General features: G+C 35.9%; 3 protein-coding genes across 3 annotated transcripts; 1 reads left to right on the forward strand and 2 right to left on the reverse strand.

The window, feature by feature from the left end:
- Positions 1 to 12,443: 12,443 nt before the first annotated feature.
- Mettl5 (Methyltransferase like 5) lies at positions 12,444 to 13,210 on the reverse strand. Its single transcript, XM_081742381.1, has one exon. It carries the CDS (start codon positions 13,208 to 13,210, stop codon positions 12,578 to 12,580), a length of 633 nt encoding a protein of 210 aa, XP_081598507.1. The 3' UTR covers positions 12,444 to 12,577.
- Positions 13,172 to 46,937, reverse strand: LOC145673045 (SOSS complex subunit C). Its single transcript, XM_081742382.1, has 3 exons — positions 46,782 to 46,937; positions 29,022 to 29,152; positions 13,172 to 13,430 (listed from the first exon to the last, which is right to left on the reverse strand). The coding sequence occupies exons 1-3, from the start codon at positions 46,885 to 46,887 to the stop codon at positions 13,275 to 13,277; spliced, it is 393 nt and encodes a 130-aa protein (XP_081598508.1). The 5' UTR covers positions 46,888 to 46,937; the 3' UTR covers positions 13,172 to 13,274.
- Positions 46,938 to 51,242: 4,305 nt separating this feature from the next.
- Positions 51,243 to 120,988, forward strand: LOC145673043 (uncharacterized). The gene is made up of 15 exons (XM_081742380.1): positions 51,243 to 51,506; positions 59,380 to 59,565; positions 63,226 to 63,404; positions 67,697 to 67,774; positions 69,117 to 69,271; positions 80,087 to 80,226; positions 87,500 to 87,681; positions 89,443 to 89,631; positions 90,781 to 90,899; positions 92,793 to 92,982; positions 93,846 to 93,908; positions 98,810 to 99,017; positions 101,232 to 101,374; positions 104,374 to 105,162; positions 113,147 to 120,988. The coding sequence occupies exons 1-15, from the start codon at positions 51,398 to 51,400 to the stop codon at positions 113,624 to 113,626; spliced, it is 3,210 nt and encodes a 1,069-aa protein (XP_081598506.1). The 5' UTR covers positions 51,243 to 51,397; the 3' UTR covers positions 113,627 to 120,988.
- The last annotated feature ends 4,647 nt before the right edge of the window (positions 120,989 to 125,635 follow it).

Below are 125,635 nucleotides of genomic sequence, written 5' to 3' on the forward strand. Positions count from 1 at the left end.
ATCTCATCATCCTCAACCCTGTTACTATGTCCTCTTATAATACGCCCCTTTATGACCTGGGGTCCGGGGGGACCCCATCTTTTAATAAGTAGATTTCCCATTAAATACAACTTTGGAACTCACTTTACCTTATGCTTTTAGTATGTTTATTGATCTAGTACTCAATTTTTATTATGCATTTTATTATTGATTTTTTTTTTATTTTTATTGAAAATACAAAATACTCATACAACTGTAATAAATCAAAATAAACTGAGATACATAACGTTATTATCAATGTTTTTTTTTTTTTTTCAAAATGTTCTTAATGTGCCATAACTTAGTCTAAGCCACTGACTACCAGTATTCACCTACATATCGTTTTACCATATAGGTTTTAGCATGACTCCCGGCGGGAGCTCATGTGGTTCGGATTCCACGTTAATCAGTAGGTCCACGTCTCATATAGCCTCGCTGCTGAACGGGACGTAAAACTCAAAATCAATCAATCAATAGGTTTTAGCATGTTCTAAATGTCCGTATGTTAACCTAACCCATGGACTATCAGTATTTTCTAAATAATATTATTACAATAGGTTTCAACATGTACTAAATATGCCATATGTTAACCTAATCTACTTACTACTAATATTCACCAAGTTCAACATAATTTATTTTACATGTTTTATATGCTCCCTGCGCAATTATCACATATTGTGTGGTGGTGTTCCGGACAACAAGGAATGAGGTAACACTTGCATTTTGTATTCACCTTCCTATCCAAGGAACGTGGACACAGTTGGCAACGCATCTTTTTTGGCTTCTCTTGATTTTTCCAGTTTCAGCAAATGCAGCTTGTGATTTTGGAATTTCCACCCCCAGAGATTAAAGTGATAGACGAATTCCAGACCGTAAGGCTTGTGGATTCTGAAGTCTTCGTTGAATCTGGTTATTGACCAACTCCCTTCCAAGTTCTTTCAGAAATAAGCGACGTCTATGTCGCTTTCCAAGTTCCGAATCTGGAAATTTCAAAATCCAAATTATGTATGCTGCTACCGCTGCACAGTCCAGCATGTTGAACCATAATATCATAGGCCAGCGGCAAATCTTTCGTTTACATGAATACAACCTGCATAAGTGGTCAAGGTTGTCTACATCGGATTTTGTGGCATTGTAAAAATCTCGGATTTCTTGTCTTTTCATTTATCACTTTGTCGTGATACATGGAAGAGAGCAAAACAAACTGCCTTTCCTTTCTTAGCAACCTAACTAACCAGGGTCAATTCACGATCGAAACAAAAGATTGAAGACATCTCTTCACGTTTGGGATCTTTCAAAAGCTCTTTTGGTACCTTTCGATGGTGCCGAATTGTTCCAACTACAGTTGTTTTTACAGCTAGTAGATCTTCAGCTAGCTCAGTACTGGTGAAGAAGTTATCCATGGCAACGTTTCGTTCTTTGTTTTTCCAAGGATCAACCAATCGTTTTACAAGATCCAAAGTACTACGGCACTTCTTACAACTGTAGCTGTCGCCCGACATACACTACTGCAGACAAAGGAAATGAATTTTCTGCGTCACAGCACGAGAATATTTTTATTCCGTATTTTCCTGGCTTGGTAGGTATGTACTGTTTAAACCCACATCTTCCGCGAAATGCTACCAACTGTTCATCAACTGTCAGGTCATTCCCAGGCCTGTAAAACTTCGATAGGTTATCCAGAAGTATTTTCCAAACATCGCTGTAGGCAGTCAGTTTGTCTGTATCTAGTCTCTGTTTTCTTGTCGCTTCATTGTCGAAACGACAGAAACGAAGCAAATGACGCAACCATTCCACTGACATTGTACCACGAAATATTGGCCTTCCACTCTCCATTGCCCACATTCCTTCAACACTTTCATTAGCCGATTTGTAAACTCCACCAAGCAACAATATTCCAATAAAAGCATACATTTCTGTTTAGTCTGTTTCCGCCCATTTCTTTTCATTTGTAGGATGCGATTTATTCCAGTTTGTTATCACTTGTTTAGCCCTTCGATTTGTCTCCCGAACAATGAGATTGACCACTTTAGGTTTTATGAGCAGTTTCAGAACACTACAGTTATCATAAACATTCTTCGCACTACCTTCCAATCCTCTTTTTTGTCGCAAAATATTACGGGCTGCAGTTTGTGTTGAATTAGGTTCTTTAGTAGTCCACTTACTCCTTAACCGCGATTCAAAAATGATCTTGATTCAAAACGTTATGTCTAGCCCGTTTACGATTAGTAGATGGTTGGTCGAGAGACGAGTCACTAGACTCACTACCTCAGTCAGTCTTGATCATATTCATAGCTCAAGTCTTCTGTTTCATCCCTTACACTCTCTTCATATTCGGAGGATTCGTCGCAGCTACCAAATTCTACATCATCTTCACTGTCACTTTCATATAATATACGCGTAGCTTCTTCCATTGAAACAGCCTTTTATCGTGACTTTTGCAACCGAAAAACACAGCAGAATCAATTATTTTTCTACCTTTGCATTTACGTGTGGTTAAGACAACAATGAAGTCACTTCAGGAGCACTGTAGAAGAGGTATTTACTGGTTGGCGAACAGCCACAAACAACAATAAAACAAGTGATGCCAAATGTTGAAATTATCTGAACCTAGATTGCAGCGAGACCTGTTGATAAAATAGAGAAGCTAGCGACATTGTTGAAGTAACGTACACCCAGAATGTGCTGCTACATGTTGATAAAATAGAGAAACTTTCAAACATCCAGCATGTGCACAAATTAACATATACAAAGCGAATAGTACATTGACGACTCCCCAGGTCACAGAAACATGACATTAATATTTTAAGTGAAAAAGCAAAACACTCGTTGACATGTACATTGTGAAAAGCTTGCAGCGTATTAGAAACATTTTGATATGTTACTGGGCTTGAGCACCCAAAGGTACGATATGTACAAAATGGCAGCTAATTAAAAGTGCCTGGGTCCGCGTGGACCCCAAGTCATAGTGATAAGGTTAACCTCTTCGCATTCTTTACTCTCGTACTTTCCTGTCCTCCTCTCACTGCCTCGGCTATCTTCTTAAGCTTTTTCTCCAACAGTTCTAACATATTATTCCTACAGTTAAGCACTGGTCTCAACTTCACTACTTGTTTATGGATTTTTGGAAATCTTTTCATCCTAGGCAACTTTCATTCTTTTCTAACTTCCTGAACTCTCTCGTTTTGTAGTCCTCTATAATCTTTTCCTTTATCTCTTCTTCTTGTCCTTTTTCCGCCACATCTTCGTATGTCTCGTCTTTCAGATCTCCAAGTTTTTCTTCATACCATACTTTATCCATCACAACTATAGCACCCCCTTTGTCTGCTTGTTCCATTACCATGTCCTTTCTCGGTTTTATCCTTTTCATTCCTATTTTCTCTTTGTCATTCAGATTGCCTCTTTCTCTTCGAGATTTGTTATTTACTATATTTACTAGTTTCCTCCGAATTCTGTTCCTATCTTCACGAAGATGGGGCGGAAAAAGGACATGAAGAAGAGATAAAAAAGATTATAGAGGACTGCAAAAAGAAAGGTTTCAAGATGTTAGTGAGAGAAGGAGGCAAATTGCCTAGGATGAAAACATTTCTAAAAATCCACAAAAGTAGTGAAGTTGAGGCCAGTGCTTAACTGCAGGAATAATATGTTAGAACTATTGGAGTAAAAGCTTAAGAAGATAGCCGAGGCAGTGAGAGGAGGATAGGAAAGTAGGAGAATAGAGAATGCGAAGAGGTTGAGGAGGATGATAGATAGATTAGGAAGAAAAAGGAGAACACAGTGTTATTTAGCTTGGATGTTAAGAGTATGTTCCCGAGCCTTAAGAGAAAAGAAATATTGCAAATAATAGAAGAGGAAATGGGTGAAAAGAGAACATAAAACTGGAACAGTAAGAAGGTAAGAAAAGGATTAGAGGCATTGTGGGAGATGGATACTGTATAATCAGAGACAGGATTGTTAAAATGAAGGAAGGACTTGATATAGGTTCTTGTTTGAGTCCAGTACTATCAGATATAATAATGAATCGATGGGAGAAGGAGACGATAGAAAGAGGAGGAGAAAGACTGCTTCTTTTTTGCCGTTATGTAGATGACTGTTTAGGAATATGGAAGAGAACGAAGAGGGAGCTGGAGAAATTCATAAGAGACGTGGAAGATGAAAACAAAGGGATTAAACTAGAGAATGAAATAGAAGTAGACAAGGAGATCATCTATTTAGATATGAAAATAAAGAAGTCAGAAGGAGGAGAGTTTATTACATCCTGGTACCCAAAAGTGTGTGCAGCGGGAGTGTATTGCCACAAACGAAGTGATGTGGATGAGGGTACGAAGAATAATTTCATAAAAAGATGGAGGAAAGAATAGGAGACCTAAACACAAATGAAGAACAGAGGAAAAGAGATTTAAAGAAGTTCTGGCTATAACGCTTACTCCATAGGATGATAATCCAAATAGAGCAAACATTACATTAGATAGTCGTAAATAGGATGTTTTCTCAAGCGTTGACGATGAAACAAGTTATTATAAGTAATAGCTCCTTTCAACGCCAACTACACATAAGCAAAGATTCTAAATACAACCTTAAATATGCTTACACACCAAAGATTCAGCATCATAATTTTCAAAAAGATAATAAACCCCACAAACAATAAGTAAGAATTATTTCCAGTACCATGCACTTAACCTGATTACCACGAGGTCTGAGGGCATGACATGCAAATCGCAATCAATACGCACAAATGGACTTAAAATTTTAATAATTGATTAATCATACTTACATCCCTGTAGTTAGGTATTGGGTATTACATTGAATTTTTATATTTATGTTTTATATACGATAAACTTAAAGTTGATACAATTGTAGGTTACATTATTAAAAGATTATTGTGCACCAGGGTTTCTTGAGCTGTCCTCTTGTCTTTTCTTCGCGCCGAATAGTGCTGCCTACCACCAAATCTCTTTAGTTCTTGCTGTTCGCATGAGTTTTTCGTGTTGGGTGACGTAAGAGCAGACAGAGCTGTGATTGGCTGGAGAAGCGCTGGCCAAGGTCAAGCCAGTCGTCTGCATCTTCTGAGCGGAAAACACACGCATAGAAATGTCGTCTGCTTGCAAGTGACAGTTCTTTTAAAATAAAAGAGAATTAAACTGCTTGAGCCGCATAATGTACAAATAATGTACAAACGAGTTTATGATATGGCACAAGAAGAAATGGATGACAAGAACAAAAAATGGTTTGGAACAGAAAGCCTAGGCAAAGAAACAGAAGAGATAAAGAGAATGCTTCGGAAAGGAGGAAGCAGGATAATTGAACTGGTCAGGAAAAGCAAGAGCAGACAAAAACGAAAAGGGGGTAATATATAGAGTAGGATTCACGGAGTATAACAAAATTTACATAGGAGAAACAAAAAAGATGATGGAAGAAAGGATAAAGCAGCACAAGGATGATGTAAGATTGAAAAGGGATAACAATGCGATATATAAACATCAGAAAGAGAGAAACCACAGAATAGGGTGGGAAGGAGCAGAGGTCATAGAAGTAGAGAAGAGAACTTTGGAGAAAATGAAAAGAAGCCAGAGAGATTATGAAGGCAGGAGACAAGGTGATGAATTGGAATGCTGGATTCTCGATAAATAAAGAGTGGGAGAAGATTCTGCAAGAAGAAGAAAGAGAAAAACTAATAAGAAAAATAAGGATAATTAAAAGGACAGAATGTACCCAGCGAAAAAATAAACTTTTAATTGGACACGTAAGTGTGCAGCGAAAACCACACAAGTGTTACTTTTCTAATGAAGGGGTGAAGCCTAATTAAAAGTTGATCTCCGGAGTGTATGTAAGAGGTGACCAATTCCTAAGCAGCCAGGAGGAGTGGAAGGTTGATGAAGACACAGTTATTGTGTCGAAACTGTTACATGATTTTTTTACATACCACATAGCCTTTCTCAGTGTGTTGTTTTTTTTTTAAGGAAAATACAGTAATATTAGGTCGCAAATTTAATATATGATTTAGTTTTTAAACTCGAACTATTAGATCGACACAGAGGTAGAGGCAACATCAGAACTTCAAATAGACTACAATGAGCAACCATCTGTTTCATATGATTTCTTATTTCACTGCCAATTCGAGTTTCCCGGAAGCATGACCTTGCACAGTTAGCTTCATTGAATCCAAACTAAGGAACAATTTATGAAAAATCTATCAAAATGAGCAGGAAAAAAGCAAGAATATTTGAAAAGTTTCTTTTTCCTGGTAACAAGTGATTCATCCTATGCAAGGGCGTATGCAGCGATTTATTTCGGAGGGGAATTTGAAAGCTTCTGCGAGGGAACCAAATTCAATATGAAGGCAAATTCTATTTCGTAAAAAAATCCCCTCAAAAGTAGCCAAAATAAAAAAAAAATTCTGAGGGTTTAGACTAGAGGACTCACCTCTTGCATTCGTACCTGGCGAGTTACTTTTCTATTTAACAAGAGACTTGCTGCCGGCCCTACAGCAAAATTTCTGTAAAGGCCGCATATATTCCATGGGACCTACATGTGTACCATATATTGCTCTGTTGTAAAAGGGCGTCGGTCTTGGTGAGTTTTTCCCAATACAATAAACCGACGGGGAAATATTTTCTAAAAACTTTTTGTAATTTCGTTTTTATTTGTGGCTCATACAGAAAGTTTAATGAAAGTTTCATAGGATTTCTTGGCACTTAACTGTTTTAAAACTATTCTTATATTGCACTTCTTCATGCAATGCATTCTCCTGTATGAATATTGTGATGTTAATAATTTCCAACCTTGTGCTCATAGATAATCGGAACAACATTTTAACATACTTTCGTAAGTTCTTTAAACGTTCTTGTTCTCTCATAAAGTAATTACATACATTGTCTGCAGAATCTGTAGTTCTATTTAAGCATAGATTTGCAATGAAATGAAATCTTTGAGTTTACGTCCCACGGTTATGCCGCTTAGGCTAAAGGAGACGATAATGTTGATTAATGAGTAAAATGAAGAAAGTGGGAGGAAACGGGAGAACCCCGAGAAAACCACGCACACGGTGTTTGTCCACCATAAAGTTCACTTGGCGGGGCCTGGGATCGAACCCGGGACCCCAAGCATCAGAGGTGAACGCTCTACCACTGAGCCACCGCGGATTTCTGTTTTATCTTCTGCCTCCGTTTCGCATAGCTGTAATATTTAGAGCTTTACCGTATTTCTAACTGAAATATGCTTTTCATTTTACGTTCATAAAACTTCTGAATGTTTATACTTTAAAAAATTATAATAAACCTTCACGGAAACTGTTTCAAATGTGAACATATTGATTGATCGGGTCGAGTTCCCTTCCCTTTCCAGGGCGGACAGGACTGAGAAAATATCAATCAATAAATAAAAATTATGATTTCACAAAATGTTATAATAATTGTAAATATCTGTTTTGTAGTTTCTTGAATCCTTTGCTTTAAACCAAAGCCTTACTTTTTGCCCTGAGGGAACTGCTAGCAGACGATTCACCACGAATACCTAGTTGGTGACCAAAGAACTTATTTGCAAAGTATGCTAGTCAAACACCTATAAACCATAGAACATTTTTACGATAGTAAGGACATTGTGCCTACAGGGCAAACAATGGCTCATTTTACCTTGAGGTATTGAAGCGGTTACTGCAACTTATCAGATGTGTGAGGCCCGAGTATCGGAGTGATGTTCAGTAGCGTCTGGTCTATGGCCAAGTCGCAAGACTTTTTGTACCAAAAAGGGATCTGTGTTATCCTATCTCCCTATTCACCAGATATGGCCCCATGCGATTATTTTATGTTTCCTGTACTCAAGTCTGCACCCAAAGGTTCGTACTTTGATGACGTAACAGTCATCAAGAGTGTTACGACAATAGTTTTCAACAGCATTCCACAAAAGGACTTACAGTAGTACTATGTACTGATGGCAGGGCGCAACGATGTATGGATGCAGGAGGGTCGTACTTTGAATGATCCAAGATAGAAATTGTGTGTGTTCACTCTCTTTGTTTCTATATTTCCAATCTCCATTTCAAATTGCCGTACTGTGTACTGCCAAAGGATTATCTGATATTACAATGGTTGCATTACCCAAGAAAAAGCAAGCAAAGAAGTGATCACAGAACCATTAGCCTTATTTTTCACACTGGAAAGATTATTGCGACTGGTAAAAAGCTTTTGACCGGGTCAATTGGACCAAACTTCTGAACGTACTTAAACAAATCAGGGCCAGTTGGAGATGCAACTTGTATGTACGATAACGAGTGAAGTTGCGCTTGAATCAAGGAGAAACCAATAGTGTGGAGATTGGGAGTCAGACAAGGATGTATGTCGCCCCAATTATTAAACATTTACAGTGAATATTTAATGAAGGAAGAATTAATAGGAATTGGAGATTTCAAGATTGGAAGGAAGATCATTAACAAAGTTAGGCATGGAGATGACATGGATATTATTCACTTGAAATATTTGGGAAGTATTTTGACGAGAGAGACTTACTGGAGTGAAGAGACCAGGTCAAAAATTGCCATAGCCAAAGAGGTATTCAACAATAAAAGATCACTTTTAACTGACAGGCTTAATAAGATTAAGGAAGAAGGTGGTCAAGCTATATATAAAGTATTGGACTATATGGTTCAGAAACTTGGACATTACGGACGTTAGGGAAGAAATATTTAGAAAGCTTCGAAATGTGGAGTTGGAAGATAAAATGGAAAGAGTACAAACCAAAAGGAAGGCGAATTGGATTGGACACATCTTGCAAAGAAATTGTCGTCTTCGTACTGCCATAGAGGGAAAGATGGAAGGAAAGCAAGCAGTAGGAAGAAGACAAACACAACTGATCAATGATTTGAAAAATAGAAAATATTGGGAGTTACAAGAGGAACCTGAAGATCGAGAAACGTGGAAGAAACATTTCCAGTACGAACAACAGAAACAATACTTAATAACAAGCGTGCAAGTAATTAACAATATTTGTGTGTTGTCTCCGAAAATTACAATCACACCACTTTAAACCTGTGTAGGTATTATATTTCTGCAGAGAAAATGAAAATTTAAGTGCACTATTGGACGCAAATATTTTTTGAACTTCTAAAACTCAAACATTCGTAAATTATAAATGAGTATTATTCTTTTTCATTGAAGTTATTTATTATGCTTTCTTCTTTGCAGAGTATTTTTGGTATTTAGTTTTAAGTTCAAAGTCCTGCTAATATCAGATTCAATGGGCAAAATTGCCGAAATATTCAAACATTCTTACTGAATTGATGTTTTGATGAGTTTCAATTTTGGAAAAACTTCCTTCAGATATCACAGTCACTGGGATTGTCAAGAAACGCCTATGTTGCAATAATAAGATAAATGTATAATAGTATTTTGTGGTAAATTATAAAGAAAACGTCGTAACATCAGTATTACAAATGGAATATACTGTATGTAAGCAGAACCAATTTTCAATATCACTAGAAAGGGCCTAGCCTGGGTTAGGCTCCGTGTATACGTCACTGGTGGTAATTTTATTATTATTATTATTATTATGTTGGCGCGTCTCGAAATCATCATTGTATAGGATGATCATAAATTATTCGTCAGGTTTGAAAGGGCTGTATGAAAACTGTATAACACAACTTATGATACATGAAAATATACAGAAACTGTCGAAGTTTCATAATACTGTTACAAATGTTCGATGTGGCTTCCTTCCACACACGACATATATTATGGGGCAGTCTAGCTTTGGGACAAACATGTGGGACGTTTTCACCCAAAGTTTTGGTAGAGGAGATACACACACGTCTTTCACATGCCTCCAAAGAATAAATAAAAACTCATTTCTAAAAAGCGCTAAGTCTCTTCAGCACATTGCCCAGTCTGTGTGGCAGTTCTTTTTTCATGTAGTAGGTTTACATGACGACAGGAAGCCACAGCGAACATTTGTTAAAGTATGTCCGAGACCTGAACAGTTTCTGTATATTTCCATGTATCATTCGTTATTGTATGTGTTACGCATTTTTAATACAGCCTTTTCAAACCTGATGAATTATTTATATTCACCCTGTTTATCGGAAACAACCTTTCTAAAATTAATGGGATGGGTGAATTGGTAAGAGTGCCGAAGGGTAAGGGATTGATAAATGAAATCATAGTCTAACATAGGGAAAAATGAATTAGAAAATATATTTAAATTAGTGAAATTAAATAAATAATTATTAAAGATGTGAAATATGTAGGAAAAATACTTGTTCAAAAGAATGCATTGATAAGCCAACATCATTAGTGTGGTAGGGTATTATAGCCAGTTAAAACCAGATAGACGGTTCGCGGATAGGATTGTAATGTATCTTTCCATCTCTTTCTGAAGGATATGGAAGACGTGTTCAATAATGCATAGAGAATTTGCTCGCTACAGGAGTACCGGTGACTGCAGAGTTCGGCTGAACAGCGGATGCATTTAGTACATTCTAGACGAGCTGCGGGCTCTTCCCCAGGGACTGTTATATATATATATATATATATATATATATATATATATATATATATATATATATAAAATAATTCCAAATAAAATATCCAGTGACTAGAAACATTTTTATTATTTGAATGGCTTTGTAAACAAAGCCCGCACTTGAGAGGACAGAAAACCATTTGATAATCCATTATAAAGACTGCATCTATAACGAGCCAAGTGAATTTTGGGCTAGTGGGGTGAATGGACCTTATTGTTTCCAACATAAAGGAAATGCCACGACAATGAATGAAAAATATTACTGCAATATGCTCACGAATTTTTGTTGTCATTTAAATTATGTGAATATTGAACACTTGTGTTCCCAATAGAATTGAGCTACTTGCCATACTTCTCCCTTTGCTGCAGAAGAAAATTCCGTCCCGCGTCCTCTCGTACAACGGAACACTGAATTGGCCAGCGACGACATGTGACGTAAAACCTACGACTTATCCCTATAAGGGTATGTGAAATACAGATTTACGAAAAATTCCTGCATCTTGCATGAGCTCAAGGAGAAATTCGATGAGCCATCAGTGAAGTCGGGGAGCAAATCTGTTTAAAAATATAACCATAAAAAAAGGGGGGGGGGGCGAGGTTCTTGCTAGAATACCCTTCCTGTCATCAGCAATAATATAAGTGTATTATAAAGCGAAGTGTATTCTACCATATTGCTGCAGTGAAGATTTTCCAACGCTAAATAAAGCTTTTACTGAAGCAAACAAGTTGTTTTGGATTACTTAATCAGAACAATCTTGTTTTTCATAAAAATCGTTCAAGATTGACCTATGATCAGTTCGTTTGCTACGGAATCACTTCTGTTGCTGAAGTAGGGACAGACCTTCCATATTCAACCATAGGGGACCCCATTACCATGTCCCTACATCTGATGCAGTTCCTATCTAAACAGTACATTACTGTCTACTTAAAATTGTCGAAAATTCATGACAAAATGTTAAAGTAGTTTAAAAAGTCTTAAGCATAGCCGTAAAAAAATCGTCCCTCAATTGATTTTTCGTATAATTTAGAAACCAAAGATCTTACACCAAATTTTGTCCAGATAAGTTCGGTAGTGTCCATGTCCCTGATTTTTAAGGAAAAAATCTCACGAAAGGTGATAAAGAAGTGCGATATCATATTATGTTACAATGATTATAGCAAGAGTATTACTTTGATTTTTTAACAATAATAAATATATAAATGATCAATTGAATATTTCTGTCTCGAGTTACTTCACTATATATTGTATGTATATTCTTGCTATCATTACTAAGGTACTATTTAGTAAACTACAAGCAGTGGTGCCATTCAGCCGGTTCGCCAGAATCGGTTGTTAAAATATTTCGATTTCGCAGAACCTGTTATACCTAGACATAACAGTAAATTTTACTTTAACTATCTTTGTTTTTAGAAATTCTTATAGCTACAGGATTAAACATATCTCTCAGAACAAGATATAAGTGTTTGTTTCTTAATTCCAAATACTCAAGATATCAAGAATGAGAACTGGTTCACATGAGTGTAGTGGAGTTATTTACATTACAAACGCACAGATACCATTATCAACAATTGTCGATCCATTGCTGGATGAAGGTCTTTCCAATACTTTTTTGCCAACCATCTTTCTTGGACAGTTCGTTTCCAAGATATGCGCAGTGCTACATAATCTTGTATTAGGATGCTGTGTAGGTCTCTACTTGTCACTTGTGGTATCCAGTAAAAACTTTACTTTTGTTTACCTTGTATGGTTTGTTTCCTAAGAGGGTTATAACTATCCATCTACTATCTCTCTCTCTCATTTATATACAGAACCGCTTGTTAAAAAATTAGAATAACACCACTGACTATAAGGGAAATTTACGACAGGTTTCACTACTATAGGTGTATTTACAAGAAATAAGCATTATTCACAATTACTTAAAATAGTACACAAAGTTCTTTTATTATCCATTGAGGACACAAACGCAAAGATCAGTACAACACACAGTATCACATATTAATTCCTAAGTCTTGTAGTATTTTTCTCTCCTCAACGAAAAAAAAAAGTTCAGAAATGAAATCTTACAAAATCCACAGCAATATCAACTGATGACTTTCTATGGAATTTATACGAAGCCGGTAAATCAAATCGCAATTCAGCCACAACGTCAGCCTTCACTCCCCAATCAGAAGCCTTCTTCAGGATATGTTCTCTAGTTGAAGTTTTATGCAGCGAATATACGGATGTGTTTGCAAGATTGAGTGCTTCTCTTAAAAACACCATGTCAATACCTTTATTATGCTTCGTTCCAAACGGAGGATTCATAATCACACAATCAATTTTCTTCTGCCACTTCTCCCCAAACCCAGCTGTTACATTATGCAACAATGAATCGACATTGCACAGTTCGAAACCATCACAATTTTCTCTGAAAATCTGTAACGCATCAGAATCCATATCAACCCCAATACACAATCCTGCCCCTAGCATAGCTGCGCCCACTGACAGAACTCCACACCCACAGCCTAAATCAGCAACTAATTTCCCTTCAATATCGCCATATGATGCTTGAATAGTATGCAACATTCGCGACGCAATATGAGGTGGTGTTGGATATTGCTCCAGTAATATTTTAGGCTTTTCGAACACATCAACTTGTTGTAGGTATTGTTCCAGCTCTTTTAGTTTCATACACGTCATTTTGATCTTCGAAAATCGTCCAATTAACAGGAACTATTTCACAGTACAATTACCGAAATAACTATCACTTATTATCAAATCGTGGTAACACTGGCAATATAAGATTTCCAAACGATGAGTCTTGAGTGATAAAGTAACCGAATGACTGACACTGAGCATGCTGCAAAGCTGTTCGTTGAGATGAAGACATCATGTGTGCCTCTGGAGACATGTACATCGGCTGAAACAACAATGAAAAATTAATAACCACTGTAACATGTAATTCTAAGAATTTCGAGAACGCTATATACACGGTAGACCATTTATTTTGCTACACGCTGGCAACTTTTAGATTCATGGCCAAAATGATGCTGAAATCGTGTACAATTTAATGATACATAAAGGTAAACAGTGTTTTTAATCCAACATAAATTTGTATTATTTCAAATCCACTATATCAGGTTATTAAATATTTTAAATTTACATATAAAACAAAAACAAAATATCATACTTGTCATGGAGTAGTGCAAACTAACGGGTTGGCTGGTTTAAACCAAAAAACGAAAAATGTTTGTAAGAGTGTAACTATTCGTAAAATCTTGATGAACACACATTTGTGGGTTATCACCTTTCACTCCCGTATATTATTCAGACCTAAATTCCCTGTTCATTACTCAAAGATATTATACTACGAAAGCAATTTTTTAATAAGTTTAACAATGTTTCTTTTGTGCTTTTTTAAATAGTTTGTTATTATTGTCATGCAATTGCAATCAAAGGAAAAATCTAAATATTGTTTCGTTGTAATGATGTTTACTATTGATAAGAATTTCAAGTCAACTCCACTCAACTCAAAACACATCGAAATGAGTACTTTTTTGTGGGAGTCATACAAACCCCACGAAAGGCATTTATTGAAATCAGAAGTATCTTTGGTATCTGAAGTATGTATAAGTAGGTCAGAGCCAAAGTGGGCTCAAATAATTCGTATCTTTATTCACTTTTCTTACTGTTATGCACAGTAAGTCATTGTATTTCTTTAACTTAGACTAATAAAAGTCGTATTGAACCAACTTAGACTAAATTAGTTCTTCTGTACTTTGCATTACTTAGAAACTGTCCATATCTAATTCTGTATAATGGTTTCACTTGTGCAGTTGTTTATCTTTTTGTCCTTCTGAAATGACTCTTTGACAATTATATTGACAAGTATGTAAAGATCAGTACAACGGAGTTTTTCGTGAGTGAATCAGCAGACGTATTGCGTTTGTGGCCAGTTAGTCCCGGTTTCGAGTTCAAATGAAGGACAATTTCTCTTGAATGTAAGCAGAGAAGCGGTTTGGATTTCGCTTTAAGCTTATGAGACCCCTTCCAGCATAACCCGGTTGTTGCATAATAATCAAGACGAAACAAACATTTCTGTCCATATGTGATATAAATACATAGAGCAAATTATTTAAACCAAAAAAAGTTTTTTTTCTCTCAATAAAAACCATGGTTTTTGCCAGCCCTGCAAACTAAGGACGCTAACAGTATCACAAACATACACATTTTGGTGGTCTCTAGAACAGTAATAACCAAACGAGATAGATAGGTTGATGCAATCCAAAGTGCATAGTCTCTAATATTATGATGATATAATGGATTTAGAATGAACACGAACAAAATTGCAAGGGATTGAAAATTTGACTTTTTTTAAAAAAAATCTTCATTTCGAGAAACAGTTTTAGATAAATATCTCATCTAATTGCATCGATGGTTTTTAATAAATCTGAAGATCTCAATGCCATTTGCAGTAATTTGCTATCTTAAGGTTATTCAGAACGTCCAAACAGTTTGTGTCTAAAACGATAGATGGCGCCACCGTCACCAATGTTAACATATACAACTAATAAAATTAAAACAATCAAATATAAAATAAACAGTTCAAAAATTAAGCAAAAACGGATATAATCTGGTTAATGGACGTTACAAAATCTAGGGAATGGTACGTGTCGATTTCAGATATTGTTATTAGTTTCATTGTTAGAGGCCACCATTGTTAAGTAAACAATCAACTTTATCTGCCGTACTTTCTACCAGAAACTGACCAAACTTTGCACACCCATTTAAGATTGAAATATCTAGGGAATGGTACGTGTGGATTCCACATATTGTTGTTAGTTTCATTGTTAGAGGCCACCATTGTTAAATAAATAATCGACTTTATCTCCCACACTTTCTACCACAAACTGACCAAACTTGGCATACCCATCGGATTACAACTGAGATATCTACTGAATGGTACCAGTCGATTTCACATATTGTTGTTAGTTTCATTGTTCGAGGCCGCCATTGTTAAATAAACAATCGTTGGATTTCTCCATTGTTAGATAAACAATCAACTTTATCTGCCATACTTTCTATCACAAACTAACCAAGCTTGGCACACTCATTTACGATTGAGATATCAATGGAATGGTACGTGTCGATTTCACCTATTGTTGTTACTTTCATTGTTACAGGCCGCCATTGTTAAATGAACAATCAAATTTATCTGCCATACTTCCTACCAGAAACTGGCCAAACCTTGCACACACATTTAAGATTAAAATATCTAGGGAAAGATATGTGTCGTTTTCTCATATTGTTGTTAGTTTCATTGTTGATCACCATTGTTAAATAAACATTCGTTGGATTTCTCTATTGTTAAATAAACGATTAACTTTATCTGTCATAATTTCTACCACAAACTAAGCAAACTTTTCACACTTATGAACGATTGAGATATCTATGGAATGGTATGTGTCGATTTCACATATTGTTGTTCTTTCATTGTTGAAGGCCACCATTGTTAAATAAACAATCTTTGGATTTCTAAATTGTTACATAAACAATCAACTTTATCTTACACTCTTTCTACCAAAAAGTAATCAAATTTGGCGCACTCATTTACCATTGAGATATCTATGAAACGGTACGTGTCGATTTCTCTTATTTTTGTTAGTTTCATTGTTAGAGGCCACCATTGTTAAATAAAAAATCAACTTTATGTGCCACACTTTTTAACAGAAACTGACCAAACTTTGCACACCCATTTAAGATTGAAATATCTAGGGAATGGTATGTGTCGATTTCACATATTGTTGTTAGTTTCATTGTTGAAGGCCAGCATTGTTAAAGAAACAATCAAGTTTTTCTGCCACACTTTCTACAACAACCTAAACAAAATTTGCAAACTCATTTAAGATTAAGATATCTATGGAACGATATGGGTCAATTTCACATATTGCTGATAGTTTCATTGTTAGAGGCCACCATTGTTAAATAAACAATCAACTTTAACGGCCATACGTTCTACCACAAACTGACCAAACTTTGCACACCCATTTAAAGTTGAAATGTCTAGGCAATGGTACGTGTGGATTCCACATATTGTTGTTAGTTGCATTGTTGAAGACCACCATTGTTAAATACACAATCGTTGGATTTCTCCATTATTAAATATACAGTCAACTTTATCTGTCATATTTTCTGCCACAAACTAACCAAACTTGGCACACTCATTTACGATTGAGATATCAATGGAATGGTTCGTGCCGATTTCACACATTGTTGTTAGTTTCATTGTTAGAGGCCACCATTGTTAAATGAACAATCAACTTTATCTGCCATACTTTCTACCACAAACTGGCCAAACTTGGCACACCCATTTAAGATTGAAATGTCTAGGCAATGGTACGTGTGGATTCCACATATTGTTGTTAGTTGCATTGTTGAAGACCACCATTGTTAAATACACAATCGTTGGATTTCTCCATTATTAAATATACAGTCAACTTTATCTGTCATATTTTCTGCCACAAACTAACCAAACTTGGCACACTCATTTACGATTGAGATATCTATGGAATGGTGCGTGTTGATTTCACTTATTGTTGTTACTTTCATTGTTAGAGGCCACCATTGTTAAATGAACAATCAACTTTATCTGCCATACTTTCTACCACAAACTGGCCAAACTTGGCACACCCATTTAAGATTGAAATGTCTAGGCAATGGTACGTGTGGATTTCACATAGTGTTGTTAGTTGCATTGTTGAAGACCACCATTGTTAAATACACAATCGTTGGATTTCTCCATTATTAAATATACAGTCAACTTTATCTGTCATATTTTCTGCCACAAACTAACCAAACTTGGCACACTCATTTACGATTGAGATATCAATGGAATGGTTCGTGCCGATTTCACACATTGTTGTTAGTTTCATTGTTAGAGGCCACGTTGTTAAGTAAACAATCAACTTTATCTGCCGTACTTTCTACCAGAAAGTGAAGAAACTTTGCACACCCATTTAAGATTGAGATATCTAGGGAATGGTACGTGTGGATTCCACATAGTGTTGTTAGTTTCATTGTTGAAGGCCACCATTGTTAAATATACAATCAACTTTATCTGCCACACTTTCTACCACCAACTGACCAAACTTGGCATGCCCATCGGATTACAACTGAGATATCTAGGGAATGGTATCTGCCGATTTCACAAATTGTTGTTAGTTTCATTGTTATAGGCTACCATTGTTAAATAAACAATCAACTTTGTCATACGTTCTACCAGAAACTGACGAAATTTTGCACACAAATTTAAGTTTTAAATATCTAGGGAATGCTACGTGTCGATTTCATGTATTGTTGTTAGTTTCGTTGCTGAAGACCACCATTGTTAAATACACAATCGATGGATTTCTAAATTGTTAAATAAACAAACAACTTTACCTGCCATACTTTCTACCACAAACTAACCAAACTTGGCACACTCATTTGCGATTAAGATGTCTATGGAATGGTACGTGTCGATTTCACATATTGTTGTTAGTTTTATTGTTAGAGGAAACCATTATTAAATAAACAATCATCTTTATCAGCCATACTTTTTAGCAGAAACTGGCCAAACTTTGCATACCCATTTAAGATTGAAATATCTATGGCATGGTATGTGTCGATTTCACATATTGTTTTTGTTTCATTGTTGAAGATCACCATTGTTAAATAAACAATCATTGTATTTCTTCTTTGTTAAATAAACAATCAACTTTATCTTACATACTTTCTACCTCAAACTAACCAAACTTTGCACACCCATTTAAGATTGAAATATCTAGGAAATAGTACGTGTTGATTCCACATATTGTTGTTAGTTTCATTGTTGAAGGCCACCATCGTTAAACAAAGAATCAACTTTGCTATATTTTGTACCAGAAACTGACCAAACTTGGCACACCCATCGGATTACCACTGAGTTATCTATGAAATGGTACTTGTCGATTTCAGTTGTTGTTGTTAGTTTCATTGTTAGAGGCCACCATTGTTAAATAAACAATCAACTTTATCTGTCATACTTTCTACCAGAAACTAACGAAACTTTGCTTACCTATTTACGATTGAAATGTCTATGGAATGGTACATGCCGATTATCAAGGGCTAACAAGCCCTAGCCAAATTGTGTGTAATACGTCATTATGCTTGGGATCAAACGATAATTATTCGTGATCAAACGAGCTGGCCAAATTCCGATTGAATTTGTTTTCATGGTGGCTGTGGTGGAGGGGCAAGTCATCGGTAAATGTTATTGTTCGGAAAATGGAATAGTGCAAAAAAATAAACATATTTCATTCAGAACTTTGTTGTGCCTGCTTTGTAACCAGTGTGAATTAGTTGTGTGCCGCCAGATTTCTTTTCATTCTTTTTTTTTTCTTTTGTCTCAGGTGGAGCGGGATGGCCCCCTACAGCGTTCCTAGAATTACACTCTAAAAGCCCACAGTGTTCCTAGAGCTGCACTCTAAAATCCCCTCCCATATAACTGACCTTTGATTCACAGCAGACACCTCACATTTGAACTCTGTTGAGATTCTGTGTAAGTTTGTCGGTTGTACGCACAAATTGAGAGTATAAACATGTATTAGGGAATGAGAAGTTCTCGAAATAAATTTGCAAGCTGAATATTTTTTCGCGACATAAGTGAAGAGTAATTGTATATCCTTGAAGAGTACCCTGGAGAGTAAGAAAACTCTAAGCAAAATAATCATTGAATAAACCTGTAAGTTTTACGTCCCATGGTTATGCCGGTTAGGCTAAAGGAGACGGTGATGATGAGAGATGAGTGAAATGGTGGAATGAAGAAAGTGGGAGGAAACGGGAGAACCCCGAGAAAACCCACGAGCACGGTGTTTGTCCACCACAAAGTTCAATCATTGAATAAATACCAATGTAATCACAGTAATGTACATATGGCATGTTGTATTTCTACCAGATTGTCAGAGCACTAATTCTCTCATTTTTTGATGTGAGCGGTCTCGCTATCGAATCTCCAGAAGAACATTAAAAAAAAAAGATGTATTTAGGTCTATTCCAATTTAAACAAACGAAATACGTTGCGTAAAAGAACTTTCCATGTTAAAATATTTGATGGGTAGAGTAGTTTGTGTGGGATTTGATTGTTATTGCATGTATCTATTGCATGCTGATTGGGTAGCTGGGAAGGCAGCCAAGATATTCATTCTGACGGTTGCAAGCCCGTGAAAATACAGAGCAACAGTTACTCCAAGGGAGTAGATAATAGATAAAAAAAAAAAAAAACCACCGTGAGGGAGAGAGCCGAAAAGAGTTTATAGTATGAAATTTTGTCCGCAACTAGGGAAGTTCCGCCAGGAACGCAGGTTCACCTGTATATGGCTCTCATTGTTGAGACACTAAAATTTTTCAATTAATCATATACGGAAGATAAACATTAATAAACTATTTTTATTTATTTACTTATTCCTCGGGGGGTAGTCTATCTCAGAAGATTACGATTAGCATAATTCTATGTTTCAGGGGTGCGCTTCCAATCCACCTCCCAGAGGCGGTTTTTGGGTGGGCGAACCGGACCTTGTCCTTAGATCCACACATTAATTAAAGTATATGTAACACACATGTACGTATGTGTGTGTGTGTGCGTATGATATGTGTATATGAATGTATGCTAAATGTAAAATATTTTTGAACCAATGTTTCCAATCCAAATAATAGAGCCCCAAGGCTCCAACTCGCCAAAAACAAATTCCGCCTGTGTCACCTTCTACACATCAGCGGCTATGCCCATAGTATATTCTATGATAACAATTGACTGAATGTGCTTTTCAAGTTTCTAGCTCATTTTCTTGGAAAGATAATGCGTAAGACTCTCTTAGTGTTGCAACGAGACGAGACAGGACTCTTTGAAGCGAGACACGATACAATACGAAACGTTTCGTAAAACGTCTTGTCTCGTGTCTCGAAAAATACAAACACAGTTTCTAAATTTGCTTAAAAATTTATTAACTCGGAATAAATTATTTGCCTTCGAAATGTATACCATCTTTTATTATTTCAAATGATCCAAATGATTTAACGTTTCAAACCCTACAAAGAACAGGGAATACATAAAGCACTTTTTAAAAATGATTCTTACAAACAGCTTTCACTTCCATTTTTCAATCGATTCAAGTTTAATTATTTTGTGATAGTGCTCCAGATTCAAATACAATGTAAAGCGTTCATTGAGATCAGTGTTTCAGAAGATTTTATTCCGGGGGCTGGTGGAGATATCTACGTATAAAAATCCTTTAATAGAAGTACAAGTATGCGTAGAAGTGGCAATTTTATCAGTAACTAACTATTGTTTCATGGTCTTTCTCGTTCCGAACCAAGACAGAAACGTGTCAGCCTTTCTCGACACTGAGTTTCGAAAAAGATTCTGATTTGACAATAAAATTTATCTTTTTTATCCTTTTATGCTGCTATTCGAAGATAAACCATTTTTTTAAATGGGAACGTTACATAGGCCTCCTTATTTGTTGAAGTGGCGCCAGGGGTTCTGAAAAAAGGATATGAGAATAAATGGGGAAATCTTGCCTTTCGTCTGTACTGACGGTATTGACAAATGCTCCTATCGAAGTAATTACGGGTTCAGTCGAAACTAAGCAGTCGTTGCTGGAGGATTGCAGTCGAGTTTTGTGTTGTGCTCTGTTAACCAAACTAGGTTAAAAGTTATAATTTTAACCACTTGATTTAACAGCTCTTTTGTGGGCCTCAGCCTTTCTGGTGTTGCCACGAGACGAGACAGAACCATTCGATACGAGACGAGACGGACACATCTTTTCTAGACGAGACGACACAGCCAGAAGTCTCGTTTCGTCTCGTGGCAACACTAGACTCTCTAGATATATCAGTGCAAGGTATGACAACGTTCCTCACGGAGCACATGTTAGCTCTCAGCCTCTTTCTTTCACTGATGTTTGTTTACGTAGTAGATGAATATATAGAGAGTAACAAAAGGATGAGATATGCAGATTCTCCTGAAACCACATTAAAATTATAGCAGTATTTGGAGCTTGTTATAAACGGATATACCGGGGAACTTAAAAATTCTGGGAACTGATCATACAGTATTGATATAAATAAACATGGAAACAAGTAAATACAAAGAACTGAAATCGTGAATTGTTTTCAAAATACAGAAATCTCGAAGGAATATCTGTTTAGGCGGCTTTAATTGTAAAGGAATTTTGAATAAATTTGCATCCCCTGAATTCTTATACATAAAAAATAGAAATCTTTCTTTTAGCGTACGAATGAGATGCTTTAGGAAATTAGATTAAGATAATTAAAATGATACCGTCCTTTGCAAAATTTAACAGGAATACCATGATCGAAAAAACATGAGTCAAACTATAAAGGTCAGTGGTAGCTTTTGCCATTTCTTACGACCACTATACGCACCTTATTGCGAAAAATTTATTCGCATTATAAAACCGATATCATTCGATAAATGTCAAATTTAACAGATCTTGAGAGATGAAATGACAAAAATTGTCATTACCTCTGTCGCATAAGATATTCTAGCTTTGTGACCCATGTTATTATATGACTTTCACGATAAGTGACAAGGAGAATATAAATCCCAAGTTCAAAACGTAAGGAAAGAAACCGGCTGTTCGCGCTTCAAATTATGAAAAATGTACCAAAATGGTTGAAATTATGATTTTGTATTTCTTTACGAGAAAGAAGAATAAAAATAAAAATTGGAGGAATTCTAATCATGTATGTATAAGTCCACTATCTTCTTCAAGTTACTAAACTAACTTCAAGTGTTTCAACCATTTTTGACACATAACTCGAAAACTTTTAGAGATATTAGAGGCAAGAATACGTGGTTGATAATGATCTTTTTAATTATGTCACAATACTTTCGAACTTTACCTTATGAGAAATGGCATATTCCAAAATTAATTCAGTACCACCCTAACCTGAATTTTACCAAATGATTAGCGAAAGTGATACGGTGTGCATCGTCCAGGGATTAATTCCCGGTGTGGCACTCAAACATTTCTGTGTTGACCAAATATCGAGAGAAAAGTTGGGAAACTAAAAGATAGCGGACTTCAATCTAGACAGCCGGCGACGTTGGGTGTGGTTGTGCTTACTACTAACATAAGCCCGCTGCAGGCTCAGATCACAAGGGACTGTTGCGCCAGGATTATCTATCTATCTATCTATCTATCTATATATATATATATATATATATATATATATATATATATATATATTGGTGTTATTATTTTACCTTACATTCTCTCAGTAGCGTAAGGACGAATGGGCCTCCCCGCAAAAATGTTAAACGGACCCCCTCTTTCCACATTCATGAGTCACGTAAAATTTACAGAGAACAGTTTTGACTTTCTATGTTCTATCTAGTGAGTCACAACTTGCTCATATGCAAAAAATGCACATTATTATTATTATTATTATTATTATTATTATTATTATTATTATATTGTGCTATAGTTTTCGTCTATTCTGCTATACCAAATTCGAGAGTCTACGACATCCGACATTTTTAATGAGGTGTGGTCGTCCCACTTTTTGTTGTTTGGTTCGATGCTGGTTTCACTGTTCTTTTCCCATCTTTGAAATACATAAGCACGGCAGATCGCGAAAACTCGACAAGTCGCGTTGTTTCCGAAATGAAGCTCCCAGCCACTTAGTCACCCTGATATATCGTCGTCCTTCCCCATTCAAGGCACAAGCATCACACTGACTAATCGAGTGAGATTCTTGTCGTGTTTGGCGCGCGGTTGTGTTATGCCTTGTAGCTCTTATCTCAGCCCGATGATTTCGTTCAAAAAGTAGCGAGTGGTCATAATGTTTTCGCTGGTCAGTAAAAGTTTTGTTGGCATTTAATTTACTAAATAATCGCTCAGGTGTAACCGTCTTCATAGGTAAAAATGAGACATAGTTGGAACATCACATAATTTTTAACATCTTAACATTATAAAGTTTAACTTCGAAACTGAAATGGGCCTCTTTCTGTTCTGGGCCTCTCAATGTTGCGGGCCCTGCAGGCCCTTTAGTTGCGCCACATCATTCTCTCTACTCAGAAAAATAGGGACAAATAGAAAAGTCAAAATTCATTTTGTCCATTTTTCATGCATCATACACTTCAGAAAAAAAATCATATAATACTGATATGTAAGAAAATATTAGTATTGTTTGTCTGTTTTCTGTATACAAAGAACCATTTAGGTTCTTTTTATCTCATATTCTGGTAATAATCAAAAAAAGAAAAGAGTTTCATGTGATAAACGTACGAAAGATAATTTGTCAACGCGATGTGAATGACGTTCTCTGCAACCGAATTCCCGTTTTTCGTACAAAACTCTATTCCTACCTGCAAAAAGAAAAGATTTATATTACTCATCAATGGTTGAGGTTTTGCCCTGCGGCTGAACAACACGGCTTGTATAAATAGACTCTGACTGACTGCAGGTGCACGAAAAAAAAAAAAAAAAACTGTTGGATTCCTCTCCCCGCCCACTTCAAGTGTGGATATCCTGGACACATTCAAACTGAGCGGTACGATCTTTCAATTCTTCCCAGTAGAGGTACCAGCAGTGATTGCTAAATGAAAAAGTGAGCATCTGGTGGCGAAAAGGCGAAGTGCTCGGACAAGGGGGAGTTCACAGGAACCTTAAACCGTTCTGGAGTCATGATAACAACTGTTAAAGTTACAACACTGCTTAAAATTATGTAATTCCTTAGCCAAGGGGTTGTATGCCACTTGGTTTAACGGCCCGATTTTCGGAATGAACCGCTTCACGCCATCTGTTAGCGATTGGTGGAACTATGTCCAGCCTAGCGACGAACGCGTGGTGGTCAGCGCATCGCATCGCCTTATCGTTAACCGACGTATCAAGAGCTTTCTAGACCTAGTGACCGTCACGTCTTTTATTTACGTGGCTTCCCAGTTTGCCTCACGACGCGAGGTGGACGCCGAAAATTTGGGAAGAATCGGTCAGGAATGGAACCCGGGACCACGGGGACAGGAATCCAACACCCTAACCAATAGACTACATATGGTAAGGTTTTACACATACCTATCAAGAAGTATCGTTATAATGTTATATAAACGAAGTAAATCAAAAATTGTTTTAAAAAGTTCCCATAAATACGCCGTTTAAACAATACATCAAAAGTTACGATTTTTCTCATCTTTCGAATGGTTTGATAATATATCAAACTGCTGTAAACGGTCTTATAATCGTTATAGCTATTGAAAATTGTACACGTAATCCTATGTGATACTTATCTACATACAGACAATTCTTTGTAACTTTGTTTCTCATGGGAGCAAATTGGAATTCCAACCCCTTCAATGACGTCCCTACGTATGACCCAGCCAAATTCTAAACATTATAGTTGATAAGTATATTGGCTTACACTTATCTTTTCAGTTTAACGTCCCACGTTTATACCCTTTAGGCTAAAAGAGACGATGATTAAGGCAGATGAATGATGATGGAAGAATTGGTGGAATGATAATATGGGAGGAAACAGAAGTACCCCGAGAAAACCCACGGACACAATGTTGTCCACCACTAACTTACTTTGACGGGTTTCGAACCAGGGATCTCACGCATCAGAGGCAAGCGTTCTATCACTGAGCCACCGTGTCGTTGCCTACCAGGATAGAGCAAAATCTTTACAGATAATTATTTATTTCGTTTTCTGGATGACACTTAGTGCGAAATTTTGGTAAGTACCGGATATAATTGTCAAACATAGAAAAGGTAAATCCCGCGTATATATTGGCACAATAATGCATTATGAATGACTAAAATTATGTATGCCATAGTATAATGGTGACAAAGAATCAAGAGATTTGTATACATGTGATTTCCGTGAACACAGTTGATAATAAATATCCATATATATATATATATATATATATATATATATATATATATATATATATATATATATATATATATATATATATGACCTGGGAATCCTTAGCGGATGCTTATTCTTCTGGAATGAACCAACTTTGTTGTTGTTGACTTAAGTAATTAAAACGTAAACTTCATAAAGATTACATATTTGTTAACAGTCTTTCCAATTAGAACACTAATATTTAATGGTAACATTTTTTTTTAAACCATTGGTGATTACTAGGGGCAGGAATTTTTCGCAATTTGAAATTAAACATTTCGCATTTGAAATTAAAATGTTCGTATTTTGTCGCATTTTAAGATATAAAATTTCTCATTTTGTCGCTAAGTAAATTATTTTACAAGCTCTAATATACAAACTCTAATATAGGCCTAATATAACTAATAAACAATAATACTACTTAGGACAATGAAGTTATTCTTTATGCAGTTACTAACAGCAAATTACTTCTTTCTTCTTTTACAAGTCTATAAACTTAAAATATACTAGCACAGTATCTTCACGATTGCCATCACAAAACACCATACATTGTATTAGCTACAAACCAAAAACATACGCATGCAGAAAAGGGAGAAACATATATACAATACATTAGCGCAGTATCTTCTTGTATATCTCGTTTGCAAATTATTATTCTGATGAAATGTGCAGCATGTTGCACGTTTCCACATTTTCTTCTTTCATTTGTAGCCTTCCATTGTTGATTATCAAACTGTATCTCAAAAAAACTTTCATAATCAGCTTTCGTTATTGGAAGCCATATTGCAAACAGGCACAAGTAACTGAAATTTAAATTTTCCTCCCCGTTGGTTCTCTTTGCAAATAAAATATCCATCACACTGACATTGCCATTTTGACTCTGCATCACAATTTTCTTCAAACTCTAATGGAAATCAACATACAAAGGTTAATCAGTTTCCTTTGAAAATCCTGGTATGTGAACAAAAAGGTTCCACAAAGACTATATCAGGATTTGAAAGGCACCCAATATATGAGGAATCAAGTAATTTTCCAAAGCTTTCGTACATTTCATTCAATTTTTGATTTTCTTTCTTCAAGGTATGTAACTTTAAGAGAGATTTTGCACAGCATCTTCTAAACAATATCACCATTTTCTTCATAGATGGCAAACTTTTATGTGGGTATATTGCACTTCAGCAACATCTCAGTAGTGTCATTTATCAGGGTGGAAAAAAATCATGATTTTTTTCAAAAAAATCATTTTTGTTGATTTTTTTGATTTAAATCAAATCTTTTTCTTCGTATGATACAAGTCGCGAACTGAAGAAAAAACATTAGGAATTAGTATTAAATGTTAATTATGTCATTTAAGTGAAAGTATTGGGTTTTAATTTTGAATTAAATCCCAATCGTTAACCTATTTCAATCCCAAACAATGTTTCTTAAGCATTAAGGAAAAAGTACAGCAATGTATATCAACATGACACTTTTCTTTTCACGAAAGTTACTGATATTTGGCAGGGGCATATTTTTAAACAATTGGAACTAGCTAGCGGCACGAAATACATATAAAATACATAAATTTCGCCTAAAATTAACTAACTCACTCTATGACCTATGGAACCCGGAGGTTCAATGCCATGTTCACAAAAGCTCTCCTGACTTCTATCCTTAGTCAACTGAATCCAGTTTCTATTTTGTATTCTTATTTCTGCGAGATCCATCTTAATATTGCCCTCCCATGTGCGACTAGGTCTTCCTAATGGTCGTTTTCCGATTGGACTTCCAGTTAAAACCTTGAAAGCGTTCCTACTTTCTTCCATTCTCGCTACAGTCCTGCCCACCTGGACCTCCAAGATTTGATGACCCTAACAATGTTTGGTGAATGGTATAAATTATGCAGTTTCTCATCATGAAGTTTTCGCCATTTCTCATTTCCGTTCCTTTTGGTTCCGAATATTCGTTTCAGGATTTTATTCTCAAATACTTTCAGTCTGCGTTCTTCCCTCAGCGTAAGCGACCATGTTTCACAACCATACAGCACAACAGGCATAATTATCGTTTTATATATTTTAAAGCTTCAAATTCCTCGACACAATTCACGATGATAAAAGATTTTGAACTGAATAATAACACGAATTCCCTGCAGGAATTCCAAAATAAAAAAATCAAGATGATCAGTTCCAGAAGAAGAAACACTTGTGATTGTTAAAAATATGTTTTATGTGACGTGAAAAACAGTTCAAATGCGAGTTGTCCGTGCATTTAAGACATCTATACATAGCAGGCACGTTTTTATAATTTTCTGTTGGCTATTTTATTTCCTCTTACAATTTTTCCTGCACAGGCGCGGCAAATTTTCTGCGATCACATCGCAGATCGCGGCATGTTCTGCAATGAGGTCAAGTATCCACTTTATCAAAAGTATTATTCGATATTTTAACGCATCCAAAATTTGTCGTATTACGATCCCGAAGAACTTCTATGTATTTAGTACATAAATTTCGCCCAAAATAATTTTTTTTGTTTCGGAGAGGGGATCGAACCCTCTAAATACGCCCCTATTATCTGGAAACAAACAAATAGACATGAACACAAAAGAGCTTTCATCTTAAATGTCCATGGTGATTTCCCCGTTGGAACAGAAATTTTAAAACCCTGTGTTACAAAGAGAAGAAAGCAGGGTTCACCCGTAACCCGTTCAAACGGGATTTTCCCTGATAGTTCCCACATGATACTCGTTTCATGCTGTGCTTACATACATTTGAGTCTCACTGTATTATGATTATTATCTTCCATAATCGGAATAACAGAAGAGAAACGGGATTTTACTTACTTTCACTTTAAATTAATTCATTTCGGAATTTGATTTAAATCAATCCACCCTGTCATTTATGAATTTTTTTTTTTCCTGCTCATTTGTAAAACCTTCCAATGTAATTTGTCGCTTCGCCCTGATTCGTCCACGTTCAACTCTGTCTCTATTACTTTATGTCCTGCCGACTTTATTTGTTTTTGTACAGTATTTTTCTTTTTCCATTCAATGCGTGAATAACAAAATTTACACATTAACGTTCGGATATCACTTACGTACAAGCCTTTGCTGACAAAGTTATTTGCGCGATCTTGTACCGTCCCTTTTTTATCTAATATTTTTAAAATTATAAACTATTAGCGTACGTATTCCACAAAAACACCGAAGTAAGGATTTCTTCTGTTTCAACACGACGCTGAATGTTCCACATTCCACAACTACCAGCTATGAACTTGAAACGGAAGCTAGTAGTAACCAGCTTTGTCAGCTACGAAAGGAAAACGTTGCTTGGAAAATTGCAGTTTTCATTTTTGTATTTGAACAACTGAAATTGACGTTTTAAAAATTCTCAATTTGTCGCGACTTCAAAATACCTATTTCCTTACCCAATCTGACGTATTTCGCTGAAAAACTAACTCTCGGCTTTGTTGGAAAACTTAAACGATTTCGCAACTTGCGAAAAACTCCTGCCCCCAGTGTTTTACACTACTTGACTCAGAAACATTTTTTTTTTTTTTTAATAAGATATAATAATAGGATTACCATTGGTCCAGTTACAGGAATATTTGTTGGTGTCAAATTTGGTGGAGAGTTCAAATTTGGAGCAGCTCCTTGTTTCAGAAGTAGCTGTTTTTTCATCTGAATTTCTTCAAGGATTTTTCGATTTTGGATTTCTGCGAAAGGAAAGAAAATAATTTCAAACAGTGTTAGTGGAACACGAAAAATAGGCATACAATTAATACATATGAACCTAACACCTTCACTTTAAAAAGTAAAAATAAGTAAAGATAATATTTTAAGAATTATTATTTATGTCCCCAATAACTGAATATTTAGATTTTACCTTAGATATACGTCTCTAAGTTCTAACAAAATTTGTATCTGTGAAAAGAGTTTCTTTATCCTTAATAATATACCTGAATGAAATATTGGTGACTAAGTATATGAATAAATATATTTGTAAAATTGAAGATGAATATCTATTGTTCAAAATATTGTATGAACTTTACAACGCTTGCTTCAGCTGGTATCGTTACACAGACGCAACAAATTACACTCGATTAATTTTAACGAAATGGATCCAAAATTCCCAACTGTATGCTAACCCGACTTTACCCTATTTATCATTACCTTACTTTACTCTACCCTATTCTACTATACGCTTTTAAAGCGGTCCCACACAGGATGCGCAGCTTCAGCGCGTATCGTAAAGTTTACCCAAAATCTTTTTCCTACTCCCAATTACCTAGTGAAATGTATTCCTGCGTACTGTTTCAGAGTAACACTCCTTCCTTCGTCTTTGCACCTTACGAAAATTTGCTGCTATATTATGTGTCAAGTGTTTAGCATTCCCTCATCGGAACTTTGGAGACAAGGATGAGTTTCTCCACGAGAATATTCATACCATTGTAATGTTAAGTAATCGCTACCGCTCGATTTCCCCTGCAGCGTTTTTGCCCAGACTCGCTTAGATACTATTCGCTCTTTTTAGTGGACACCTAGCACAGGTTGGTTTTCGGTTTTACATTGTGGTTTTCATAGCATTGCTATTCCCGTAGCAGTATTTACACTCAAAACTGAATGTACACCGACGAATTCTTTAGAAACACTTTGTAAGGTAGTAACAGTGAATTTCCTGATAAATTACAAAATTTTAACGCTTTGAAGCCTGAAATTACAGGATCTACGCTGCGGATATTTGTTCCTTATAGAAATGTCTTTCCAAGCAGAATATTGAATTTTAGTTATAAATTTTACAAAATGTGGTAGGGTCGGATAGAAGAGCGACGAATTTCGAAGTATTTATTGAGGATTAACAACCCAAAATGTATTAATACACAAAATTAGGTGAGTACTCTAACATGGTTCGGGGGTACAACGGGGTACCTAATTTCTGCATTTTTAAATATTTTGAAATATATGTCTCTAAAATATAAAGAACGTTACTGATCTCGGACGCAATTCACAGCGAATCTTAAGGGTGTGTGATTTGCGTACCGTACTAGATGATGCAACTTCGAAAAATTAATTACCGACCAACTCAAAAGTAGTTTCAATCCAAAAAAACAAAACAAAACAAACACACACACACACACACACATATATATATATATATATATATATATATATATATCCCCAATCCCCAATCAAGAAATAAAGATAAAGAGCTAGTTGCACTGGAATTGCAAACTGATACATTGAGATTGAAGCTCGATATTGAATTCTATAAAAAGGATTACCATCTTTCCTCTGCAGGTGTGTTTGCTTTATCTTTCATTAACATAATAGTTAATATTTAAAAGAAAGAAAAAAAGAAAAAACAGACAAAACGGGATTGTATTTTTAGTCAGTATTTCAGCCTTTCTGAGTGCAACTGCACTTACCCTCCTCTTCATTGTTCATGCTGGAGTGGCATACTCAAAATGATGACTTTTAAGATTTCTTCTTTCTGGAGAAAGGGGGAGGCGGCAAATTATGCCATTGCACAGGGCGACAAATTGCCTAGGGCCGGCCTTGTGTATGATGATGAAAGTTGGTAGTTGATAATAATGGCACTTCTTGTATATGTATATACAAGACATGAATATAGGATGACTCAATTTGAAGTAATGCAGGGTGTTTCAAAATTAATATTAGAGTTTTGAAACTTTGTAGTATCTATTACAATTATAAATATTATATCAAATGAAACAGCAACTCAAACAGTTTTGTACGCACGCATGTGCATGCATTGTTTCTTCTGTCTGCCGTTAGAAAGAGACAGTAGCAAAGATGGAGACTAGAGAGCAGAAAGCTTTTTGTGTTTTAATAAAGACTGAATCTGTACAGTGCAACCGTCTGTGTGAAGAATATTAAGGAGACGCTTGCAACTACGTTCTTATCGTTTGCAGTTGCTACAGGTCTAAAGCCTACAGACTACGGTTTACGTGCGAATTTCGCAGGTGAAATATTGCTGCATAACAATGAAGATTTTCTGGATCGTGTCGTCTTCAGTGATAAATCGATATTTGACAAGAGCTAATGTGAACACTCATAATGTTTGCATCTGGCCGTCAGCAAATCCTCAGGAGATGGTACAGTTGAAACGAGACTCCCCTAAATTGAATGTATTTTTTTGCCATATGGCGGAAAGTTTATGGGCCTTTCTCACCTATCGACTAGATGTGTACCGTGTAACGAATGAATCTCACATCGAACACTTATAGCAAACACTGTTTGAGGTGCTCTTTTACTTGATGCATTGCTTATAATTGTACGTAAAATGTAATAAGTACTACGAAGACTTAAAACCCCGATATTTCTTTTGAAACATCCTGCATTTCTCACCAACAGTGTGAGAACTAAGATGTAAAAAGGAGAGAAAATTTTCCTTATAAAGTTATTGTTTACGATAACGATATTATTATTACTCGAGACTATAACTACAACAACAACACGGGTTAGTACTCAAAAAAATGTGTAATATGCCATTACAGTCTAATGAAATTATGTTTTTAATAGGAGGGTGCCCGAAATTTTTTGCACCGACTGTACTTGACGTTTAACAAAAAATTTCTGGCTGTTCATATAATTCGTAATTTTATTTGTTATTCTATTTCAAATTAACATGGAAAAACTGTAAAAAATTCATTGGGAATGATAGTTTTGGGAATCAATATCTTTATTTATATTTTAAATTAGTTATAAGTCTTGCATATGTATATGTAAATGGATTATTACAATTCTTACGGTGTCAGTGCTATCCGAAAATATAGATCCACTATTGGACGGAACTTTCCAGATCAAATAACCAATCTAAAATTCGACAGAATTTTCAGGACCACCCTTCACCTCTCTTTTAGATACCTAGGTCCTTCTAAAAAACTAGTTTAATCCAGATTTTACCAAATTTTATTCGTTTCAAAGCCCCACCGCCAAAATGCTTAGTTTTGATTGGATGATAAACCCACGCTATGATATTAGCGCGCAATTATTCCATTCCAAGCCGGAAAATCTTGCTGACAACAGCCAGATTTCGATCGTCGAGCTTAAAAGGTCGCAACGGAGTGAGAAAAACTGCAGTAAAAGGTAAAACTAATATAATAGTCGAATAACTACCAAGCAGGAAGCTACGGAGCCATAATTTGTTAGTTTTTCCTAGTAAAAACCGGACTGAAGAAATAAAAAATAGACGACGCCATGTTGTGCAGATATTGTTAGTTATGGACAGGCTTTGTAAAGTGCATCAGTTTGCGAGTTTTCTTAGGAATCTATAAACAGTTTCGGAGGAGTGGTGTTTTCTCCCTTAAAATATTCTTATCCTTAAAATTATTCCTTTTCTAGTTACGTAAGGCCTGCCTCACTACCGTTTGTGTTCGTGTATGTAGTGGATGTGATTTCTTTTTGTATTTATTTATTAGTAACATGGCGGTATTTAATTTTGTGGTAGTCAGTCCAGTAATCACAATGCACGTGTAAATTTCAGTAAGGGCTCCTATCTGACTCCCAAATTGGGAGTACGGCTTCCAGCGGGATGAGTTGAACATTCAGTTTGTTCCGGGTTCCTGCCCCTTCAGGGCAGGGGTCCTATTGCTAGCTAATACTCCGATATGTCCCCTCAGGGCATCGATTAAATAGGTCGAGTAAAGAATATGATTTAGTAAATATAAGGGCCAGTTGGCCCTGTTCATTTCTTTCCTTTCGTTACCTTTCATAGAGCCGATTTAACATGGTAACATCTGAATGATTTCTGTGTATATTTATCAGTATAACATGTATTAATGTAGTGTGTAGTATGAATGTGGCATGATGTGTCTTGTAGTTCGAGTAGTATGTGTATATTTGTAATGTAGTATCAGTGATAGTGATAATTAAGTGATGAAAGAGTGTGTTGGACAGTGTAGTATTTACTATGCGATAAATTTTTATTACTCCGTCATTAAGTGAACGTAATATAGTATAATAATTCCGTGTACAAGGTCACATTCAGTTGTTCAAGGGTTCATTATATCGTCGCTAGCCCTAGTGTCAGAAGTCAGTACTAACCGCCATTCTTCCGTCGAGGTGCTTAGTGATTTAGTTTTCATGAAATTGACCTTTCTTTCCGAAATAAAACCTAGAAGGTATAATTCACAGCCCATATGAATGTACAGTTAGGTCAAGTGACCCAAAATTAATATATTCTGAAAGTTTCAACATTCTGCATAGTCTAGAAATCTAAATATTTAAATAAATAAACAATACGTAAATTTTTAACAGAAGTCGGGCGATATGATGCTAGTTCTTCGCTTTGAAAATATATTAAATGTCCATTTTTCTTCGTGGCTGTAGAATTTCATTGTTGATGCAGAATTTTATAAACATTAGACATTATCGCAGATAATTCTATTTTCAGTGAACATACATAGGATTTTTTTTTCTTTCGTTCTTAATAAAGCTACCAAGTATTACATAGTATTGTGTGTGTGGTAAAAGAGTCTTGGGTTCGAGTGAGGTTGTCGTGCGGTGATCGGAATGGGAAAATGTTTGTAGTGATTATAGATTTTAAAGTATTATGATGAAATGTGTAAATAGGCTGGGCGTAGATAGAGGAAACAGGGTGTTTGTAGAATATAGCGTCGTGGCAAATGAATATTAATGTGAATATGAATATTAATAAGTATATGAATATTGTAGTAAATGAATATAGAATATAGGACACCCATATAGTTAAATATATAGTAGCCCAGTGAATACTTCGCCGCGTGTTGATATATAGATATTGAATAGATACGTGTAACTACAAACATCTCAGGTTCTGACCCCTGCACCATAATATCACGCGGACCGGAGGGCGATATATAGTCGGACTACGGTAATACTTTGTAGTTTATGTGTCATAATAGTAATCAACCATAGTAATACCATCTGATAGAATGGGTAGCATCATATAATCGCTGACTAGACATATTGAATAATAAAGTATGAAAAGACAATAGTAGTTAGACAACAGGGCTGTAGTGAATCATATCTTCTGGTCGGTTTTAAAAATAGAATGTACCACTCCGTGAGATTTTTTTTTTTCTTCACGTTACCTACTCGGGCTAGCTTACAATGTTCATGGAGGCGACAGCTCTGACTGGGTACAGAATCAAAACAATTAGTTATTGAAATTTATTTTCGCGTACCCGGATGTCGACCCCTAGTCCCTTTAAGTATTTTCATTTCTTTTCTTAGTTTAATTAGACGAGGGAAATTAACGACATCCCAGACCGTGGCGTGTCTGCGCGGGGTAGCTATCGGTGAGGTTTGGCATAGAAATCACCGATCCAAAATTCAGTTTATTTAATTTTTTTTTATTTCGGCAAATCATTAGTTAGGGATATCTTAGCTAATACTTCTATTCTAGTTTCATTACTGTCCTCGAACCTTCTTAGTTTTCTAAGGGGTCGAATATTTTTTTTCTTAGAGATTTCAAAATTGGGGACGCAGTTACCTGGTCCCTTTCCCCCTCTCCTTTTATCCTGCTGGTCTGGGCCGGATACGGGGATCGGATTTCAATCTTACAAGCCAACTCTTGTGGGATTGGGATCTGATGGACACAGAACTTGCATCCTTGGCAGCAGGACGCCCCTTGAGTCTACGTATTTGAGTAGACCACCCTTTTTGGCATATTAAGAATATTTTGGCTATGGATTTTGTTGAGAGCGAAATTCGACTTCTAACTTTGTAGCGTTAGTTATTTCTCACTTAAGTCTTTGGCGCCCCTATTCTTAGTCTTCCTTCTTCTCTATCTCTCTCTCTGTCTTCATTTCTTCAAGTTTTTTTTAATTTTTTCAACCTTCCCCCCCCCCCCGAGATTTTGAACTTGTTACTTACGATTTATTTAATGTACAACTCTGATCTGAAATTACCAGCTGAGACGTTGCAAGACACGATTCATGAATGGAGTAGATAATGATTGGGTCCTCCATCACATTTTGACCTATCGCTGAAATGAACAAAGACTTAGTATTTGACGACACTTCGATTACGTTCTTTCACCGTCGTTCCTCTTAAGTTTTTTTTTTTTAATCCGTTGGTCACTTTCCTTTCTGTTTTGGTTTTCGATTACTTTGTAGTTAATCTGGGCCCAGAAATTGTATTTTGATTTACCTAGTTATATCTTTAGAAATGCTCTGTGTTACGTGCCTGCCTCACAAAGTTTTTTTTCCTTCATGATTTAAACACGAATTGATTATATAAAAGTTAAAAATTTATAGACGCGCGGTATCAGATAAAATTTAATTTGTTTCCAAATGTAATGTTGGAAGTCATTTGTTTTCTTGGACAATGTTGCAACCTTGTAAAATTTTATTGTTGGGGATGATTAATTTAAATGTGTGCGCATTTATTATAAATATATATATATATAGAGAGAGAAATAAATACTTCGAAATGTATGTGTAATTAGTATGTGGATATGATGTTAAAGTAAAAGTATGATATTAAATGTATTATGAATATATGTAAGAGCGCTCGTGTCTGTCCCCCTAGACGTGTATTGGTTGCTATAGTTTACCAGAAGTCTTCCGACGAATTTAAGAATGTAGATTTTGTTAAGAATACCGCCGTGCACTTAAGTAATTTTCCTTTTCTTTTGAATAAATGTAAGTGATAACCTCTGTAATTATATAATGGCATGCATTGGAAAAATATCGGCAGGTCTAAACGTAACCCCCATCATAACAAATATTATCCCTGGACAATTAACCTAAAACCATTGTGGAAAGTGCACCTTGAATCCTTCTCACCTACATGTGTATCCTGTGACTTGACCAGTTTTTTTTTATCCTCAATTTGAACCATCATACTCCGTACACCTGTGGAAGATCATTTTTTTTTTTTTTAATCCGAACCATGTATAAACATATACGAAAGTGATCCTAATGAAAGGTCTCGTGAAGTGTCCCAGTGTTGGATAAATAACTTGAAATTATTCGATTAATAAATTTGGAAATAGACCGTCTAAGAGGAGAAACCTCCTCTAGTGAAAGTTATTTTCTCGAAATCCCTAGATGGGTATAGACGTAGCAGTGTGCGATTGCAGATATAAACTGTTACCAGTTACAAACCAAATATAGACGACGAATGGTTTTGTAAACCAATAGATATATATATATACATATAGAGATATATATAAATGACCACAAACTAAGTTAAATGGAGCGAAACGTTTTGGACACTACGACTAGTGCGTGAGTTGTGATTTGGACGCTCGAAATTATTAATATTTTAATATCTCGACGTGAGGTAGAGACTCATATAAGTTCTAATACACCAAAAAGTTTTTTTTTCTTTCCTCTTTGTCCAATTTTTTTTTAAGTGAAATAAGTTTTTTTCTTTTGCGTATGTCGCAAATCATCATTTTGCTTTAGCATGCCTAAGATATGATACGTGTAATTATTTTCTTTTTGTTTTCCTTTCTTTTTCGTTTGTCAATATGATTGAATATATAAAAATTTACTAAAATATAACACTATGTACTCTATTAATATATAACCAAGAACTTGTGCTTTTAATATTTTCTTCATAATTATTTGTTCTGTCCTTTTTTTTCACTATGAATGTAATAAAGTATTTATACCTTTGTAGTTAGTTGGTTTCCTTTAAACATATATACACTGTCCTGAGCGAGTGAGCGTGTGAATGCATGATAGATTTAATATAAGTAATTTTAGTGATATCATTTGTCATATTAACATCTGTAATATATGTGTCATGTTTTAATATATGTGTTAAGGTAAATAACCTAGGTCATGAAGGACCGTCACTAATGGTTTAAATCGGCTCGAGGAGTGAAGCAAAAATAGCAGGATAAGCCTAAATACGACATCTTTCTTCCAGGAAGTTGAGACTTTTATTGATGCGATACATAAATTTATATTGAGTTGATAAGTGTGATTTTTTTTTTCCCTCGGCTAATTCATATGTGTGGTCGATCCTAGAGGACAGAGTTCAGATGCTGGATAGTTATCAATCACCGGTTGGAATAACTTTACAAAGAATTAAATTTCACTTTTCTCATTTCCAGGTCTAGGTCTGGGCAACCCCATGATCGTGGTGCCTGGAGCTAGGTCTGGGTGGTATGAGGGAACATGTGTCTATTCCGAAGCATTCCAAAATTGATTAGTTGTTAATAACATTTAGAATGATTCATCTTTCAACGACTTTCCCGACCTTTTACTATATTTCCGGAATTATCCAGTAATCTGTTTCTCATTAAAATACCCTATTTCTTTTCTTTCTTCTTTACCTACCTCCTTCTTTTACCCTTCTACTTTCTTCCCTTTCTTTCCTATTTCTAAATGAAAGAAAACGGAGTCATGATTGAGAGTAGTCGCTATTGGCACGGTCAATAAGTTGTTTCGATGAGTTTTCTTCGGGAGTCCGATATGGAATAATTAACAATAACAAAAGGTTTATTGGAAGTTACTCTATTGGAAAATAATCTGGATTTCAATCAGTAAGTGATCTTTCGTAATCGTCCTCGTTAAAGAGAATTAATTTTAGCGACTCCTCTCCAACTATTACATTAGCTTTTTTTATCTTCGTTAATTTTTTTTTTACGATTTTCTTTCAATTTTGGCTAACCGTGACAGGATCCGTTGCCCTAGAAACGACGGTTTCTATGAAAACGTACGTGGAAGTTTTCTTTCAAATGTAATCAAATGTACACCAGGTGGCCAAAGTGGCACACACGGCTGTGTCACTTTTTGCATCCGCTCCTATGTGGACACTAATTAAGATATCGGGATAGTTTATCAGATTAATTTCTTTTTCTTTTGGTGTCGAATTTCCTTTTCAAATTTCACCCCAGTCAAAAATTCGAGAATTTTCTAATTTTGAATTTCCTTTACTTCTTTTTTCCCCTGTAGCTTCCTTCGTTGTAGAAAGACCTCCTTAAGACTTGCCAGATAGATACCTCGGATGGATACCTAACTGTTGACATCAATTGGACGGGCCTGCGCGTAGTGTTGCCAATTAGGGAAATTAAAACTTCCCTAAATTTGGGCAAAAAAATCGAGATTTTTGTTTATAAATCCGTGTCCGAGTGCAAGTCAACTTACGCCAATCGAACATTTGTCCTTACTTAACAAACGCAAGTACAGATTGTTACAATGGGGTAATTAGGGGGCGCACGAAAAATTCGTATTTAGGTTCTAACCCTTGATTTTTCTAGTTTTTCCCTTTTATGTTTACCGTAATATATTTTTGGTAATTAGAAGCTTTGTTCCTTAAATATCACCATGCTACTTGCAGGATATATTAGTGGTGTACCAATGTTTAATTTACTATAGTTTGCGTCTGTCTGGTAGCAGTATTGCCAGATACATAAAATTTTAATTCCAGATTTTAGAGGAAAATTTTGGGTAAATTATCTATTTTTTCTTTATTATTATCCTCTTGTTGGCTACATCGAAACAAACGTACCAGTATCTGGAAGTCTCGTCTTTGCCCTACACAACGCACTATAGAAATTTTAGTAGGATAATTAGGGGAAGTACAGTTGAGGTTTACACTAGACCTCGTTCTCTAATTGGAAAGATAACTGAATTTTTTAAGGTAGAATGAGATATTTTTTGTTGACATGCTTACTTTATTATATATCGTCACAATACTTATAGGATATATTATAGGGATACCAAAGCTTATTTTAAGGTAGTTTGTGTGTGTGTCTGATAGCAGTGTTGCCAGCTACAGAACATTTTAATTCCAGACTTTGGGGGCAATTTTTTAAAAAAATCCCTTTTTTGTTTCTATTATTTCACTCTTGTTGGCTACACTCGAACAAACGTACCAGTGTCTAAAAGCTTCGTCCTTAGCCTACACAGTGCACCATAAAAAGTTTCACTAGAATAATTAGGAGAAGTACAGTTGAGGTTTATAATAAACCATTTTCTGGAAATGGTAAGGAAATGGTGAATTTCTGAGGTAGAATGAGATATTTTTTTTTAAATTTCATGCTTACTTTGCTAGATATCGCCATGATACTTGTAGGATATATTCTTGGAGTACTAAGGTTTATTTTCAGATAGTTTTCGTCTGTCTGATAGCAGTGTTTCCAGCCAAAGCAATGAATTCCCGATTTTAGGTGAGAAATTCGGAAAAATTTCCCCTTTCCCCTTTATTATTACCCTCTTGCTGGCTACATTGAAACAAATGTACCACTACCTGAAAGCTTCCTCTTTGGCCTACAGAACGCACCATAAAAAGTTTCAATAGGGTAATTAGAGAAGCTGTAGCCCAGGCATATCTGTTGATTTTTGCTTCTGAGGCGTAGAAAGTGTCAAAATTTCATGTGTATGGTGACAGAGAATTTTTTCTTTCCCTCTTTGAATTGAAGCCAGCGACTTCAGGATTTCACTGGACCTTGTCAACACACCAAAGAATTTTTTAGGTGACTTGAACCCATATAGCAGCAGTGGTGCTAGATACAAAAAAATTTGAAATTCGGTTAGCGATTTTTTTTTGTAAATTTTTACCCGTACATTTCCCTCAATAATTTCCCACCCATTGGCAACACTGCAATGCAACTTACCCCCCAAAATAGTCACATCTATTTTCTAAAAAAAACAAGGCCTTAACCATATCAACCGAATGAATGGTTTTTGAGCAATAATAATAAGTCAAAATGTAGGAAAACGCCAAAAATGACCTGAGTCCGAAAGGAATAATCATATAATTTTGCTCGTATAGGTACAAAGAAACAAACGATTTGTAAGTTACGAGGGCTCCGACTCAAGTTCTGTTGATTATTTTAATAATCTGCAACATAAGTCAATAAATAATAGTTGCCAGAAAAAAAAAAAACACACATTTGAAAAAAAAAAAACATGAAAAAGAACGATGTTTTCTATTGAAAAAAAACTTCACACAAAAAACCAGTTTTTTTTTACAACACTAGGTACAAAACATACGAAGTGATTATTAAGTACTGGCCTGTACCAAGAAGTCAGAAGAAACGAGTAAGAGCTGGTTTTGGAATAAAAATGGTGTTCTTAATGCTATGGGTGGTTCAGGAAGTAAGTATTTGTTGAATGCATTTTTATTTGATCTGCCTATTAGGCCGGATAGTTGATACCCTCTTGTATTAATAGAAAGTTATTTCAGATTTCATAAAAAATAGGCACTAGCTGTACATTGAAATAGGAAGAACAGGCCAAATAAAATTTACTGTAGGCAGCCTGTGACACCCCAAAACAAATTTTTGTCCTTTATAATAGTATATTTAACGTAAAGGAACGAACAAATTTTTGTCTCGACTGGGCGGCATAAGAAGAACAGCATTATTTCCAATAAAGGATATGAAATCTGTATGACAGAGTCCTCAGTGACCAGTACCGTTACAGCAGTACACCCTAATCCATCAGGAAGTAATGCTGAAAAAAAGACTATTGGGATTCAAGAAGATATGGTCTCTGAGCTGGTACAGTTCGAAGCATAGAAAATGTTACAAAAAGTTTAAGTCCAACTTAGGAACAAACTCTTGCGCCCTGTGCTTATGATTTACGAAATACACTTCTCATCCGGTATTCAACCCAATTCACCCCTCCTTGCCTAAAGCGGTGTGTGACGTAATATACTCTTTCCATTCAGACGGAAAAAACACGAACCAGTTTACAAGGTTTATCGCTCTAAAACCGTCTCTTTCATTCGTTTGTTCTGAAATGCCTTTCTACCTAGGTAGAGCCTACATAAAACAAAACGTCACAAAATGTTTCCATAGCTTCATAAACGCTCTTATTTCCATTGTTTCCCTTCCTCAAAGGCTGCATATAACATCAACCTAGGAAAATGCTAATGTGGATTCTATGGAAACTGTTAATCTTGGCAGTAGATTTTGTGCTTCCCGATTTCTGTAATGCGGGCGCAGAGCTCTAAAAACTACTGACAGAAATGAGTGTTATTCATTTCTTGTCGGTAATTGCAAGCAAATGTTCCAGTTGATATCATTTGAGCAGGACAGAAGGGTGTAATTGCCCCTACCTTGAGCATGAGAAATACATATTGTTTGATTAAATGTGTAGTAATATAATAAAAAAAAAAGTTCGATCCGAGCTGGCGCCAAGTGAACTTTGTGGTGGACAAACATTATGAGCGTGGGTTCTCTCGTTTCCTTTCACTTTTCCATTCCGCCATTTCCTTCATTGCTTATCGTCACCGTCTTCTTTATCCTCCCCGCATAATCGTGGGACGGAAAATTTAAAGATTACATTTCATTTTTTTTACTAATAAAAAATGAAACTATTATGTCAGCGGAGACCCCCCTCCCACACAGACCCGGGCAAAATCTAAAATGACGCTGCTTTTAACTACAAATCTATATAGTTACGATAGCACATTGCTAGAACGCTTACATCTAGTTTCAAGAGTCGGTGGTTTGATCTCAAGCCTTAACAGTTCATGGAAGACATTGAGAGAGAGAGAGAAATTTAAATATGGAGACAGAAAGGAATGATTTACATATACAAGTTTAGAATTGGAGAAAAAATGATCACACAGCATCCGTATTATGATGAAAATTGTGACTTCATGAAACAGAAGGAAAGGATCCGAACTCCGAGGATCACATTAGGCAGTTGTTGAATTAAGATAGAGAATTCTTTTTAGAGCATCAGATGATTACGAAGGGAGAGAAAGATATTAAGATCTGGAGAATTAAGAATTTATAAAATCTTTAGCTTCCGAGCCGGGGTTCGAACCACGAACTTTTTAGTTATCGATCCATCACTTTATTGCAGTATTATTAGATAATCCGAAGTATATTTTTGTCATTTATAATAATGTAGTAGTTTTATATGGAGGTTCATAGTGAAAGTAATAATCAAATGATATGAACTATTTTGCGGAGGAGTACAAGCGTCGGTAGGCCAACAGCAAATCAGTGAGATTTAGTTTCACGTGACTTTGTTTATCGCAGTTTAGAGCTTACGCCGAACAGAGTTTAGAATGGGATATTCCAAACGTTGACTCGGTGGATGCGCCGTTCAGATGGGACGCAGACCTGTTGTAGCTTATGGGGCGTTTACACTTGGTCGATTTAGTCGCACGACTAAATCGACTCGCTGCATTTGCCACTAAATCGAAGCAACTAGGCCGAATCAGATCGATGGATGTGTTCAATTATTTCAACCACAGAAAATAGAACGTCTTTCAATTCAGTTACCAGTCGATTAGTCGCCTTCGATCAACAAGCGATTAAGTTGAAGTCCCGTTTACACGGTCGATTAAGTTGAAAGTGACGTCAATTCAACTAAATCGAACGCAAATCGACTAAGTGTAAACGCCCCATTAGGGTGTATAATGAACTTCCCCTTGTTCAGGAACACTTTTTTAAGTCAGTAAAATTTATTCTTATTGTGTTCATTAAGTTATATTTGATAGAACTATATGATAAAATAGTGCCAAATACTTTGCGTCGTTGTCTGTTACATGAATGTTTAATGTAAGGGATTCCTACTTGGATATTCTTAGGTTCGGATCCCGACCATTCTTAATGACACTTTCTTCTAGCCACGCTCATACTGTGCAATCGAGAAACTCAAGTTTGAAGTAAATGGAATCACAACTAGTTTTAGACGAAATTATATTCAAATATGATATTTGTTATTACATGCTTTTCTTTAACTTACGATGTTTCAATGCTGGTATTAAATCCTACAACCTTTATGTAATTCATTTCCCTATATCATATCATGCTGTATATTTGCACAACGATGATAGTCAGACGCTAATAAAAAAATCTCATTTTTACTGTAATATATGTAACTTACAAATGATAATGTTCACGTCGTGGCTTGTCAGATGAGGGTTTAGTGAACGGCATTCTTTCTCTGGTGGTCATAAGTTCGAATTTTGTCAATTCTTGTTAGTTTTTTCTTTTAGTTACACTTGTAGCTGACATTATTTTCAAATATGAACGTTAATACATGCTTTTTATTAGCTTACAATATACAACTTTGAAAATTATACTACATTCAACTTTGTAGCTACATTTAATTCACTAGCTGTTAATGTATTTGCTTCAAGCTCTAGAAAGCTTTTTGAGGGGTCCAAATTCAACATGAGGACATACTAAAGAAATCTGATGAAGTTAGTGTCTGATGAAGAAACGTTAAGTTGTCGAAACCGTTAGTTTTTAATAAACAAGTGTATATACTCTGGTCAGAAGTGTTTATTATTTCTTTAGTGAGTTCCAGAGTCGTGATGGATAGAGTTGCACGAGGACATACTGTACTAAAATGCCTAACATCATCTCTAAAAACAGGTAAAATTTACAGATAAGTTGTGATATCGGTGGGCAGGGGGTTCTGGACTGCCAGGGCATAAATTATGTGTATATCCCCGCTGCTCTGAGTCGTCATAAGCTTCTCTTCAAACATATAAGACATACCATGTATATAAGAAATGTAGAACAGAATAAAATATAAATAGAAAATATATGTAATTATAACTGAGGTAGACAATAATTACAAACTAAAGTTGAAGGACATGTTTTTTAAACAATCACACTTGAAAGGAAAAATATATTTATAAAGCCATTTTTCACTTATGCAGGGCTAAAAACAAGTGAGGAGCACTCATGTGAAGTGCCACTATTCATCTCTTCGAACAAAAAAAACTATGAATTCGACGCCAATGCCTTTCGTATTCCATTACTTATTTACATGTCATCTCTTCCCCTCCTAGGGATGGTTTCAATGTCTTACAGCCCATAATAAATTATTCAGATGGTAATTTACACATATACTGAATTCGTTTGAAAATGAAAAATGAAACTTTGAGTTTTACGTCCCACGGTTATGCCGGTTAGGCTAAAGGAGACGGTGATTATGAGAAATGAATGAAATGGTGAAATGAAGGAAGTGGGAGGAAACGGGAGAACCCCGAGAAAACCCACGCACACGATGTTTGTCCACCACAAAGTTCATTTGGCGGGAGCAGGGTTTGAACTCAGAACCCCAAGCACCAGAGGTGAACGCTCTACCACTGAGCCACCGCATGTAATCTTTAAGTTTTCCGTTCCACGATTATGCGGGGAGGATAAAGGAGACAGTGACGATAAGCAATGAAGGAAATGGCGGAATGGAAAAGTGGGAGGAAACGGGAGAACCCACGCTAAGAGTAGTGTCACTTCATCAGCGAGACCATCAAATCTTTCTAGTCCATTCAAAAAAATATCTAATATACCCTAGTGCCAATAGCAGGAAGAAAAGTGAAAAGAAATGCCCTCAGTAGTCTCAGGGAAGCTAGGACAAATATATTTTGAAAACAAGATAAGCAAGAAATTAGAGATGGAAAGATTGAAAAAGCAAAGCTGTTGAAAGGGGAAAGAAAAGACAAAAGCAATGGATGAGAAGAAAAGGAAGAGAAGGTACGCTTAAGCCAATAAACCGAAAACAGTATGAAAACACTGATTCCGTGTCTTCCATTTCCGTTCCTGAACTTGCGGAGTTTGAAGATGATGATTTGTGAACCTGACCATTGATTGAGAGGACAACGGGTATTTTGTTCATACTGATTCAGAACAGGAAACTACATTTGGAAGAAGGTGACTGTGATAGTTGAGTATAACGGTAGACATTTTCTGGGAAAATCGTGGAAGTATTCACGATTCAAAGCGGAATTTCTACATTTCGATGACCAGAGAGAGAAGATAAGCTCATCTACACCTCTACACAAGTTTAGAAGGGAGAAAAAAAAAAAAAAAATGTGTAATCGGCGGGGTTCATACATGATACCTGAAATGAATCGCTATTCAGGTTTTCATACTTCAGCTTCGATGGAGAGTAAAGTTTTCACAAATTATACTTGTCTTATATGTCATAACATAATTACAATATATTTCACTAATATGAGAATTATTTGTACAAACATTTAGGTAGCACCACTTTTGTTGTATGGTCAACTACTGAAACAATTAGTGGTCAACTGCCAAAAATTAAGTTTCTGCGGCGATAAACTACTAGAGTAAAATATATATATTTCTTCAATGTAGCACAAAGAATTTAAAAAATTCTCTGGTGAAACCGAGCACGACTGTATCATTTTAATAAACATGGTAAGCACTTTAAGTAATTGCATTTCCGTATTTGGACATTATTAACGGATATAGAAAAGTATGAAAAAAAAAAACTTAACAGGTCAACTATTGATGCCGTTACCTTACTGCTTATACTATGGATCCCAGGGGCGGATCCAGAGGGGGGCGATCGCCCCCCCCCAGAAGAGTAAAACTTTCTTATTTTATATATATAAATAAAGCCCCTTTCAAAGTTTGGAGCCCTTAAAAGTAATAGTATGACAACCCCCCCCAGAAGTCGGTCCTGGATCCGCCCCTGATGGATCCGTATAGTAAAACTGCATGTTGACTAGCACTATGGCATTTAAATTTGCGTGTATATTATTTATGGTATTTAAATACGTAGGCATTTTGTCTACGGCATATAGCTGTATGGAGTTGGAGGCTATGCGTTAAGAAAATGTATTTCTACTGTCTTGTAGGACCACATATCAAAATAAAATGCCAAAATTTACTAGATTAGATTAGTAATCACCACCTCAATAGACCGTGTCTTTCACATAATTTCAGCAACTGACGCTCGTTCTTTTTACATAATTCGATAAAGCTCAAATACGAAATATCATAACCTTGACATATACGTGCCATTTCCACACTGCTTTTCCCGCCATTAAATCGGACGCCTCCACATACAGTGCCGCTTACATAAAATATAACCAACACCCACCTTCTTAACTTCCAATTATTACCCTTACCTTTCACTCATTCTTCCTCACAAACGAAAATAAATTCTCCAATTCACCCGGTAAATTTCGTTAACATTGGTCCGACGATACAGCAGTTAACCCGAAGAAAATAATAGGCGAGAAGGCATTAGAAGATAATTTCCGAAATAACTGTAATTCCTGAATAATTATTTCTGCTGGCGACCCTCAACTTTACGTGAGAGTATCGGTATGTGGCAAGGAAAGTGTAGAAGGAATAAAGAGATATTTCCGCGAAGAAACGTTTCAGTTATATAAATTTGTCCCCATATTCTCAATCTACATGATTTTTCTCTCTTCCTATTCCCCAAGAATTATATAAGCTATAGCTTGTAATCACCAAAATACAAGCCAATCTTGCACCGAAGAACTTACGTTACAGCTTTCACTACATCTTTGCTTATTGTCTTGTTTATACATCTGAAGTGAGAGCAAAATTGCATTCTTGCTTTCTAAATTGCATATTTAATTCTTAAATTTTCTGGATTACATATATCAAGAACAACATTAGCTCACCTTGCCTCGCATTAGGGGCTTGAAAAGCCATCATGCAAACTCTAATCCCTAAATTTTCCTTTCCATTCCATCGCTCTATCCTCAGGTGATTCAGCAGGCGAAACATACAAATGTACTCACAGAAAAGTTTCGGATTGAAACTCAGCGTTGGATGATGGTCACAAGTGAAAAAATCGTATTCGGGGGCACATTCTGTAATGGTTTTCATTATTAGAACGCAAAATTTTGCGATTTAGTTAGCGTCAATCATCTTTCTATACTTCTTTCTACATTTATTCGTGCATACACCCCTTCTTTTTCTCTATAAATTTTATTTTTTCACTATTCATATACTTTTTTTTTTTTTTTTGCCCAGACCGTCTGAGTACTTAGCACTGTTTTCGCCGTCTGAACTTCTTTACTGATTTGCCGTTTCTTGTCTTGAATGTTTCCTACTATTTTTTTGATTATGTTCCCACTATTTCTACAATTATTAGTATTTTGTTGTTTATTGTTGTTTATTTTGTTGTTTATTGTTGACACCAGTGTGGAATCCAAAAGTGTTCTCTGTGTGGTTTCTGTCCTAAAATGAGGAAATATCTTCGATTGACGAGTTTGAGTCGTATATGGGTGTGCATGATGTCTCCGAGGTGAAAGTGGCGAAATCCGTATTAAAATTGGTGTTGTGGTTATTTTATTATAAAGAAATAAAAAATAGGCCTAATGAACGTTAAAATTCCGTAATCTTTAACAATGAAATCTAGTGCAACGGAAAAACGAAAAGTGCATTTTTATCAGTTACTATTCGTTAAAAGTGTATGTTTGAAATTTTCAACAATAACAATGAGTGAAACAAAACAATTTTAATAACATATAACCATAATATGGATACATCAAACATTTCAAACGATGTGCAATGTGCTCATTGTAATAAACATTTTCTTAGCCAAAGAGGCTTATCCATTCACACAGGGAAATGTCATCACGCGACACGCAAGAGTAAGGACAGTAACGTGAAACTTCAACAGCCTACCAACTATATTTCGGATTTATTAACCTTAGATTTCAGTGACAATTCTTCTGAACTTTTAACCAAAATGAATGATCTTATGTCTTATTTGAAGGCTAATGTTCCGGTTCATCGTCGTGTCCCGCGCGGTGCTCGTTCATCGGTAGCTGATTCTCTATGTGATATTATTCGTAATATCAACAACACCAATAATGTTGATTCTTGGATCGACCTTTTAGTTTTCCCCTACGCAGTGCTTTGCATTCCACCGCGTTCTGAGAAAGTAAGTAATCTCACCACTTGGATGAAGCTAAGAGTTAGAAACTGGAGGGAACATCAGCGTGAAGTATTAACAAAGCAGCATCGAGGGACCAACGAACTTCGCAAACCACAAAAATCCGGTTCAATCAATACGAAAAGCATCGAACAAAAATTAGCAGATGGTGATATACGTGGCGCTATCAGACTACTGATATCCGATGACACTGTGGCTACGCCAGATACGTCAGTACTACATGCTCTACGAGAAAAACATCCAGCCCACGTTCACTCATTCATCAATCCCGAACCACCTGAGGACTCGACTACAGTAACTAAAGTCTCTTCCATCGAATTATTAAAGGCTATAAAATCCTTCCCCTCTGGTTCGGCAGGCGGAATGGATAATCTCCGTCCCTCAATCTTAAAAGATCTACTTATAAATCAAGACTTTGATTCAAGGGAACGGTTAACCACATCCATTTGTGAATTTATGCACTTAATTATATCTGGGAAAGTGCCGACCATTTTACGACCAATTTTTTTTGGTGCTTCACTTATAGCACTGAAGAAGAAAAGCGGTGGAATTCGCCCAATAGCTGTTGGCAATGTTTGGAGACGCTTATCAGCAAAAATTATCTGCTTCCGGATACGAGATTCATTAATTAATATACTATCACCACACCAACTTGGGGTCTGTATACCATTCGGAGCAGAATCAGCCGTACATGCTGCCAGAATGTACTACTCATCTTCCCATACTGAAGTGAAAGCATTTTTGAAAATTGACTTCCGCAACGCCTTCAATGAACTCAACCGCGACTCAATGTTACAATCTGTTAAAACTAACTTTCCAACGTACTATCCATACATCTACCAATGCTACTCCGAACCAAGCAATCTTTTTATAAGGGATAACATAATTCACTCACAACGTGGAGTACAGCAAGGCGACCCACTTGGACCAGCACTGTTCGCCCTAACAATCCATCACATTATTAAGGATATTAACACAGATTTAAATATCTGGTACTTGGATGACGGTACCATAGCTGGAAATATCGACGTAGTACTACGCGCTTTTAATAAAATTCGTCTAGAAGCTTCATCTATTGGATTGTTTCTTAACTCTGCCAAATGTGAAGTGAGTTTTCTGAGCGCCAGAGCTGATGAAGTCCATGACCTTTATGAAAAGTTTAACGAAGTAGCACCTGGTATCAAACTCTTATCACCTACCAATGCGGAACTTTTAGGGGCTGCCATCTCTACCGAATCAAGGAGCAAAATTTTATTGGACAAGATATCAAAATTAGAATTCTTCTTTTCTCAATTATCAAAACTTTCTGCACACTCCGCTTATTATTTACTACGAGCTTCACTCTCACTTCCAAGATTACTGTATTTCCTCCGTTGCTCCCCTTCTTGGCAGGATGATAAATTACTTGACAAATTCGACCACACTCTTAGAACAGGACTGGAATCCATTCTAAACTGTTCTTTGAAAGACAGTTCATGGTTACAAGCTTCCTTACCAGTTGAGAATGGAGGCCTTGGGATTCGTCGAGCCATGGATATCGCCATACCTTCTTTCCTCGCATCATTCTATGGCTCACGAGAACTAATTGGATCTCTTCTTCAACAGAAAGTTGACTTAGACTCGATTCGAGATGTACAAGAATGCACCGATAAATGGACTAGTCTGGTTGGAATGGATCCCCCACCTATCGACAAAAGACATGTTCAGTCTGTTTGGGATGAACCTATAGTCAAGCTTCGTTTATCTTCACTCCTATCATCAACTAATAACCCAGATGACAAAGCCAGGCTGTTAGCTGTCTCTTCCTCCAAAAACGGAGCATGGCTTCAAGCCCTACCTTCTCACACACTAGGCCTACACCTTTCTAATGAGAGCTTTCGTATTGCTACAGCTCTGCGCTTAGGTGCTAATATTTGTGAGCCTCACTTTTGTCCTGCTTGCAACGCATATGTTGATAATAAAGGATTACATGGCCTTTCATGTAAAAAAAGTGCGGGAAGACAATCTCGACATCATATTGTAAACGACATTATTTGTAGAGCCCTCGTTTCAGCGGGAGTTCCTTCAATAAAAGAACCAAATGGTTGTTGCCGCTCTGATGGTAAAAGGCCTGATGGCATGACCTTGGTACCGTGGAAAAATGGAAAAGCACTAGTCTGGGATTTCACATGTTCCGATACGTTTGCTCCTTCCAACTTACCCCATTCTTCAATTCAGGCAGGTCTCGTCGCCGCTCACAGAGAATCAGACAAAAGACTAAAATACTCAAACCTATTGGACAAATATTGGTTTGTAACAGTAGCAATAGAAACCAGTGGGTCTTGGGGTCACGAAGGATTTAATTTAATTAATGAAGTTGGTCATCGAATAGCAATCAAAACTGGTGACCCCCGAGCTACTGCATTCCTTTTCCAACGTATCAGCATCGCCATCCAGCGCGGGAATGTGTCATCGATCTTAGGCACATTACCTCCTGGTAAAGAACTGGACGAGATTTTTCTTCTATAACACACAATAAGACGGAAGGAGACATATCCGAGGAGGCTGACAACCACTTTGACTATGTTCATGAAGAATGTTTTGAATCCAGTTTGGATAAATATATATTGTTTGAAGTCATGGCTAATACCGGGAACTGTATTAGATCGAATAGACTACAACATAGAACAAGGCCAAGTGCAGGTACAAGAAGGACTTCAGCAGCTGCAGAAAGCAGAGAAACATCAGAAAAGAAGTCGGAAAATGATGTGTGTTCTAGGAGTGGCAGCTTTTACAATCTTCTTGAGGGTGCTGTTGATTGTGGTGAAATCTTAAAATGTTTTTATTTTACTAATTGTGCTTTGAACAAGACTGAAGAATAATTAATGATTCCTTTTATGAATTCGTCGTCTTCTGCTTTAATGCGACTTTTATGTATAATATATGTTAATATTAATATTATATTTGAATTATTAGTTAAAGCAATTTTACTTAAAATACGCAAATTGTCCAGTGGCCGTCTTAATACACTACATTTACATAGTTATAACTTGGTACTGTACAACTCTAATTAAGGAGTCCAACACTAATGATTGACTATAATTAAAACACGAATATTTTAGGAATGGAAACATGTTTATTAATTATAATTTTCCAACCCTGTTTATTTATTTTAGCTAAATTTTGTTTTGTGGAAATGGTGGGTATGTGCAAAGGAAGTATTATACTACAGATGTTACTAAATGAAGGAGAAGATTAATGAATTCCGAAGCAAAAATACGGCCAGTTAGTTTGAATGTTGAGGCTATATCGTAGAAGAGTGTCAAATAGTAACATACATTTGTGCAATTCGTAATGCAGGCTCCAGGAAGTTCAACAGTGAAATACATTTATGACTTACCATATTTTGAACGAAAAGAGTTATGTCGAATATTGGATATTAATGACAAGTGGCAGGAATTAGGTAAGTTGCTATAGTAGTGATTTATCTTCAGTTGGACGACAATCAAATTCGACATTGTGCCTAGTGTGTACTGTTAGCAGAGTATTATTTAAAAGATGGGGTAGGTTTGGAATATGGTAGTGGGGAAGGTACGAGGATGTGTACGTAACCTTCAGACACGATAATTAAAAAAAAAAAAATAAAATTAAATACTAAATGTCAAGTGATAAATGAGATAACAGATCCCCGCGAAGACAATAATCTTTAAAATTAAAAACTAAGTGTTACTTCCTTAAGACATTATGCACAGTTTATTTTCCTGGTGCATGCCGAAATAATTTGGTACAGATTGACAATATATATGCAACTGGTAATCCAAAAAAAAAAAAAAAAAAAAAAAAGACGGGAAAAAAATTGGGGAATATAGTATACGTAAGACTGTCTGAGTTCCCGAAGGAGCTGGACGCTCATACTTTCAGGGATTATTCATTGAGTATCTACGAACTTAGAAAGGGGGTAACAAACCCACTTTCATTTACTTATCCACTGATACGAAAATAAAAAAGAACGTACCTATTTGCCCTTGTACTTTATATGCTATAGCGCATTACATTATATGCAACAAGGATTTTGGTCTGCATCATGATATAAATTTAAAAAATATTTAACATTTTTCGAATCGAAATCAACAAAATTTATTGTAGAAAGTAAAAATAGAATGTTAAGCACATATAATGAAGACAACGCAGTGATTTAATTTGGTAACGTATAAATATATAATATGAAGTATCCTCGCGCACGGAAGACAGGGGGTTCTCATGTATACTATTACCAAAAAATGCATCAATTGTGCTTTTCTTCGAACTAATTCCTAAGACATTTTATATTTTTATATTGGTGCATGTTGTCGAAATAATTACTACAAATTTATTATATACATGCAAACTGAGGCATTGCTCAAGCAGACGATTCTACCAAATTTTGATACATTTACATTTTCAGGTTAGGTTAGAACTTAGGCCTATATTTCTTTTAGCAGAGCATGCACTAAATGAGGACCTCCATAATTACTTGCAGACTGACTTCAGGGAGGGGGGCTCAGTATAAATACAGTGTGGACTACGGCATATAAACTATAGTGCATAAAACATGAGCCAACTTGTGTTAGATGGACATTAAAAAAGCTCGAATGCTATTTTACCTATTCAGGGCAGGAGAGCAGCAGGGGGCCCGATCGGCAGAGAGAGGTGTGCGTCCGTAGGGAGCAGGGGCGTCAGGAATGGGGTGTGTACGCATAAACGAGCACACACACACATTACTTTCATTATGGCTCATTATTCATTTCAATATGGTGTGTACTGAAAGTAATTCACGGATGACATTTAGTATCTCCCCCAACTCGTTTCATGGTTCCAGAACCGAGTACCTTGTTCTTGTTTAAAATGTGATAAAGGTAGAAGTACAAGGGCCCTAGGGGCTTCTAACTCCCTTCGCTAGCTGTCCCTAGCTCAGCTATATTTTGTAATGTAAGTAACACACTGTAAATCTTATGTGTGCAAGATTGGGGAAGATACTAAATATCAGCCGTAATTACTTGTATTTACACACTCATTCCTTCGGAAAAATGTTTCACATCGTATTTCACCTATAAATTTTCTGTTTGGTAGAACCGTTTCCTCGAGGGAACCCCAAACTAATACACAGTAAAAAAAAAAAAAAAAAAAAAAAAATCATCATCACGTTAAAAACACTGCCATGTGCTGGGTGGCCACTGCAAGCAAGAATTGTGTTTGTTTCACTTCAAGGTAGTGCGAAGCTGGTGTATCAGTGCGTAATTTCGTCCGTACGGAGCAGGCGCACAGGAGCAGTTTATGCACATAAACGATTATTTATTCAAAAGGTAAGCTGCAACCTGTGCTAGGTGGCGATTACAAGCAGCGCGTCAGGGGAAGGAAAATGTTCTGGATCTATAAGGGGGTGCATCCAAAGGAAGTAAACACAAAGCGGCGATGGGTATGTGTAAAACGATTATTCATGCGAAAGAAGACTACGAACGCTCTGACCTGTGCTAGCTGGTTTCTACAAGCATCAGTATGATCGTGCTTTTATGTTTTGTTTACAAGTACCTTAATGTGATTTTCGCAGTGTTTCAAGATACATGATTGTTTCGCAATGTTTGAGATCCATGATACAAGAACCAACTTGTGCTAAATTGTCACTAAAAAGCAAGAATGCTGTCTAACCAAGCCAGGGCAGAAGCGTTAACAACAGTGGGTTACGCATAAACAACGATAATGGACAAACACTATATGACATAAAACACATCATAAAACCTTGTGTGTGGCATAGCGTTGCGATCCTTTTATGATCACTTTGTACCAGGGTTGGCTGGTTTAAACAAACAAACAAACAAAAAAACACGAAAAAACGAAAAAAAAACAACCGAAAAATGCTGTAAATCGTGTGGACTTTATGGTGACGTTTCCACATATTAAACCATCCACATTACGTTTATGTACTTCTCACCTTTTAATCAAGGGGTCCCGTGTTCGATTCTCGATCGAACCACAACCCATCTTTCAAGTGCAAACCAAGTAGCGATTCGAGGTGTCCCTTTAAGCGAAAGTCTTCTCCGTGGTAACCTTGGTATAGCATAAGGATGTTAAGCCTAAACATACGAAACGAGACCAAATTATATATTTCTATCAGGGTGGAAAAAAATCATGATTTTTTTCAAAAAAATCATTTTTTTGATTTAAATCGATTTTTTTGATTTAAATCAAATCTTTTTTTTTTCGTATAATACAAGTCGCGAACTGAAGAAAAAACATTAGGAATTAGTATTAAATGTTAATTATGCCATTTAAGTGAAAGTATTGGGTTTTAATTTTGAATTAATTCCCAGTCGTTAACCTATTTCAATCCCAAACAATGTTTCTTAAGCATTAAGGAAAAAGTACAGCAATGTATATCAACATGACACTTTTATTTTCACGAAAGTTACTGATATTTGGCAGAAGCATATTTTTAAACAATTGGAACTAGCTAGCGGCACGAAATGCATATAAAGTACATAAATTTCGCCTAAAATTAACTAACTCGCTCTATGACCTATGGAACCCGAAGGTTCAATGACATGTTCATCAAAGCTCTCCTGACTTCTATCCTTAGTCAACTGAATCCAGTTTCTATTTTGTATTGTTATTTCTGCGAGATCCATCTTAATATTGTCCTCCCATCTGCGCCTAGGTCTTCCTAATGGTCGTTTTCCGATTGGACTTCCAGTTAAAACTTTGAAAGCGTTCCTACTTTCTTCCATTCTCGCTACATGTCCTGCCCACCTGAGCCTCCAAGATTTGATTACCCTAAAAGTGTTTGGTGAACGGTATAAATTATGCAGTTCCTCATCATGAAATTTTCGCCATTCCTCATTTCCGTTCCTTTTGGTTCCGAATATTCGTTTCAGGATTTTACTCTCAAATTCTTTCAGTCTGCGGTCTTCCCTCAGCGTAAGCGACCATGTTTCACAACCATACAGCACAACAGGCATAATTATCGTTTTACATATTTTAAAACTTCAAATTCCTCGACACAATTCGCGACGATAAGAGATTTTGAACTGAATAATAACACGAATTCCCTGCTTTTAGTCGATATTTAATTTCTTCGTGAATATCGTTTTGTGATCCTATATATTACCCGATGGCAGAACTTTCTTTGCCTTTATGCGATGAGCTTTTGTAAGTCAAAACTTTTCTGCAGGAATTCCAAAATAAAAAAAATCAAGATGATCAATTCCAGCAGAAGAAACACTTGTGATTGTTAAAAATATGCTTTAAGTGACGTGAAAAACAGTTCAAATGCGAGTCGTCCGTGCATTTAAGACATCTATACATAGCAGGCACGTTTTTATACTTTTCTGTTGGCTATTTTATTTCCTCAGACAATTTTTCCTGCACAGGCGCGGCAAATTTTCTGCGATCACATCGCAGATCGCAGCATGTTCTGCAATGGGGTCAAGTATTCACTTTATCAAAAGTATTATTCGATATTTTAACGCATCCAAAATTTGTCGTATTACGATTCCTAGGAACTTCTATGTATTTAGTACATAAATTTCGCCCCAAATTTTAAAATTTCAATTTTTTTTTTAGTTCGGAGAGGGGATCGGGCCCCTCTAAATACGCCCCTATTATCTGGAAACAAACAAATAGACGTGGACACAAAAGAGTTTTCATCTTAAATGTCCATGGTGATTTCCCCGTTGGAATAGAAATTTTAAAACCCTGTGTTACAAAGAAAAGAAAGCAGAGTTCACCCGTAACCCGTTCAAACGGGATTTTCCCTGGTCGTTCCCTACATGATACTCGTTTTCATACTGAGCTTACATACATTTGAGTCTCATTGTATTATGATTATTATCTTCCATAATCGAAATAACAGAAGAGAAACGGGATTTTACTTACTTTCACTTTAAATTAATTCATTTCGGAATTTGATTTAAATCAACGATTTTTATTTAAAAAATCAAGTGATTTAAATCTTGATTAAAATCGTGATTTAAATCAGACTGATTTAAATCAATCCACCCTGATTTCTATTGAATCAATGCCTGTTGTTTTATAAAGAAGCAAGGTTGTTTAAATATATTGATAGAAATTGGCAAAATTTATGAATTGCATACGTAACTTCCAATATCAGCTTGGATTTGACTTTAATTTTATTGAATGATATCTACCTGCCAAATTTGTAATTTAATACCTCAGTTTTAACGTAGTGATTATGATACGTTGACCTTAAAATTTTACATACAAATACATTTAAAGTAATTAGGACTTTCCCAATGGCTAAGGCGGGAGTTTCCCGATTTATATATAATTCTAGTATAATGTTTTTACTTGTGTAACTGTTTATCTTTTTGTCCTTCTCAAATGACTTTTGACAATTATATTAACAAGTAGGCCTATGTAAAGATCAGTACAACGTATTTTTATCAGAAGTCCTTCGTGAGTGAGTCAGCAATCGCATTTGTGACCAATTAGTCCCGGTTCCATGTCCAAATGGACAATTTCTCTTGGATGTAAGTCGAGAAGCGGTTTGGATTCCGCTTTAAGCTTATGCGACCCCTTCCAGCATAACCTTGTTATTGCATAATAACGCCAAGGCGAAACAAACTCATTTCTGTTCATATCTAATATAAATGCATAGAGTAAATTATTTAAACCAAAAAAACCTGGTTTAAACAAAAATAATCGGGTTTAAACAAACAAACAAAAAAAAAAAAAAAACGGGTTTAAACCCAAAGAAACTGTTTTTGTTTTTTTTTGTTTTTTCAATAAAAACTATGGTTTTTGCCAACCCTGCTTTGTACACTGTCTTCATATAGTACTTCACTTCGTTGTGTCTTTCTTATGGAGTACTACATGGTAAAGGCCACACTTTCAGTTTCATATTGTGATATAAGACGTAAGATTCCAATATATTTTGATTACTTGAACAATCATATTGTGAAATCAAGTAACATATTTCTTCCGTGGATTTTACAAATTCATACTCCAATAAACTGAGATAGTACCCAAAGCTTTACTACATTTGGTTCAGATGCAAATCCCCGCTCTACATTTCTGTATTTCCTTCCACTATTGCAGCATACGCATCCTAGGTTACTTAATAAGTCAGTGAGTTCGAAACACTGCTATGTTATGCTCTGTTGTCTGTTTATCTAATATCGCATTAATGGCCGAACTGATGTAGCCCAGACTTTAACTTCATTTTCCTTCCTAGTTAATCACCCTACACTGGTGATCTTTATTATTATCTTTTTGTTACTTTCATGCTAACGTTTTGTCTAATTCTGTTCATTTTTCCGTAAATTTTGTATTTTGAGGCCGTCATCTGCAACAGTTAACCCTTCAGAATTATCAACATTTATGCGACTTCCTATATCACTTGTAATGGTGTCACAGTAGTAACTGTACTCTTGTAAACATTCAATAAAGCTTTTATATGTTATGTAGAAATATTCTACTGGCAATTAACATCTTAGAGAGTCCTCTTTCATACCTACTCATTTTAACCGTAAAATTCCCATTTTAGTGGCTTATTATTGTAAATCTGCATCCAGAATTCTGAGTATGACAGAAGTAAACTTCACATTTTAAGGGAGATAATGAAGTATAAACTTAATTATGTTTTCCAGAACAATAAACAGCATCCATTGCAACAAATGTCATGTTACGTACATAAAGTATATACAGGGTGTTTCAAAACAACACCGACAATGTTTGGGAGGTGATTCCTGACACCAAGATAAGACAAAAAGTATAGACCAACCTGTGTGCACAAATGTTTCCTTTCGGAGTTATAGGCTGCCGAAAACATGAAAAAATTGAACTTTAAAGGTACATAGTTCCAAAACTATGGGACCTACCATAGTTGGGTCAGGACTTTACTTAGGAAATAATATGTGCACTATCCAAAAGTACATGTTTCAGAATCCTAAAGTACTTACAAACCACCTTTATAAAAATTATTGCGGAAGTACCGCAGGATTCTGAAACTTGGATATTTGGATAGGGCACATACTTTAGTGAAGTCTTGCCTAGTTCCTAAATGAAGTTTTGACCCGACTACGGTAGATTCTATAATTTTGGAGCTATGGACCTTTAAAGTTCATTTTTTCATGTTTTCGTTAGCCAGTAACTCCAAAAGGTTAGTCTCTACTTTTTATCGTATCTTGGTGTTAGGAATCCCTCCCAAACGTTGTCGGTGATGTTTTGAAAAACCCTGTATACGTGATTACTGTCTATCCTCGGACATTAGGTCCCTCGACACTGCTGCGCATGACAGAAGTACAAGAGTCCATTACGAAAAATAGGTATGTGTATGTACGGACAACATGTGTTCGTTTTCTCCTCTGGGAACGAGTGAAAGAAGGTTGGAAGTTTAAACATAGTTGCCAGCCTACGTAAGTTGGTCCCAGGTCAGCAATACATTCTGGTCAGGTAATGATGTCACGCAGTGAACAGAGCGCGCATTTTAAATATAGCCTAGCAATGTGTTTTAGGGGCTTCGACATTCGGTTGATCACGCCAACAACCCGCAAGAGAACTGCAGTTATTGTCTTTCTCTACAGTACACATACGCTTCTGCGTGTGCAGTTTAGTGTATTTTTCTAGTTCTTTTTCTTATCTGTTTCGTGGTTATGCTTGTGTGAGCGTGTGTGTGTGTACGCGCGTCGTTTTGTTATTTTATTATGATAGAGCCAATACCGTCAACCAGTGAAGGCAAAGTATTGTGCTTATCCCCTCCTCCAAATTTTGGATTTTTTTTTTTTATCTTGCACCGTAGATTCCCAGTCATGCCCTATGAACAATAATAATCGGTTATCGTGCTTTCAGTGCTGTAGGCCCACTTTCATTTCATTCTCATATTATTATTTATAAAATCTTATCAGGTAGAGATTTACTGCGCCGGGTTGGTAACACTGCAAACGATACCTTTACCACCGATCCGAATAACCAACGCTTTCCTTCCTTTTCTTTTTCTTTTACAGTCCTCTTCTTTCATTAAGATAGACTTTCCTTGGCACTCTGCCAACTAGAGGTCTCAGCCGAATGGGTAAACAGTAGCATTCAGTGTTAAGAAAACAGTTTATCTTAACCTCCCTCTAATGTAGTATATATATTCGTTTGTAAATTCATGTTGGAAGTAATGAAGATCCTGCAGTGAATATACTCGTACAGCAGGTGAGTTCTTGAGAACCGATTTATTTCAGTATAACAAATTAATATCTGAGGTCTCCAAATTTCCGTTATTCTGATTCTCTACTATATTGTGTTTTAGTTACGAGATATTCTCTCTTTAAGTGAAGCATGTATTGTTTATGTTTCAGGTGGAAGATACATGAGATTTAATACGTTAACAATTGACGAATTAAAAAGAGAAGTATTGCGTGGGAACTCTCCAACTCAGGAGCTACTTACAAAATGGGGTCATCAGAATCACACAGTAGCAGAATTGTTTGTATTTCTCTCGAAGATGCAACATTACCAAGCCATGATGGTTATAAAAAAGTTTGGTAAATAGATTTTTCTTAATCTCTTTTCTATGTAAATTTAATTATCATTTGTATTGCACAGCTTTTTATGCAGCTTTTTAGTTTAATGAAATCAAGGAAGTTAAATGATTAAAGTTAGGAAACTCATTGTAGTCGAAACGGAAGGAATGCTAAATCAGGATGCAGAATTGACTCAGTAATATTAAATTAAGAAAAAGGATACTTGCCCGATCTCAATGGAAGCGCGACACATCGGACAATACAAAGAGTGAGCTTTCAAAACATATTATTTATATATTCTTCATCAGGGTGTCTACTGATACTGGAAGTACTTGAATTATACTGGAATTTTGATCCACATACTGGAAAAATCATGAAACTGGTAATATGTCAACAATACTTCTTTGTAATTATTTTAGTAGTGTTAGAAACAATTTTCTATCCATTGAGATTGTAAATTTTTCCAAAGCAAAAGTTTTATACATTTTGTAATTAGACATGTAAAGCAATGGGTGGAGTGGACGGCTGTGAGGGGAGTTGGGCAGCCCTTTTAAAATGTTAAAAATTAATTGTATTTTTTTAAAAAAATCAAAGTTAACTAAATTTATTAAAAATAAAATATTCTTTTGATGGTAAAGCAATTACAAACCTGAAATCATCAAGAGTGTGATTATTCCTAAAGAACTTTAAAAAAACTTATTGTATTCGGTACAGGAATTTTGCTGATAGTTATACTAAATATACTGGAAGTATACTGGAATTTTGAAAATGAAACTCAGTAGACACCCTATTCATGAAATAAAAAACATCACTCAAAAATTATAAGATCCAGATATATTTGGAAGGTACTTACATGGTTATCTCATAAATAAAGAAGGAACCAGCATTTTTTCTGCACCAGATTTTCTCTGCGCGTAGCGAATTCATTGAAATTCTAAGAGTGAAAAATATGAAACGACATTGAAGGCTCAGTGGTAGAGCGCTCACCCTAGTGCACAAGATACCTGGCTTAATCCCAACTCGCACCATTGTACTTAGTGGTGGAGAAACACCGTGTGCGTGGGTCAAGGTTCTCCGTTTCCTCCCCTTTCTTTATTTCACTTCTTTGTTCAATATTACTATCGCCATCTCCATTACTCTCGGTGCATAATTGTGGGCCATAAACTTAAAAAACTACGGTCGGGAATTGAACACAGGCCTTCAGCTATCCGTGCTGTTGTGCCAGCCACATATTCTCACTCTTGAGTAATGTAAACTAGAAAAAACTCTTAAAACCAGTTAATAAATGTGGTTATTCATAATTTTAGTGTACATGAACACTTCCAGCAAGTCGTCCAAATTCTCTGTTCTTAACAACAATCTTATACATGTTAACGTACTTAGAAATACCATATTAAAGAATACAGTTGTAGCGTTATCAGATATTCAAGGTAACCAAAAGAGCTCATACCGTTTTAGATGTCCCATTTTGATGAAGCGCACACAGACAGGAAATGAAGTGACTTAAGCGCCGAAAAAAATGTTAATTAATGTGACTACTATTGACCTGTGTAATAGAAGCACATTGCGCACACACAGAAAGCACAGCTAGTCCAGTATCGAAGAGAAATAGAAATACTGAGGCAGTTCGTTCGCGGTTGTTTCTTCTATGACTTTAAGGTGAGTCTGTTAGCAACCGCATCAAGCCGTCGAATATGTCAGATATTTGGGGAGAAAGCCATGAACAAATACGCTACCAGCAGCATTGATTTCCGAAGTTCAGGTCGGGAAGTTATTCTTTGTGTGAGATTACTACGCAATAGACGACCCATGGTGTTGGATTATGAGGTCCTAAAGGCACCCATAGAGTGGACAGCATTTAAACGATGTGATGAGCTTGTCGAATGCTTCCAGGTTTCCGAGGAAACAACCAAACTTCACCTGAACCACACAAAGAAGATTTAAAAGTTGAGCAAGTAGATACCCTACACATTGTTGGCAGCCAGCAAAGAATAAGTGACAGTTTGTTCGTCGTTGCTGTCGTGGCACTGCAACACATCCATATTTGTTCGAGTGCTCACGTGCAACGGAAAGTGGGTCAAGTATGACACTTCCAAGCGTACTAGACATTGGCTGTCATCACGTGATACTGTTCCTCACACCGCAAGAGTACCTCTTAACCCAGGCAAGATCATGGTGTGTGTCTAGTGAACTAGTCGCTGAGTGGTGCATTACGAGCTTCTACCACTAGATCACACTATCACTGTCACCCGCTACTCGCAGCATTTGTAATAGGTGCAGTACGCTTTGCAACAGAAGGAGCATACTTTTGCATTGGTTAATTGCAAGAGTATGCTATTGATAGTGCGAGATCACACTTTCTTCTTTCATTGAATTCACACCATTAGAATTATTGAGAAATAGGTATACCTTACAGTATTTCGTGATTACATTATTCTTTTTGCTAATGTCTTCCGTACACATTCACTGTCGTAAAGTAAATGTAAAGTAATATTTACTTAAAGACATAAATTTACGCATTTTAAATCAAGTTATTAGGAAGATAAGTGAAAACACTAATTCCGTTGATCGCGTCTGTAATACTTTCCTTAAATGTTTTCTGTCATTAACACTGTGGGCTTGTTGTCCAGGTTAACTCACTCACATGAAATTCGAAACATCTTCTTGGGCACATTGTGCACTTTTAGTACAAGGGTTCAAAATTGGAATGAAACCTCTTGTTAAACCTTTATAGAAAAAAAAATCACGGCGATTTCTTTATGAAATAAAATTAAGATTTAGCAATTCTTTTGAATACTAATAATATGAGAACAATGTGAATGAAATCTTTTAGGTTTTCTTTATGGTGAATAAGGCACTGTAGTCTAAAGGAAACGGTGATGATGATAATGAATACAGTGGTGGAATGAAGAAGGTTGGAGCAAACGGGAGAACCGCGAGAAAACCCATGCACGTAATGTTTGACACTACGAAACTTACTTGGCTTGACTTGGGACCAAATCAGGAACCCTACGCACCAGAGTTGAGGGCTCTACCACTGAGTCACTGAGGATCCTGAACAATGTGAGAGTCCTATAGACACTACAATATGAGTCTTTCAGAGGCTCTGCGTTTTCTTTTCTTCGTATAACCTATACTCTTTAATTTAAACTACCATGATAAAATAAATAAATGAGTAGTAAGTATAATAAATTATTGAGAATGTAACTATTAGTCCACTGAAACTCAGAGTCTTTCGCAGTTAACGTTAATACAGTCTGTGTGACCGCTGCGGTTTAAGGAAAAGTCTCATTCCAATTTTTTGAACTCCTGTACTGAAAGTGGAAAATGTATCAATAAAGGAATTCGATCTGCATGTAAGTGACTCAACCTTGTGAACAAGACCACAACATAATTGGCGAAAATCATTTAGGAAAACTTTTACAGATGCAGTCAACGGAGCTACTGTATTCACATAGTCTTTTCCCTTTAATTGTCTAATATAAAGTAAATACAACACTTTAATTTTTATACTGAAAGTCTACATAAGCCACCTAGTACAACCTATGTTATGAAATAAATTTTATAGCAAAAAAAAAAAAAAAAAAAAAACTTCATATAAATATATAATATATTACTTTTTTGTAGTTTAACAATTTTTTGTATATTTTTTTAAATTTTGAAATATCTTTTCTTTTTCAGTTGACCCAAAATATCATGTTCTAATATATGAGGGCGAAGAGAACTTTTCTTCCATTATGAAGACACGAAAACGGCCATCTTCAAACGCAAGCAAATCATCAGCGTCGCAGAATGGATCCAAAGAATTGAGAAGTAGTGGCGAAATTGAAAGTGAACAAAAATCCTCAGCGAATTCTCAGGTATGCTTTTTTTCTCAAATAAGAATGAAGTGAGTTTGACAATCAATATTTTGGGCTGGGTTTGGAGTCCAAATATAGAGTTACTCATGTACTTACCACTCTTTGTTTTTCACCTACGTTTCAGACCTGCACAGGATTTATTAGATTTCGGAGTAAATAAAAGAACTAAAATAAAGGTTAAAAAAGAAAGTCCCGCGTAGCGTAGTCGCTAACGCTCTTTCTCGCCTTTAGTGCGAGTGGTCCCGAGTTCGATTCCCGGGAGGACACGGTCGAAAAAGTGTAAAGGCTTTTCTCACGCTAGTCATCCTGATTGAGGTTTTCCTGGGTTTTCCTTTCACACCAGGCAAATGCCGGGATTGTACCTAACATACAAGTCCCAGGCCGCTTCCTTCCCTTTCCTCGGATGGTATGATGGCCGGGGGACGTCAACCCTCATACGTGACGGGCTAACATGACTATAGATGTCAAAAGCCCAGAAATCTAATTCCTAATCTTAAAAAAAAGAAAAAAAGACCTGCATTAATCGTCCCACATGTAGAAATTTCAAAGAAAATAAATTCAAACGGAATTTTCGTCTTCATAGATATGTTTTCGGAATCATAAAAAACATGTTTTCAACTTTTAAGGGCCGCAGTGGCTCAGTGGTAGAACGTTCATCTCTAGTGTATGGGGCTCCTTGGTTCGATCCTAGCTCGCGCCAAGTGAGCTTGGTGGTGGATAAACACCGTGTACGTGGGTTTTCTCGGCGTTCTCCCGTTTCCTCCCACTTTCTTCATTCCAAAGATTTCATTTCGAACGGATTAGTCAAGAACACGAAATGCTATATTTTGCAACACAACCCATTACCATATATAATTAGAACAACCAATGTAACTAATTAAAATTAATGGCTTGTGAACAATAGAACTAAAAAAGCGTTAAAAATGAATACACTCTTACTTCCGACAATGTATAGACTTCCTAAAGTGTATAAGAAGGATATTCCACTTAAACCAATCGTATCGGGAAGGAGTCATCTATCTCAGATATTTTCAAAATTAATATGTAGTTAAATATTTTTATACCATTCATGGAAACTTTCAAATATGTAGTTAATAACAGTGTATTAAGCAAACTGTAGTTACCTAAACAAAACATTCCCATAATTCAATTAGATGAATGCTTAACCTCTTGGAGTGCTGTTTCAAGAACAACGTTTTTAGTTTACGGTCAAAGTTTACAGTCGAACGGATTACAGTTTTGTGGACGATATTTTATTTGTATACTAGCCGAATATACCTATTCTTCGTATGGAGGCTGTATTTGGCAGTCAGTGCCTGTGGGAGTATCACCATTCATTTCAGCAACCGCGAAAACTATGGATTTGACACTAATATCGATCATTTTGGATTACTTTTACATGTCTCGGTATTTCCCCCCTTCCCCGGCTCGCATACAATGATAGCTGAATTTGCAAGTCATCGTTAATGGAAGTGTCACCATTGATCTCAGCGACCGCGAAAACTATGGATTTGACACTAATATCGGTCATTTTGGATTACTTTTACATGCCTTGGTATCCCCCCCTCCCGGTGACCCTAGGTCCGCAGCTGAATGGGGTTAATGCGATCGAAGTTTCACCATTGATCTCAGCGACCGCGAAAACTATGAATTCGACATTAATATCGGTCATTTTCTACTACTTTTACATGTCCCGGTAAATGATCCCCTGAGACCCCCTTGGTTCGAATTTTGAAAAAGCGCTTTGTCTTGGCCTGGGGCCTGGAATAAGGTACCCGTGACCAAAATTTGGTAACTCTAAGCCCAGACCCCAGGCCGGTCCCAGTAAACGCCCCCCTGAGACCACCCGGTTCGAAATTTGAAAAAAAAAAAAAAAACACTTCGTCTTGATCTGGGGCTTGGACAAAGGTACCCCTGAACAAAATTTGGTAACTCTCGGTCTACTCGTCTGGTCCCCAGGCCGCACACAAACAGACAGACAAACACACAAACTCTATTTTATTTTTATTAGATTAGAAGGAAGATTTTCAGTTACAATTCTAAACTTACACACATTCCAACAACAGAATAACGAAGAAAACTAAAATTAACAATAGTATAATTTTTTTTAGACTTTACTACTATACATACGGTGGTTTATTTTTAAAGTACATATCATGTTGAGAGTGACAACTTATTCATGCCTAATAAGTGGTATTTCTGCGCTACAAAATGAATCGATTTCTGCTTGAACAAAATTGGCAAATATTATCATTTCCAAATTAATTATTGTGTTGCCGAAACGGTGCGAAGTTTGGAAAGATGGCTCGGTCAAAATAATGCACCAACTGCACCTGCTCTACGCAAGTTTGCGCAAAACGTTTGTGAGATTTGCATGTTAAGTGATAACACAGTATCCTCGTGTGTGTCCGGTGCGTTCAGTCTAGAATATTGCTATTGTTGCCAAAACTGTGTGCCTCAACTCGCCATACAAAACAGCAAACAAACATTAGCCGCACTAGCCTGGGCCGAATTCTGCATAAAGACCTCGGATTGTTCGCTTACAAGGTCCAGCTTACTCAGGCGTCGAAGCAAAATTATTATGGATTCTTCCTTTTCATTATGGATTCTTGTTTGGGCTTTAGAGCAGCTCGAAATTGACGTCGATTTTTCTCGCAAAATCAATTTTGCGGTTGAGGTACATTTTCATTTCGGCGGTTATGTCAACAAGCAAAACTGCCGCATTTGAAGCACAGAAAACCCACACTTCGTCGTTGAGAAGACAATGCATTCTCAGCGTGTGATGTTCGGTGTGGTTTGTAGAGTGGTGACATTATTGGTTCCTTTATTTTCGATGATGAAGATGGAAGCAATGTTACAATCAATGAAGATCGCTATAGAGGCATGGTCACCGATTTTTTTCTTATTTTTTTTTCTTTTTCAGTAATTGCTTTACGTGTGGGCGAGCTTTGGGTCCAGCAAATTGTACTATGTGCCACAGCACAAGGCCTCTCTTAATCACCCTTTGCACCTTAAGTTCAATAATCGTGTGATCATCCATTTTGGTGATGTTGCTTGGTTTCTGCTAAGTTGCGATTGGACGCTATAAGACTTTTTTTTTTGGGGGGGGGGGGCATTAAATGTCAATGTTACGTTTACAATCCAGAAACGATTTAGCCACTTAAGCGCAATAGTGATCGAACTACTCATGAGATAGCGCCACATACCTTTGAACAAATACGCAAAATTTAGTTGAATTGATGGGACTAATGCCAAGGGAGGAGAGGCAATCATGTAGATGAAATTATCTTTCCATATCTAATCGGAAGTAGTACTCTTTTCAGTAAAGCAACAAATGTTGAACCACATTGAACAGTGTTCCTTTGCTACTGCCTTTAAAATAAAAACAGCCGATTGATTGCCATATAGAAAAGGAAACTAATTCCACTCTGAGGTTTGCCGAAAAGATACAGCTGGCACCGAATGCATACATTCAAATTTGGTATATATATCGTAGAGTCTTAATTCTTTGCTAGTGCTAACGATAAAACAACTGAAATCAACTATTTATTAAACATTTGGGAGAAGAATAGTATCAGGATTGACGGTTTGCAAACAGGACTACTTCAAGTTGAAGCATGATTTTAATATAGCATTAATGCCCTCAAATAACTTCGATAAAACGTAAAAGAATATAAAAGTTTCTCCACTAATTCACTTAACCGTATTCATTAGTCTACTGGCTAGCGTGTGTGCCGGTGATGCACGTCGTTCCCAGGTTCCTTCGTCTTCATCAACTACTAAAGAAGAAGAAAAAGAATTTAAGGTGTGTATTTTGTGAAGTAGCAAGATGTTTTTATTTATCAGTGTAGATATTTAATTCCCATTTATCATATGCCCACTAAATACTTTTCCGTACCTAATTCTTGACAATGCTGAAATCTGTTCAGCAAAAATTCAACGTTTAATATGGATCTTTAAACTATTTATAATAATTTGGAGGAACAAAATGAGTATGGCTTGTGTTTATTGAGAATAAAAGTAATTTTGAAGGTGTTTCAAATATGATATTAACTTTTTCTTTCCATTTTATGAATACCGGACGTACATACTGTAAATGTACTGTATAATTCTTGTACATATATATAATTTCATTTCATATACTGCGTCATGCGAAAGATGTTATTGTAGATGTGTTTGTTCGAAGCATTTTTGTATCACAATGTAATTTCGTGTCATCTTAATTTTATATATATAAATATATATATATATATATATTAATTATTATTATTATTATTATTATTATTTTTAAGGAACGTTATACGTCAAGTAGCTCAATAGAAGGAGCTGCAGCCGTGGCTGGTCCGAGTAGAAGGCAAACAACACCCTTGGTGAGTAAGATAATACAGTATTGTAATCAAATTTTCTAACGTTATACATATTTCAGTGGTGACCAAAAGTCACTTAATTTTTCATTTTCTTAATCCTTCCTGTGAGTAAAATTGTAACAAAATTCCGGAAAACAGTTGATCACTTTCTGCTCTTTAAACAAAATAAACTTTTTAGAAAAAGTATGTTGCACTAAGTTTGAAAAATTTATCCATCTTGTGCGTATCTATCTTGCGTAGGATCTATTAGCAAATAGCGGTTAAATAAATTTACTAAGTGAAACATTTGAAAATAAGTGAACGCTTATCAGCTCATCATCCCTGTCACCTTTCCTTTGATTTCGATTCATAGACTGCATTTCTTAATTATATTAGCCGGCAACCAACCAATGTATTATTTCCCAAGTGTCTAAATGGCAATTATCCAGTTAAACTCATTATAACCTTTTCCAAACATACCATGATCTTCCTTGATGTAAACGTTAGACTTGAACCCCCACTTCAAGATTTCCCATAATCACCACAGGAAACATTCTCTTTCCATTACCCTCAACACTTAGGGAATCGTCAACATTTTGAGAGTAAAAATTTCCGTCCTGATACCTTTTGCGAAATTCCAAGATTTGTCCGCATATTCTCTAAGTTCAAGTGTATTGTCTGTCTATTGTAGTCTATCGTATGGATTGAGAAATGGAGAGGTTGGTTATATTGGGATGACAGTTGTTGTTGCAACATGTCGCGTTGCCTCTTTTTTTGTTCCTTTCGTATCTATGTTTCCGGTTCTTTTTGCCGAGCTTGACTATACTAATGTTTTTTTTTTGTGAATATATTTAAATATTAAATGATTAAAATGTAGACACACATTGATTCTGTTTCTTATTATTGTTCGTTGATTGAGTTGAGTTGATTCTGAGTTTAGCGCCTCTTTCAGCAGCGAGGCTATATGAGACGGGACCTACTGATTAACGTGAAATCCGTATCACATGAGTTCCCGCCGGGAATCGAACCCGGGTCTCTATTATTTTCCGTATTTTATGCTTTCAGCATATCGGTAAGTTAATGTCTATGTAACGAGTGTGTCCGCATTTTGGCTTTCAGAATACGGTATTCCTACCTAACTAGTATAATAAAATTGTTCATATCTCTACCAATAAAGGATCTGCTTGCAACTACAAAATCACAGATCTATTAATTTTGGAACTCTGAAACCTATCACTATGTATTTGCACTATGTCACTACACTTATCCGTTTCCCATACACGTTTCCTTTCTTCTTTAATTTTGACTGTGTTTTAATAACATGTATTATAGAAACTATTTACCAATATATGATCCTTTCCAATAGGAAATCAACGGGAAGAATATTGAAGTTTGTCAACACAACTTCGCAAATATGACTGAACGGAAAGAAAGTTTACCTGAAAAAGTAACTTTTCCACTGAATGCTCGTCAACAACCAAATGGTGAGATTGAAGAGAAAATTCTAAATACTCCTGCAAGGTAAGTTTTTGTATTTAATTTCATAGTCAGAAATCAGTATTATCTATGCATTATTCTATATACAGCATGGGGGGCGCCGTGGCTCAGTGGTAGAGCTATCACCTCCGGTGCTTGGGGTCCCTGGTTCGATCCCAGCTCGCGCCGTGTGGACTTTATGGTGGACAAACACCGTGCTCGTGGGTTTTCTCGGGGTTCTCCCGTTTCCTCCCACTTTCTTAATTCCACTATTTCACTCATTTCTCATTATCACCGTCTCCTTTAGCCTAACCGGCATAAGTGTGGGACGTTAAAGATTTCATTTCATTTCTATATACAGCATTGTTTATATAAAGACTTTCATGAAGAGTTCCATGATTATTTGGTCGATTCACTTAGGTGATTTTTGGAAATGTGATCTAGGACCTGCTCAGTTCAGAATTTTATTATTATTATTATTATTATTATTATTATTATTATTATTATTATTATTATTATTATTATTATTATTATTAATAATAATAATAATAATAATAATAATAATAATAATAATAATATTTATTGGTATCAGCAATTATAGACTAATTGCCCATTTACAGTTCTCAAGAATAGTACTTAATTAACAAAAAATCATGCATACCATAGTTAAAATAAAAAAAACATACAAAAGTAGGATAATAATACATATTAAGTAAAACATAACTAAAATTACAATCAGGTTATAAAGGAAAAAACCCATGCAGCCAATGATGAGATAAATAATAACAGGGTAATTAAAACATGCCAAAAAAAAAAGATAAGTGGTAAGTTATAAACTTCCTTTAAATAGAAGGAAAATCAGGAGTAAAGACATCAATGATAGGTAAATAGTTTTTCACATTTGACAGACATTTATATATCTGTGTATCACCGAAACTACGATTATATTTTAAAATTGTAAAATTTCTTCTTGCCATGTTAGGGACACGAAGACCAACAGCCTCAATTAATTATAATTTATCATTCAAAATATTATGAAGTAGTTTGATATCGAATAAACTTCTTCATTCAGATCTTCTTCTTCTTCTTCTACTACTACTACTACTACTACTACTACTACTACTACTACTACTACTACTACTACTACTACTACTACTACTACTACTACTACTACTACTACTACTACTACTACTACTACTACTACTACTACTACTACTACTACTACTACTACTACTACTACTACTACTACTACTACTACTACTACTACTACTACTACTACTACTACTACTACTACTACTACTACTACTACTACTACTACTACTACTACTACTACTACTACTACTACTACTACTACTACTACTACTACTACTACTACTACTACTACTACTACTACTACTACTACTACTACTACTACTACTACTACTACTAATAATAATAATAATAATAATAATAATAATAATAATAAACTTTATTAAAGTGCTGAGAACAACTAAAAGCAAAAACACAGCACGTGATCTTATAATTCAATGATACAATTATAAAGTTACACTGTAAAATAAAGTCAGAAAACTATAGAAAATAATGTCAGTTATTAATAAATAGGAAATAAATGAATTGAAAAATATATAAACGGAATTAGCGTCTAATTTTAAAATTCATTGCTAAGTCATGACAAATAAAATATAGTTTTAATATTGACAACCCGCTCAATTCGTGCCTGAATTTGGGGATGTAAAATTGAATTGAGCAGATCACCTTCCACTCACCATCTAGAATGAGTGGGTAAATTATCTGGTTCATATGCGAGAGGTTTAAAGTTTAGCACATAACAATTGGGGATTGATTCTGAATGATAACGCATTAATTTCAATGATTAAATAACAAACTGTATTTCTTATTAAATGTGAAAAGTAACGTGTGTGAATGTTGTGAATTAGGACGGATATTTGGAAACTTTGCCAGTCGAGTAGCACGTATCGAGCATTGAGCAATTGAGTCCTGAATTGGAGTAACACATACCTTTTAGTTTTCTTCGAACGACGTTCTCTGATGAACTCCGGTGTTGGTGTGTAGATTTCAGTATCGCCAGGTTGATACTCCTATGGACAGGTGGTGCTGGTCAATTGATGCTTAGCATTGAGTATGGCATCACCATCAATGCTCCGGTCGAACTAACGTTGGCTGTTAGTCTTTCCTCAATCAGATCACCGATATTGTGATTAATTCTTATGGTGAATCACATTCGAACTTTTATAATGATAAACTCAAACTACTTTGATGAAATCGCAGAACTTCTCTTCCATCTAAAAGAACAGTAACTTCTCCATCCCAAGACCTCCTGCCTCTCGGTTTTGTTCGAATCTTGAGTTTCGGAATTCTGTGGCGTCGTCTGCTGTCAGGCACGTGTGACCTCCTTTCATTCGGAAAACAAATTCTTTCCTCGTGTCAAGACTCAAAAACTGCAACACTCGACACGCTCTGATTTCCCGATTCTAGGCAATTTCCTCATATCCGTGAATGTGTGAAATGTTCACGAACATGTTACAATTACGATTCATGATTTTTACAGAATGTCATTAATGTTGTGGTTAACGCATTTCATAAATTTTCTTCCTGCATTCGCAGACTATCCATTGTACATTTTGTTTACTTTATTTGCTGACAATAAAATGATACAATTCTACCAGCTTGCGTTAACTTAGATTTTAACAATTGTTTTCCTTCACCACATCATTTCTAATATTTCATAAAACCCAATATCCTTAAAATAAATGAAATTGATCATTAAAATAAAATTCTGATACATAAAATTCGGGCTCTGCCACAATATGTATACACATTTATTATAACTTTTTACAAGTCTTGAGGTAAAACATGTTTTCTGTTACTTCATTAAAACAGTATTTTACCCTTTGTACCATATTTTGGAATTTTTAATTCGAATTTTTTAAAAATAAACTTGCATAAAATTGTTGTCAAATATCTTTACCACAAAATTCGCATCAAACTTTTTTTGTGTGTGTATGTGTGTCAGGTGGCTCGAGTTTAAAATACGTTATCCAGAAGTCTGATGTCTTGCAATAGTAATATGAACCTGACTTTAAACAAAGGATAATAATACTAATACTACTACTACTACTAATAATAATAATAATAATGAATAAATTCAAATACTAATAGAAAAGTGGAGACAAGTATAATTTAAATGAATAACTAAGCCCAAAAATTTAGTTTGTTTTATAGACACAAAAGTTCCATCAAGCTGGTCATCATTGCTGAGAAATGCAGCAGTTATTTAATTCGAGGAAACGAAATTCTCAATGTAGTATATTGTATGTTGGTACTCTGATGTAAACAACAAAATCACTCTTGATGTGGTCGTAATAAAAAATGGTAAATCGTGTACATTTTTTCAAATAATTTGTAAAAACATTATACTGTACTAGAAATATTCTATACACGTTTTGTGTGTTTTCCAGTATAAGTGCCCTTGCTACATTGTTTACTCTATATTTGTTTACAGCAAGGATTTTGAAAAAAAGATCTACTTTAAGACTGAGTTTTATTACGGAATTTGAGTATCGTATTATAAATGGCGATATATATGTGTTTTTTATTGTATTACACCGGTAAAAACACTAAAGTATTGGGTTAGCACGATTGAAAGGTCTACTTGTACAGCCACTTACAAAAGTACCTGGACCCCTGACTGTTATAACTCCATTACTTGGGGTCCAGATCATTTGTAGTTGTGAGAACGCCTAGACAGATGCAACCCAACTTGCACGTAACTTTTCTCGGCACTGACAGCAGTTGGTAGACCTGATCCAGGTGTTTGTCCAGGTAAAATTGTAAAGTAGGGAACTAACGAAACAGTTCTCCATTCTAAGATGAATCTCTATGGTTCGGATCATGTTTTCCAAAGAACACCATATATTTATCTTAATATTGCTGTGTATGTAATGTATTATTTCTTTATATACTGTAGAGAAAAAAAATACTGACCATGCGTGAATCAGAAATGCTTGAAGAGCTGAAAATATCAAATCTAAAACAACTGCTGGAAATAAGTTAGTAAATGATTGCCTTCATTGAGAGACCTTCTCCAATTCTCCTCATTCCAACATCTTTTTCTTTCTGGAGGAGAGAAGATCTTGCTTGTCACACTGAGAGAGTATTAAAATTGAAACATTTGAAAAAGTTTCAAGCTGGCCGGAAGTTGAACCCGGGTCTGCCGAATAGAAGTTCAATACGCCGAATGTAGACCTAAGAAACATCTGACATACTGTATATCTTTTCTATTCCTATGAATACCTTCGACTATGTTACTTTTTCTTTCCTTCTGTGGTAATAATAATAATAATAATGGAGTAACATAATTACAATACCAAATACATAAACATTATCTTCCCATTCAAAATAATAATAATAATAATAATAATAATAATAATAATAATTCCACAATGGGATTTGAACCCAGGTAGCTGCAATGGGAGTTTCCTGCTTTCATATATATATTTTTTAAAACAAATCGTCCCGACCGGAGTATTGTTCGCCACTGGCACCTCATGTCCTTTCGACGTATTCCAAACACTACATGGACACGAACACAGAAATACTAAGGACAGTTAAAATTCCGACCTTGCTCTTCAGAGGAATTCGAACCCCTAGTGCAGTAGCTCTGAAAGTGGGGACCGTGGGAACTAGCCAGGGGGTCCGTGAAGCTTAGAAATTGAAATGTGTTGTAATAAAATGGAACTCACAGTTGTTATTCAAGAAGTATTTTTTTCAGTTGCTAAAGAGAAAGCAATTAGAAATTATACATACGTTTATTAATTTACATGTTTTCCTACTTTACTAAACTTCTGCCCTGAAGCTGGTCAACCGTTATATATGACTACTTCAAGTGAAAGAAATTCCTTCTTTGTCAGGGCACTTTTTCAAAAGCAGTTGTACATTAACTGTACGACGCCTCGGAATTTAATGGATTTCATCTTCAAGTGGCGTTAAGCTCTCACCACTACCACCAATTCCAGATTTTTGTTTTAAAAAAAGAAGTAAATGTTAGTCATTCCTATTCTTATAAACATCAAGTCTGCCCCCCAATTCTGGGATTTCTAAAAAAAAGACGAGAAATCCCTCCCAAAATATGTTCCTAGATCCGCCACTGCGAGTAACTCTTGTGGTTTACTTTAATATTGGTGTGTAATATTAAAATTCTGATAGCCATAATGCCGTTAGCAAATGTAAACAAATTAGTTTGGAAAGAGTTTTGGTTTTCCAAAATGCCTGTCACTACTAAATAAGATACACCTTTAGATTAATTATGGAAACGTGAATATTTAAATGATGTAAGAACGGTTGCTTGTATATTTACAATGATTTAATATAATATAATATGATTTAATATATTAATTAAATGAATTTACAAAAGTAAGAACTAATTAATTGAGATTACAAAAGTAAAAGCTAATTAATACAAATTACAAAAGTGTGATTTAGATGGAAGACATTTCCTATTACACGGTAAGAATCCTGAACATTTTCTATTGAAAAATTACAATTCAACTTTTATCCATATTTTAGGATAAAGAGAAGGATTGTCACTTACATTAATATTCGGCAGAAAAGACCAGAAGATCCAATCCTTAATGGGCAGGAGAGATCCATCTCTATGCTTCAAACGATGGAAACTACTTAAAAACAGCTACCTTGCCTCTCCACTGTACTGACTGCCCCCGAAGCAAATTTACGGCAGTCTTTTATATCAATCGTGTAACTGTGGTTAAATCCTCTTAATCTATTTCTGTTATGACCCACTCACCTACAAAAGTCACGTAATATTTAGAATTTTACTATGAAGTGGAAACTTCTGATCTCTTCTAACTCAATGAACATAGAGAAATAAATAAATCTCTAGATTTTCAACCTGTATGAAAAAATATTTTTTTAAAAAATTCGACTCTTTTCGACTGTGATTTACGCCACACTCTTGACTCAAATTGGTTTGCGTGTGCGCTGTGAGTATAAAGAGCTTTCTAAAAAGGTAGTCAACTTTTGATGCCTTTCCCTACCACTTACTTATGTGAGTAGACCTTTTCTTTTCTTTGCACTATTAAAACTTTACATCGAAATCGTCTTAATTGCATTTAAGATTGATGGTGAAAGCGTTATTCAAGATTTCAATAAAATTATGGAAAAACAGAGAATTTTATTCCTCACATTAGTGAACCCACACTTGAATGTTGTTTACCAAGTGGATTTTCTTATGATGATGATAATAGTAATAATAATAATAATAATAATAATAATAATAATAATAATAATAATAATAATAATAATAATAATAATAATAATAATAATAATAATAGTAAAAGACTTTCAGTATTGAAAGTTACTGAAATTTCAGTTGAAATTTCGTTCATTAGGAAACAATCATGCATGATTAGAATAGATTACTTTTTGCATTATTTTTCTTGATCTTTTTCTTGTCAGTGGTAATTCTAATTAGCAACATTTTTAAATACCATGTGAAATTTCAGATAGCGTTTCAAGGGGGGTTCGCAGATCACTTCCCGAATGAACAGGGGTTCCGCGTTATCGGAAAGTTTGAGAACCACTGCCCTAGTGGATTGCGTCTCATGATCAGAAGCCGAATGCCCGAGATCACTCGGCTAGTGCCACCGGCTCAATTTACCACAAATTTCTCATATGAATATAAGAAAATAAACTAGTAGTTATGGAACATAAACATAGAACTGTCTATTTCTACACGTGTTGATACAATTCAAAGAATGTAAAATAATTTCTGTCGTCTTTTCTTCTTTGAAAATTAGAAGTTATGGTGAAGACGAAATGTAATGTAAATCGGGACCATCCCTGCGACCGATGATGTAGCCTCAACTTGAAGAACGTTTCGTGATATTTTCCTCATTGATGGACGTATATATAACTTGTCTTGGGGTTAAACAAGGAAATCTCGAGTAAGTCATTAAGAGACTCACACAAGCATTAGTATCTCGTTTATATTTTTCCATGAAACGATTTTAACTAGGTATTAGTTTGGGTGAAAGGTTAAGTAACGCGGTAGGTGAGTGGTTCGCGCATTGAACTTCTTTTCGGTAGACCCGGGTTCAAATCCCTGCTAGGCTGAAACTTTTTCAAATGTTTCTGTTTCAGTTTGAATTTCAATGCATACTCAGTGTGACTAGCAAGATGTCTTCCCTAGAAAGAAAAAGATGTTGGAATAAGAATTGGAGAAGGTCTGTCAATGGAGACAGTGATTTACAAACTTATTTCCAGCAGTTGTTCTAGATTTGATATTTTCGTCTACTTTCAAGCATTTTCTGATTCATGTGTGATCAGTGTTTTTATTTCTTTGAATATACAGTATATAATGAAATAATACATTACATACACAGCAATATTGAGATTAACACATGATGTTCATTGGACAACACGCTCTGAACCAGAGAGATTCATCTTATAATGGAGAAATGTTTCGTGCGTCATCTACTCACAATTTTACTTGCATAAAGACTTGACTCAGTGCTACCAACTGCTGTCAGTGCCGAGAAAAGTTACGTGTAAGTTGGGTTGCATCTGTCTAGGCGTTCTCACAACTGCAAAAGACATCGATCCCAAGTCATGGAATTATAATAGTCAGGGGTCCAGGTACTCATGTAAGTGGCTGTACGTATTGTGGAAAACAGTCCTTTGTAACGCAACCAATGAATAGATCAATTCCACGCATACGACGTGACAGGTTTTGTACATGTTCAGAAAACAAGCCGGGGTGCCTAGGCAGCCCGGATACAGTGTGTTATTGAAGAGGGTCTTATAAAAGTTCCCCCTAAAAATATACATTTAATAGTGATTTTCCTTTACGAGTTCAAACTGTGATATTCTTCAAATGTAGCTGAGAACAAGATAACAGTGCATTATTGTTAAATATTGTGCCTTTTGGCAGGTCCTGGAACAAATGAGTTCTTCCACGTTTCTTGGTCCACGTTTCCTCTTGTAACTCCCAATATTTTCTTCTGTTTTTCAAATCATCGATTAGTTGTGTTCTTCCTATTCCTCGCTTTTCTTCTATCCTTCCTTCTATGGCGGTATGAAGAAGGCAATTTCTTCGGAAGATGTGTCCAATCCAATTGGCCTTCCTACGAAGAATGGTGGCTAGAAGCGGTCTCTTATTTCGTATCCGTTTCAAAACATCTTCATTTCGTACTCTCTCTATGCATTTTATCTTCTTCATCTTCCTTCAACACCACATTTCGAAGCTCTCTAAATATTTCTTCTCTAACTTCCTTAACGTCCAAGTCTCTGAACCCTACAGTCCAATGCTCCATATATAGCACTTGACCAACTTCTTCCTTAGTCCAGTACTAAGCCTGCTAGTTAAGGGTCTTCACTACAGCGAAATTTAACTACCACTAATTTTAGAGTTTTTCTCTAATATCTTCAAAACAACTAAAAATATTCGAAAAACAGAAACGTAGTGAACTAGACAACACGATTTTGCATGTGGTACCTTTACCACAATTTACCTATCTGCTGTTGGTATGCCGCTATTTACAGAACCCGCAAAAAATGCTAAATCTATCTACAGTTGCAAATCGAAAGCAGATAGATGAGTTGTGATAACGATATCACATGCAAAATCATATTGTCTAGTTCACTACGTTTCTGTTTTTCGAATATTTTTATTTGTTTTGAAGATATTACAAAGAAAAAACTCTAAAATTAGTGGTAGTTTAATTTCGCTGTAGTGAAAACCCTTAAGAGTGATCTTTTATTGTTGAATGCTTAAGAGTCAAACAATACTTAAAAATGAGCCGGTTGGCTACTGTCCTATACCCATGTTCTGATGTATTCTTTAGAAACACTTAAAGGAACACTTTAGGACCCTCAGTAAATTGTTTGTGTAATTGTAGACGAGATAGGCACGATACCATTATCGTTCCGCGCAATCGGTAAGCTGTAAAGTTGGACTCAGGGGAGACATATGAGTTGACATTAGGTTAGGTTAGGATTCACCGTCTGGATATGTGAAATAACCGGGAAAATTTCTTGCTTCGAATTGTTACTTCTGACGAGAAACGAGTCTGTTGCGACAATCGTAAATGGTCAGGACAGTGGTTGGATCGTGATTGCTTCCAAAACCACTCCTCCGTACTGTTATTTTGTTCTCAGCTACATGTGCAGATTATCCGTAGAAAATGGTGTTGAGGGGAGTGACTCATCGTGTCTTTTTCCGTCAATGCGAAGTGATCACTTCGGATCATTACAGTGATTGCCTTCATAAAATACACCGCAAGTTTCCAGCAGTGAACAGGAGACATAGCGTCCTCCTCTTTCGCACCCACATGTCACTCCTCAAAGAGTGGTGCAGATTCTCCATGAGTTACAATATAAAACTTTTTCTTAACCACCGTACTCTTCTGATCTCAATTTCTCACGGACTACCACCTCTTCCGGCATCTCAATCACGTCTGGCAGAAGAGAGTTTCCTTCATGTCCAGGCAGTGCAGCATGGCTTAGGACTTGTTCGCATCTCAGACTTCAGAATCATTGTCTCATCAAAGGTATTCTGCCAGTATTGGCAGATCACTTGCCGTAACTGAGAATCTTCCATGCTCCACGGTCTTCCGCTAACCTCTTCGTATTCACGTACGATTTTTCTTTTGTTTTGATAATAATATTAAAATAATAATAATAATAATAATAATAATAATAATAATACTTTCAGTGTTGAAAGTTACTGAAATTTCAATTGAAATTTCGTTCATTAGAAAACGATCATGCACGATTAGAATAGATTACTTTTTGCATTATTTTTCTTGATCTTTTTCTTCAGTAGTAATTCTAATTAGCAACTTTTTTAAATACCATGTGAAATTTCAGATAGCGTTGCAAGGGGGGTTCGCAGATCACTTCCCGAATGAACAGGGGTTTCGCGTTATCGGAAAGTTTGAGAACCACTGCCCTAGTGGATTGCGTCTCATGATCAGAAGCCGAACGCCCGAGATCACTCGGCTAGTGCCACCGGCTCAATTTACCACAAATTCCACATATGAATATAAGAAAATAAACTAGTAGTTATGGAACATAAACATAGAACTGTCTATTCCTACACGTGTTGATACAATTCAAAGAATGTAAGATAATTTCTGTCGTCTTTTCTTCTTTGAAAATTAGAAGTTATGGTGAAGACGAAATGTATTGTAAATCGGGACCATCTCTGCGACCGATGATGTAAAATATTATTATTATTTTTGTTTTGATATCTTTCATTAATTGTAGTCTCCTTCGCCCCTCCCTTTCAATCCTGGCATAATACCCTCTAACACATCCCTCATGATACTGTTTCTTCTTAGCCAATGTCCCAACCAGTTTCTCTTCCTCTTCTTAATAATGTTTAAAATTGTTATTTTCTCTCCCATCATTTCTAGCACTTCATTTGTTTTCCGCTCGACCCAGCCAGTTCTCTCTATTCTTCTCCACACCCACATTTCGAAAGCTTCCAGTCCTTTTTCGTCATTTTTGCGTAATGTCCATGTTTCTGTCCTATACAAAACAATACTCCCTACGAAGTACTTTATTATGAATCTTTTAATCGTCTGAGCGATAGCAAAAGTGTGTGGTTTTTGCTGGAAACTGTTTTGATTAATCAGGCATTGGAAGTTTTTATTTACCTGACCTTTAAGAGTAGCTCTCAGTGCAACATTTTTTCAGAGTACACCAACCCAATACTTTATGAATCAACTGATTAATTTGAATTCCATGTCATATTTTAAGGTGGAACTTTACTTTGAAAAAAAAAAAATGAGTTGCATTATTTCTTTCATGTCTGATTAGAGTGAGAGAATCGCCTATTTCTCGTGAGCAGAACTTGAGTAGCAATGGATCAGGTAGCCAGTCAAATTCTCGTGTAGTACCAGCACCGGAAGTCAATGGAGAAAATCAAAGGAGAGAAAACACATCAGAAAATAAAGAAAGTGAGTATTTACGTATGTAAGTTATATAAATAAGTAGAGAAATTACAAAATCATGATAGCTTAAATATTATAATTAGCGTACAAAGATTTTTTTTAACATGATATATTTCTTATATTTCCTTCAAAAAAAATATAATACCCAAAGATGAGACATATACCAATTAATAGAACTCATTGAGCTGAACAATATGATCTGGGTAAATGTGAGGAAACTATTTTTTAGTAAGCCTAAAAAATTGATTCTGTATGATAACCATGCCAATTGTTAAAATGAAACTTATACTCAACTTATACTGAAGTATACCTTCATCATGCTTTTCAATATGACGCTAGCAAGGTGACAGTACAAGATGTGATCAAAAAATACGATGAATGTAGTTTCACAGTGCCATCTGTCGGGGTTGGTTGGTTTAAACCAAGGTGGTTTAAACTATGGTTTTAACCCCCCCCCCCAAAAAAAAATGGAACGAAAAAATTCTTTAAATCGTGTGAACTTAATCGTGACGTATCCAGACATCAAACCATGTGCATTAGTTTTATTTCCTTTTCACCTTTTAATCAAGGCGTCCCATGTTCATTTCTCGGTCAAACCACAACCCTTCTTTCAAGTGTAAACCAAGTAGCGGTTCGAATGTCACTTTAATCGAAAGTCTTCTTCTTGATAACCTTCGTATTACATAAGGATGTTAAGCCTAAACATACGAAACGAAACCAAATTGTATATTTCTGCTTGCGTGAATGCCTGTTGTTTTATAAAGAAGCCAAGGTAGCTTCAATATATTGATAACAATTGGCAAAATTTATTGATTGCCTACGTAGCTTCCAACATTAGCTTGAATTGGACTTTCAGTTTTAAATTTATTGAATGATATATACATACTAAATTTGTAATTTAATACTTCAGTTTGAGTGTACTGATTATGATACGTTCACTGTAAAATTTTATATGCAAAGCAATAACGGGATTTTCCCGTTATTGCGTACCATTTAAAGTAATAACAGAATTTTCCCAGTGGCTAAGCGAGAGTTTCCCGATTTAAGAAATTTACTGACCGAACCACGCAACTTCATAATGAAACGAGACAGTCCTGATTTCCGAATAAGCGAGTGAAGTGGGTGGAACTTCCATTCTACTGTTCCAAGTCCAAATGGAGAACAATTTCTCTCGGATGTAAGCCGAGAAGCGGTTTGGATTTCGCTTTAAGCTTATGTAACCCTTTCCAGCATAACCCCGTTGTTACATAATAACACCAAGGCGAAACAAACTTCTGTCCATATGTAATATAAATACGTAATATGTAATATAAAATTATTTAAACCAAAAAGCGTGGTTTCAACAAAAAAAGTTTTTTTTTTTTTGTTTTTTCATTAAAAAAACATGGTTTTGTCAACCCTGCCATCTATCAATATAGTATCTATTTCAACTAGTAAATCCGGTAACCTAACCTTTGTACAGTTGAGTTTGAACGAGTTTTGACACATTAATTAGGTTTCAGTGACAGAAGAGTGAGGACATGTTAAGAATGTCTGTCGCGCGCCAACATTAAGTTTTGTTCTAAGCTGTGAAAAAGTACTAAGATGCTCACAAAATGTCAAAATCAATGTATGGTGATAAAGCGGTGGCTTTAAAAACAGTTTACAAGTGGTACGAGCGACTCAAAAGCGGCAAGAAGTCTGTTAAAAACGAGCAACGATCGAGATGCGCTTCGACGTCAAAAACAGATGAAAACGTGCAAAAAGTGGCACAAATGATTTGTTCAAACAGGCGAATGACTGTTCGAGAGCTTTTCGATGAACTAAACATCTCGTATGGGTCCGTGAAAAGCATTTTAACCACCGATTAAATGGGCAAATGGCTTCCTTCTTCACCATGAAAATGCTCCGTGCCACACCTTGCATTTGATCTGCGAGTTTTTGGCCGGCAAAACTGTTCTTGACTGGCCACATCTGCCTTATCAGATTTAGTACCATGCGACTTTTGGCACTTCCCAAAAATTAAAGCCGTGCTTAAAGAAAATCGTTTTGACATCATTTCTGACATTCAGAGGGCCACGACAGAGCAGCTGAACGCCCTTCCAAAACAAGCCTTCCAGAAATTCTTTCAGTCATGGATTCAACGTTGGAGTAAGTGCATTGCTAGCCAAGAATAATATTTTGAAGGAGATTAAATCAAATTCCATGTAAGCTTATTACTTCGTTTCTAATAAAATTATTCACCGTATTTTTTGATCATATCTCATATACAGCGTGCTCATTGCGTCCAAGGTTATGATTAATTCGTAAATTTTATTTTTTTAAACTTATAGTGTTGTTTCGAAAACTACACGTATCAATCAATAGATTACATCGAGCTGAACAAAATGACTTTTTTGAGGCATAGTTTTGCAGCTGCTCGTTGTTTTTGAAGGATATGCCGCGGAATGCATTCGACAGGAACCGGAAAAGGTGGTAATCTGTAGGACCCGGTTCTGGGAAATACACCAGATGATACAGAATCTCTCATTTAACCTTCCGAATGGCAACGGTTGTCATTTGTGTTACATGTGGTCTAGCGTTTTTCATGTGGATGATGATGCCATGTCGTTTATTCGGCTTTTTTTCCTTGAAATGTGCGTGAACACGTTAGAATTGATCACAGTATACAGCAGCAGTGATGACACGATTACGGATAAAAGGTCATAGTGAATAATTCCATCCATGTCCCTCTAGGCCAGCGTTTCCCAACCGGTGTGCCGCGGCACACTGGTGTGCCGTGAATGGGCCGCTGGTGTGCCGCGAGGAAATCGAAACAAAATTATTAATTCTATAGCAATAAATTGCAAGACATAGGCAAAAATTGTATATTTGTTATTTCACATTACTATGAACCTCTACTATGAATCTATAATTTTAAGTTTCATGCTGTGTTATTTTTCTGTACATTTTTAATGTGGACAAACGTATTTGTTATTATTGTCATGACCATTATTGCTTCTTTATTGTTGCAGACTATTTCGTAACTTAATTTTAAAGAAATCATTCAATCCTCTCGGCAAAGGAAACGTGCATACAAATTACCTACTGTGTTTTAAAAGTACAAGAGATTTGTTTGTTCGTTCGTTCTTGAGTGATCTTCCTTCTTACGAGGGAACCTATCCAAGTGTAACTCTGACTTCGAGTCGAGACTATGGCCGTTGGATACCTTGTCCCAAAAGAACATAACACGAAAAGGGATATACCCTCGATTGCAACCGTTGCGAAGATATAAGCGTGAAAAGTTAGAAATTGAGCTCCATACTATACATTACAAAGTCAGATTCTGGGTCAGATTTTTCGGAAACGGTCGGGTAAGGAAACTCAGCGAATAAATATCAAATTAGTGTGGGGAGCCCAGAACCTTTTGAATGAAAAATTTGGGTCCCCGGGGCCCTCGCAGGGTACCAGGCGGGGTCCAGCTCAAAATTTGCAAATGGAACCGGGGGTCAAGTATCATATTATATGAAAGCTATTGTTAAATAAAAGAAGATAGAACAATTCTCAACTCTACAATAACCCTGTGCCAAGGGGCAACTGGTCAAAATGTCAATACAACCTACATCAGGAAATCTATGGCCACGCTTCTAAATCTGTTAAGTTGCGACAATAACAAAACAGAAAAACATGTTTAAAAGTGCATGGTATTGACGTAAAGCAAATTGCTGCAGTCTCTCTCTCAAAAGCATTCTCCGATATATTTTATTTCTGCACCATTATTCCAGGTTTCTTCAATCCCACTCCTCTCCAAGTTGCCTCACAGTTCAAGATCACTCCTATTCGTCTTTACCATCATGTTTCTCGTTCAGCAAATCCTCCGACAGAAATTTCACGGTGGAATCTGTGAATCTGGGGTCTCGATGCGCGAAGGATATACCGTTGTCTTTTGACCTTCTCACCCTCCACGACGGTTGCGATTGACAATGTAACCTTTCTCTGCTAGGACACGAAATCCAATGGTCATGGTTATTCTATGGTTTATTGGTCATTCGAAGTCACACTTATACTTGGATAAGGTCCGTTGTGCGATTCTGTGAGAGACTGCAGCAATTTGCTTTACTTCAATACCTTGCACTTTTAAACATGTTTTTCTGTTTTGTTATTATCGCAACTTAACGGATTTAGAAGCGTGGCCATAGTTTTTCTGATGTTGGTTGTATTGACATTTTGACCAGTTACCCGTTGGCACAGGAGAGTTGAGATTTGTTGTATCTTCTTTTATTTAACAATAGCTTTCATACAGTATGCTACTGACCCCAGGTTCCATTTGCAAATTTTGAGTTGGACCCCGCCTGGGAACCTGCGGGTGCCCTGCGGACACAAGTTTTTCATCCAGAAGGTGCTGGGTTCCTCACACTAATTTGATATGTATTCGCTGAGTTTCCTTACCCGACCGTTTCCGAAAAATCTGACCCGGAATCTGACTTTGTAATGTATAGTATGGAGCTTAATATCTCCGCAACGGTTGCGATCGAGGATGTATCCCTTTTCGTGTTATGTTCTTTTGGGACAAGGTATCCAACGGCCATAGTCTCGACTCAAAGTCAGAGTTACAATTGGATAGGTTCCCTCGTTAGTGAAAAATCGGATACAGCTTTCGAAACAGAAATTGTATTTAAAAAAAAAAAAAAAAAAAAAAAATCTGAATCCTATATTTCATTGCAATTGTTTTGAAGTTTTAAATTGAAATGAAAAATAAGCATAATGATTTCCACGGGGGGGGGGGGGGGGAGTGATCGAGCTTTCTTCTCTGTGAGAAAATCGGTAATCACAGAAAAATACCACGGTACTTTATATTTACAAATAATAATTATATCTTTGAGTGTGCCGCGGGAATTCAAGCTACCCCCGTAGTGTGCCGCGGGAATTCAAGCTACCCCCGTAGTGTGCCGCAAGTTGAAAAAGGTTGGGAAACACTGCTCTAGGCACAACATTGTCTTCTTGGGATGCAAATCTTGCTTGAGACGTGATGTTGCCTTTCTGTTTGCGCTGACGTATTTCTTCCTCTGATTAAAGTTCACGTGCGGTCATCATTTCTCATCTTCGGAAACAAAAGATGAGTGAGAGAGTTAATGTTGGCAACAAGATTCATGATGGTAGATAGACAAAGAACCACATATGGCAACACAGTTGTTCTTGTCTGCACTGAGTAAATGAGACGCCCACGAACTCAATTTTTGAACCTTTCCCAAACGTTGACGGTATCGCTCAACAGTTCCCTGACCACTTCCCATCTCCGTAGCTAATTCCTGGGTACTTTGATGTGGATCACAGTAGATCAAGTAGTTCAAATGGTCCTCATCAAAGTTGGATGGGTGACCAAAGCTTGTGCAATCGCTGATTAAAATTTCCACTTCGGAACCTGTCAGACAGTTTTCGAATAGTCCTTTCGGCCATAGCGTCCCCTCCATACAGAGCGTAATTTGTCTGGATGCCTCTGCGGCACTAGAAACCTTTGTTGAACTCGTACAGGACATGTAGAGCCTTCTTTTTAACTTGACACTCCATACTTTAGGCCCTAATAAACAAACAGTGATTAGACCTAGCAAAACCACAAATAGTGGTATACATTTCTGATAAGATAGCTACAGTTTGGGATATTTCACAGCACTGCCATCATAACTGACGTCTGGCAAGAAATTCCTTAGAATGAACGGCACGAATTGAGAAATCAATTCAATATGTGTCAGGTGCATTCAGTAATGTATCAAGATAATAAACGGAAAAAGCGTTCCTATTACACAATTTGCAAGACGTAGATAAGAACTGCGAACGTATTGGATGACCAAAATTGTGTCACATGAGAATATAATGTATTCTAGATTTTTATTTATGTATTTATTATTTGCTTCTTCCTCAGCTACGATGGCATTTTGTGACTTCCACTATCCATTAACTGATAATCTGTTTCCTTTCTTTCATACTTAAAAACTTAAGGTAAAAGTAGAGTAGAAATAAAAATTTAACGGTGATTATCCCGGAACGCATGAATCAATATAAGGAAGCACGAAACGTTTTCGTTGATCTTAACCCATTAGTGCATATGATCCGAAAAATCAGATGTGTTAATTACGTTTTAATTTATTATAATCTCACATCCAGAACTTTTGCGAACAAAACATTGTTGCCTGATCTTTACCAGTCGTGAGAGGGTGTAAAACTTGCACTTTGGTTTTGCAGGGCAGATCCTTCAAAGGCGGCCATTGTTATTGAAATATCAATAATGTTTCAAGTATATGACTGTTAAAGAAATGTGAATTCGTTGTCAATAACTAAAATCAGTAACCAAGTGTTAATGTTGTATGAAGAATAAAATATTATTTATTTATAAAAACTTTGGTGAAATATAGGCCTACTTGTCAAGTATTTCAAGTGCATGTGATATTTTTTATGGCGCTTGTCACCCACTGCAATCGAAAATTTCAGCTAGAATCTACTAGAGTCGTTTAAAGTGCTCTAAACACACCCCAAAATAACAAATTGTACGCAAATATTACCTCAATGAAAACTTCATGCACTAATGGGATAAACACACAAACGCGGTAGCAAGCTATCCAGCAATGGAGCTGAAGTCGTCCACTTTGTGCAATGTTATGGTAAGTAGTCCGGATCTCCTACTTTTATCCATCCTGTATTGTGGTGGAAAGTTCAGTAATCCAGATCAGGCGAAAGACATTCGGTTAAAGTAGCAGAAAATTTAGGAAAATGTGTTAACAAATAAGAAAGAAAAAGTAATAAGTTTTTGAGTTAGTAATGGAAATAGCATAACGTCGCTGCGCCTCGAAACACCGCTATGTGACATGTTTTTGTCGAAAATGAGTTATGTGGTACAAATAAATCTGAAAGCTGTCAGACAGCGTCCCTTATAACGCGGTAAGTTAATATTGAATAGTTTCGCCACAACAATGAAAAATTATAGATTGAAATTATGGCTTAAGATTCGCATCACGTACGTATTGATTGATGTATACAAATACTCTATGTGCTTATAAAGGCGCAAAAGCTGCTACGTAAACACAAAAATAGTAATATAATCTTGTTGAAGCAAGCTACAACAATGTCCAGTGCATAATATACGCAGAAACAGTTTTATTATATTTTCAAGTGTTTCCGTGTATATTTGGCAAAATTTTAAGAGTTTCGGATTGTTTTTTGCTTCTCCTAAAAAGTTGTGGTTTCAACACATAGCGGTTCTTCGAGGCGCAGCGACGATGTCATAAAACTTGGCTTTTTAAAATATATATATATATCTTTTATTTAGATGACTCTACTGCATCCTCATTACCCGAATCTTGGGGCTCGCTTCCTCAAATTGCATACAAAGAGCTTGTAATTGCTACCAATAACTGGGATAAGGAAAATATTTTGGGTAAAGGAGGATTTGGAACAGTTTTCAAAGGAATATGGAAAAACACACAAGTGGCCATCAAGAGAATAGAGCAGGTGAGTTCTTTTTGTTATTAAATACTAACTCGAGAGTGCTTTTAAGGTAAAAATTAAAGCCAGATAAAAAAAGAGAACATGGTTGTCATTGGTTTCAGCTTTGAATGAAGGGTTCGTGGTTTGAAATAAAACTATATTAAATCGTGCATTGCATTTATATCATGTTACTGAAGGTTATTGTGTAACTTGGATCATTTAACTAAAGATTTAATCTCAAACCTGAAAAAATGTAACTTATTATAAGAACGGAACACGTTCCAAAAAGAACGTACTTATATTTCCTAGTTTTTTCCAGTTAACGTTGCTGTTTAGAGGTGGCTCAGTGATAGAGCACTCACCGCTTGGGCGAGAAGTTTCAAGGTTTTTCCTATTTCCTTCAATATTACAATACACCAGTTATGTCCAAATCATTCATTTTCACTAATCATCCGTCCCCTTTGGCCTAAAGAGCATATGTAGGGCGTAAAACGAGATTATTATATGTTTTAAAACTGTTCTTATATATAACACAAAATGTATAGACCAACCCGGGTGCAGTACAAATGCTTCCTATTGGAGTTATAGGCTGCCGAAACCATGAAAAAATGAACTTTAAAAATCCATAGCTCCAAAACTATGGGACCTACCATAGTCGGGTCAAGACTTCACGTAGAAACTAATATGTGTACTATCCAAAAATCTATGTTTCAGAATCCTAAGGTACTCACGCAGCAATTTTTATAGAGGGAGTTTGACTACAGGCATATAATTTGAAGTACTCACGAACTACCTATATAAAAATTGTTGCCTGAATACCTTAGGGTACTTTTTATTAGTGCACATATTAGTTTCTAAGCGAAGTCTTGACCCGACTGTGATAAATTCCATAGTTTTGGAGCTATGTACCTTTAAATTTCAATTGTTCATGTTTTCGGGAACCTATAGCTCCTAAAGGAAGCATTTGTAGACCCAGGTTGGGCTGTACTTTTTGTCTTTATCTTGGTGTCAGGAATCACCTCCCAAACGTTGTTTTAAAACACCCTGTGTATATATATATAAAGCTTCTTCTAAACGAACTAAGGACAAGATATTGCAAATTAGAGTAGAATTCTATACAAACGAAACTGTTTTATAGATTTATAAAAAAGAATACAACTAGGAAATAGAATTTGAATTACATGAATTGAATTTGGCTAAATTATGCCAAATAGTAATTTGTCTTGCGTGTATTCACTTGATGATGATTAAACTCACTGTTTTGACAGCTTTATTACAAATTACTATTGAATGTTAATATACACACACATAAATAGCATCCTAAAGCAAAGTCAGTTTCCAGTGGAAGGCGAATCGTTGTTGGAGGCTCCAGAATAGCTAAATACGTGTGGTTCATATTTGATATAGCCAGTGGCGGATCGGATCCAGGTTGGGCAATCGCCCCCCCCCCCCAGAAGAAAAAACTTTCTTATTTTATATATATAAATAAAACCCATCCCAGAGTTTGAAGCTCTTAAAAGTAGCTCTAAGTGGCAGTATGACAACCCCCCCCTTCCAGAAGTCGATCCTGGATCCGCCACTGGATATAGCCAACTTTGAAAAAGAACGTTAAACTCCGAATAGAAGCAGATAAACGCTGAGTATAAGAGAAATCAAATTCCCCTTGTACTAACTCCGTTGTGACTTTTTTCCACTTGTTCATTGTTGTGAATATTTAATTGCTGCAAGAAAACTGAACGTATAATTTACTGTTTGTAATACTTTTTCTTTTTTCTTCTTACCCAGAGAGGAGCAGAAACAACATCAAGTCATCAGGATCAAATTAACCAACAATTGAGAGAACTAAGGCTACTTAATTCTTACAGGCATGATAACATTCTACCTCTATATGGATTCAGTACAGGCGGTGACGAACCGTGCCTTGTGTATCAATTTATGCCAAATGGCTCTTTGGAAGATAGACTGCTTTGTAGGGTAAGTTTTTTAATACTGCTACTACTACTAATAATAATGACAGTATTGGATGATGGGTATGGAGTAATGACAAAAATATCCGAAATATTTGGTTAGATTGTTAAGGAATTAAATCCTTAGTGTTCTGCTTGGCGGAGTAGTAATTGCCATAGTCGGTTTAGATGATTGATCCTTGAAGAATTTGGTAGAGACACACAAAATTCAGAATATTAGGGTAATGAAGTGACAATCTTCCTGTACAGTAAGCGAGAGTAAACACATTCGACTGTTAGTGTTTTTATTTTGATATGTATAGTATAGTTCGTGTTCAAAATCTGAGTTTAGTATGTTGCAATCTGAGCATTATACTAACTCGCTGATCCCAACAGCACTGCGGGTTGTCTATCTAGCAAGGATGATATCCATGATAATTATGTACTTCCAATAGGGATACATGGGGAACATCTATTTGGTTGTCCATATCTTGGGATCAATTAGACGGGTCACCTCCATAAGAAATCAATTCCTAACTTCTGATATTGCACATTCTGGTCAGAATTCTTGATTATCCAACAAATAGGTGTAGAGATTGTGTCTCCTGGCCGAATACACCAGCAGACTGAGTAAATAAAGGAGGATATGGTAAATCAAATCCCTTAAAAGTCATATTCAACGTCGAATTTTCGCTGCCTGTCATCAACATATTCAAAACATTGGTTAGAAAATGAGATGAAATCTTTTAGTTTAACGGTCCATAACAATGCCCTTTAGGCTAAGGGAGACCGTGATCAATCCAAATGAATGATGATGGAAGAATTGGTGGAATGAGAATGTGGGGAAACGGGAGTACCCCGAGAAAACCTACGGACCCGATGTTGTTCACCACAAAGTTACTTGGCTGGGGTTCGAACCAGAAACCCCACGCATCAGAGATAAGCGCTATAGCATTGGTAAGGAAAAAGATTTTACACTAGTAAACAGTATAACTTCCTTCAGCTTGACAGGGAATGTAGTTTCAGCTTAGTTCACAATAATTCAATTAACACTGATTATAAACTTAAATTTTTAACAGTTCTGTCAAACCGAAATTGTTAAAATTGTTGATATAAGTTTAATATAAATTTATGCGCGAAGCAATTGTAATTTGTCTTTTCTTTCCCTCTCTATTAGCATGGGACAAAACCCTTAACATGGATTCAGCGACTTCGTATTGCAAAAGGAACAGCTTGCGGTCTTCAGTTTTTACACACAATCAGAAAACAACCGCTCATACATGGTGATATTAAAAGGTGCGTATCGTTTATTTTACTTCCTGTCAATTCATGTATGTGTTGTTATGTCAATGCAGACCAATATAATGGTCTTCCTGTTTCCATGCTATTTGAGGCATAGCAACCATAATATGTTGTCTACACCTTCAACTAAAACATAGGTATTTCAAATGTTCTTCTTCATCGCCTTTTCTCTTCAGCAGTAGGTTGGTAGGCAATATGGTTATTTAAAACTTTTCCCGCTCTTGACAGAGCGATTTGAGAGATTAATACTGCATCATCTTTCTAATCGCATCAAAGTATTCCTTTCTTTGTCTTTCTCTTCCCGATCTTCCTTCTTTTTTCCCTCCAATATACTTTGATCTAGTCTGAGTGTCGAATAAGGTGACCAATCATGCTGTGTCTTCTTTTCTCTGTTACTTACATGATTTGCCGTTCTTCGTTAGCTTTGTTTTTCTTCTTCGTCGTCCACGGGATAACCAGCATTTTGCGCCAGGACCATTTCGAACGATATCAGTTTCCGTGTTTCTAATTTCTTCAATGTCTACTTCTCTGAGCCATATAGAACGACGATCCATATCAATATCTTGATGAATATCTTCCCAACTTCCAGTGATACTTTTTTTTTTTTTTTTTTAGTATTCCTCTCTTCCTAATGAACGCTTATTTTGCTTATACTGTACCCGAAGCCATGTCTTTTTTTGCTTCTCCTGTCAGAACATTATACTTCCCAAGTATTTGAAGGACTTGACTTCTTTAGTTTACCTTCTAACCAGATGTTATCCATTCCTTGTACATTTCTGTAACATTGTTTTCTTTTCATTTTTCATTTTGCATTTTTCTTTCAGACTTTTGTTCAAATTACGGAGTACTTCTTGTAGATCCCCTTCTTTCTCCGGTACTAGTACTATGTCATCTGCAAACCTAATGGCCCTGAAAATCTGACCGTTTACTTATTATGCCTTTTTCGTTAGTAGCCAAGAATTTTTTCGTTGCTTCTTCTACGTAGATGTTAAATGGCAGTGGAGACAGTCCACATTCTTGCCTGACTCTTTTGCTTACTTTTGCTTTTTATTTCTGTTCTCCTTTTAAGAGTGCTAAGGGATTCTTGTATAGTTAATGTATTATTCTTCTGTCCCTTCAGTCCACCTTCAGGTTTCTCAGTAGCGTAAGCATGATACTTCAATCCACAGTACTATCCAATCCATGATACTATCAAATGCTTTCTCACTATCTGTGAAAGCAACAATCATCTGCTTATTTATCCTAAGAAGTTGGTCGATAATCAGATGTAAGCCCAGTATTGCTTTTCTTATTTTTCTTCTTCTGAATCCAAACTGATCCTCCGATAGGCAGTGCTTTCCTGGCCTTCACAGTCGGCTGACATGTCGCCTTCCAACATATGTTTGTCTGCACGTTGCTTGCCATGGTCCTCTTGCGGACACTGTTAATGTTTTGTAGACTCGCATACAAGCAGCTTGCAGGCGATGCTTCAGGAGCACAACCAACACCTGCCTAATTCGATACTATTATGTATATATGCTCTGATGGCAGCACGTGTAGGCTTCAAGCTTAGATGTGCTGTATAATTCCGAAATTGTAATCATTTCTGAACGATCATGTCATGTAACGAATCTGTGTTATAAATTTCATTACATTCTTGGGGTTGCAATTTTCATAAACAGCAGTGTATTGAGGTGATTCGAGATAAAAAGTTTTAGGGACCAATTGGTTGTTATATTGCAATAATCTCTGTATATCATTTTAAAAAAAAATATTATTATATAAAGGATTTTACTATAATAAAACTAGTTTTAAAATGTTATACTAATTTTTCTTCTTGTGTAAGCTGTGTTTGCATATTTAATTTTTTTCATTGTTTTTTATTTATTTATTTATTTTTTTAATCAGCGCGAATATTCTGCTAGACAATAATTTTGAGGCCCGTATCGGTGACTTTGGATTGGCTAGAGAAGGACCCCAGCAGCAGTATACACATTTAAAGATCAGCAGAGTGCATGGAACGCGCCCTTATTTACCTGATGAGTTTTTGCGCTCTAAGCATATTTCTACGAAAGTGGACACGTACAGCTTTGGAATTGTAAGTTAAACAGGTTTTATATATTAATTGAAAATGTTATTTGTTATAATTTGGGTATCCTTTGGTAGAGATTTTACACAAAATATATAATATCCTTGAATGTCGTAACTCATAACATCACGTCTTTAGATGAATTGGATTGGATTTGAGTTAGCGTCCCGTTCAGCAGCAAAGCTATATGAGATGTGGACCTACAGCTTCACGTGGATCCGAACAACATGAACTCCCGCCGGGACTCGAACCCGTTTCTTCCACGCCAAAGGAAGACCGGCTGGTCAGGTCTCTTACTTGGAAAATAAGCTTAGATTTGCTAATGCAAGCCGTTGATGGCCTCCTAAAGCGCCTTTGGTTTCAGAAGAAAAGAAAGAGAAAGTTGCTGTTCAGAGTTTCACACATTAGTAAAATGAGCTTTTATTGTTTGCAGTTTCTAAATACAGACTAGAAAGGATCTAATTTGGTGCAGATTTATTTACAGGATCAGAAAGACAGCGATACAGTTTATATATTGTAATTAAATTAATGTATAGTAGAAAGCGAAAGTAAACTATTTATCTCTAGGTTTATGAAACTGAATTGATAAATTTTAAATTGTAGAATTTGTAATGCGGCATCAAAAAGATACTTTCCTGTAGTTGGTTTCTCAAGCTCTCTGTGTATTCCCCGTTTTTTAATTTCAGTGTAATAATAATAATAATAATAATAATAATAATAATAATAATAATAATAATAATAATAATAATAATAATAATAAAAGTAATAATAATAATACCTTTTTTTGCTCTTCTATTATAAACTTTGTCTTGAAAATTTATCTTAAAAAATAAATGAACACTAATTAGAATATTTGTTTTGTTTTTTGGTAGGTTCTGTTCGAATTAGCTACTGGTTTGAGGGCCTACGAGGAATCAAGATCTGAAAAATTTTTGGTAAGTGACACTTGCTGTATGTAAATATTACGTCATTCTCGCAGGTGCTTGCTAACTGCACTATAAAAATAATTTTATATAATAACTAGCTGAACCTGCGCTCTCTACACAGCGCATCATTCGTATATGAGCATAAATATCCTTCTCATTCCTCACAACATCTGTACATGTCCCTTTACAGACACAAGTGAAAGAAGTCTTGAAAAAAATCGGCAAGGCGTATCATAAAGGGCAGATTTTATCGATTATTTGTTTCTCAATATCTCTCACCGTTTGCAAGATTTGAGCCTACTTCCGGTTGGAGTTTCCAATTCATGCACGACCAGTGTTTTCTTTCTTCTTGCACGCAGTATGTAATAAGCAAATACATTACATACAATTAATTATAATGTCAGTTATATATGGTGTTCATTGGGCAAAATACTCCAAAAAATATTCATCTTAGATTGGAGAAATGGTTATCCTTCCTTTTTCACTATTATTTGGCCATGAAACAAACACCTGAGACATATGCAACCCGTATATACAACAGTATTGTATTGGAATGTATAACGCGTAGGATATGATGCTTTAGGTTTTTTTTTTTTTTTAATTTCAACGCTTTCAGTGTACCCTAAAAAATGTAATAAAGAAATAATGGCCATGTTTTTTTTTTTAAATATTCAATTAGAACTGGACAATCTACGCAAAATTTCCAATCGATCAGTGTAAACGTCATCTTTCTAGAGCCTGTAGTTTCCGAGATCTCATTGTCGAAAGGATTGACCACAAACATATAAACGTCCACAGCATATAGTTTAAAAGAACTCGGAAGATGGAAGCACAATTCACGTGTATTGTTTTTAGAGAAGGCGTATTAAAATACAAAGGCTTTGAACAATACTTTTATATCATAAATTTTATGAAAAAGATCTAGTTAACTGAGTTATTTAAGGTACACATACTTAGAATGTTTGTTAAACGTGAAATCACACATAACCATAATATAAAGATTTGAAAGCCAAAGTTATAAGTTGCAGCTCAGGCGCTTGTAGTTGCTATCGTAGCATTTTAATAGATAGATTATCCATAAAAGTTCTAGGACTGGTGCTATAAATGCAAGATGTTTAACTTTATGAATTAAAGATCCTTCCTTTCAAAATAGTCTGCTATTGTTGCACAGTTTCTGTTGTTTCTAAAGGTTTTGGAAGCAGAAAGCTTCTGGTATGTATTTTTCTTTTTTCCTGAGAGAAAGAAAAAAAGTGAGAGATCAGGTGAATACGGTGGTATAGGAGTTTTGTAAATTTTTGTTTAGATAAAAGATTTTGGACTGGTCACAAAGGTCAGTGATTGTACAGTTGTCCTCCAGTTTAATGCAATAGAAACCATCGACCAGAAGTCAGGTCGACGATGCCGAATTGCTTCGACAAAAGCGTAAGATCAGCATAGAAGTTTTGGTTTATTCTTTTTTCCCTTCAGGTACGTAGTATGATTCCTCGAACGTTCATTGAGTTGATTTATTTAAGGTTGCCTCTAAACTTTTTTTTTCAAAGGTGGTGAACTGAAACTTCTTCACTCGGCTCTTTGTTGTTTCGTTTGTGAGCCGTAATCACATAAAATTACTTCCATTAATAATAGTAAACATGAATGTGAGATATTAAAATTATATAGGCACATGAGAGGATGATTCAAATTAACAAAAAAATTGGCCACATACCAATGAATCCTCCATTGGGAAGCCTACATATTTTCCATACGTTTCGGAACGAAAAGCTGATTCCGTCTTCAGTGGCAGGGTAACAACGATAAAAACGGATAGAAGGTAAAAGGTGTAAAACAAGGGATGTATATTATATTATTTATACAGGGTGCGGCACGTAAAACCGGCTCGTCGTAATATCTGTCTGCACACCTGAATTAAAGATGCAGGTGGAGGAGATAATGACAAGAAGTCCTCGAAAGTCAACCAGGAGATTGAGTCAACAGGTTCATGCGAGTGAGAGAAGTTGCAGACGTGTTTTAAGGGGACTGAAGTTAAAACCGTACCGGATAAGTGGTGTGCAAGAACTGAAGGAGCCTGATCTGCAGAAGAGGGTGCATTTCTGTCCATGGCTGTTGAGCAATGTTGCCAGTGGTTTCTTGGATCCACTAATGCTCATCATGAGTGACGATGCGTGGTTCCACCTGTCTGGGTACGTAAATTCCCAAAACAACCGGTATTGGTCGACAGAAAATCCACACGCAATCCACCAGGTACCTTTGCATGATGAGAAGATTGGTGTTTGGTGTGCCATTTTCGCCACACGCGTTATTGGGCCCATATTCTTTGAGACGACAGTGAACAGTGACGTGTATATGGGAATCCTGGAGGAGTTTTATACACACGTGACCGAAGAGGAGCGTCAGTTATATTACTTTCAGCAGGACGGTGCAACATGCCACACATCAGCTGCATCATTGTCCCTTGTGCATGAGATGTTTACACCAGAGAGGACAATCAGCAAAGGCTTGTGGCCTCCTCGGTCACCAGACTTGTCCACGTGTGACTTTTACTTGTGGGGACTGTTAAAGGGAAGAGTATACGAAACAAATCCACACACAATTGAAGAACTCAAGACTAGGATCCAGGATGTCACCAATAGCATTACAACACAAGAACTGACAAGGGTATATATGAATCTCCTCAATCGTGCTCACATGTGTGTTGAAGTGGGCGGAGGACACTTTCAGCACCTGCTGTGAAGGTGAGTAGTCATATTCAATACATTACATTTCATTTATGTGTTGTAGTTAATCATATTCAATACATTACATTTCATTTTATGTGTTCACTTTACGGGCCGGTTTTACGTGCCGCACCCTGTATTATATTATATAAATTTAACCAATAAAGTTCTGTCACTTTTTGAGGAGATCTGTGTTCAATTGGTCCTCACACCGTGAGTTGAATGCGAATGAAGATAGGGCGAAAGTCAGTTGTTGGTGTGGGTATATCCAACATACTACCTCGTTCCGGCAGTTCAGTTATACCATGAATTTGCCTAAAGACAGAGTGAACATAGGATCTTCACAGAGCATCATAAGGGCGTGTATGCTGCACGAGTTCAAACTGCGGTTAAACGCTACTGCAGCGGGGCGGAAGATATGCCAGGCCCTTGATGAGTGTGTCGTGACTACGCAGACAGTGCAGCGGTGGTTTAACAAGTTTAAGGCCGGTGACGAAACACTCGAAGACGCACCACGTGCCGGAAGACCAACACATATACAAATTGAAGATCTGCAGGCAGCAATTGAGGCGAACAGTAGCCAGACATGTGAGGAACTAGGACTACAATTCAGTGTGAGTGGAGAAACCATTCGGCAGCACCTCCATCAACTTGGGAAGCACTACAAGTTGGGTCGATGTGTGCCACACGATTTGACTCCGGGCCAGAAGGCAACGCGAACAGACACGTGTGTTTCTTTGCTGTCTCTTCTGAGGAAGGAGCCATTTCTGAACAGGGTGTTGACATGTGATGAGAAGTGAGTCCTGTACGAAGCTTCACGGCGCCGTCATCATTGGTTAGAATCCCATGAATCGATTCCAAAACAACCAAAACCAGCACTGCACCAGAAGAAGGTCCTCCTGTGTGTTTGGCGGACTGCTCGCGGCATCGTGCATCGGGAACTGCTACCAGCTGGTCAGAGCATCAGTGCAACTGTGTAATGTCAGCAGTTGAGCCGTGTTCAAGAAAAACTCAAAACTCTGGAGCCAGCACTTCTGAATCGCAAAGGCGTCCTCCTGATACAGGACAACGCTAAGCCTAACGTGGGTAGGATGACCCGGGACACCATTCTGCGCCTTGGATGGAAAACACTATTGCATCCGCCATATTCCCCGGGCATTGCACCGTCCGATTATCACTTGTTTCATTGCTTGAACAATCACCTTAGAGGACACTAGTTCAAATCCAGGTGCAAAATGTACTTGATACCTTCTTCGCTTCACGGCCCACCAAGTTCTACCGCGATGGAATCCATGACCTTCTAGAACGTTGGCAGAAGGTCGTCGATGCTGATGGGGACTATTTTTCAATCTTCCAGGTACGTCTTAGGTGACATATCGATGTTCGAAGATGGTGGGTAAAAAAGCGACAGAACTTTCTTTGTTACCTTTATACCACTAAATAAATGTAACGTAAATAATGGATCGTGAAATGTCACGAGCAGAGCAAAGCGCAAAAGAGTGAACTGAATCGAGGGAGGCGCGATGTCTACGTTACATCACTATTGCCAGATTCAAAATGTGCATCAAAAGTAGGTAACAAAATTCTATTAGTGTTGAAAGTATCCATATTTAAAGCAGGTATATATTTTTGAATAAGGAATGATCTTTAATTTCCCGTTATTTCTTTGTTTTTGCTGAACCTATTACTCTAACCTGTTTTATATTATGTGAATATTGTTTTAAATTAAAAGCCTCATAGCAGAACATGCGGCGATCTGCGATGTTATCGCAGAAAATTTGCATCGCCTGTGCAGAAAAATTGTAAGAGGGGAAAAAATATAGTTAACAGAAAAATATAAAAACATGCCTGCTATGTGTAGATGTCTTAAAATGCATGGACGACTCGCACAAAGATAGTTTGAACTGATTTTTACGTCGCGTATAGCGTATTTTTTAACAATCCCAAATGTTTCTTCTGCAGAAATTTTTTTTGCAGAATTCCTGCAGAAAATTTTTGACTTACAAAAGTTCATCACAGAAAGGCAAAGGAAGTTCTGCCTTCGGGATGAAAAGTCGCAAGAAGAGGACATGTCGGAATTGGCGTTTCATAATATATATGAATAAATATATTTTTTGTTATTGTTCAACAAATTGTAAACTATTTCCGAAGCTTTCAGGGATATCTTTTATGAGAATATTTATTTTTCTCATGCAGAAAGATCATGTGATAAGTCGTGAGGAAAATCTGACCAGTCTCATAGATAAGAAAGCTGGACTGGAAGATAAAGACATATTTGGTTTTTTGATTGGTTTGGGAAAGCAGTGTATATGTCAGCGTGCAAGAGACCGTCCAGAGATGGTGGCTGTTCACAACGATCTCAATAATAAGATAGCGCAGAAGAATATGTTGAATGCTGCGATAGGTAAGTTGAAAAGTATGATTCTCAGGTATGCCTTTCTTGGAAACACAAAGTATTTCCTATAACCGACTTAATAAAATCATTATAGAGAAACAGTTATAAGTAATAATTAGGTTGAAAATCTATAAGAAAAGTAATAAAGTATTAGTGTATTTATGTTGATTGTTGATTTTAAGTGTAAAGTCCTTATTACCAGTATAAAGGATATACAGAACACAAATCTGCAATTTAACATATGATCGACATCATTTGAATCTCCATCGAAATTAAAACTCCGGGTTCGATTCCCGGTGGGAGCACACGTGTAAAAGCTTTTTCAGGCCAGTCATTCTGAATGAGATTTTCTTGGGTTTACCTCATTCACACCAGGCAAATGCTGGAATGGTACCTAACTTATAGGTCCCAGGCCGCTTCCTTCCTTCCCTTTTCCCGGATAATGTGCTCGCCAAAGGACGTCATCCCTCATACTTGATGGGCTAAATGGCCATAGATGCCGAAAGCCCAGAAACCTAAATCCTAATTCTAATTCATCGAAATCAATCTTGGTCTGCCGCATGAAGACGGGAATACAAAGAAAAGATAAAATGGCAAGATAGCCCTTCGCAGGTATGAGTCTGCTTCATTGTTTGCGACCGGTCGAACTAGGTCCAGCGTAACAACGTACTGTGGTCAGCGCATCGCGTCGCGCTGCCTCCAACAGGCGTATCAGGAAATTTCTGGACCTAGTGACTGTTATGTCTTTAACCACGTGACTCCTCAGTTCGTCTCACGACGAAGAAAGTACGCCGAAAATTGGGGTCTACCGTTCGGGAATCGATCCCAAGACCGCGTGGACGTGAATTCAACGCTCTAACCACTAGACCACGGTCCCCCATCATATACCACAAGGGCGGCCTATGTAGATTTTGAAAATAAATAAAGTTGTAGTTCAGCAACCCGAAGATTAGAGAAAATGAATTTTAAATGCAATAGAATTATGTAAGAATTGTGCTTCCGAGTATATGAATGGATAGCACGTGTGCTTTCGGTACATGTGGTCCCGGGATCGATTGTTCCCTGTAGGGTTATAAAATTCTCAATATTGACGGAGCATCATAAAGGAATTGAAGACCTGAAGTAAATTTCGATCTAAATGCCATTTTCTGAAGTTTCGAGTTATAACCGGAATGATGGTCTATGGGCCAAGCCAGTTTAATTACATTCGGATCTAAGTGCCAAACCTGTGCGTAGTAGTCCAGATCATTGCCAATAGAATACATGAGGTGTATGCGCACCGTACAATTCTCGAGGAAAAACATCATTATCTCAGAACTTTTAAATGGCACTTTGATTTTAATTTACTTCAGGTCTTCAATTGTACTACTCGGATTGAGAATGTGTGAACGTCAGTCTACAAAATCGGAAATAGTAATGGGGATTAGAATAGATTTGTCGACCACATTTTACCAACTAGAAGCCTATTACTATGCGTGCATGACCCTTTCTGGGTTACAATATCCGGAGTTTAGGATAGGTTCTTCAGTCTCTTCAAGTTTTTAGTATACTTGCCGTGCAATTTAAAATCCTGCGGCACACTTGTAATAAATAAATAAATAAAAGTAGCTTTTTTTTTCTTGCCAAGCTACTTCGTATTCTGATCATAAAGAACAGTTATGTACGGAGCTGCAACTGGAACTGCCTGATTATCAAATAATGAAAATATAGTTATTGTTACCGTTTTGAAAGAAACTTTTCTATAAAGCGTGCATTATTTTCGTAATTCTCTAACTTTATCCCGACACACCAATGATTCCGTCGCGGCTCACTAATGTGTCCGAGCTCACTATTTGAAAATGAATGATTTGCAGTGATGGAGCAGTTATATATATGTACACACACACACACACACATATATATATATATATATGTAACACTCTGAATAATATGAGTTGAAATTCGATGTTCCTGTTTAGAAAAATTCCATGTCATTTGCATTTTCGGGGACAGATGTAAAAGGGAGAAATATTTAATCAAAGAAATACTGTAAAAATCAGGGAAAATACGCTAATGTAGGGTAATATAAGTATTCCTTAACTTTTTAAGTGATCTTTTCAGTTTTTATTTGCAGTTTTCATGAATAAGTATTAAGTATAGAATTTTTCAGGAAGTATTTGTTTCCGATGAAAATATTTATTATGATAATATAATAAATATATTTAATTTATTTATTGTTATCAGCGTTCGGACGTGCAGATAGTGGATGCCCTTCTAATCCTCTTGAGTTGCAGTTGAGATATGATTTATTGAGCATGCAAAGGCCCAAACCAACGAGTCCAGTGCCTCCAATCTCGCCTCACAACGGGATGGTACCATTATCGATCGTAAGTAGATAACAAACTTATAAAGTATACATTCTGATTAGTCATAAGTGAAAATACTGTGAACTAGGGGTTTTCTATTATCAAAATTGTATAGGATGTGGCTATTAGAGACTCGTAGGTGACGGAGATTGCATCTGTTAGAATCTGGAACTATTAGTACATTTTAGCGAACCTATGATGTGCAAGCAAGAGGTATTGATGATTTGGGGATGTCCATCATTGTTTGTTTAACGGCCAAACAGTACGGTGATAAAAATGAAAGAAACAGGTCATTGAATTAGTAAATGTGTATTCATAATAAATTGAATTTAGTGTGTATTGTGTTGTTGTGTAGCATGTGTGAATGATGATATTTTGGATGTGTGTGTGTCAGGCTTTAAACTAATGTAGACAGGTTTCTGGTTGATAAGTACATACCTTCACGCCGTGCAGATCACCTAATGATGGAAACAGCGTATTTAGCTTCAGCTTTCTCCAGAGTAATGAACTCAAGACTTCTAATACATTGAAGATTACAGTATCGTACTAGCATTTAAAACGAAGTTACTCGATGTATTTCTGAAGAAATATATTTGTGATCTCTGACCCTATCTCTCTTCCTCACTACTAATTCAGGAAGTAACCTGAGAATTATATACTACTAGAAAGTGCCAAATTGCAGTAATACAGTTTCCATAATCTGGTTGAAATCTTACACGTGCTCTCAAGATTCTTTTGTGAAATCTTGATCAACGAAAAAATCTCCCTGATATCATCCATTTTGATATCACACTAGAGTGAAATATCTTTCAACATGCTGTCTGACGGTTGTGTATCTGTTTACATGCAGATTGTACAATGTTTTTACAATAACGTAACAGACGAGTTTCTACATTGACATACAATACCAGACATACTTTTGTGACACACAAAAACATAACAGAAATGTGATTAATAAGATTTAAAAATATAGCTACACCTTGTTGTCCAAAATTCTGGAAATAATTAAACTTGATGACTATGGCTTCACAGTACTGAGCATACTCAACTTTGGACCAAGCTGATTTTTAAAAGCTCTATTTTAGTATTTGTTCTGGGTAGGATCAAATAATGATCTTTTGTTTTTGCATTAATAAACCTTGAGGAGTTCGGAACCATAGAGTTAACTTACGTTTTGTTATTCACTTTTGTATTTTAGAGTGACGTAAATGTTGCTGTTGCCGAATAATGACCCTATTGAATTTTGTGAATTAATTGTTTTAGCCTTTAAAATTTCACGTTGAGTATAAGATTAAAAAGCAAGTCTTAAATTATATAATTTAATAATTCGTTCATATTCTGTTGTTTACTAACAATCATTGCTGTAACGAACTAACAGCTCTTGAAATTAATGACAAACGTTGAATCTGTTCAATTTCTGCTCCTGTCCCTGCGACGAGACATCGAACTAGCTTGGAGCCTTGCTGATTCTCAAATGATAATACAGAATCAGCATATAAACTTAAAAATAAGGAACACGTTTCTTAGCGTTTTAAAAAATTTCCGTTTTAAGAGAAAAGAGGCTGTACTTTACAGATTTTCTGTTACTTTTATCCCTCTGAATAGAAAGCTATGTTTTCTGTTGTTTGTGATCGCTTCACGGGAAGATGTCTGAAAACTTTGAAATGAAGTGTGAAACATACTACCTCGAACTATGTTTCAATCACCACTTTGATTAAAGGACATATCTTAAAAGAGTATATGGTTCAAAATTAGTGCGAAAATGTAGTAAGTTCATGAACTCCTTAAGTTAAGATGAAAATCTCTATATAAACTTCTCATTGTAAATGAGCGAACGCGTGACTCAGCATTTTCAAAAATTTTGGTTTTAAGGGAAGAGGGGGAGAGTGCAATTTCTATATTTTTCGCTATATTGGAATAGACGTTGTCTGTTGTTTGTGATTGCATCACGAAAAACAACTTAACCGTTTGAAATGAATCTTGGAGCATGGTTAGTTCGTGCCTCGAGATTTTTATCATGTCACATTGAGTAACGGGCGTATCCTAAGGGTAAGGGAGTTCAAAATTTATTCTTGTATAAAATATAATATCTTGTATAAAATATAATATTTTCATTGGAATGCGTATCTTAAGGAGGGAAGGGGTTCAAATATTTTGCATAAACATGTTTTCCCCGTGCGAAGAACGGGCATTTCAGCTAGTCTTTCTGTAAGCGAGAAAGTTTTGTGCAAAATGTTGGTTTATTTTGTGGTATGCTTAGATTCACCTAGGTGTTTTGATAGTCCTGAAAACGCTTGATTCTTGTCCTTAAAGCGTCTACTGTGTTCTTTTATTCTATATTTTGCACACAATTTTTTCGCTTATGGAGAAACAGATATACAAATTCTTCTTCGTCAGGACCAAGGATCATACATTAAACGTGGATAAAGGTAGCCTAGACAGCCATCATAAATTGCACCAAATAAGAAGAATCTTGCTTATTGTTACTGCACCAAAATTTCCACAGAATTCGAGTTAAACTTCAGAAAATATATATCTATTTCAATGTTAATGAATATTGAATGGATATGTTTAAAAAAAAAAAAGTATAATATTTGCACTTTCATATGTTACGACTTGTTTGTATACAGGAGTATTATTATGAACCCTGTATTATTCAGCGACACAACACTTCCCAGGAGGTTGGAAATATCTCTCCTATATAAAAAATATTTCGGAAAGAGACTTTCAGGTATAAGAAAATGGGGAAATAATGTAAAGATGACTTAGGGGAGAAGATAACAACGATCAGCTGGACTGACTTGCCCTAGAATAAAATTCAGTTACGGTCTTTTTGTTTGAATGTGTCGTTGATTTTATTAAGCAATAAAAATTAGTCATTAAATACAAACCTGGAGATAACATGACAGCTAGTCATTCTATAAATTCCCTGATTTTTCGTGATAGTAGATATGTTCATACTTTATTATTATTATTTTATTTATTTATTTAAGTTAAGTTTATTTATTTGTTTATTCCAGAGTCCAGAAGGCAGTATCAACAGGACTCCGCAAGTTTCTCTTCCACCTTATATGGGACAACGTCCACCACAATATTTGAGTCCGAATGGTCATCAGAATTATGCTTTTAATATTCCAAATGTACCTGGTACTTCTTCAATCCCCAGTCCACTTCCACCATCTTATGAAGAAACATTTCCTACCGAAGATTCATACTTAGTGGAACAACAGAAGCAAGCACGGCGAGCTATCTATGCACAAGTGCAACAAAATGGTATGATAGCGCCAGGAGCTGCAATTAACGTACGATACGTCGGGATGGGACCCATGCGAAATAATCCTGCTGGACTTACGCTTACAATTCCACCTCCTCATATGTCACCAACTTCACATGGAAGTCCAAATGGGCGACCACCGCCGGGCACAAGTCTGTCACCTACTCCTCCCATGAATTACTACTCTCCACAACACTTCCCAAGAACAACAAGTCCTAGAATACCACTTTCCCAAAGTCCAAGAACAGTTTATGTTGGAGTTCCTCCTGAGTTTCCATACGGTAGACATTTCCCAGGCCCAGCTGTGTGTGATGAAACTCTGTCTGTTGGGATGCAAGGTATAAAATACGTAACTCCATCTCCACCGTTGACGATTTCTTCTACGAATGGGCAGCCCGCTCCATCAAGAAACAATGGACAACAGTTTGTTCCGTACCCGAGCCCAAGGCGATCACCAGAAGTCTGTACTCCAAGTCTTGTACCAGATCTTGCTGAAGAACCAGAGAGTACGGAAGAGCAAAGTCTATCGTCAGAGGTAAGGCATTTATTATTATTACTAACCACCTAATTCGGAGCAATGTTACGTCAGGAAAGCTAAATATTTATAAATGCAGAAAGAGTGCGTCCAGGTTTAGCCCCAATTTCGTTTCCCCATGAATTTGCCCGAACGTGATTGCGATCGATAGCTTCCGATGCGTAGAACAAGACTTGTGAAGGATCCAGAATGGGCAGATGCACCGTTCCTGAGATATCACATTCCAAAAGTGTGGGATGCCACGACGTGGATCCAGCATCGAGGTTGAGATCGACGTGGCACTTTAGTTTATGAAACCCAATCAGAAACATCCTCATCATCGGAAGCATTTTCAATGCGAAGAGAAACGTTGGACTATCAATGATCGGGCACAACGAACTTATAGTTGTGGCCGTAAGAGAAGTACCAAATAATGATGGCCATGTGTGAACAACAAACTACTGTATGTGCTCTAGACTCGCAGCAACGAACTTGATCAACGAATTTAATACGAAATGAAATGAAATCTTTTAGTTTAACGTCCCACGCTTATGCCGGTTAGGCTAAAGGAGACGGTGATAATGAGAAATGAGTGAAATGGTGGAATGAAAGAAGTGGGAGGAAACGGGAGAACCCCGAGAAAACCCACGAGCACGGTGTTTGTCCACCACAAAGTCCACACGGCGCGAGCTGGGATCGAACCAGGGACCCCAAGCACCGGAGGTGAACGCTCTACCACTGAGCCACCGCGCCCCCCGAATTTAATACGATACGCAGTTATATCTGTGACCACTTGTAACGTGATAGCTTCATACTTTATACAAATACTGTCAGGATGTGAAGAGGCAATCTCGCAGCTGCGCCTCGATACTGGCGCCATCTCGTGGCATCCCACACTTTGGAACGCAATAACACAGAAACGGTGCATCTGACCACTCTGGTTCCTTCAGAGTCGTGTTTTATGCATCGATGCTATCGCTTGGACTCAAGTTCGAGCAAATTCATGGGAAGATGAAATTGGAGCTAAAGCCTAATGCTTTGTTGGTCGCACTCTTTTCAATGAGAACTCACCTATCCTCACCTTCATCAACAGCTTCTTTTGTTTTTTGAAAGTTTTAGATCTGGGAAGATTCCTTGAGTTGCAGTTTTCTTGATATGATGATCTACTTTACATGCTGAACTCACTTAAACCAGAACCATGTTGAACTCGCGGTTTTACCAGAAAAATACAGTTGCATTGCGTCTTTTTTTTTTTTTTAACGAAATTCTTTCGGAAAGATAACTAACATCATTTGGAAACTGATGTCTATTGTGTCCTTGGAACTTCAGCTGTTTTGTCTTTGATTGTAAATATATCAGTTTTTCTAATAATCTGGTCCGCAAAGGGATAATCAAAAACATAAGATTTTCATTTAACGCTCTGTCGTCCCTTCGAATAGTGTCAGACCATTTGCTTAACCATACTTCATCTCTTCGGACTCTGACGGAACGTTTCTTTTCGTTACAATTGTAGTTGCAGTCATGTGTAGTTTTCAGGATTCCCATCGACCTGAAAAACCTGTAAAAGTCAAGGAATTCAGTTTACTCGGAAAAAGTCCTGGAAAAGAGTTTCATGGAAAGCTTAAAATACAAAAAGCTACGAGTTTTTAAGTACGAATTTTTACTTCCCAGAATCCATTGTTTTAAAATTTAGTTTCTATAGCAGGCATCTTATATAATAACAAATTCCTGAAATAGATGGCGACTCTTGCAACCAGCCAGTGGTTTAGTATTTTCACTCTAAAAAAAGTGTTTTAGAACAAGATTTTCACTGGCAATATCCATCAATTATTACTAAACTATCACAATATTGCGAGCGGTGATAATATTCAAAGAGAAAAGGCAGAAAGGCTACTACTTACCGAAAAAAAAAAAAAAAAAAAAAAAAAAAAAAAAAAACGTAGTAGAGTTTTCTTCCACATGCAACAGGTAGCGCTTTCGGGAGATGCTACTTCCTTCTTCGGCCTGTTAAAGACTCAAAGAGGATTTTAAAACATGAAGTAAGGGTAAAAAATGGGTTAAAAGGTTAAGATAAGTAAAAAACAAATCTTCTGTCAAACATTAAAACATACGGGAATAGACACTCACTGACATTGTACACTGCTGTTCACTGTTTTCAACAGAAGATCGTCGGCACCCACCATCAACCAACAACAGATGCCGCAACTGACAGATGGATTGGTGTCCCTTTGGGCCCATATTTCTCAGCAAAAATTAAGATGATTCTGCAAAGACACAACATCAAAATTTCAGAAGTTCCTCCGAAATCTATAGATAAATACATAACCAATTTTAAGGCATTTTTCACTGACCCTTTACAAAGCAGTGGCGTCTATCGAGTGAAATGTCAGTGTGATAAAGGTATATAGGTGAAACAAAACAAAAACGAACATTTATACTAGAATAACTGAACACGTTCGTACCTCGAAATCTCGGAACCTGCAACAGTTATCCGGTTTAACAACGCATCTTAGAGATTATAACCACCGTATCATGGAATCATGTTTAATTGAAAAAGCTAAAACAGCAATGGAACGAAAAATTAAAGAATCATATTATATTCATGGTCCATACTTAATCTGGATAGGGGAGAAATAAGTATCATTTGGAGTAATCTTTTCACTACGTACTTCTACTATTTGAAAGCAAGCAGAGAAAACAGTGAACAGCAGTGTACAATGTCAGTGAGTATCTATTCCCGTGTGTTTTAATGTTTGACAGAAGATTTTTTTTTTTTACATATCTTAACCTTTTAACCAATTCTTTACCCTTCCTTCATGTTTTTAAATCCTCTTTGAGTCTTGAACAGGCTGAAGAAGGAAGTAGCATCTTCCGAAAACTCTACCTGTTGCATGTAGAAGAAAATTCTGCTACATATTTTTTGCGGTGAGTAGTAGCCTTTTTTGCCTTTTCTCATTTATTACTAAACTAATTTGTTTTTGCAAACTTTTCTATCTCTACACACACTATATATACATGTACACTCATGTCCAAAATGATTGTCGCATACCTATAACTGTCTTCTTGTAAAAATATAATTTGATAATGATTTTGCAGGGTACTTTTAATGCTGATACTATGTGTATAATCGGGAAATGTATATTTGTGGTAAATTTCATAGGAAAAGAATGATAAATACGAATATTTGAATGAGTAAAACATATTGCTAAATCGACAAGAAAGTTTTATTTTCGTTTTATTGTTCTTATTTACTGCTCTTTTGACATAAAATTTGCCACATACATGTCTTTGCCGATTATACAGATACTAACATTATAAGAAATACCGGGCGAATTCGTTATCAAATTATATTGCTACAACAACATATTTATAGACATGCGACAATAATTTTGGACATGAGTGGTGTACATGTATAGTAGATAATGAAGTCTCTGGTCGGGAAAAATATAGCTGCCTTTTTACGTTTATATAGATCTGGAAATTTGTGAATCGTAACCTGGAAAAGTCAAGAGAATTCGTGCTCGCCAAATAAGTGAAAACCCTGGTTGTTTCTTTAGTAGTTGCTACATAATTTTGCAATTTACAAGGTTTCTAGAGAAATATCTACTTAAAAATGAATGCAAATACGACGATGTATACTCAGTTTAAAGTAAATTTAATCTAGAACACAAATCAAGTTACTTATATATGGTGCCTTCCATTTCAACTCAGGCAAAAAAATATAAAATTGTACCATCACCATCTCAGATATTGTTGAAACTTTTTTTTTTTTATAGCAACTAGACATGTTTTTAAGAGACCCATATTTTTTTGTTTTGTCGAAAAAAATTTTCCCGACAAGTAATGGGCCATCAAAGACGGGGAGTACAATTTATGAATTGTAGAAGACATGGAAAATGGTCAACTTCGGAGCCTTACCATTCGGCTATGGAGACAGGTAGAGTTATAATTCTTGTTGTGGTATGTACACTCGTGTCCAAAATGATTGTCGCATATCTATAACTGTCTTCTTGTAAGAATATAATTCGATAATGATTTTGCAGGGTACTTTTAATACTGATATTATGTGTATAATCGGAAAATGTATGTTTGTGGTAAATTTCATAGGACAAGAATTATAAATACAAAAATTAGAATGAGTATAACAAAATGTTGCTAAGTGGATAAGAAAGTTTTATTTTTATTTTATTGTTCTTATTTACTGCTCTTTTGACATGAAATTTGCCACATGCATGTCTTTGCTGATTATACACAAATGAACATTATAAGAAATACCGGGCGAATTAGTTATCAAATTATATTCCTACAACAACATATTTATAGACATGCGACAATAATTTTGGACATGAGTGTACATAGGGATATAAATAAACTATATTTTATTATGGTTTGATTTGCGCATGCGTATCTTTTTGTACATAAATTAACAAATGAACGTCAATTTATCTGAAAAGTCGAAGTTTGCGAATTTTTTTCGAGCACTTCCGGTTCGGTTCACCTCCGGTGCTTGGGGTCCCTGGTTCGATCCTAGCTCGCGCCGTGTGGGCTTTGTGGTGGACAAACACCGTGCTCGTGGGTTTTCTCGGGGTTATTCCGTTTCCTCCCACTTTCTGCATTCCACCATTTCATTCATTTCTCACCATTTCATTCATTAATCACCGTCTTCTTTAGCCTAACCGGCATAAACGTGGGGCGTAAAACTTAAAGATTTCATTTCATTTTTTTCTTCTGCGCTTTTAATACTGTTTATCTGTTTTTGCTTAAGGTTATGCCGCGTTGCCACATTCTTTACACCTCCCCCCTCAATACCGTCGCAGAAACCCTTGCATGGCCCATTTCACTGCAAAACCACTGGTTTATCGGGCCTGTATGCATCTCGAACATCTGAAAACGAATTTTGAAGTTGGTTGCAACACCATCAGAAATCACTGACATGGTTTGGGAAATTGTAGACACTAATTTTCACGTATTCAAACCTTTTTCTATAAAATATATTTTCGCTTTTCTTCGAGTATTTTTAAAATCTTGTCTATGGCTGTGAGTACATGAGCCGAATCGTGTTTTTTATCATCGTTTATTACAACAAAACTGTCAGTTGTTTCATATTCCGGTGATAACTTTAAATTTCACTTTGCAGAATAACAGTCCAGTTTTCAGCGAAGGCCACATGAAGTAAAATAGAATTTGTATCTTGAAATTTTATACGGTGCTTTTCGGTAGCAATTAATTCTCTTTGGATTTTCTTGATGTAGTCATGAATTACAATTCTTACAGTTAAACCAGCAATGTACGATACGAAACTCCACACTTATTCCTTCCACTTCAGGACATTCACCACATTCTTGAAGAAGACAGTTGTCATTTTCTACGAATCATGACTAAAGGAAATAGATCACTCATGACAGCTTCAATACAGGCTGCACCTTTGATTTGTAGCAACGCAGTAGCAGCTAACTTAAAATTTGCACAATACACACACTTCCCTCGCAGGTTGCGGAGTGACCCATTCTTATGTTGGGATTGTTCTGTTTAAAAAGTCAGTAAATTTCTTTGGAACGCGTAAGAAAACGTTTCGATTTTTTTAACTTTTTGTCCTTTTTCGATCACTGTAATGACATCGCACTTAATTGAGACTTTGTCTGGAGCATTCCAAATCATCACTGAAGTAATAGTTCAGGCTTTTTATAGATCATCAGAATTTATTGTATGGCCATTTCAAGTAAACTTAAAATTTGTGTGTTTCGTAATCGTAATTTCCACCTCAGATTATTTCGGTTTAAGAAAATGGAGGAGTAGGGGGAGGCTCATTTTACTATTTCAGAGAGCCTTCTTGATCAAAATAATGATAGAAAACAGTCAAGAAAACCTTTTATTCTTCATTTAATGAATGTGAACCACAAACAACATCAAATCATTGCACTTTTATTGTTCCCAGTGTTGCTAACTGTGACATCAAAGTTAACGAAACTTCGCTAACTTTAAAAGGCTGCAGTTAAATCATGAAGCATTGGTCGAGAATGGTATTTGGTGTGTTTATTATTCATGTAAAGTTGAACCATCTGACAAAATTTCAGAATTTTAAAAGATGGTGTTTTCGAGAAAATGACACCCAAAAATGGCGATTTTTGAAAATTTTACAATTTCTCGAATTTTTTGCGACAGAACGGTTCCACACACAAGCGATACAATTTTTTGTTTTTTCGGAAAGCGGGTAGCTAGGTCTTACCAACCGCGAAAACAGAATTTTAAAATTCGAACCGGAAGTGCTCGAAAAAATTCGCAAACTTCGACTTTTCAGATAAATTGACGTTCATTTGTTAATTTATGTACAAAAAGATACGCATGCGCAAATCAAACTATAATAAAATATAGTTTATTTATATTCCTATGTGCATACCACAACAAGAATTATAACTCTACCTGTCTCCATAGCCGAATGGTGAGGCTCCGAAGTTGACCATTTTCCATGTCTTCTACAATTCATAAATTGTATTCCCCGTCTTTGATGGCCCATTACTTGTCGGGAAAATTTTTTTCGACAAAACAAAAAAATATGGCTCTCTTAAAAACATGTCTAGTTGCTATAAAAAAAAAAGTTTCAACAATATCTGAGATGGTGGAAGGCACCATATGTAATAATGGAAGATACGTAACAAAAGGTGTTCACACTTTGTTAAAGAAAGTGAAATTGAGATGTGCTGTATATTGAAACTAGTGCTTGATTGCATTACCACATAGCTTGATACCTTCAGCACAGCGTTTTGGCATGGAGCTCACTAAGGTCTTCAGAAAATCATAGGGAATTCAGTGTTGTCAGACTTCAGTAAGCTCCATTTCTATAGCACTTTTATAACATTCAATTGAATTTAAACCCGGCGAATTACTGTACCAAGGAAATTGTATAGTGCAACGTAAGGATTGCATAAACGAGATCTGTCTAGAAAGAAACCAAACTTTCTAAATATAATGGTTCTTAGCATGTGGGGAAGTTATTTAATTATCTGCTTCAAAAGCTCACTACAAAGCAAAATCAATACAAAGCATTAGCAAAATCGTGAAATGGTTACGTTGAGACAATGATCGTAGGAACTTCGTACACCTTCTTTGAAAAATCATTATAAAGAAACAATTAAAAAGTATTTAATGTTTGACATTGACTTGTTATCTATAATTTCAAAGAGAGAAATTAACAGCAAAAATATTTTTGTGTTACTACTTGGTTATCTTACTGCAATATTACCTTAACCTGACAACACTGAAGCGTCAAAAACGTACAGCTTCATATTGATTCAGAAAGTGTTGTTACTTATATATGCAATGATTTTTTTTTTTTTTAATGCGATTTAAATTCAACACATTTCACCTACTTAACAACCAACCTTATCTTTAACACGCAAAGTTTGGCACATTTTTGTTAAGATTTATAACTACCAACCTTTTTTAATGATTCCTGGGATCTCGACTGTGATCATAAGTTTCCTGGTAAAGTGAAGTGAAATATTTCAAATTGTAAATAGTGTACGTATGTCTTATATTATTTTATCTGTATTTAACTGTCATCGTCAAGTTTTGTGGTAGTGTAAGTAATCACCAATAGTTCTAGCAGTAACTTTAGTATTTCTTGGAAAACGCCTAAGGTTAATAAGTCAATCTTCAGAAGCCAGTGTCCTTCAATTAGTGTTTGGTGATAGTTCATAGTAGCTGGACTGGTTACTGAAATAATATCGGGAAATTTGTCATCAGAAAGGAAACCCAGGTTACTTAAAAAAAAAAAAAAAAATAATAATAATAATAATAATAATAATAATAATAATAATAAAAGTTATTGATAAACCTTATTACCTTATTCTAAAGTATTTTCCATTGAAAGATACATTTAAAATTTGAAACTTAGCAAAACTCTCTTTTATATATATATATATATATATATATATATATATATATGAATTCCTTTAAGATTTTTTATTATGAATGAAACAATTATTTTTATAATCTTGTTATACAGGAACCTGCCAAGGAGAGCCCTTCACTTCTTCCAATCATTCCGCTTATATCTGCTTTAGGAATTAAAGACATACCTGAGGAATTTAGCCATTCAGAAAGTAAAAGCCGGACGGTTGAACAACAAACCGTGAAAGATGTCATACCAGAAGAGGACGTTTCGGATGAAAAAGATTCATCCACTTCTAAAGAATCTGGTGAATCAAGTGCAGAAAGTGAAAATAAATACTCAAGTGAAACTCAAGAGACCTCCATTACGGGATCTTTGAGTGAATCAAGGGTAGGAAATCGGAACGAATCAACTATAGAAAGGCAGGATAACGATGTTACGGAAAATCAGAACGAATTAACTGTGGAAAGACAAGATAATGACGTTACGGAAAATCGAAACGAAGTAATTATGGGAAGGCAGGAAAACGACGTTACGGGAAGTCAGAGCGCAGCTAATGTAGATCAGAATCAGTCTTCTGTGACTGTACATTAGATAAGTTTCTAAAATTATCAGTTTTAGAATTAAATAATTGACGTACTGTTCAAGGTATTGAAACTCTCTGGTTGTGGGGTATTGTTTTGAAAAGAACTGACGAATGTATCAAAACAAATATAAAACTTACCACACATGCATATCCAAGAACAAACAAAGAGCGTATAAAGTTTACAAGGCCTATAAATTCATTGAAAACTTTTAGAAAGCTCTCATAGTGTTAACATTTGTTAAAAGTGAGTTTTAAAAAAATATTTTAAGCATGTACAAAATACTTTTTCTTAAACTAACTCGCGTTTTTTTACAGTATCGCCCATTGTTGAGTATCACATGTCACATTGTCAAATATATTGGCGTTACAGTTGATTTGTAGATTCAGCAATGGTAATGTATTGAGATCGTCAAACTGTTTTAAATCTTAATATTGTGGGTTCTAAAAAATTAAAGTTGTTAATTAAAGCGAGCTTTTACTATTCGATTTAAACTACTATTCCATTGGTAGGTCCGTCTGTCTCTCCGTCCATTTGTCTATACTACGATAACTTTTATAAAATTTATCCGATTTGGATGAAACTTGGTATATCCCTTTCTTCAACCGTTACAAGTATCCAGACATTTACACAAAATTTGTAATATATTTTATATACATGAAAAGTTTTTAGTTAGTATATATACTGTAATTTTTTAAGTCAATGATTTCGAAAATGTTTACTATATGCGTATAAACTGTTACTTTAAAACCATAAACATTGTAGGTATGAAGTTCTTTTTGTAATGACATTTGGGATAGCATTTAGTATCTCTCCCAACTCTTTCATTTGCCTATTTTATGTTGAGAACAGAACCCAGCCAACCCCTGCGGGGCTTCTAACCCGTTCCTACTACTGCTGCTACTCCTACTCCTACTATTACTACTACTGCTACCCCTACTCCTACTCCTACTCCTACTACGTAGTTTGGGGGAGATACTAAATATCAGCCTGAAATTTGTATATGTTCACGTAAATGAATTTTGAAAATCGCAGGATTCTGAACACATTTGGGTCTAACTTTTTTCTCTCTCTCTTTTGCCTAGTTCGGTTGCTTTAAGATTACAATTACTACTTTTTTAAAGATTAAGATCGAAAGATTACTACTAGAGATTATTGGAGCCAAATCACTTTTGAGGAAACATTTTAAGTGATTTTACACTTAATAAGATAATTGTAATATAAAGTAATACCGTATTCATACACGCCCAGAAATTGTTAAGAAGTGTTAAATAACTACTTAATTTCTGAGGTTCTTGTAGTTTATTCTTTCATTCCTTCCCACCAAGGATTCAAGCTCAAGAATATGAACGAAGGCTTATAAAATAATTTATATTGTGAAAATAAAACGCTGGAAAGCTGAAGGCCGAAATAAAACAAGATATTATATTTTTCGTTAGAAATATTACAATAGCAGAAAACAAGACGTGAGCAATACTCAATCTCTGTCCTCAGAACAAAAGGCAAACAAGGCAGATACTAGATAATGGTTTATATATTGAGAAATGCAGGAAATTATGTACAGGGAATTTTGTTTACATAACATATTATCTAAGGAACACAGGGAAAACCATTAACACTTTATTTACAGAATGTTAAAAATTGCGTTGTGTACTTTCCGGCATAATGCAATTGTCCTTCAGTTGCGTATGTTGGACATATTTAAGTTTTATTTGAATTATTGAGTTATATCAAGTAGCGTGTATTCTGTTGTTGCAAAGCTACTAAAGAAATATAGTATTTTATTTCTTTTCTACAAGAATTGTTGAAATAAATATTTTAATAATATATATATATATTTTCGTTTTGCAAGGCCCTCTCGGAAGGGTTAATATTAGGATTACGTGTTAATCTTGCTGATACTTTGAATACAGTAACGTTACAAACTTGTATAGGATTAAGATTTATATTAAAGGAAATGGATCTTGATATTTTTAAAAGAATACTGTTTATCATAAGATATATCGTATGTTCATAATATGTAAGTACAAAGAGTACTTTTCTTTTAGTGTAATTGCTTTTGCTTTCCTAGTTCAAAGAAAGGGAAAAAAAAAAAAGACATTATGTCTTTGTTAAGTACATAAAAGACAAGAATATGTTGTTATTTCAATATTGATATGATTAAAAAAATAATTCAAAAAGACATAATGAGATGTAATTTCACTGAAAGGCAAAACGGGTATATCTCACCTGTTTTTTATGTTTAAAAAAAATCTTTAAGTTAGAAATTGTATAAGACTGAGTGTAATATGAGTGTTTGATTAGACAAAAGTACAGACTATGTATTAAGTAATTCCAGTGTTCATAAAGAAAAATTTTCTTTCTTCGTAAACGAAAATTATACAATTCAAATACTTACCAACAATAGCTAAGTCTTTCGTATCTTCATAAATGTATTGGTTTATTGATTTCTAGAATGGTATTAAAAAGAACTTCAAAAGACAACATATAAAATAAAAATGTGAAGATCATTCTGTTGTAAGGCTTTGAAAGTGTTATTAGATAAATCGGTAAGAGTTTTGGATATAAATATTACATACAACTGAGATATATATTGCGGTCATGTTATGATGTTAACAATATTGATGTAACTTATATTTCAGCTATAAACACGATTTAAGAAAACCTTAGTACATATGTTTCATAGTAATATTAAAATATATATATATATATATATATATATATATATATATATATATATATAATTTATCTTTTGTTTTACAGTTATTAAAAGTATAAATTAAATAACGCGAATTTTTTTGTTAGAGTTGGTACAGAGGCATTGAATTTTGCGAATTTTTTTCTTGAAATGTTTTCCTAAATATATATATATCCTATTTTTACGCTTCGTAAAATGCACTTTGCTAGAAGTTGAAAAAAAAGACACAAGATGTAAGTACTTTTTTATTTGTTTGATCTAATTTTTCTTGAAATATTAAGTAAGTTGTCTGTATATAGTCATTTTCGCTGATTGTAAATGGAAAAGTGATTTTTTTTAAGATCTTGTTTTGTGTGGTTATATTTTGAGTTAAAAACGTAATATTGACATGATATTATGATGTAGCCTGCTAGTATGTATGTTTTTTATATGTATATAAGAACTGATGTTATTGGTGACTAATTTTAAGAGCTTGTTTTGCAATTTTTTGCTCATTTTTCTTACTAAATAGTGAAATGACACATTAAGGGTCTGCAGTGAGACATGATACGATCCATTTTGATTTGGTTTATTATAATACTAATGAATATGCTTTAAATTTCATAAGTGGCAACAGTGATTGAAGAGAATTTCCATCGAAACTTAAAATCTTCAAAATTGAAATGCTCAGTTACGCAGATTTTTATGTTGTTAAGGTTGATTTGTAGTACCTGGAACTTAGAATCAATGTTTATATGTCCAATGTAGTGAACTATACACTAAAGTTAAGAATATGTATATACAGGGTGTTTCAAAACAATACCGACAACGCTTGGGAGGTGATTCCTGACACCAAGATAGGACAAAAAGCATAGATCAACCTGGGTGCACAAATGTTTCCTTTTGGAGTTATAGGTTTCCGAAAACATAAAGGGAGTTTGGCTACGGGCATATAATTTGAAATGCTCACCAACTACCTTTATAAAAATTGTTACGGAAGTACCGCAGGATTCTGAAACTTGGATATTTGTGTAGGGCACATATTAGTTCCTAAGTGAAATCTTGACCCGACTACGGTAGGTCCCATAGTTTTGGAGCTATGTGCCTTTAAAGTTTAATTTTTCATGTTTTCGGAAGCCTATAACTCCTAAAGGAAGCATTTGTGGACCTAGGTTGGTCTATACTTTTGGTCTTATCTTGCAGGAATAATCTCCCAAACGTTGTCGGCGTTGTTTTGAAACACCCTGTATATACTCCAAAATTTTACGAAACGAAATGTAGCATAATTAGAGCTTCTGAAGCTCCGTGAAAATGTCCCTGCTAGTTTTTAAAGTTGAATTATTGAATTTAGATTTTCGTTGTGTGAGGAAAAAAAAAATATTGTATTGTTGTAAGTACTGTAATGCAGTGTGTCTGGATTCCAGTTATTGTGAAGTTGATCTTTTAAGAATTTTCCATAGTGGCAATAGGCAATCAGGCCGAATCAATTAATTAAGTAGGCACCTGGAGTGTCTTCCTATTCTCTGTACCTTCATCACCAACACCATATCTTAGACTTACTATTGTTACAGGTTTTAGAGCCGACGGAACTGGAAAATTTCTTAGTTTAGTGAAAAAAAAAAAAAAAAAAATCTGCTTGGTGTGATTTTTGTCAAGTAAGCCTTTCATTATTTTATAGAAATCTTTGTGGGAACTCCGCAAGTATTTGAAAATAGTTTACGTTCAAGCGTTTGGACATTTGCACAGTCATCATTCTCAAGATCTCAGTTACGCAATGAGAATGAGACGTTATTCGTTGGGATTGACAGGTAGGCATGGCCAGCATTGCTCTTCCGGTGTGGCTCGTCAGAAAGGAATACATGGCTCCAAACATCGTAGAACTTGAATGCAACTTCCTTGTAGATGTTAGAATGACATTTGATCTCAAACACCGCCTTCAATCCCGAATACTGACTGTATATTCACTGTCTTTCGTATACTTTGGCCTGAGTCAATTCTTGATGGCAAATAATTTTCAAGCATTGCTGTATCCGTCCCAAGACCTCTGTAATTTCGCTTTGGAAATGCAAATCCCTTCTTTACATAGGCAGTTCGACGCTTAAAATAAAATTAGATGAATTAGTTATTAAAACAGTCTTGCATCAGTATATTCTTTGTGTGTGTGTGTGTGTGTAATTTCAATATTTCGATAGGTTGGATTGGTTTTTATTAAAAAAAAAAAAAGTTCATTCATTTCATATATGGACATTCAGTTGCCCAAAAAAGTATATGCACGAATTCAGATTTATAACCTAACAAGTTTCGAATCTGAAGCTGGTAATGTTTTGTTAAACTTGTTTTTTTTTCTTCCTTTCTTTTTCAGTCGTTCAGATATTGCATGATTAATCATAAAATTAAAGGCCATTTATTTATTTCCTATTGACATTAGTGAATACAATAGAACTAATTATCTACACTATTGAGTCTACTTTTACTTTCTTTTTAAGAAGTTCTGTTATAATTCCCAATGTATTTACTTTTTTCTTTCTTTTTCTTTTTTCTTTTTTTTTTTTTTTTTTTTTTTTTTTTTTGTTAAATTTTACTAACCCGTTGTAAGGCTGTTGTTCTGATTACGATGAAAACATTGTACGGGGTGTCCCACATAAAACCGGTACGACTGTCTACGTACCTTTCACGCAAAAGTCATTTTATATTACTTCATATGCAAATATCGCAGAGTTACAGACTTAGAAAGCATGTATCACTGTATTATTGCACTTTATGTAAACTGCCTGTGTAAAGCTTTCTGTTTATAGCAAATGCGTTCGGTTTATGTCGGACGCTTATTCATCATTGCATTCCCCTGTAGTCCTCCATTTCTTATACAGATCTTGAATTCTTCTGGTTGTGGGAGGCTTGATACCGGGGTATTTCGCCACAAACATTTCTTTAGTCTCTTCAATGGAGCCTGTTTTTGTGTAAAATTCCAAAATATCAGTTAAACGTTCAGTTGCCAGTTGCACCATATCTCCACGACACTTGCCTGACGGTTACTCTTAAGCTGTCGAATTCAACAATGACGTTTCTCTAGAAGTAATGCAATATATCAGTGTAGTCAATTATATTAACCTGACAAACAGAGAGACCAATACCAATTTATTTATGAACGCCAGAATGGAAGTGAGGCGTACCGGTTTTACGTGGGAAACCCAATATAATCGTTTTTACTCGTCATTAAAAATAGTTTATATTTAGACTTCTATTTCATACATATTTGTTGTCCCTAAAAATATTTTTTAATTGAGAGTTGTTCTAGACATGAGTATTTTTCTTCTCTGTATGAGTTCGTTCTGTATGACATGAAACAGTCTCTTCTTTGCCTGTAAGCAGTAAGTTTAATTCTTGCTTAATATGAGAACATATATAAAACTTAATTTTTAGTAATATCTGGTGTTTAGCAGAGGATATTCCTTTTGTGTGGATATTAGTGTGGTTCACAAAATGTTTTGTTTAGCCTATTTGATAATCACTCATATCAGTGTAAAGAATAGACTATTTATTTTGAACTCTGTTCTTGAGAATTGTAGCTGAGAATGTGTGAATGAATGCTTTTCTATTATTATTAATATTATTCATACCGAGAAATTAATATCTGCAGCTTTTGCAGGCTAATACTAAATAAAAGACAAAGTGATATCAGGAGTTTTCTTCAGGAACTTGTTAAATGTGGCACAGGTTTGTTAAATGTTGCATAGGTTTTCAGTATTAATTTGTGCTTTTATAAAAATGAACCTTCTTAGTCCATTCGGAAATTATTTTGAAAGAAAAGAAATTAAATTTAGCTTCTTGTGGCCACCTAAATATTGAGGAGTTATTTTGGAAAAAATAAATCCACTCATTCTCTCTCTCTCTTTTTTTTTAAATCATCAATTTGGGACTTTAAAAATCACCAATTGAATTAAGGCACAGCTGAATTATTCTAAAGCAAAATCAAAGTGTAAACTAGGGGGCAGTTTAATGCTAGAGGATAAATTTTGAAATATACAAGGTACAACTGAATTATACGCAGAAAGAGATTAAAGTATTACTGAAGATAAAGATGGCAATATTCAGATCCATATTGGTTTCTTTCTCGTGAGCAGTAGTTTCATCTCTAATTTACTGATTTGAAAAAAATATATATATTATGTGCATAGCCTCAACGTTTTCATCTCCTCATGTAATTAAGTGTGTATATTTCGCTCACAAATACAGTAAGATACGTTAATATTCGTAACAAAAAAGTACCTGACGATTTACAAAAGAAAGAATAATGAATTGGGTAAGTAATCGTTTTTAATGCAAAAGTAAATAAATAAATAAAATAAATAAGTAAATAAATTTGGGCATTTTAAGAAAATAACTAGTATTTTTTAATGTATTGTTGTAAATATACTTGGGATAGTGACATATTCATAAATCCATTAAATGGGCTCAAAAGTTGAACTAATAAATGTTAACAAGGAAAAATCATATTTTTATGAGGATTTCTTCTGCAATATATTTGTATGGTTCTGTTTGTGTGTTCGAAATTTATATATATATCTTTATATATATACATGTTATATATGTTTACACTCAAAGTTGGCATGTTTAAGAGTTTAATGTATAGTTACAAAAAAAGAAACTAACATCCTCTATATACATATATAAAAAAATAAATCTTATTTTCAAATATATTGATTGTGTTATTGTTTATAGCATTATTGCTGTGTGTGGAGATGCACTCTCGTGTTGCAGTATGGAAAACATACACGAGGTGTGTCAAATTAATGGATACACTCTTTAAAACGACATGGCTATGTGGTAGCCTACGCATCTTTGGCGGAGGAGACCCGGATTCAATTTCCGGTGGAAGATTATGTGGTTGGGATCCCATCTTAAGCAGTAGGTCCCCCATCTCATATAGCCTGGCTGCTACAACTCAAATCAAATATTTAAAATGGAATCTCACTAATTAAAGAAGATAGGTGTGTATATATTTTTATATATATCGAGGTGTTATTTAAGGTCGTAAATACTGGTCGATAAAATGAAGATGAATACTATCTTCAACAGGGTGGGGCGATTTCACTTTCATCTCTGACGGGTTTTCTCGATCGTACTTTCCCTGAGAGATGAATAGAATGCTGCGGGAGTAGCCTCCTAGAACTCCGGATATAATCTCCTTAGGCTTCTTTCTTTGGAAGACGTAAGGATCATAGTGTATGCTGAAAGATCTAAGAGAAGAAATTGAGCAGGACTGTGATGCTATACCATTAGAAAAAAAAAAAGTGTTGTTGTCGACAGTATATTGCGGGGGGGGGGGGGCAGTTTGAACATTTACATCTTTCAGATGCACAGCGCAAAAAAAAAAAAAAAAAATCTATCTGCTTTAATTAGTGACATATTCTGTTTTAAAGAATGTATACTCTTGTACATTAATTTGAGACACCATGTATATTTGCCTCATCAAGTAATTTGTCATTTTGTCTGAAACAGACCTCTGCGAAAGATTTGACTCATTGACACTGGAAGAAGTGAGTGTCCTATGTCAGGCAAATGTCAATTGACATATGTATCTGATATACATCCTGTCTCTTTTACCTTCCATTTGTTTGTGAGTGATGAAGCTTATTTTTATTTCAATAGCATTGTAAACTAACAGAACTGCCGTTATTGAGCTTCTGAAAGTGCCGAAGAATTACATGAAAGACTACTGTACAACCTTAAAGTGACCGTTTGGTGTGCTATACGCAAAGCTGCTGTCATCGATCCATATTCGTTCGACGATGATACTTGGAATGCTGTTACCGTGGTTTGGGAGCGTTATATCGAGATGATCAAAACTCCTTCTTAGTTGAATTACGACGAAAACTTATCCCCATTCGCTGTCGTTTCAACAGAATGAGGCCACAGCTCACACAGCTAGATTATCAATGACGTTCTTCGACCTCTCTTTCCTGGTCGCCTTATTTTCAGATTTGGAAACACTCGTTGGCCTCCTCGGTCCCCTGATCTTTCCAAAGGCGATTATTTCGTGTGGGATTACCTCGAGGCACGTGTATACAAGTATAGGGTCCGTACGTTGAAAGAGCTGAAGGAAGCTATTCGCGTAGAAATCGCTCTAATAGACAGAACTGTTTTAGAAAGAGTGGATGCCAACTTCGAAGAACGTCTTTAGAATGCATCAGTGATAACGGACACCATATTCCACACTTGATTTTGTAAAATACTATCGAACTCAAATTGTCATTAGGGATTATTTTAGAAAATAAATAACAATTTTAAGATGTTTTTTTTTTAATCGCTCCTTTCTGCTCCACCCTGGCTCAGTATTCACTTCTGATGCGGGAGGTCCCTGGTTCGATACCAGCACTCGCCTAGTGTGCTTTGGTGGACAACATTACATGTGTGGGTTTTCTCCGGGTTCACCCATTTCCTGTTTCTTTATTCCACTATTTCGTTCATTATAATCATAACCTCTGAGCATAAACGAGATATTTAAAAAATAGAAAGTAAAATAGCGTTTTCAGTACCCAAACTCTTCGGTGCTAGTCGTCTACCATCGCTCGCTATCACACTCAGGTCCCTACTCTCCATAGAAGAAATTTACCCGTGCAAGAAACTTAGTAAATGTGTATAATAGTTTATTAAGGCAATTGTGTCGAATTTCGCACAGAAAACGCACTATTTATAGCCGTAATGATTTTGCTTCACAAAGTAAATCTGCACCGAGGAATACAACGTCGCTTGTAGAATACAATTTCTGAAGTTGCTTTTGTCTAAAAGATAGCATTTGTATATTTTGTATTATACACAAATGTGCAATACAAAATTTTGTATTGTCTTAACCGGCACCATCTAGTTATCTAGATATTTCACCTCCAGCATCTAAGAGGAATTTAGTAAAATTGATTTTAGTTTGATGTTAAGGCAGTTTGAGTCTAAATTTGCGCAGAAAAAGTATTTACAGGCAATAATTATGACCCTCTTCAGTAAATCTGCGCCGAGGAATATATAAAATATCATTTCAGAAGTCTGTTTTGCCCCAAATATAATATATATTTGTAACGAAATATTTTGTAGTGTTAAACCGATTCTTTTATCTGCACTGTAGAGTTATCCAGTTGTAGACAAATATATAACATTTCATCAGTTAAAATAATCACTTTTGATTATAGAGTATAATTAATAGCTCGAAAGCGGGCTGTGTTGAATAAAAGGGAAATGAAAATTATCATTTCTCTTCGTATAAAATATGTTCGTGTCGAATTGCTTTTCTCTCCGAAACTGATGTGGCAACATCGCAATGTGATCAGCCATCTAATGAGAAAATTTTGCCGTAAAAGTGATTTGAGTTCCTTCTTAATGGCAATCAAAAAGATTCTATCAAATGTACCAAATTTGACATGCTCAAAACAGAGGGACGCAATTTCTTGAAAAGTGTTGTGACAATGGATGAATCTCAGATTCCATTATTCAACCCAGAAACAAAAAGGCAGTCAATGCAGTGGAAACACAGAATCACCACCCCTAAAAATTTCGTCAGGTGGCATCCAGTGAGAAGGTGCTGTACACTCTCTTCTGGGATTCCCAGGGAGTGATATTATCCCAGCCTCTCCCGAAAGATTCTGCAACTATGCGTATTTTCGTACACTTTTGGATACAGAAGTTTTGCCGAAATGACCATAAATGACAAATTACAATTTCACCCTCCACATGGACAATGCACTGCCACACCCACTCTGCTCACCAGATTTAGCTCCAAGTAACCTGGTTGTTCCCAAACTTGAAGGATTCTCTTCGTGGACGCCAATTTGCCAGTAGATCTTTATCTGGGAAGTGTTATTTCCAGTGTCTAAAACATACCCCCAAAGATGACTATGCCACACATACTGCACAAAATGGACGGAGCAACGGCAACTATTTATCGATAAAGAGGGAGAGTTTGTTGAGAAGTTAGTTCCTTTATTTCTTTGTTCTTGAAAATTAGAACGAAATACATACTTTTGGTGTGCACCTCATATATCAGGTTCCCAAACATCAGCTCATAAAGGTAGCGGGATACCTAAACTAGTGAAGTATCTCAAAATATCATTTATGAATGAAGAATATTTAATGTATTCGTCCCATTTACATGACAAAAGACTCATGAAACAAAATACACTTTTAAAAAATTCAAGCAAATAAATTGTAATCCCCTTTAGAGACAATGACTCAAACGACCATAAAGCTCTTAAGCATCACAAATATAAAATTACACAATAATAATCGCGGTACGCAAAGCTGCTATGTGATACACACATGATACTAGAAGAGCACCCAAAATGAAAATATATTTTATAGGAAAACAAAATGTGTTCAAATACAGAACAGGTTGTCCGCTTTATATCCGACCATTTTTGATGGGTGCTTTCCTTAAAGAGTATCAGCGCCGCCACCACCGATCATGTTCTATTGACCTCCAGCACAGTGGACTATCACACGGCATCGCAGTTTCTATTGCAGCAAGCTCCGACGCAGGACAGGCATGGGAATTCTATCCCGCTCCTCCCAGCAAGTTTTCCGTAGACCATCCAGGATGCGCGGACGGCGATGTTGAAGACCATACAAAATGTGAAAAAAATCCATTGGACTGGCATCTGTTTTTTTTTTTTTTTTTTTTTTTTTTTTTACAGGAATGTCTTCCAACGGAATGTCACGAATTCCTAATTCCTCTGCTATTTCCTGATAAAAACGCAGTGATGTTCTGACGATATGACTCGAAGCCTTGTCCATATGGATCATCACCTGGTTCGCGTCGAATCCATACAATTTTGGGATGTCTTTCCGATAGATAGGTGTCTGAATGGATTTTTGGAAGTATCTTGCATTCACCTCCACGTTTTTGTCCATGGTGCATATCAGCAACTTACCTTCATATCCAAATACCGCAACAACCATAAAGCACCTAGTAATGTTTCAGGACTTCGATTTAACGTTGAGCATAAGCACTTTGTATACATGTTGCATCTGTGGATTTTCTAATGTCGCAATAAACCCTCCGGAATGTTTGTTTATTACTAATTTTGGTTCATATATATATATATATATATATATATATATATATATATATATATATAATCACTGTTATTCCATTAGTCAATTTATATGGAGAGGCGGAATCGAACACCTGAAACTGTAACAGTCAATTATTTTATAGAACTAACTAATAAACTCTATAGCCCATGAAACCCATAGGTTTAATGCTGCATTCCCCCCCCCCATAAAAAACTCTCCATTGACTTCTTTCCTTAGCCAACCGAATCCCTTTTCTACTTTGTATTCCGATTTCTAAGAATC

The sequence above is a fragment of the Thermobia domestica genome, chromosome 16 (assembly GCF_964235325.1).
Source record: "Thermobia domestica chromosome 16, izTheDome1.hap1.1, whole genome shotgun sequence".
In the NCBI taxonomy this organism is placed as follows: domain Eukaryota; kingdom Metazoa; phylum Arthropoda; class Insecta; order Zygentoma; family Lepismatidae; genus Thermobia; species Thermobia domestica.

Bases quoted from the DNA above. Each gene is read 5' to 3' on its own strand.
- LOC145673045 (XM_081742382.1), bottom strand. From the start codon at position 46,887: ATGTTTCGCCTGCTGAATCACCTGAGGATAGAGCGATGGAATGGAAAG. The intron at 29,153-46,781 runs GTGAGCTAATGT...TTCCTTTCGCAG, and splicing joins AGCCCCTAATGCGAGGCAAG to AAATCCAAAATCGAAAAATC. The intron at 13,431-29,021 runs GTAATCCTATTA...TTGTTGTTTCAG, and splicing joins TTCCTGTAACTGGACCAATG to CCGATGTACATGTCTCCAGA.
- Mettl5 (XM_081742381.1), bottom strand. From the start codon at position 13,210: ATGACGTGTATGAAACTAAAAGAGCTGGAACAATACCTACAACAAGTT.
- LOC145673043 (XM_081742380.1), top strand. From the start codon at position 51,398: ATGCAGGCTCCAGGAAGTTCAACAGTGAAATACATTTATGACTTACCA. The intron at 89,632-90,780 runs GTAAGTTTTTTA...CCTCTCTATTAG, and splicing joins AAGATAGACTGCTTTGTAGG to CATGGGACAAAACCCTTAAC. The intron at 105,163-113,146 runs GTAAGGCATTTA...CTTGTTATACAG, and splicing joins AGCAAAGTCTATCGTCAGAG to GAACCTGCCAAGGAGAGCCC.